This window comes from Schistocerca piceifrons, chromosome 2 (genome assembly GCF_021461385.2).
Source record: "Schistocerca piceifrons isolate TAMUIC-IGC-003096 chromosome 2, iqSchPice1.1, whole genome shotgun sequence".
Taxonomy (NCBI): domain Eukaryota; kingdom Metazoa; phylum Arthropoda; class Insecta; order Orthoptera; family Acrididae; genus Schistocerca; species Schistocerca piceifrons.
In genome coordinates, this window is record NC_060139.1 from 1074429723 (window position 1) to 1074573901 (window position 144179).

General features: G+C 43.2%; 1 protein-coding gene across 1 annotated transcript; it reads right to left on the reverse strand.

The window, feature by feature from the left end:
• Positions 1 to 12062: 12062 nt before the first annotated feature.
• Positions 12063 to 84060, reverse strand: LOC124776131 (putative protein TPRXL). The gene is made up of 3 exons (XM_047250967.1): positions 83923 to 84060; positions 12711 to 12815; positions 12063 to 12275 (listed from the first exon to the last, which is right to left on the reverse strand). The coding sequence occupies exons 1-3, from the start codon at positions 84058 to 84060 to the stop codon at positions 12063 to 12065; spliced, it is 456 nt and encodes a 151-aa protein (XP_047106923.1).
• Between the last annotated feature and the right edge of the window lie 60119 nt (positions 84061 to 144179).

Here is a 144179-nt window from a genome sequence, read left to right on the forward strand (position 1 = left end):
CCGTTGAAGCATCACATCGGGTGAGGGATATAGGGCTTTATATCACCTGTAGACCAACACCTTGATCTTGTTGGGCAATGTACCATCCTCGAAGGCCAAGATGAAGACATTGGTGGCAACCCGATTATCGCTCGGACTCTGGTGGACATGCCAGACGGAATTTGCACCTCACCGCTCTAAATTGGCGGTCAGCATGTCGTCAGACTGCAAAAGATGGTTCCTGTGAAGTATGGTACCCTGGACCACATTTAAGCTCTTATGGGGCGTGATGGTTACAGAAACGTCCCCCAGCTTGACAAGCGAGTAATGTCCGTGACTGGGTAGAGGACTGACCCAGATGCTTTGGACAACCCCTTCACCTCCCCAAACGTGTTCTCTAAATGCTCAACCAATAACAGACATCATGAAAGATTCCCATCAGATCTCTAACATAGAAGGTTCCAGGGGGAATAATATCCACTGCCATCCTTAGCCTGACGCTCCTCCCATGACGTGGCCAGGGAGAGCAACGATTTGGGCTCGTATTTCTGGGCATAGAATTGAACTTGTGAAGGCTTAGAGACAGCTGGTGTTGCTTCACCAGCAAGAGATGGACAACACTTCATCACATGTCAACTGCCCTATTGCCACCCACTCTGACCTGGCAGGATGGCTATTGCTGGGAGTCTATGCCCCAGGGGAATGGGCATCTACCCCTTGTCATACGTGGGGAGTTAACGACGCTGGCATCAGCAGAGCGATCCCTGTGTGGTCAGGCGCTACAATCAAGAGGGTGCATGCCGTCCCCACCACAATGGCCTGGCTACTATGCTGTTTATCAGGTGCGTCGACGCGAAAGAGACAATGCGTAGTGCATTGTGGAAAACGCACCCACTAAGGGGTCCTAGCCAAAGAGATGGTGAATGGGTGGGACTGCAATGCGACGACCTGAATGTGGGCTGAAGATATCTATGCACGATGGACACAATGCACCATATAAGGCGCCCTTCCCCAATTGGCCCCCTCTTCAGGAAAATTTCGAAGAATGGAGGTCTAACCCTACAGGGGGCATCACATGAAAGCCGAAACGTGTGAAACTTTTTAGCCACCCCTTACGACATGCGGGAATACCTCGGACCTATTCTTTCTCCTGGACCTGCAGGGTGATGACTGCCAGAGAATATTTTCAGCTTTACTGACTAAATGAAAATCAACCAACTTTGATTTCATAAGGAATAAATGTTCACAGCAACTGTAGATTAATTAAGGAAGGAAGTATAAGAAGACTGCAGTCAGAAGGAATGACTCAGTACTACATCAGAAGCTCTTTCCCAGATCCAAAGATCTAGGAAAGTGGGATCAAGTATTAAAATATGTCAACTGAACATTCAGGGCATTACCAGAACCAAATGCCATCGTCAACGTTGTTATTCTAAATACTGGGATACGATATTTATTTATTTACACTTCAAGTTTGTTAGGACCAATTTGAGGAGCGAATCTCCAAGGTCGTGGTACATGTCAGTACATGAAATTATAATATGAAAGTAGTAGTAGATAAAAATAAATGTTTATGAACCCCAAAAAGTCAGTCCACAAGTTTAAGTTAACTTAATCAGCAATATAACAAGAATCCACTTCATTTTTCAAGGAACTCCCACAATAGAAGGAGTGCCCCATGAGGAAATTTCTGTTTCGATTTGAAAGAGTGGGTTTCTGCTAAGATTTTTGAATTCGAGTGGTAGCTTATTGAAAATGGAGGCAGCATTATACTGCACACCTTTCTGTACAAGACTTAAGGAAGTCTGATCCAAATGCAGGTTCGATATCAGCCGAGTATTAACTGGGTGAAAGCTGTTTATTCTTTGAAGTAAGCTAATATTGGTAACAAGAAATGACAGACCAAAAATATCCTTTTAGAATGTGAAGAGTCACCCCAAAATATAATACCACACAACACAAACGAATGAAAATAAAGTAGACTAATTTTCGTGTCGAACGATCATTCACTTCAGATACTGTTCGAATAATAAAAATGGCAGCATTAAGTGTCTCAAAAATACCTTGAACATGGGCTTTCCTAACTACTTACTATCTGAACACCCATAAATTTTAACTGTTCACTATCACCATCATGTGCCCATTCTGTGAAGGGAAACATCAGGTTTTGTTGAACTGTGTGTCAAACTGTATAAACAGAGTCTTACCATGATTTAGCGTTAATTTATTTTCTACAAGCCATGAACTTAGGTCATGAACTGCTCTATTTGAAATAGAGGAAATATTGCAAAGAACACCCTTTACTACCAAGTTAGTGTAATCAGCAAACAAATATTTTAGAGTTACCCCTAACACTGGAGGGCATATTACATAAGAAATGGGAGTGGCCCTAACACTGATTTCTGGGTGCACCCCTCACGTGACCATACCCCACTCACACCCCTCATCAGAGCCCCTCTCATAAATGTTAATGATCCTTTGCTGTCTGTTGCTGAAGTAAGAGGAACCAATTGTGAGCTACTCCCGTATTCCGTAGTTCTTCTGGAGCAATATTTTGTAAACACAATCAAATGCCTTAGTTAGATCAAATAATATGCGTAACATTCGAAACCTTTTGCTCAACTCATTCAGTACTTCATAGAGAAAAGATAATATAGATTTATCAGTTGTTAAACGACTTCTGAAGCCACACTGTACATTTGATAGCAAATAAACTGACAAAATGGTCAGTATTCCTGACAGATACACAGCCTTTTCACTGACTTTAGCTAACACTGATGGCATAAAAATAGGTCTAAAATTATCTTCATTAACCTTTTCTCTCTTTTTATAAAGCGTTTTATAATCGTTCAGGAAATAGACCTTTCCTAAATGAAAAATTAAAAGAGTGGCTAAGTACAGGGCTAACATGTGCAGCACAGTAATTTAATATTCTGCTAGACACTTCTTTATAACCATGGGAGTCCTTAGTCTTCAGTGATTTAATTATTGACTCAATCTCCCCTTTTCTGTATCACAGACGAGTATATCAGATAATCTCGGAAAGGCATTTGTCAAGGAAGCTATATGATTCCCTGTAGAAACTAAATTATTTAATTCACCAGCAGTGCTCAGAGCGTGACTTAAATACTGTATATATATCTGATTTGTCAGTAACAAACATTTTTACTGCGAACTGGCTTTATATTGACGACCTTGTGCTACTGACCAGACACTTCCATCACAACTGACCATATGGTTTTAATTTTATCCTGTGAATTAACTACTTTATTTGCATATCACATACTATTTGCCTTCCTAATAACATTTTTAAGCACCTTACAATGCTGTTTGTAATATGCTACTGTATTTTTATTGTGACTACTAACATTTTGATATAATTCCCAGTTTGTTCCACATGGGATCCTTATTCCCCTAGTGAGCCACCTGGGTTGCCTATTACTGCTTGTACCCCATTTAGAACATTCTAATGTATAGAAACTCTCAAAGTTAATAAGGAATGTATCGAGGAAAGCAGTACATTTATCATCTATGTTATCAGCACTACAAACAACCTGCCACTTTTTCCTTGACAAGGTTTAGAAAACTTTTCTGCTGATTGACTAACTTTTCTATGTAGTTTGTAATTAAATATGACGCTTGTTTAAGCCTTTTACTCTTAAAATTTGTGCATCATGGTCTGGAAGGACTTTCACCCTTTTCCTAACAGAATGCCCATCTAGTAATGGAGAATGAGTAAAAAATTGTCTATGGCTGTACCACTGTTCCCCTGCACCCTAGTTGGAAAAACAGTCTGCACCAAGTCATGACTAAGAGATCTACTAACATCCTTTTTCTTGCACAATCATTTACAAAATTTATATTGAAGTCACCACAAACCACTAATTTTTCGTACTTCCTACAAAGTGGATCAAGAAACCTTTCTAGTTTGAGCAGAAATGCTCTGAAATCAGAGTAAGGGGACCTTTAAACAACAGCAATTAGAAATTTAGTTTTACTAAATTTAACTGCCCTGCACAGCAATCAAATATCTGTTCACTGCAGTGCTGTGATACATCTATGGACTCAAATGGAATACTGTTTTTTACATACACAGCCACTCTCCTACCCAGCAATGAACTTCTTGAAAAACAGCCAGCTAATCTGTATTCTGGCAAAGGAAGCCTCTGAATCATGAAATTATTTAAGTGGTGCTATGATATACGAATAACTTCAGAGTCAATAGCCATAAGCCGTTCACTAATTTTATCTCTAATCCCTCTTATTCTTTGATGAAATAAGCTAATTCCTTCGCTACTTGGAAAACTTACATCCTCTAAAAGTGAGCCCTTAGTTAGAGGAACTTCTATTAAGCAGATATACCTATCAGCTTACTTTAATCTAAGAATTGTGCTAGCTTTAACACCAACTACAGGAACCACCACCACCACCACCACCACCACCACCACCACCACCACCAATAAGCTTTGCCAGCCTCCCCTTCCCATACCTAATGAGGTGTGACCCATGCTTAGTGATTCCCTATCTACTGACAGTGCCAACTGGCACCACTGAGATTTGACCCATGCCCTCTACCATCAGCACACTCACTAGCCCCACGTTAATGCGCCTAACAGCTGCATTAAGATGAGGCCAATCATGATGCTGGAACAGTTGCACGAAATGCACATTAGTGCCACCAGTTTGAGTAGCTATCTTTACATGGTCACCACCTACATCATATTCCTCGTCTCTGTCAAGACGGACAGCGACAGCCACTATCGCTACCAGATCCTCGTCTGTAAAATTCCTACGTTACTCCCCTATGCTTTCAGTCATTTGAGCTAACCCTGCACTAAGCTTCACAATGCTGGTGACCTGGTACTCACTGCCAACACTTGGCTGCAACTGCAGGCCCACGCCTCTACCGTGTGTACCACATAGCAGCAGAACCTTCTTTCTGTGGCTTTGCAGCTGACCTAGGCCTAACTGCTGAGGACTGCTGCATGTTCCCTACGTCTGGAGTTTCTTGTAGCTACTCTCCACTTAACTGACAGTTGTTCAGATCTATTTCATATGCGCAAAGTGTAAGTGTATGAATACCTCATGTTCCTAGATTCCTTCTTGCCCACTGCCAGTTCCCATTCCGCACCACCCTTCATCCTCCTCAACCTATCTAGTTCTTCCTTTGCGCGTTGTAACCACCTGAAGGGCACAGAGCTTACGCTCCCGATCCTCCAACTTATTTCTACTACAGATTCTGCACTCCTGATCTCACTAACCACTGGCTTCCCCACTGCATTCCTTTCTTTCCTCTCCCCCCCCCCCCCAATGAAAATACTTTGAACAAATCCCAAACCGTAACTCACTACTCACAAACCTACGACTGAGCCCACACTTTTTACTCATGGTAAAGTTTTGCAGTTGCTGTGAAAAACTACACGTCTACGTTACTAAAGTTCTGTTACAACAGTAGAACTATTTATAGAACTAGCAATAATAGTCTCGAAATTCTATGCCTACTGAGAAAGCAACTACTTTTACTAATACCACACCACAGCTAGTATCAATACCAACAAAACTTCACAAAATTATTAGCTAAAACCAAAAAATTCAAGCGGCCACTGGAACACTCAGGAAGTTAGAATACTGTAAGAAAATTTTACTGGAATATTGCACTAGAAACAATAAGAGACGTGAGCTGAAAACTAAAGCACGAAATTTACTGAACGACTTCAACGCATAGAAAACTAAAAACAGCGAGCGAACGTTTCCAAAAGTTTATTAAATCGTTATTCCGCCACAAACAGGAACCTATCACCATGCCTATGGAACAGTCACAAGGGTCCGGAGTAAAACCATGAATTCTCACTTGCTATCCAATTCCACAAACATTACTCGTCAACTCTGAATCGGAATTGGTGAAGTGACCATACGTAATATCTACAAACAGCCATGTTCTCCGTGGCCAACCCATGTTCTTGAAACATACTGATGTCCTGCACCAGATGCAATGGCCATATACGTTGACGTAGAGGAAACCCAACACCCAAAAATTATTAGAGTAATGAAATTTTAGGAATACATTTGTCCAGGTGACGTATTTAAGTGACTAACATTGCGGAATCACAATTTAACGTAAGCGCGAAATAAGCCATTGAAAATGTGAAATGCTGTTACATTAAAAACCCGTTTAACAGCCAGAATGTTGAATCCAAGCATGCAAACATGCATGCATTGTGTTGTACGGGCGTCTGATGCCAGTGTGTAGGACAGAGTTAGATGCCTGTTGCACTTGGTCGGTTATTACAGGCAAGGTTAACGCTGCTTGTGGATGACTAGCTATGATGTCCAGTATTTAATCAGTAGGAGACTGATCTGGTGACCGTCCAGGGCAAGGCAACTTATCTATATCCCGTAGAGCACGTTGGGTTGCAACAACGGCATTTGGGCGAGCGTAGTCTCGGAAAACACCCCCTATAATGCTGTTCGCGAACGGCAGCTCAACAGATAGAATCATTAGACTGATGTACAAATCTGAAGTCAGGGTGTCACTCTGCTTGGGCCCATCGTGGGAGTGCTCCTGCTGTCGTACGAAGCTCAACCCTAGACGAAAACTGCAGGTGTAGGTCCAGTGTGTCTGGCACACCCACAGGCTGGTCGCAGACCCTCAACTGGCCTCCTTCCAACCATCACACGGCCAGCGCTGGTACCAGGGTAGGAACATTTCATCAGGGATCGTAGTAGACCTCCACCCTGCCCTCCCATGAGCTCTCCCTTGACAACACTGAAGTCGCAGATGGCAATGGTTTGGTGTCAGTGGAACACACGAGACAGGGCTTCTGGCTCTGAGCTGTCCTTTAAGTAATCATATAGGACCAGCTCGTTGTGTCACTGCTGCTGCAAGATGCAGTACGAAGTGCCAGAGCCATACGTCGAACATGATGGCCTTTCCTCTCGGTAGCGCTACATGGTAGTACAGAGTATGGTGGTCTCGTGACGATACAGCCCCATGACCACCGCTGCCAGCAGTTGTGGACAGTGGCCACATTCCTGTCAAGTTTTTCTGCAATATCGGAAAAGGAACCTCCAACTTTCCGTAACCCTACTACACGGAGATGTGGTAAAAAAATTAATGTTTTTAAGAGCGCGCCGCAGCGCATTGTGTGAAGCAGTCGCCTTCCGTTTTAGCGGTGGCGCCGCTGTGATAATCGCAGCTTTGGTGTCTCCCTCTGGTGGGAAAGGGAAAACGTTGCCTGTTCACGTGCATTTAAGGGGCGCTATCAGCTCGGCAGGGGTCAGTCGGAGTGAGGCTAGGTTAGTTTCGCGTCACCAGTTGCTGGTCTGTCTGCATTTGTGCGGCGGTTAGTGTGTCTGTCGGAGTGCTAGTATGTCTGTCTGTCTGTGGATCAAACTTTAAAGCCACAAAATGAGAAACTTGCCAGTCCGCTAGTAACAGAACTCAGCTAGTGGTCGCCCGCTCGGGGCTGAGTTCCTGCATCTGAGTCTGCGCGTTAGGCCGCCAGTCTGCTCGAGTTGCTCGGGCAACGGTCATTGGCGGTTGGATCGGTCGGTTGCGCACTGAGACACGAGATGACTTGTCCACCTTGAGCGTTGGCGCATGTGAGGTCCCCACGTGAGTCCAGTAGGGAGCGCCGTATAGAAAGGGGTAGTGGCTTCGCGGTTCAAACGAGAGCAACAGGAGCGAAACCACGACATCGGGCTGGCCGGGGCGAGCTGCGACGCCGTGAGACGGGAGATCGGCGCGCCTTCCTGCGTCCGTTGAAGCGGCTGGCAGCGGACGGTTCGGATGAGCGTTGGGGGTGCTGCGCCACATCTTCGCCAGAAAGCGCAGTTTATTAGAAGTTAAGTGATTGGTGATATGTTGTTTCATTTACTTGTTAAATTCTACTTGTTTTCTTGGTGAGTTCACCAGCCGCTTTGTTTTGGGGTCGTCCAACCATTATTCTCCGTTTGCCCACCCGCAGGATTTTTTTTTGTGGGGTTTAAGGGCGCTCAACTACTGAGGTCATTAGCGCCCAGTCACCGTTGTTAGAGCACATGGAATCTAGTAAAACTCAAGGGGAGGGGGGGACACCAGAAAGACCTGACAAAGATGCAGATAAAAGAAGTAAAAAGGTTAGATGTCTTTGGACAAGACAGTTAAAGTTATAAAACGCAGAACACGAGCAGCTGCTCGAGCATCACCAGCTAAAATATCCGGTAAAGTAGATGGCAGGGACAGGACAACACGAGATTGACTAAAGCGGGGACACGACAATAAAACATGGCGCATTGTTAATGCCTGACCACAAGGGCACTGCGGGGCTGGGCCACCGGAGAGCAGGTAGCGGTGGCTAAACCGGCAATGCCCAATCCGCAACCTGGTCAGAAGGACCTCCTCTCGCCGAGATGGTCGGGAGGAGGTTGTCCAAGCAGTTGGGAGTGGTTTTACTGCCCAGAGCTTGTTGCCTTTGAGGGATGACCAAGCATCCCACCACAACGACACAAGCATCTTACATACATCCCCACGAACGTCAGATGACGGGACACAATGGGAGGCTGGCCGAGGCTGGAGGACTGCAGCCTTGGCTGCAGCATCCGCAGCCTCATTCCCAGGCACTCCTACATGTCCGGGAACCCACAGAAAGCTGACAGGAGAACCATTGTCAGCGAAAGAATAGAGGGACTGCTGTATCTGTTGAATCAAGGGATGGACCGGATAGGGAGCTCCAAGGCTCTGAAGAGCACTGAGTGAGCCAGAGCAGAGTACATACGATGAATGGCGGTGGCGGCGGGCATACTGAACGACCTGATGGAGAGCAAAAAGCTCGGCCGTAAAGCTGGAACATTGGTCGAGGAGCTGGTATTTAAAGGTGGCGGCCCCGACAACAAAGGCACAGCCGACATCGTCAGTTTTGGAGCCATCGGTGTAAATAAAGGTGTGACCATCAAGTCGAGCACGAAGTTCGACAAACCGTGAGCAATACACTGCAGCCGGAGTACCCACCTTCGGGAGTGAGCTGAGGTAGAGATAAATATGAACCGGAGCCTGAAGCCAAGGTGGTGTCGGGCTCTCACCCTCTCTGAAGGTGGTAGGGAGGGCAAAATCCAATTGCCGAAGCAGGTGACGGAAGCGGACTCCGGGGGTGCAGCAGGGCAGACATACAACCCGTACTGACGGTCGAGAGAATCGGCGAAGAAGGACTGGTAAGAGGGGTGATCGGGCATAGACAACAGCCGGCAGGCATACCGACACAGCAGTACGTCGCGCCGGTAGGTCAATGGTAATTCGGCAGCTTCAGCATGAAGACTCAATGGGACTAGTGTAAAAGGCTCCGGTCGCAAGACGTAACCCCCGATGGTAGATGGAGTTGAGACGGCGTAAGAGGGATGGCCGAGCAGACGAAGCTCCCATAATCCAGCTTCGATCGGACTATGGACCAATACAAGCGAAGCAGGACAGTGCGATCCGCTCCCCAAGATGAACCACTAAGAACTCTGAGGACATTAAGGGAACGTGTACAATGGGCCGCCAAATAAGAGACATGCAGAGACCAACAAAGTTTCCTGTCCAACGTGAGCCCTAGAAACTTAGTTGTTTCCACGAATGGGAGAACGGGACCGAGATGTAAGGATGGCGGAAGGAACGCTTTATATCACCAAAAGTTGATACAAACCGTCTTCTCTTCAGAGAACCGGAAGCCATTTGCCACGCTCCGTGAGTATAGGCTGTCTAGACAACGCTGAATGCAGCGCTCCAGGAGGCATGTTCTCTGGGCACTGCAGTAGATCGCGAAGTCATCGACAAAGAGAGAGCCTGAGACATTGGGTGGAATGCTATCCATAATTGGATTGATCGCGATGGCAAAAAGGGCTACGCTCAAGACTGAGCCCTGAGGCACTCCGTTCTCCTGGAGGAAGACGTCGGACAATACGGAACCCACACGTACCCTAAACTTTCGATCCGTTAAAAAGGAATCAATAAAAAGGGGCAGGCGACCGCGTAGGCCCCACCTGTGCATAGTGCGGAGGATACCTCCTCTCCAACAGGTATCATAAGCCTTCTCCAAATCGAAGAACACGGCTACCATTTGGCGCCTTCGCAAAAAGTTGTTCATGATGAATGTCGACAAGGTCACAAGGTGGTCAACAGCAGAGCGGCGGCGACGAAAGCCGCATTGGACATTGGTAAGCAGCCATCGAGATTCAAGAATCCAAACTAACCGAGCATGAACCATGCGCTAAACCTTACAGACACAGCTTGTAAGAGAAATGGGGCAGTAAGTAGAAGGAAGGTGTATCCTTCCCGGGTTTGGGTATAGGAACAACGACGGCGTCACGCCAACGCATGGGGACCTGACCGTCGGTCCAGACGCGATTGTAGGTACGAAGAAGGAAGCTTGTGCCCGCCAGAGAAAGGTGTGCCCGCCAGAGAAAGGTGTGCCAGCATCTGAACGTGAATGGCATCTGGCCCCGGAGCAGGGGACCGGGACAGTGCAAGCTCATGTTCGAGTTCCCGCATAGTAAAGGGGGCATTATAAGTTTCCAGATTCACCGAGTGGAAGGAAGGTCGCTGAGCCTCTTCTGCCTCTTTCCTGGGAAGGAAGGCAGGGTGGTAATGGGCGGAGCTTGAAACCTCCGCGAAAAACCGGCCGAAGGCGTTGGAGACAGCCACAGGATCAACGAGGACCTCATTACCTGAGGTCAGGCCAGGTACCGAGGAGTGGGCCTTAATGCCCGACAGCCGGCGCAGGCCACCCCATACGACAGAAGAGGGAATAAAACTGTTAAAGGAGCTGGTGAAAGAGGCCCAACAAGGTTTTTGCTGTCTTTGATGACTCTACGGCATTGCGCTCGGAGTTGTTTGTATCCAATACAATTCGCCAACGTAGGATGGCGGCGAAAGGTGCGTAAAGCACGTCGTCGAGCACGGATAGCATCTCTACAAGCCTCGTTCCACCAGGGGACGAAAACGCGACGTGAAGAAGAGGTAGTACGAGGAATGGAATGTTCGGCAGCATTGATGTTAACAGCCGTGAGGTATTCGACCTGACTGTCACAACTGAGAAAATCGTGGTCTGGAAAGGTCGCCAGGGAGGAGTAAAGTCCCCAGTCAGCTTTCGGTATGTTCCAGCTCGAAGGACGTGGGGATGGGGTGTGGTGCAGGAGACGAACGACACAGGGGAAGTGGTCGCTCGAATAGGTGTCAGAAAGGACATACCACTCGAACCGACAGGCAAGAGTGGTAGAACAGATCGAGAGGTCCAAGTGGGAGTAGGTATGAGTAGAGTCCGAGAGGACAGTCGGGGCACCGGTATTGAGGCAGACAAGATTGAGATGGTTGAAGACATCTGCCAAGAGTGAGCCTCTTTGACAGGATGCAGGAGAGCCCCAGAGGGGATGATGGGCATTGAAGTCGCCAAACAAAAACGGCGGGGGAAGCTGAACGATCAGGTGCATCATGTCAGCCTGACTAACAGCAAATGACGGAGAGTAGATGGTACAAACTGAAAAAGTAATAGCAGAAAGAGTAATACGGACAGCTATTGCTTGGAGTGGGGTGGTCAATGGGATGTGATGGTAATAGACCGTCTCGAACGAGCAACATAACCCCACCATACTGTCCACAGGGGTGAGGTCATACCGCTCCGAGGTATAGTGGGTAGAGGCAATACGGTCAGTCGGGCGCAACTTGGTTTCCTGGAGACCAAGGACGAGCGGACAGTGCAGGCGGAGGAGCAGTTGTAATTCCTCCCGATTAGATTGAATACCCCTTATGTTCCAATGTAACAAGACCATCGCTAGTCAAAAAAGATGGGGAACGAGACGGGGGAAGAGCTGGTCACCTCGACGGCCGCGGAGGGCCAGATTTCGAGGGAACAACGCTACAACCGGCGGGAAGCGGATCCTGTTCCATCGAGTCGTCGCCAGCTGCGGCCCCCTGTCCCTGGTTGTGTAGGAGGGGCAGCATCATTTGCCGACAAGAGGCCAGCTGAGTGCCTAGCAGCAGAGCGTCCCGGCGAAACTGAGGATGGCCGGGAGCAGCGACTCACGGATGGAGCGTCAGACGAAACGCGCCAGGGTGGAGAGGGGGATAGAGACTACTTCTTGGAAGTCCGAGGAGGCACAGGGATGGTGGGCTGGACCTGAAGGCCCTCACGCGCGGGGTCCATTTTGGACCGCCGGACCTCGGAAGCTGGGGTCCGGAACGTATCCCCGATGGATGCCTGAGAAGAGGATCGCTTCTCAGGTGGCGGTGGGGAGGAAGAGGAAGAGGAAGAGGATCGCTTCTCAGGTGGCGGTGGGGAGGAAGAGGAAGAGGAAGAGGATCGCTTCTCAGGTGGCGGTGGGGAGGAAGAGGAAGAGGAAGAGGATCGCTTCTCAGGTGGCGGTGGGGAGGAAGAGGAAGAGGAAGAGGAAGAGGATCGCTTCTCAGGTGGCGGTGGGGAGGAAGAGGAAGAGGAAGAGGAAGAGGATCGCTTCTCAGGTGGCGGTGGGGAGGAAGAGGAAGAGGAAGAGGAAGAGGATCGCTTCTCAGGTGGCGGTGGGGAGGAAGAGGAAGAGGAAGAGGAAGAGGATCGCTTCTCAGGTGGCGGTGGGGAGGAAGAGGAAGAGGAAGAGGAAGAGGAAGAGGATCGCTTCTCAGGTGGCGGTGGGGAGGAAGAGGAAGAGGAAGAGGAAGAGGAAGAGGAAGAGGATCGCTTCTCAGGTGGCGGTGGGGAGGAAGAGGAAGAGGAAGAGGAAGAGGATCGCTTCTCAGGTGGCGGTGGGGAGGAAGAGGAAGAGGAAGAGGAAGAGGATCGCTTCTCAGGTGGCGGTGGGGAGGAAGAGGAAGAGGAAGAGGAAGAGGATCGCTTCTCAGGTGGCGGTGGGGAGGAAGAGGAAGAGGAAGAGGAAGAGGATCGCTTCTCAGGTGGCGGTGGGGAGGAAGAGGAAGAGGAAGAGGAAGAGGAAGAGGATCGCTTCTCAGGTGGCGGTGGGGAGGAAGAGGAAGAGGAGGAGGAAGAGGAAGAGGAAGAGGAAGAGGAAGAGGAGGAGGAAGAGGAAGAGGAGGAGGAAGAGGAGGAGGAAGAGGAGGAGGAAGAGGAGGAGGAAGAGGAGGAGGAAGAGGAGGAGGAAGAGGAGGAGGAAGAGGAGGAGGAAGAGGAGGAGGAAGAGGAGGAGGAAGAGGAGGAGGAAGAGGAGGAGGAAGAGGAGGAGGAAGAGGAGGAGGAAGAGGAGGAGGAAGAGGAGGAGGAAGAGGAGGAGGAAGAGGAGGAGGAAGAGGAGGAGGAAGAGGAGGAGGAAGAGGAGGAGGAAGAGGAGGAGGAAGAGGAGGAGGAAGAGGAGGAGGAAGAGGAGGAGGAAGAGGAGGAGGAAGAGGAGGAGGAAGAGGAGGAGGAAGAGGAGGAGGAAGAGGAGGAGGAAGAGGAGGAGGAAGAGGAGGAATAGGAGGAATAGGAGGAATAGGAGGAATAGGAGGAATAGGAGGAATAGGAGGAATAGGAGGAATAGGAGGAATAGGAGGAATAGGAGGAATAGGAGGAATAGGAGGAATAGGAGGAATAGGAGGAATAGGAGGAATAGGAGGAATAGGAGGAATAGGAGGAATAGGAGGAATAGGAGGAGGAGGAGGGCCCCTGGGGCAGAGGGAGTGGGGGCCACGGGGGAAGATTTGGAAGGGAGGGATTTGGGAGGCAGAGACCCCGGATGGGGGGGAGGAGGTGGAGGGTGGACAGGATAGGGGTGAGGATACCGCGGAAGGAATGGACAACTTAGGCAAATGAAGTGGTCAACAGCACGGGATGGAGGTGGACATACTTCTTCCTGGCCTCAGAATAAGAGAGCCGATCCCAAGTTTTGAGTTCTTGTATCTTCTTCTCCTTCTGATAAGTGGGGCAGTCTGAGGATCTAGGCAAATGGATGCCAGGACAATTAACGCGCTGAGGTGGTGGGGTGCATGTATGTTCCTCACGAAGAGGACGTCCACAATCGCCACAAAGGGGCTCTGCCTCACACCATGACGACGTGTGCCCAAAGCGCAAACTTCGAAAACAGCGCATAGGAGGTGGGACGTAAGGTCGCACGTCGCACCGGTAGCACATCACCTTTACCTTCTCTGGGAGAACGTCCCCCTCGAAGGCGAGGATAAAGGCCCCGGTGTCGATGCGACGGTCTTTGGGGCCGCGCTGGATTCGCCGGACGAAATGCACGCCATGGCGCTCCAGGTTGGCCCTGAGCTCCTCATCAGATTGTAGCAGGAGGTCACGATGAAAAATAACCCCCTGCGTCCTATTTAGTGCTAGATGTGGGACAATGGCCACTGGGATGTCCGCTAGGCGGTCGCACGCCTGGAGCGCTGCCGACTGTGTGGCGGAGGTGGTCTTGATAAGAACGGACCCCGAACGCATCTTGCTGAGAGCCTCGATTTCCCCGAAGATGTCCTCAATGTGCTGATCAAAGAACATGGGCTTGGAGTTGGCGAACGTCCCCCCATCGGTTCGAGAACAGACCAAATAGCGGGGGTAGTACTTCGCCCCAAGCCAGTGGGCCTGTCCCTCCTCCCAGGGAGTGGCCAAGTGGGAAAGGGCAGGAGAACCAGAACTAGAACTAGAAACAGTACCTTTCCTTTTGAAAGACGCTGCCGCTGAGCGACCTGATACATGTTGACGTTTCATCTGCGAAACGTGCGCCCCGATACCACCCACTCTGACCAGGGGCTCTCCCCACGGGCGCCACCCAGCCTCAGTATGGGCCACCTTGCAGGATGACCGTTGCCGGGAATCCTGATGCCCCAAGGAGACTGAAATCTACTCCTTGGCCGACGTGGGGAGGGTGCAGCTCAGGTATCGGCAGTACGATCCCTGTGTTGTCAGGGGGCTACAACCTAGAGGGTAGATGACGACCCCACCACAATGGGCTGGCTACCGTGCTGGATTTCTGGTGCCATGGAAAGTCCATCATGATCGCAGGTGCAGATGGGGATGCACTATGGGCGTAGCTCGTACAACCCATCAAGTGTTTAGGCCCAATTTGAGGAATAGTGGGTATGGTTACAACGCCAGTACAATGCTGAGTGCCAAGGTGTTAGTGCACTGAGGACCAGTGGTACACCACGTAAGGCGTCCTTCCCCAAAAGGCTCGTACTTCTGTAGAATTTTGAAAAATGGAGGTCAAACCCCAAGGGGGACCATCACATGGAAGGCTGAAACGGTTGAAACTCCTTTTAGTCGCCTCTTACGACAGGCAGGAATACCTCGGGCCTATTCTTATCCCGGACCCGCAGGGGGGACCCGCGGGAAGGTGGTTATTTGTGAATTGGGTGGTCCGTTTTTCCTTTGTGCAATTGGGGAGGTTTAGAGCAATCTGCGGTTCGGGTTATTTAGTAAACCCTCTCTCCTCTCCCCTCCCCCTTCAATTTGCCGTAAGTTAATAGTTGCTTCCTTTGTCATGTTTGTCGGATTCGGTGTTAACGAATTTATTGCTTTAAGGCCGAATTCTTGAAATATGTTTTTATCTTGCCTATCATCTTGCGATGTAGTATATGTGTAATGTAGAGCATGTTTTACATTTTATGCAAGTCTGCATGTTATGGGTTTTATTTAGTCATTTTAAAAGTTTGCCACTCTTCCACCGTAAGAGTCCTTTAAAAAACTATTTGCACTTTCGGTGGCAAATAATTTGAGTGTTGTACCATTTCCATCCCTGTTATGGGGTGCATAGTTTGTGTTTGTATGAGTTGTTAACAAATGTTTGTTTAAAGTAATCTGGTGTGTTGCAGATTTGCACCAGTGTACTCTTTCAGAGGTGGTTGTGAGCGGTCATGGATACGGCCGTGTTGAAAGGGAGCAGGCAAGCTTCTCAGCCCGAAGGATCATACTGTTAATATTATTCTTTCTGCCTCTAGATAAAATTTTCTGCTTATAATTTTAAATTTGTCTTTGAAATGACTTTTAGGAATAAAATTCACATTTGTTAGAAGTAATTTCATTTTCCATCAGTTACTTCCTGGCAACTACTTCCACGCTCACCAAGTGTGATTAAATATGTTAATGTTCTTGATGATTTTGGAAGTTAATTTACGGTTCACACGTCCTCCTCCGAACCCAGTGAGGTGTTTATAATGGCGTCTTTATCGCCTGAGAGGCATTCTTTAGTAACCTATCACGTCCAATCTGAAGTAACTGAAGCTCACGACCGTTACAGCGCCTACTTAAGCGAACCTGATTTGCATCATCAAAGTGAAGCTACTAGTGACACGCGAGTGGAGCGGAATCTGAACGCACATCTTTCAGATGTAGAAAGACTACCACCATCTTTTGTGGATCAACAATTCTTCTTTGTTGCTGCGATTTTTCCCCCTCAGTGTAGAATAACTGATTAATGTGAGGTAGTCTTTGTCAACTAGACAGTTGGAAATTACATCGATTTTCCTTTCAGTGCTGAAGATACTGATTCCTTCAATTCAGCAGCTTGAAAAAAATGAGTACCATCCAGACTTTTGTCTAATCACTGCTGATGGAAACCATAGCTTGGTCGCTACAGCTGAAAATATTGTCAGGTTTCCCTCTTAGGTAATACTGTCTCACTTCGGAACAAATCAGGGGAAGTATTTTTTATTACGTTGTTGCGTAAGTTCGTAGCATTTTCTGAACTTTAATAAAGATAAAACGTGTACGTAACAATTTAGACATTAGTAATATATTATCCTTCGCTGTTTACATCACTCTGCCAACGCTGGGGTAAGTTTTCGATTCCGTAGCTGTACGAATAACGTTTTGAGACGAACAAGTCACCAAGCCGCGTTCGGAGCGCATTTTCATCAGGAAAGGAAATTTATCGGAGGTGGTTTGATAGAACGTAAGAGGTGAAAATCAGATTGCGAGATCAAGTGAATGAAGTGAGTGTTTAACGACTTCGCAACCCAACTCCTGTGTAGTTTTTTTTTCTGTCAGTCTAACAATGTGGGCGGTTATCATCGTGGAATATTCATCACCGCGGTCTCCGTGATCGTCGTGTTTCATTGCGTCTGCAAAACGTTTCAGTTGTTGACAAATGTCATCAGCGATGGTGAGACCTCAGGGAAGCAATTTGCAGTACACCATGTCGTCCCTGTTCTACCAGATGCATAAATTATCTTTTATGGAAATGCGCATGTGTTTTGGGAGTTGCTTGTTTGGGGTCAACCATTCTTTTCTATCATATTTTAGCATGAAGACACTATTTTCCGTGACCATTAACGATAGAGGATAGGAATGTTCGATGTTATTCACGAGCAAATTTATGACTAGCAAATAGATGCACATATGGCTATTCCCTTATTTTGGTTTTAAGTATGCAGTACCTATACATACAATTTTTTGATCTTTCTCATTGCATGCTTATGTCGCACGATGGTGGAAAGATCGTAGTTCGTCACATTTGTCAGTCCTCCAGTACACTGACAATCATTTGTGGATTAACGCATTTGAATGATCTTCAATCCCCAAAGGTCTTCTTGTACCTGGTGAGTGTCAATTATGTCAAAACGACCCTCTTTAAAACTAGGAAACAGTTTGCTTGCCGTGCTGTGTCCAGTGGCATTATCGCCATACACTGTGTTATGTCCTAGCCAGTAATGCCACCCGAGCCCGCTGCCAAAAGGTTGGCAGCATCAAAGTCCGGACGCCGTCCGCATAAGCAGCGCCAGCGAGACAGCAAATCGCCGCAAGTCTGCGCGCGCCACCGCTGGCTTTTGGCTTCTTAAGCGCTGGAGTCGCGAGCGCTAGGACAGTTCTGTATTCGCCGCTCAGTTGTATACTCGCCACCGAATTGTGTACTTGCTAGTCAGTTGTGTGTTCATCGCAGCAGAGTAGTTGTTTGTCGTCAGCCGACGCTGACCTAGCCGCTCCGACTCGAACCAGACAGATTTCTGTAGACACCGACTTCACTACTGTTTTTCTGTATCTTCATGAATAAAGATAAGTACCGACTTTTATTTAATCTGAGTGTTTGGGCTTTCATCTTTCTGTTCACTGTTCCAGCGGACCGGTCGGCCCGCTATTAAAAGTGTGGCGGTGACTTCGTAAGCCATTTCTACAGCCAAGTGTTTGTCGCTACGAACACCGCCACAAAACACGGCACTCATGTTTCTGGCTGCCTCCGATGCTGCCATTCCACTACTGACCTCAAACGGAAGAGTATGTACGAAGTTTCCATTTGTCCATATGGCGCTCCATTTTGTAGCTCCACTACTTCCAATGAAAAAAGTAACAGAATGAAAACTCAAACAGTGAACTACAAACGAAGACGGATCTGTGAACCCTTAGCAACTGGGATACCAACATTCAAGACAAAAACGCTGTTTGCTTGTGCACCAACCTAATATAAGCGTAATTCCTCAGTCCAGATTGAACCAAAAAAGGTCCTTGATAAATAACTGGACTGGATTCCTCCGTCTGCTGGTATCTGCAACACTTGTGTACGAGCAGTTATCACAAGGACGAACGAGCGCATGTCCTGAGAATATCGAGATATATATATATATTCCAAGCTAGGACAAGAACGTGAAGAACACCACAATGGTTTCTGAAGCGGCGGTTACAATTAGCTCATGAAATGACGCACAGCGTAGATACAGCACGGAGGCAGAAATTTATCGTCTGATTAGTTTCCATCAATTTATAAGTATCCAGAAGAAAATCTTGTTCCTGTTCCAAAAATTATGAGCAGCGGGAGCCAGCAGTATCACTTAGAGAACATTTTCTCGTAACACTTAAAATTGTTTTGCACATTGTCAAGGCATCTGAAGAACCATGTCACCGAGACAATAAAACTTAAACAGGAGCTCGAAAATATAAAAGCAGCGGTCATCAGACAATATTATGACATCACCCTTTAACAGATTTGAGCGTCAGTAATGGACACAAAACCTAGTTGAGCTGATTCTGTTCATACACGCCCAGAGGTTCTCATCAAGTCTGCTAAATGTATTTAGAAATATTTAGCAAAATTAGTCTCCTCGTCATTGGAGACGAGAGACGTGCCCTAAGAACTTAAACGAGCCAAGGTAACTGTTCTCCCAAACCCAAGTAGAGCTCGAGATCTTGCGCAAAGCTTTCGTTTCATTGCACTGCTTCGCGTGATGCATGAACTTCTGGAACGGATACTGCTTAGCAGGACTGGTCGAACAATATCGTAGTAGAACAAGCCGGCATTCGCACCAAACGAAACGGTATGATTCAAGTCCTGGCCTTCGCAATACAGATTTAAGTGGGCTTTCAGAAGATGGAAACGTCTTTTGCTTTCATCGATTTATTTCCAGCCTACGATGTCGTCTGGAGACGAAGCTTCTCTATAGATTGATGAATTTAATCTAAGCCAAGAAGCTACATAGCTTCGAAACGTGACTAAATATAGGACACAATGTCCTCATGATAGTCTCAGCAGCCAGAAATTTCTCCAGAATTACGCACCTCTAAGATCGATATTGGTCTCTCTGCTCTTTGTACTTTACACTGAAAGGCCCAGAAACAGCTTTTAAGAAATTTGGTTAACCTTGAGCCACGCAAACAAGGCACACTTCCTGAAACTATGTAGTAGGTCCTGATATCTGATTTCTCTTGTTTTGTTGTGTTTTAGAACGCAAAAAACAACTAAGGTCATACGCACCCATGTCATAATTGTGGAGCACTAAGACGAGAAAGATTTGAAAGTGTCTACAAGTTCAGGTGTGTTGGTGAGTATTTTACTGCATAAATCATTTTCAATCATATGTTCAAGGAAATTGTAGGTATTTATCTTGTGAAAACAGCCATGTACCTCGATCTCCAGGAAGGGTAGGCGAGTAGAGAACAACGTAGCAAAGGTACAAAGCATCCATGTAGAAAGATTGCGTGTTGATTTTTTTGTGTTTTTAGGGCGCACAACTTCAATGGTCATTAGCGCCCTGACTACGGTAAGAATGCACCGCGAGGCACAAGTTTAAAACAACAACTAAAAGGGAAAACACGATAAAAGACAGACTGACAGGCATAGGATTAAAAAACAGCATCATCAAATGTACTTTGAGAGGTTTGTCAAATTGATAAAACGAACGCGAGCAGCCGCTCGTGGGTCATCCGCTAAAATGGCATCTAGAGTACATGGCAGGTTAAGATCTAGACGCAGTGTGTTAAAATCCGGACAGGACATTAAAATGTGGCGGACCGTCAGCAATTGCCCACATGGGCAGAACGGCGCCGGCGCAGCCGTCAGCAGATGGCGATGGCTGAACCGGCAGTGTCCAATGCGTAACCGGGCCAAAACGACCTCCTCCCGCCGAGAAGGGCGGGAGGAGGACGTCCAAGCCGCGGGAAGAGGTTTCAAGGCCCGAAGCTTGTTGTCGGTAAGTGCAGCCCAATCGGCATGCCACAGCGATAAAGTGCGCCGACAAATTACCCTGCTACAATCCGACGAAGGGACACAAAAAGCTGTCCGAGGCTTGATGACCGCAGCCTTGGCCGCGGCATCTGCAGCTTCGTTCCCAGGGATACCGACATGGCCAGGGACCCACATGAAGCTAACCGGAGAACCGACGTCCACCAGCTGCTGAAGAGAGCGTTGGAACCGGTGCACGAAAGGGTGAACCGGATACTGATCACTGAGGCTCTGGATGGCGCTCAGGGAATCGGAGCAGATGACATAAGCAGAAAGTCGGTGGCGGCAGATATAAAGAACAGCCTGGTAGAGGGCAAAGAGCTCAGCTGTGAAGACCGAACAATGGCCATGGAGTCGGTATTTGAAACTTCGTGCCCAGACAATTAAAGAACACCCGACCCCGTCATTGGTCTTTGAGCCATCTTTATAAATGAAGGTCATATTGATGAACTTCGAACCAAGTTCAACTAAACGGGAGTGGTAGACCGAACCGGGGTAACCTCTTTTGGGAGCGAGCTGATGTCAAGGTGAACGCGGACCTGAGCCTGGAGCCAAGGTGGCGTGTGGCTCTCGCCCACTCTAAAGATTGCAGGGAGTGAAAAATTAAGGTGTTGAAGGAGGCGACGAAAGCGAACTCCAGGGGGTAGCAGGGCAGAGACATACAACCCGTATTGACGGTCGAGAGAGTCGTCAAAAAAGGAACGATAAGACGGGTGGTCGGGCATTGACAGTAGCCGGCAGGCATACCGACAAAGCAGTATATCGCGCCGGTAGGTGAGTGGCAATTCGCCAGCGTCAGCATGAAGACTCTACGGGACTAGTATAAAACGCTCCGATCGCAAGTCGTAAACCCCGATGTTGTATGGAGTTGAGGCGGCGTAAGATGGATGGCCGTGCAAAGGAGTATACGAAGCTCCCATAATCCAGCTTGGAGCGGACGATCGACCGATATAGACGAAGCAGGACGGTTCGATCCGCTCCCCACGACATACCACTGAGAACACGGAGGACATTTAAAGAACGGGTACAACGGGCAGCCAAATATGACATGTGGAGACCAGCTAAGTTTCCTGTCAAATGTAAGGCCTAAAAATTTGGTTGTCTCCACGATTGGGAGAGCAACGGGACCGAGTCGTAAGGACGGTTGGAGAAACTCTTTGTAGCGCCAGAAGTTAATACAGACCGTCTTCTCGGCAGAAAAACGGAAGCCATTGGCGACACTCCAGGAGTAAAGACGGTCAAGAGAACGCTGAAGACAGCGCTCCAGGACACGTGTACACTGCGCGCTGCAATAGATGGTAAAATCGTCCACGAAAAGGGAGCCTGATACATCAGCTGGGAGGCAATCCATTATTGGATTGATCGCGATGGCGAGGAGAGCGACGCTCAAAACTGAGCCCTGTGGCACCCCATTCTCCTGGCGAAAGGTGTCTGACAGGACAGAACCCACACGTACCCTGAACCGTCGATCCATTAAAAAAGAACGAATAAAAAGAGGGAGGCGGCCGCGAAGGCCCCATGTATGCATGGTGCGGAGAATGCCCGCCCTCCAACAGGTGTCGTAAGCCTTCTCCAAATCAAAGAACACAGTCGCGGTCGGGCGCTTCTGCAGGAAGTTATTCATAATGAAGGTCGACAAGGTAACCAGATGGTCAACAGCAGAGCGGCGCCTACGAAATCCACATTGTACATTGGTAAGTAGGCGTCGAGACTCGAGCAGCCAAACCAATCGAGAGTTAACCATTCGCTCCATCACTTTACAGACACAGCTGGTAAGCGAGATAGGTCGATAACTGGAAGGCAAGTGCTTGTCCTTCCCCGGCTTAGGAATCGGGACAACAATAGACTCGCGCCAGCATGCGGGAACGTGTCCCTCAATCCAGATGCGATTGTATGTACGAAGAAGAAAACCTTTACCCGTAGGAGAAAGGTTCTTCAGCATCTGAATATGAATAGAATCTGGCCCTGGAGCGGAGGACCGTGATCGGCCAAGTGCGTTTTCGAGTTCCCGCATGGTGAATGGGGCATTATAACTTTCACAATTCGAGGAGCGGAAGTTAGGTGGCCTAGCCTCCTCTGCCTGTTTGCGGGGGAGGAAGGCAGGGTGGTAATGAGCGGAGCTCGAAACCTCGGCGAAAAAGCGGCCGAAGGCATTGGAGACAGCCTCAGGGGCCACAAGGACGTCATTCGCGACCTTCAAGCCAGAAACTGGTGAGTGGACCTTAGTGCCAGATAGCCGGCGCAGGCTACCCCAGACAACAGAAGGAGTAAAACTGTTGAAGGTGCTTGTGAAAGCAGCCCAGCTGGCTTTCTTGCTTTCTTTGATAATACGACGACACTGAGCACGTAATCGTTTATAATTGGTACAATTCGCCACTGTAGGGTGGCGTTTAAATGTGCGTAAAGCACGTCGACGAGCACATAAAGCGTCTCTACATGCTGCGGTCCACCAGGGGACCGGTACGCGACGTGGAGAAGGAGGGTGAGGGATGGAATATTCAGCAGCAGCGAGAATGACTTCCGTGAGGTGTTGCACCTGACGATCGCAGCTTGTAAAGGTTTGATCCTGAAAGGTCGCGCTGGAAGAGAAGAGCCCCCAGTCTGCCTTGGAGATGGTCCAATTAGAGAAGCACGGAGAGGGGGTATGCTGCAGGAGATGGATAACACACGGGAAGTGGTCGCTCGAATATGTATCAGAAAGTGCATACCACTCAAACCGGCGTGCAAGTTGGGGAGTACATATAGAGAGGTCTAAATGGGAATAGGTGTGAGATGTGTCCGAAAGAAAAGTAGGGGCGCCGGTATTGAGGCAGACAAGATCGAGCTGGTTGAAAAGGTCTGCTAACAGGGAGCCCCTCGGGCAGGATGCTGGAGAGCCCCAAAGGGGATGGTGGGCATTGAAGTCTCCAGTTAACAAAAATGGTGCAGGTAGCTGAGCAATAAGTTGCATCACGTCTGCCCTGGTAACGGCAGATGACGATGGAGTGTAAACGGTACAAAAGGAAAACGTAAAAGTGGGAAGAGTAATGCGGATGGCAACTGCCTGCAGGCCGGTGTGCAACGTGATGGGATCGTAGAAAATATCATCCCGAACCAGCAACATAACCCCTCCATGAGCTGGGATACCTACCACAGGGAGTAGGTCAAAACGCACAGAGGTTTAGTGTGGCAAGGCAATTTGATCGCATGGGCGTAGCTTCGTTTCCTGGAGGGCTACGACGAGCGGACGGTGCAAGCGGAGCAGCAACTTCAAGTCCTCTCGGTTGGAGCGAATGCTGCGAATATTCCAGTGAATAAGTGCCATCGTAAGAAGAAAAGGAAGATGAAAGGAGGGGTCACCTCGAAGGCCGCTGAGGGCCTGGCTTCGAGCGAGCACTACCGCCACTATCAGTAGGCGGACAGTCATCGTCCATTGGGTCCATAGGTTCATCGGCCATCTTGGGAAGATGGCCAGGAGGGGGAGCTTCCTCCGCCGGTGAACGGCCAGATGTTCGGCTACCAGCGGTGCGGCCAGGCGAAACGGATGACGGCCTGGGGTGGCAACCGCTGGGTGGCGCAGGAGAAGAAATGCGCCGTGGCGGAGAAGGAGAACTGTGCTTCCTATGAGCCTTCTTGGAAGGTCGTTTGGTGGAAGTACCGGTCGAAGGCTGGGAGATCGAGGTACGTAGGAAGTCTGCACGAGACGATTCCTTCTTAAAGGCCCGTGCATCTGACTTCTGGGCCTTCGTCTTAGCAGAAGCTGATGAAGGGGCTGGTGTCTGTGGGGTGATGGGAGCAAGAGGAGACGTCGACCGCGCGATCTTAACACTGGCCGAACGGACGACCGTGGTGCTGAAGGTCAGATCGCATGTCTGGGTTGCCACCTCCCAGGTAGTCTGAGGAGAGGCGAGGACAGTACTGTATTTCCCCGCTGGGAGCAGCGTGGGCTTCCTACTAGTCAATAGCTTGCGAGCAGCCGAGGGACACTTTCTCTTTGACCCGAACTTCTTGGATACAGCGTTCTTCCTTATAGACAGGACAGTCGCGGGAGGATGCGGCATGGTCACCCTGACAGTTCACACAACAAGGAGACGGAGGTCGACAGTCACCCTCATGGGCATCCCTGCCACAAGTGACACATTTAGCCGCATTGGAACAAGACTGTCGAGTGTGATTGAAACGCTGACAATGGTAGCAGCGCATAGGTGTCGGGACATAGGGGTGAACAGAAATAACCTCGTAGCCCGCCTTGATGCGCAATGGCAGCTTAACACTATCAAAGGTCAAGAAAAGTGTCCGGGTCGGTACAAGGTCATTGTTGACCTTTTTCATGACCCTATGGACAGCCGTCACGCCCTGCTCAGCGAGGAAAGATTGAATCTCCTCGTCAGTCAAGCCGTCGAGGGATCTAGTATAGACCACACCACGAGACGAATTCAAAGTTTGGTGAGCCTCCACCCGGACAGGGAACGTGTACAGGAGTGTGGCCCGAAGCAGTTTTTGTGCCTGAAAGGCGCTCTCAGTTTCAAGTAATAAGGTACCGTTACGCAACTTGGTACAAGATTTGACAGATCCGGCTATGGCATCTACGCCGTTCTGGATAACGCAAGGGTTGACAGAGGAAATATCCTTTCCGTCCTCAGATCGAGAAACGACGAGGAACTGTGGGGCAGGTGGTCGTACTTTTGTCACTGGTAGCTGGTCAAGTTTCCGTTTTTGGGCAGAAGTCGAGAGAGATGGAGTGAAATCCATTGCGGAGGAATACCCCATGATTGCCAGCGTCTCCGATGGCGCAATCCTTCCTTGTGGGGACCCTCTCAGAGGGCACTCCCGCCTTAGGTGAATGTTTACACCTCAGGTCACAACTCCCGAGAAACAGACGGAGGGACCAATCGGCATGGTCAGAAGGTATCAGCTCAGGCAATCACCTCTCCCCGGGCCTGGCCTTTAGCAGGGGGTACGCGCGTGCCTTACATGTCTACCCAGGGCGGGGAATTACGCGTTACCCCGTCACCGGCTACGCGTGCGAACGCGTGGGTCGGCCTTCAGGCGCGCACAGGGAGGAAGGAAGAAGAGGAAAAAGAAGAGAGAGAGGGAGAAAGAGGACAGACTGTCTCAAACGCCGAGGCGGAGACCAGAGAAGGCAAGGAGAAGAAGGCAATGAGAAGGCAAGGAGAAAAAGGCAAGGAGAAAAAGGCAATGAGAAGGCAAGGAGAAAAAGGCAATGAGAAGGCAAGGAGAAAAGGGCAATGAGAATGCAAGGAGAAGTCAAGGGAAAGAGTAAGGAAGACAGTGAGGTGGAGAAGAGCAAAGAAAGGAACCAACAAAAGGAAGGAAGAAACGAGAAGTGAAAAACCAAAAAGACCGCAAATAGAGGTCGTGAAACCGTCCATCTCCGGACGCAGGCGCTAACTACCCCCTTGAGGGGGAGGGACTCCTTTTAGTCGCCTCTTACGACAGGCAGGAATACCTCGGGCCTATTCTAATCCCCGGACCCGCAGGGGGGCGCGTGTTGGTGAGGTAACCTATGGTGTTAACTAATAGTGCATTGCTCTAGCTAAGCTTTTCTAAACTGAAGTGCGAACACATGTATAGATTAATGTACATTCATTTGCAAAATGAACTTTTCACTGTAAGGCAGTGAGCATGCCATTCCTGATCTTGGTGGCAGCAATGGCGCCGCTCGAACACCCTTGAATATTAAGCTCGTGAAGGTAAGTAATTCTATAATTGTCAAGTTAATATTATACCGTAACGAAGTTAGAATTTTACATTAACCATTTAAGGTTTCACTCGTTTCGAAGTATTTCTCGAAAAACCAAGAACTTAACCTAAGGGCAGATTTCCGCCTACTTTAGACGTAGGTTTACATACAAATTTAAGACATTTCTTTAGGTACTAAGTGAAGAACTTAGGTTGCTTTCGTTATACATATTTATTAGCACCGTATCTACTCGGGGAATTAAAGGTTTTAGGTTCTGTCTTTCATTTCCCTTCAAAACGCGCTGAGTACGTATCGGGCATACACGATCTTAGGCCTAATTTTTCGGGTGTACAGGTTTTGATTTTTACCGTTAGTTTAACTTCATTACGTTACAATATTGATAGTATACACGTATATTAGTGTTCCACATCAGTTTAGTGACTCGTGTAATCTGCAGTTAATAGAATATTACTATTATTGCCTAGATAAATTTTGTAAAAATATTGTGAACATGCATGAGCGAGAAGTGTTTGAGGTGGAGTAAGAAAGTCAGTTCTGGGATTCTGTGCAGCTGTTGTGGCAGATGTTTACACTGGGGTGAATGTAGTCTCATGGTAATCGTGGAAGTAAATTATGGGTCTCTTCCATGGTATTGCTACGTATGTTGAAGGGATAGGAAAATAGCGGAACAGGAAGGGAAGATTTAGAGCCCTTCAGGCTGAAATGGATAGTGTTACGGAGGAACTGATGTGGTTAAGGGGGGGGCAGAAGGATGAAGACAGGTGGGAAGTCGTAGCACAGGGAACACAGAAATAACAGTATCTGAGAGTTTCATCATTGGCACAAACGATAGATTTGCCTTGCTGCCTCAGTTAACTAAGGAAGAGGCTCAAGTAGATGTAAGTGTAGTCAGCACTCAGACTCACTAGAAAACCAACTTTTGCAAAAAAGTAGATAGTAGTAGTAGTAGTAGTAGTAGTAGTAGTAGTAGTAGTAGTAGTAGTTTGGCCAGATCTTGCAGGAAAAATTAGGCAACAGGTACCAGGTCACAAGCATTTTCAAGCCCAGTGCATGTCTTATCCAAGTGAGAGGATGTAGGATCATTGTGCAAGTGTTTCACAAATCAAGATCATGTTGTGGTAGTGGATGGAGCGGGAAACAGTATTGAGAGGGATCAGGACTACAATATTGAGTGTGACCTGGTAAAAATAGCATCTGCAACGAACTATACAGATGTATGTTTGGTTCCTGCTTTCATGTGGTATGATCGACTCCAACTGAACAGCTGTCAGGGGGTCAATATAGAGCTAGATCAGCTGCCTTGGGCAGCTACTTTGTCAGGCTTAGGTTTTGTTCCTGTTGATGGTCTTGGTAGGTGGGTCATCACAAGACATGGCCTGCATCTCAATAGGAAAGGGAAGGGTAAACTGGCTGGGACGATAGCAAAATCTTTAAGGGGGCACTGAAACCCATGGGAGTACTTTTTTAGGTTGAAATCAGAGTCCAATCTTACTATATTGATTGAAATTAAGCTTGGCGAGAAGTTCAGACAGGCAAGTAGGTAGGTACTAGATATATGAAAACATCACAGTATTCTCTTAACAGTAGAGTGAAAAATAATATGTCACGTGGTTCACATAAAAGCAGTCAAAAATAATGGTAGTTTATTGCATCAGACTATCATGGCGTTAAAAAACAAAGTAGTTTAACTACTTGTTTGTTTAGAAGAGTTGGAAACCGAGGGTGGAAAATATGTACTACGCCTGTCTGATCATCATGTAGTCATAGGTAATGTAAATGTAGGTGGATATAAGCTTTCAGCACATGTAAGTAAAGACACTATGGAGAGGGCAGTTGTTGTATGTTGTAAAATCTGTCAGTGTGAAAAGTTTGGGAACTAAGAAATTTTGCATAGAGCAACATATAGATGTGCATGTGAGCTTAAACTAAATAATGACACTTATTTTAACTGTGCACAGGTCCCCATCCGGAATTTTTCCATTATTTTTTTAAATTCGGATTCTTAGTTGTGCTATCTGTCAGACAGGGGAAAGAAAATTGTAGGGATTTCAGTGTACATTTTCTGAAAGAGTCGGATAGAAAGCTTGAGCTTGAAGTATTACTTGGTTCTTTCAATTTGACATCCGTTATTGATGTTCCTACTCGTGTGGTACAGGAAAGCAGCACACTGATAGATAATGTATTCATATACCAAGATAAATTTAATGAATTAACTTTTCCTGTTAAGAATGGTCTGGTGATCATGATGCACAGCTGGTTAGAGTATATGATATAGCTCCATACAGTAATAAAAAACTATCTGCCAAAATAGTGCGTTCAGTGAATGATTTAACAATTCAAAATTGTAGGGAAAGCTTGAGACAAACTGGGGTGAGGTGTGCAGGGAACATGACGCTAATTTAAAATTTAACCTATTTCAAGATACCTTCGTGAGTTTATTTGAAGACAGTTTCCCCAAGAAAACAGTGAAATATAATTGTAAGAAACCATGCAAAAAGCCATGGCTTAGTAAAGGGATAAAAATATCTTGCAAACAAGAAAGGGAAATGTATCTTATACCAAGGGGGAGTAATGATCCCAAAACAGTGAAACTTTATACAAACAACTGCACTGTATTAAGAAATGTTAGTACAAACTCCACAAGTAGGTGCATTATGTCTGATAGTACCATAGCTGATAAAATTAAAACGATTTTGAATGTTGTTGAAAGGGAAACAGGGAAACCAAGAGCACAGGAAGACTGTATTTCTATCAAACACAATGATTAGTTTGTTAACAGGTCAGAAGTAGAGACCATTATTAATAATCATTTTTAAGTGTCTTAGAGAAATTAGGATCCAGCTATTCATTAGAAAATGCAAGGCAGTATATGGAAGAGGCAGTACCTATGCAGTTTGATAGAATTTAAATTCAACCCAGCTCTCCTATTGAAATTGAGAAAATAATAAATTCACTGAACAGTAGCTCACATGGAATTGATGGCTTTTCCAACAGAGTACTGAAAGTTTGTTAACAAACAAGTAGGCTTCTGAGCCACATATATAGTAATGAAACAGGGATTTTTCGAGAGAGTGAAATACGCTATCGTTAAACCATTGAATGAAAAAGGGGATAGATCTGATGCTAACAACTACTGCCCAATCTCACTTCTGAAAACTTCTACCAAAATCCTTTAAAAAGTAATTTATTCAAGAGTAGCATTACATATTTGTAAAAATTAAGCACTAACCAAAATGCCCATTTAGTTTTCAGAAAGGCTTTTCAATAGAAAATGGTATATATGCTTTCACTGATCAAATATTAAATGCATTGAGTAACCCAACATCACCTATTGGGATATGTCATCTCTCAAAAGCTTTTGATTGTGTGAATAATGAAATTCTTCTAGGTAAGATTAAGTACAGTGATATGAGTGGGACACTGCACAAGTGATTTAATTCATACTTAACTAGAACGCAGAAGGTTTAAATGAACAGTACAGATAGTCTGCAAAAACCAGCAGAGTCCTCTAACTGGGGATTTATCAATAACAGTGTCGGACATGATTCAGTCTTGGGTCCTTTATTGTTCTTAATATATATTAGTGACTTGCCACTATACATTCACCAAAATGCAAAGCTAGTTCCTTTTGCTGATACCAGTACAGTAATCACACCCAGGAGCAAGAATCAGCTTAGGAAATTGCAAATGTCTTTCAGAAAATTATTAAGTGGTTCTCTGCAAATGGACTCACTAAATTATGAGGAAACACAGTTTATACAATTATGTACAGTAAATGGCATAACACCACTGATATAGACTATGAACAGAAGTCTGTTGCTAAGGCAGAATACTCTAAGTTTCTGAGTGTGTGCATTGATAAACTATTGGAAGAAACACACTGATGATTTGCTGAAACAGTTTGGTTCAACTACTTATGTAATTAGTGTTATTGCACATTTTGGTGATAGGCATAGTAGGCTAATTTATTGATACGCTTATTTTGATTCACTGCTTTCATATGGCATCGCATTTTGGGCAATTCGTCACTAAGAGAGGAAGTATTCATTGCCCAGAAGTGTGTAATCTGAGTAACAGCTGGAGCCCAAACAAGATCTCTAACTTTTGAATTGAGATTTGTCATTAATACCCCGTCCCAGTTAAGGAAAGATAAGTGCATTGCTACAACACTAGAAGAAAGTGTGATGTTCACCATTTTTATTAAATCTCACTTTGGCACAGAAAGGGGTGAATTACGCTGCCACAAAAATCTTTGTGTCATTTGCCAAATAGTATTAAAAGTCTTACAGATAGCCAACTAACACTTAAAAGCCAATTAAAAGAATTTCTGAATGACAACTACTCGTGCTCAATAGATAAACTCATAGATATGAAGTAGTAACTTAAAAAAACTTATTTTGTGTGAAGAAAACTTGTTTTAAAGTTACACGTTCCACATCACTACGTTATGTCGTGTTCATGATCCATTGATCAAAGCTTTATGTATTTATTAAAACTGTTTGCTGTAATGGAACTCTGAACTAGACCTGCGCCTTTTTTTAAGAACAGATCGTACCAACTGTTCTTCAGTCACGACTCACAGACTGCCCTCACACCTTTACTTTTGCCAGTACTTTGATCTACCTTCAGACTTCACAGCCTACAACCGTTCCCATGCATACATAAAAGGGAAATCATTTCCAAAATTAATCTCCAGTGCAGAGTGGCAGTTAAATAAATTAAGTTTTCATCTGGTTGAAAGCACAAATTAGTGCTAAAACACGCGCATGTGGACAACGTTAACACCAACCCTGAGCTATCCTTATCCCTCCTCCTAAGAGGTATATTCGTTGTATTAACTATTACCATCAATCACATGTGAAGAAATTTCTAATTACTTCAGTACGATTGGTTTCATTCTGAGTCACACCACACTGTTGAGCTGGGTTTCTGCATTGTTTGATGTGTTCTTTTCTTTTACTTGAAAATTAAAGTCCACATTGAAAAGACTATTTGCGATCCTTTCTTGTACATCCTATGTAGGAGTAGGAAGGCTTAAACATCCACTACAGAACGGGGTTGGTTGTCCCCAAAAAAGCTTAAAATGACGTCCTTTCACTGGCACTAATAAACTCGAGAACGCGATCGGCCGAGCGCGTGTCATCTGCTAAAATCGACGATATAGCAGGCGATAGCTGTACACGGGAGCGCAACGGATTAAAATAGGGCCACCCAATTAAAAGGTGTCTTACCGTCCACAGCTGAGAGCAGTGGGGACAGAGTGGGGGAGGATCGCCGCTTAAAAAATGTCGATGGCTAAAAAGACAGTGCCCTATCTGGAGTCTAGTTAAAATTACCTCCTCCCGAGACGCGTTCGGGAGGAAGAGGTCCAAGCACAAGGAAGAGCTTTTATGTCCTGCAATTTATTATGGGTAAGTGTCGACCAATGCGTGTGCCATAAATGAACAACACGTCGACATAGAACGCTCCGTAGATCGGCGAAGGGAATCGATTGAATAGCTGACGTGTCCTGGGAGCCAGAGGAACGCCACCGAGACGCCCCCCAGGTGGAGCAAGCGCAGACAGTCCTGAATCCGGTGGACCAGAGGGTGCACAGGATAAAGAGCTTGGAGACTGAGGAGAGAGCTGAGAGAATGAGCAGATTCCGCTGATTGCGGCGGATGCAGTGGACAGCCTGGAGAACAGCGTAAAGCTCCGCAGTATAAACCGAACACTGATCGGGAAGCCGAAAGTGATTTGGGGTGTCGCCAACAATATAGGCACTCCCTACACCTAACGATGTTTTCGAGCCGTCGGTGTAAATAAATGTGGCTTCTGTCATTTGTGTACATAGAGCAGCAAATACCCGACGGTAGACAAATGTAGGGGTACCATCCTTGGGAAATTTACATAGGTCTCTGAGCAAGTCGATCCGGAGACGGAGCCAAGGCGGTGCTGTACCCCAAGTTGTCAAGAAGGTTTTAGGAAAGCGGAAGGAGAGAGAATGGAGCAGTTGACGGAAGCGGACTCCCGGGGGGTAGTAAGGAGGAGGAGCGGCCTGCATACCCGACATCAAAGGAGGCGTCGAAAAAAAGGTCATGGGCTGGATTAGCAGGCATGGAAGACAGATGGCTAGCATAACGACTCAGAAGGACTGCTCGCCGATTGGACAGCGGAGGTTCAGCAGTCTCAGCATAAAGGCTTTCCAGAGGGCTGGTGTAAAAAGCTCCAGACACTAAACGTAATCCACGGTGGTGGATAGAATCGAGACGCCGAAGAATAGACGGCCGAGCAGAGGACTATGCTTCCATAGTCCAATTTCGAGCGCACTAAGGCGCGATAGAGGCGCAGAAGGACCACTCGGTCCGCTCCCCGGGAGGTACCATTCAGAACACGTAGGGTGTTAAGGGATCGCAAACAGCGAGCCGAAAGATAGGAAAACGTGTGAGGGCCAGCACAGTTTTCTGTCAAACATAAGACCCAAGAATTTAGCGTCGTCTGAAAACGGAAGGTTGACAGGACCTAGATGTAGGGAGGGCGGAAGGAACTCCTTACGTCGCCAAACATTAACACAAACTGTCTTACTGGGAGAAAAACGGAAGCCGGTTTCGATGCTCCAAGAGTGGAGGCGATCGAGGCATCCTTGAAGACGACGTTCAAGAAGGCTAGTCCGTTGAGAGCTGTAGTAGATCGCAAAATCGTCCACAAAGAGGGAGCCCGAGACATCAGGAAGGAGACAATCCATACTTGGATTTATGGCGATGGCAAACAGTACAACACTCAGCACGGAGCCCTGGGGTACCCCGTTTTCTTGGGAGAAAGTACGGGAGAGTAGTGTTCACCCGCACCCTAAATGTGCGCTCTGACAAATTCGCGAAGAAAAAGGGGCAGCCAACCACGAAAGCCCCAAGAGAGTGTGCGGAGGATGCCTGTCCTCCAACAGGTATCGTACGCTCTCTCCAGATCAAAAATATTGCTACTGTTTGGCGTTTCCGGAGAAAATTGTTAGTGATATAAGTAGAGAGAGCAACAAGATGGTCAACTGCAGAACGATGCTTTCGGAATCCGCATTGGGCAGGTGTTGAAAGACTGCGGGACTCCAGCCACCAAGCTAAACGGCAATTCACCATACGCTCCAAAACCTTACATACACTACTCGTGAGAGAAATGGGGCGATAGCTAGGGGGGAGATGTTTGTCCTTTCCAGGTTTCGGAACAGGAACAACGATAGCTTCCCGCCATCGTCTGGGAAAAGTACTGTCGGTCCAAATTCGATTATAAAGGCGAAGGAGTTAATGCAGACTGTGGGTTGATAAATGCAGCAACATTTTGGACGTTGATACCATCCGGTCCTGGGGCGGAGGAGCGAGAAACAGTATATTGGAGTTCCCGCATAGAGAAAACAGTATTGTAGCTTTCGCGATTTTGAGAGGAGAAACGCTGGCGGGTAATTTGAAGAGCTCAAAATCTCAGCGAAGTGTTGACCCAATGAGTTAGAAATTGCGACGGGGTCCACTAATGTATCATGCGCGACAGTGAGCCTAGAGACCGGGGAGAAACTTGGCGCGCCTGAGAACCGTCGAAGCCGACTCCAAACTTCCGAGGAGGGAGTGAAGGTGTTAAATGAGCTAGTAAAGAATTTCCAGCTTTCCTTCTTGCTATCGCGGATGACGCGACGGCATCGCGCACGGAACTGCTTATAGCGGATACAGTTGGTCAAAGTAGGATGGTGGCGGAAAACGCGAAGAGCACGTCGCCGCTCACATATTGCGTCACGGCACACCTCGTTCCACCAAGGAACCGGGGGGCGCCGGGGCAATTCGGAGGTGCGTGGAACTGAACGTTCCGCAGCTGTAAGAGTAACGTCGGTAGGGAGATCAAATCGGACGGACTGAAAATGGGGGAGAACAAAGCGGTCATGGGGACGCAGCTTTGTTCCCTGAAGATAGAAGATGACCGGCGAGTAGGATCGTAAGAGGATCGACAATTCGTCCCGATTGGCTCGAATGCCGCGGATATTCCAGTGGATAATGGACATAGGGTGAACAAAATGGAGGAATGTGACCAAGGTTGCCGTCAACTCAACGACTGCTCAGAGCTTGCGACCGACAGCATGGAATGGCATTCAGCTGAAGGCAGAAGATCCTTATCGATAGGTTGTTCAGGAGCAGCTCCTGCCACCAGCGATCGGCCAGTTGACCGGCCACCAGCAGTGCGCCTCAGCAACACAGAAGACGGCTGAGGGCGATTTCCGCCAGGTGGTGCTGTAGATGGGACACGCCTTTTCGGAGAAGGAGATGAACTGGGTTTCTTTGTAGCCTTCTTGGAAATATGATGTTTAGATGAAGGAGGAAGCGATGGTTGTGAAGTTGGAGTACGTAAAAAATCTTCACGAGTGTTCTTTTTCGAAGTCTTGGTGTCTGACTTTTGGGCTCGAGACTTAGCAGAACTCAATGAAGGGTGGGCCATAGAGTGGGCAGGCGAGAGTGGTGAGGTTGAACGGGCGATCTTTGCGCTGGCCGATCTGACGACCGTGGCACTAAAGGTGAGGTCACAAGTCTGTGTGGCCACCTCCTTTGTTGGCCGAAGAGAAGGACACTGCTGTATTTTCCTGTCTGAGGCACGGTGGGCTGTCGACTGGCGAATAATTTTCGAGCTGCAAAGGTAGACACCTTTTCCTTCACTAATTTCCTGGATGAGCTTTTCGTCCTTAAAAACGGGGCAATCTCGAGAGGAAGCAGCGTGGTCACCCATACAGTTGATGCAGCGAGGGAATGGAAGTGGACAAGCACCCTCGTGGGCATTATTTGCCACACGTAACACATTTGGCCGGATTGGAACAGGACTGGCTGGTGTGATTGAACCTCTGATACCGATAGCAACGTGTAGGGTTTGGGACGTAAGGGCGAACGGAAATTCTCATAGCATGCTTTCATTTTCGATGGGAGTTGAACTTTGTCAAATGTCAAGAAGACAGTGCGGGTTGGAATGATGTTCATGTCAACCCTTTTCGTAACTATGAACAGCCGTTACGCCCTGGTCCGACAGGTAGTGCTGAATTTCTTCGTTAGACAATCCATCGAGGGAGCGTGTATAAACGACTCCATGCGAGGAATTTAAAGTGCGGTGCGCTTCACCCCGGACAGGGAAGGTGTGGAGCAGTGAAGTTCGCAACAATTTTTGTGCCTGGAGGGTACTGACTGTTTCTAACAACAGGGTGCCATTCCGTAATCTGAAACAAGACTTTACAGGACGTGCAACTGCGTCGACACCTTTCTGAATAATGAAAGGGTTGACCGTGGAAAAGTCGTGACCGTCGGACTGAGAAACTACAAGCAACTGTGGCAACGATGGAAGAACTGTCTGTGGCTGAGACTCAGTGAACTTACACTTGTGAGCAGACATAGTGGAAGGTGAGGAAACCATTGCAGAAGAATCCCCCATGATTACCGGCGTCTCCGATGGCGCTCTCCTCCCATGTGGGGGCCCTCTCTGAGGGCAATCCCGCCTTAGGTGATTGTTCACACCTCAGGTCACACCTCCCGACAGATGGACAGAGGGACCAATCGGCATTCCGGAAGGTATTAGCTCAGGTAATCACTCCTCCCTGGGGCTGGCCGTTACCATGGGGTACATACGTGTCCTACCTGTCTACCCGGGGCGGGGAATTACGCGTTACCCCGTCACCGGCTATGCACAAAAATGCGTGGGTCGGCCTTATTACATGCAGAGGGAGGAAGAAAGGGAAAGGGAAAGGGAAAAATAAAGAAAGGGAAAGGAAAGAAGAGGTCTCAAACGCCGCAGTGGAGGAAAGGGTAAAGAGAAGAGGTAAGGAAAAGAGGACAAACGAAGGGTGAAGACATACAAGCAGAGAAGGCGAAGAATGCGTTACATTTACGAGCGTCCGTCTCCGGACGTAGGTACAAACCATACTCCCAGAAGGGGAGAAAGGGAAGGAAAGAGCCAGAGGTGAGTGGAGGAGGGGCCAAGATGGGGGATAGGGAAGGATGAAGAAATTTAAGGTATGCAGCCCGGAAAGGAATGAAGGCCACATTAGCTGGGGGTCCCGTGCTCGCTATGCACGTATCCACAAAAGAGTTGTGGACCCCCTGGAGGGCGAATACTGCTGTGCGGTGTGGGATCCTTACCAGATAGGACTGACTGAATACATCGATAAAGTTCGTAAAAGTGCAGTAGATTTTGTATTATAGCGGAATAGACGAGGGAGAGTTACTGAAATTATACAGGATTTGGGATGGACATCACTAAAACGATTTTCTCGTTGCAGAGGTATCTTCTCACGAAATTCTGATCAATTTTTTCCTCTGAATGCGAAAATATTTTGTTGACACCGACCTACATAGACAAACGATCAGCATGATGAAGTAAGGGAAATAAGAGCTCGTTTTAAAAGATATACGTGCTCGTTCTTTCCGCGCGCTATACGAGATTGGAATCTTAGGGAATTGTGAATGTCGTCCAATGAACCCTTTGCCAGGCACTTAAATGTTATTCGTAGAGTATCCATGTAGATAGATGTTCCTTCTCACATTAGGTATTTCACTTCCTAATTTTAAGTACTTACTTCCAGAAAAACTGAACTATCAACAAATTTGCATTGAATTTACTGCTGTAGTGTCTATACCGTAGGCGGACTCAAAATGTCCCATACTTTTCATTTGAGCAAACATTCAGGAATGGACACTGGTAACATATAGACATTAACACCAACAGGTATCTCATGTAGTAGTGTAGGCCTGTGATCCCTTATATACACACAAATAATTTGCAGTCACCGTTACCAGTTCGTCCTTTTTGTAAAGGACTTTCACATTGTTTTTACAGAACTGTAACTTAATAGTCTTTCACTATTAACTGTACTTATAACCTAACCAACACGTGGAAGACTGAACATAGGCGTACTTTCAAATACAAAACATCTGCTCCAGAGAATCACTTCTTGAAGGAAAAATGAGTTATTTCATCACTTCCATACTAGTCCAAAGTGCTGACTATTCATGGAACCTCAATAGGGGCCTAGTAACATGAGTCCGGAGCTCGTGGTCTTGGCGTAGCGTTCTCGCTTCCTGCGCACGGAGTATCGGGTTCGATTTTCGGCGGGATCAGGCATTTTCCCTGCCTCGAGATGACTGGACCTCCGCTACGACTAGGCATAGTCGGGCGCTGCGAATCTCCGGCATCATCGTCCCTTACGCACCTCTGATATGGGTCGTCGTCGAAATGGGACAATGCAAGGTATATTACGCACTGTTTCACGTTAACAGTGGTATTGTTGGAACTTCAAATACAGTTTCGTGCATAAAGTACGAAAAAAGACTTCCTGACAGGCTGAATGTCTTCTGTGGCGATGACGTAATGCCTTATGGTGCAATCGTGAATTATTAAAGGTCCTCTACACAGTATTCTGTACGTTGTAATTATAAATTTTAGAACTAATGAACATGTTTCTGACAGCCGTTTACATCCTAGGCATTTTAATCCACTTTCCCAGAACCTTTTGCCTCGTGACAACTCTGGATCAAAGAATACTATTCTACCCGTCTGCTTTGACTAGTGACTTAACTGTGTGGGGTGGGGCCCATGCGAAATGCGGGCCCCGTAATGAGCTTCTGACGTCCCTAATTTCCTAGCGAGGCCTACGATAGAGACAGGCCGCTCGCTCAACTCAACAGGCCAACTAACCTGTTAACTAGGTGTGTAAGTACAAATGATAATTGTATCGCCTACTGGAATCCGCTATTATGGAGCCTTACTGTTAGTCCAATGATCGGAAGGCCATAGGCCTACTTATGATTTGTTACGGCTGTACTGGGATACAACGAAATTATGATGCCGAAATGATTATCAGTTGCGTACGGCACTACTTGTTTGAAACGAGGACTTGAGCAGAAGAGACGAAACGCTATAAACAAGTGTTATACCATTTATATCCAGTGATGTTCTTAAATTTTGTTGTATTTTTAATCAGTAAGACTTCATAATAGATTCTAGCAGAAGATTTAATTCCCGTTACGTTAGTACGTACACGCCCAGCTGCGACTTAACAGGTTTAGAAACGCATGTTGCGTACTGAGCTAGTTCAGACGTCTTCGTGGCGTACACTCCGCGGCCTGTGTTTCTTAGGCTAGGCGCAAATTGAGAAGGGTATAGCACTTCTGACGTCACACGACGCTACAGCGCGACACGCACGTGCCGCAATGGGTCACGCGGGTCCAGCGCATATTGCGACGCGTACACCATACTTCGCACGCGCCGACTGGCGACGCTCTGCGCTGACTGAACCGAAGCGCGAGCAACCTCTTATCTTTCTCAAACGATTTTACGGAAACTATTCTCTGAAAATAAATGATTTTTGCCTTGTTTGTAGCGTTATATGTCAGCTTCGTGCCCATCACCTCGCTAATGACCATTCTTATTGTGATGTACACGTTTTGGTATGACACTACGCGAAACTCAAGAAGTTTGCAACGTAAATTAGGTGTCGCTATGATTTTGCGTTTGGTGCGTATTACACCGTATGTTGCTGCGTATGAAATTTAGCTAACATGCTGAATTTTTGTCTAGACTTGCGAGGAGATCTCTATCTGCCTCCGATCTCGAGAAAATGCATCCCATGTAGCGCGCTCACTTCCGATCTCACGCCCGCGAGAATGATATACGCGCAACATCTCTCGTCTCTCCTAAACCGCTCGAGACATCGAAACGAAAGTTTGGCGAATGATAGCACGCAAGGAGGAGTGTTTTGCCAATTATTAAACACACGGAACTTTCTTATCTATGGCGAAATATCACTACTTATACTTTTATTTATTTCACTCCAGTGACTAATTTTTTAAGAGTTATCGACAGCTAGCGAAACAAGAGCTTCCTAGTATGAAAATAATCGTGAAATTTCTTCTTTTCTGTTACTGCAAACCGATACTACGAGGTTTTTCGTAAGCTATTGAGCTCTGTAATTGCCAATTACTTGTTTAATGATGCCCTACGTTTCGGAATTCTGTCTCAATAGCTGCTGTGAGATGAGTTTGGTAAATTACATTGTGACAAAGGAAGTACATTTAAACCAGTCACCAAGATAAATGTGGCCTTTACTCATAAATGGTGATGGTTCTTCGAATGAGAAAAGGTTAACAACTCACACAAAAACAGATTGGCAATTCTGTTGGAATTTTGGTGGAATCCCCGTAACCCATCGTATTTTTAACACTGAGCGACGGGAATGGAAACTTACCAAAGGATTTTATTCCATCTCTTGATCTGAGCAGTATTAAAATAATGACGAGCGTTCCTTCAGGCGGAATGATAGGCACATGCCGGATACTGTTTACTCACCTAGGGCTTGCCAAACTGACAATGCGTGATCGCGTATAAAATAGTTATTCAGAAAAATAAACAATTGATCTGTCGCAAAACACAATGGTCAGTGTATTGTCAGCAGCGAAGGATAATGCGCGCGACAGGAATGCACAAGTTAGCCATGTGTGCCTTGTGAATTGAAGTTGGAAAAACATTGTCATGAAAGTAGATCTGCCTTTGTCAGCACATTTCAACAAATTAAATATATCTAATCGTAACACTCTCTTAGGATATTCCTACTTTCGTAATAATAACGACCATTTTCTTCATTTGTGTAGCCTGTTGTATAATTAGTTTATTAATGTTGATAATGTCCATGCAACAATTGAATTGCTTTTTCTCATCACGGCGAACCAGTTGTTATCAGTGACTGCTTTTCGACTGTTTCTAGCTTGCAGTGGAAATATGTTGTTCACATGCATGTAGTACAGTGTGTCGTATTACATTATTACATACATATCAGAGTAATCACAGTGAAGCTTCTATATGTCAGATCTTGGACGCTTTTCACCACAAGAACAAAGGGATCACACCTGTGGAGATTATCCCTTTCTAAATTTTTGTAACAGATCGTACAGATACGCTAGCTTACTAGGCAGCGAGAATATAACCTTGCTTTGCTTTCCTGCCTTGATTCTTAATCACATTTTATAATATTCCTTGCTTCCTTATTCACTACCCTCTGTCCCTTCTTGCGATCTGAAAACATCACGGAGTCATATGGTGCAATTCCAGCGGCCAATGGCAAGTATACATTTTTCTTGACAGAAGAAAAACAAAACTATGCAGATATACATAACAAAAGTATAACGTGCTAACTAAGAAAGCTGGAGCGTTTAAATGGCGAAAAACCAAACACTACCCATAGGCAATAAAATTCAGTGCACAGTAAGGCAAAATTTATCGTATTGGCAATACTACCACTGCTGATACGCGCCGTGCCGATGTGAGCATATGGCTGGGCTACTTTTCCGCTCCCCTCCTCAAATTTCCCACGATGCTAGCGAGGCAAGCGCGACGCGCGGCGCGAGAAACTGTGCCTCAACCACAACGCCGCGCGACCTGGCGCAGGCGCGTGTCGCATCCCAGTCGCGTCGCGTCGCAATTTGCGCGGTCGCATTTGAACCTGTGATGTTACAAAAACGCGCGCTGCGCTGCGTCGCGCCACACGCGCTGTACGCGTCTCAATTTGCGCCTAGCCTTAGGCCTCGCCGCGTAGCCCGCGTAAGATGCCAACGCTCGGCTCCGCGCAGAGCACACGAGAAATCAATTCCAGTGGAAAGGTACCTGCTGAAGGTCTTAACTTTGCGTGTTATAAAGAGCTGTGTATTTAAACTCCGCAGTTAATAGATACTGAAGTTATCCGAAACAGGAACCCGCTCCCCGTAAAAGACAGCTGTCAGCGCTAACACTTCTCACGTGCCTTGAAGTACACCACAGGGCCCGTTTATCACGTTGGCACCGGTGTGGCTTCATACTGTCTCAATTGTTTGCATCGCGTCACGGTTGTGGGTGGCATGCTGTATTTGGTGGCGCACTTTGTGTTTGGAAATTATTCGTTAGCTGTCGGTGAATCATTTGACTTCATTAGCTGAGTACGCTAGGTTCGCTGGGACTTACTTTCATTTTGTATACTGATGATGAATTTGTGCGTGTGTCTGGTATTATTCAAGGCGTGTGTTTCTTGTGGTTTGAAAGTGTGTGTTTTCCATTTGGTCGGTAATGGACGTTAAGTTCGTGAGCAAATGATTGGCTGTTGCAATGGGCGGTGATATGGTGTCACGATCACGATCTTTGCTTCATGGACAGGTCAGACATGTTTCGACTTTTCAAAATGCACTTGAGAATCGCTAAAAAACACAAAATCATAATTGTGTGCAATAAACGAACAATTTACATTCAAACGGCGCAAATTTACTTTGACAAAAAACTAAAATTGCGATGATGTCTGTGCAGTAGTTTTGGTTGACTGCAGGGAATGCGGTTGCTTTTCAGAGTGTGAGTGCGTCAACTCTGATATATTTGTCAGTGACTGGTTGGAGTTTTCTTTCTTAGCTTAATTTGTTAATCCATTACATATGGTTTTCTTTACAATTTTACTTCTACGTGTGTTTCTAATTGTTGAAGTGAAAATGAGGTTTTGGCTTTTCGAGTGGTGCGTGTTCATTGTTATCGAGGGCCATAGGTCACGTGAAAATTTCGATTCCTATGGCTGTCGCTTTTGTAGCGTTGTTGAATGTCTAGCATTTTTTGTCTGACTTTCTGTGTATTAGTTTTGGTGTTGTGCTGTTATTGCTATTGAGTTTCAGCTTGTCCCCATTCTGAAGCCAGCACTTCCTACACTTTCCCCATCCGCTTTCATTTTAAAGCTGTAGTGAAGTATTTTGTATCTTTATTCATGGGTCTGTTTCGTGGCGTTACGATACCCGTATTGCAGATGCTGGAAATAGAGGTGTCCATGTTCATGTGAAGGGTCCAACCACAGAGGGCGAACCTTAATTTTCGGTATTGCTCTTGGTTCAAAGTAGTACGTTCTAGATTGCTTCCTATCTTAAGGACATTGCAGGTAATACTTCAAACTGAGTAACGGTTTCTAACACAAAATGTAATACGAAGTTGAATATCACTGCCGTAATGAAGAGCAATGTAGAAAAATGAAATCGTCGTCTTCGCTTTCGTGCGTTGCACACGTCTCACATTTTGTACGTTCTTCAAAATTATTTGCGCAATATGAAATACAAGAACGAGATGTAAAGTGAAGTCACGTTTTCAATAACAGTCTACCTAGGCAGTTTAGAAAGGGCTAATCGAGAAATTACACTCATTATGGGCGAGAATTCGTCAGTTTGAGAGGGACTGGATGATACCATCAGCCATGATCCAGGCAGCTGCTGCAACGATTACCCAAGGAGACATTGTCACGTTGATTGTAAGGGCAACCACTGGCAATCTCTAAGTAGGTAATTTGTTTCAGTGTTTAACACAGATATAAAAAATACTCATTTTGTAGTGTTTTTCAGTTATCACGCAAGAGGAAAGGGACTCCCAAGTCTTAAAATTGAAAACTACATTTCGAGACACTCTTGCTTTCTCAGCAGATGTTAAAATACGTGAAGGAACAGGCACAATGGCCTTGAATTAAGAGCGCAAGGAGACTTTCTTTCAGTTATTTTCTTAAGTGAATGGCGAATAATGAAGGTTTCGTTGAGTGAGGTGGCGATCGGATCCCCTGAGAAGAACAGATTTGCCTGTCTGGCCTCCACTGCCTTAACAGCCTACCCGCTCCAGCTGCAAATGCATCACTGCTGCCTCAGCGGTTTAAACGACTAAACGGGTGAACAAAACATGGAATACCGGAAGCCAGCTTCGAACGGAATGGTCACCTGTTCGTACAGCTGTGAGCTTTTGAACTTAATGCTCCCATACCAACTCTTTCCACATGCACGTTGAAGATTTCCTGCTATGCGAATCCACCAAGGTTCAAAATGGCTCCACGCACTATGGAACTTGACATCTGAGGTAATCAGTCCCCTAGACTTTAGAACTACTTAAACCTAATTAACCTAAGGACAACACACACGTCCATGCCCGAGGCAGGATTCGACCCTGCGGCCGTAGCAGCAGCGCGGTTCTGGACAAGCGCCTAGAACCGCTCGGCCACGGCGGCCGGCAATCCAACAAGGAATATACTGCCAACGGAAGATGAGCGCATGTCTTACCTTTTACTTAAAGTTTTCGTACTTTTCATAAAGGATTTCATTTAGTTCACAAGTTATTTCAATAAAGGTTAAACAACGGCATCCGCGCGATATGTGTACCAGACATCTGAACAACAGTTATCCCTTCTGTAACTTTCGTGCTGCACAGTTGCTGAGGGGTACCAGTTCATAAACACTGCCCGCCAACGACTCTGATCGTTGTATTCCACAATTGATTAACCAAATTATGATTCAGGTAGAAGTCATCTGTAATAATTACGTATTATTCCTTTCCAGTTTCTGTATTTTTGTGTTTCTTTAATCACATAAATGTGTAACAATTTTACGTATTAGCATCATATTACACTTTTACTGAAAATGTGGTTATAACGAGTAGTGGAATAACACAGCAGTGGCAAGGATGAATTAGGAATTTCCTGTGGTGACCTGAGGCAACCACAGAAGCTCAACTAGCGCACACGTTTTAGCACTGGAGTAAGTTTCTATAAAATTGTGAGAAAACTTAATGATTTCGAAAACTTGGCCATCATGTAACACGTGCTTTAGGTAACATTGAACCACTGAACCAAAGTGACTGGCGGTTGGTCCTGTGTTGCGCATGTGAACAGTGTTTTGAAATAAAATTTTTAATTTCATGAAAAGCAAAATTTGCCAAAGAAAATTTAATCCCATTAAGTGCCAAAGGAAACTGTGTGCTCAATGGAATCTATAACACAGTATCGAAACAATATGAACGATGCAATGTTAGACTGTCCACAGAAAATGAATTACTGCTCTATTCTGGAAAAAACATACAAAATTGCAAACGCTGTTCACTGAAAATTAATTTACTTGCTTACACGACACCTCACAATCCTGACTACACACTGTTTCCACAGGAATGCGAGGTCGACCTTTAAATAAAATTGACTTGCCTGTTGCTCAGCATGCCGATTTTTTGTCTGGAGTACTGAAATTATCGGAAGCAAATACAAATCAGGAGATGCAGCAGCTGAAATGATCTCTGAATTCTTTTTGTCAGAATATCTGTTCCTTCGTGTGGCGTAAGGTGCAATTCACACACTATAAAATTCAGAACTTTACCATGAATCATGGACATGGGTTTTTACCTTAAGGACAATTGTTACTGAGAAATCAGATAGAAAAAGACAGCACACTGACATTTCAGTCTGACCCACCTAGATTTGTACAGAACCAAAACGTAGCACAAAATTGTTTCATTAGAAACACCTTTGAAATTCCTCAAAAATCATGAACATAACAGGAAAGTATTACGCACCAGTTTTTTATCTTCATAATTAAGTATTCTAGGCAGCTTATCCCAAATACACAGAAAATAGATCTCATTCATTAAGAAAAGCACTGCACACTATCGTGCCTCAATGTCTCCGCGCTGTACGACTAATTATCAAGTCAGTCGCAGATTAAACACAGAGTAAAGGTCTTTTTCACTACACATGCAGTGCGTTCGTTTCTCTGTCTCAGTTTAATGAAGGTGAATTATTTACAGTAGTAGGAAACATGAGAACCTTATACCGGTCTTGCTTGTAGTTCGAGGCATCAAGCTAGTAATTAGTTTCAGCTGTGATCTTCTAAGGGTTGCCCACGTTAGTGGTTTAAGTATCTATTCACATGATACTTTTTGTACTGTGCTACGTTTTGGGTATGTGCATACCTAGGTGGGTCCGACTGAAACCTGTCAGTGTGGATATACGACCTAGACCAATGTTTCACAGACTGCATGAAACCTAATCTGATCTAACGAGCTATAGCAGCTGGTAGGCGTAGTCCGCGAAGTATCTCATTACTCAAGCAAACTATCGCTGCAAACACTTCCCCTTTCTGCCTCAACTCCAGACGCAACCACGGTTTACTTGTTATGTATTCACTGTCAGCCAGTAAACGTCAGCGCAATTCCAGCCGCAGTGACATGTGTACAGCTCACTTCCTATGCTGCCACTAGGCAGAGAGGACTAACCTGATCGTTCCATAGCAACGAGCTCAATTTTCGTACGACTTTCTAGTGAATCGGAGAGTCGTGTTTTTCCGAAGAATTCCATTGACTAATCACTCAAAGCTTCGTACGGCGTCTGCAAAATGATTAGTGCTAAGTTTCAATCGATTGTGTCGTGAGTAGCTATAAAACAGACTAACGTATTTCCATCGCAAAATTACATGTCCACTCACTCGAAAGGAAACAGTTAAAGTATTAACAGTTTGGCTGAACAAAATTTGTTACAAATCTCCAAGTATTGTACCAGTACACACACAGCAGAACTAAAGTCATAACTTCTTGATTAAAAAGAAACGGCAACTGTATAGCAGCACTTTCGTATTTTTGTAAGAGTTGGTTTCATAAAGGCAGTTAAATTTTAATCGCCTAGGCCTCCACGGCCAGCCTGTTACGAAAATTTTATGGGTTTAGTACCGCATCATATTGGAAATAACTTTCGCTCATAGAATCAACGTTTCGGCCGCCGATCTAGTGGCCTGCTTCTGGGTGCACTTCATATTGCTGCCCATAACTGGCGGAAGACCACGAAGATTGCGACAATGCAATGAAACCTAAGACGTCGAAATGCAAGATTAGAGAAGCCACCAAAATTCTCGGCATTCTATTCGCCGATGACTACCAATCATTGAACACACCGTGAGAGCAGCGGACTACAGCAGACCCCCACTTCCTCCAATACAGGAAACCCACTACAGTAAGCATTCTCTCTTCCACTAGCAACCAGAACCTTTTCTGTAATTTCAGTTTGACATCAGGCTCTTACCATTATACTTACTTAATCACGAAACTTGCAAGTAAATAAACAATTAAATAAGTAAATAGGGAAGTAAATAAGCAAGTAACGTAAGAGTAATAAGAAATAATAACATGTCTGAATCCAGAAAAGTCAAGCCGTAGGTTTAAGTAAAGGCAATCAACACAGCAAGAATCAGCTTAATTTTTTCAAGAACTCCTCGACAGAATACGAGTGACCCCATGAGTAAACTCTTCAGTTCCGATTTGAAAGCGCGTGGATTACTGCTAAGATTTTTGAATTAAAGTGGTAGCTTATTGAAAATTGATGCAGGAGTATACTGCACACCTTTCTCCACAAAAGTTAAGGATGTCCGATGCAAATGCAGGTAGATTTCTGCCGGGTATTAACTGAGTGAAAGCTTGGGAATAAGCTAATATTGTTGACAATAAATGACAGTAATTATTTATTGAGAGAACAATGTCAAAATACCCAAACTAGTGAACACGGGTCGACAAGACGTTTGTAAACTTACACCACTTATTGCCATTCATAGGAAACACCAGTAGACCCAAAAGAAAGCCATTGCAACCGTAGCCTAAGACATGGTTTCATCAATGATATTTACTATCTGACTCGCTACCATACTCACGAAAGACCTGTGACAAGTTCAAGGCACTTCACATATTGTCAGTTGTCCGACATAAAAACTGTCTTAGTTTGTATACGTTTTCACGCCGTTCGCCGTTGGTTTCAGTGTATTGCACGTTTTAAGGGCACTACACTCTCACCAACCGAGATATCGACGGACGGACCGATAAACTGCAGGTGTGTACGCGTTTTGACCGACCGACCAACATTCCTTGTTGGGATGTCGGGCGAGTATGCCGTACGTCTCCACCCAACCAACTGTGCCGTATGTAGTGCTGTCGTGCTGACTTTGCGACGAAAGTTTATTTTGCCGCTGACCACGGCATTAAATGCTATTCTTGTATACATGACAGGGTGCGACGCGGTCGAAACCTGAAGGACACTGTTTCTGGAGAAATAAAAACTGCCCATCTTTGTGGGACACGTCGTGCGAGGAGTATAGCGATACAGACGCACGGAATGAAGCGCTATTTTTTTTTTAACTAATCCATAATGGTGTCGTGTGGCACAGAATAAAACTTTGTCGACCTTCTGTATTTCTGTTTTAGGTCTCGTTTCCAATACTTATCGGAAATGAAATCTAAAAACTGGAATATCGACGGTAAATGGTAGTTAATTCGTAAAATATACACAGGTATTCAAAACCGAACAGATTTCAAAAATTTATTGCTTCCAAACTACAAAAAAAAAAGCAATTCCAACGCTCCTGGAAACAGAACAGTTCAAATTGTTATGCATTCCATGTGAGCACCATGTAGTACATGGCAAATACCAGAAAGGGGGGGCTCATTTTGTACCATACATGAAGCAGCTGGTCTCTCGTTATCGATCTCTCAGCTTCAGTAGTGCGATGTCGCACACTTCAAAGAGAGTCAGACATGTGGGGAGGGAAGGAGATAAAAAGTCCTTTTACATGACCTCACAGGAAAGTCAAGGTGTGAGGTGTCAGGACCTGGGAGGCCACCGGCAACGACCGCGTTTCTACCCCCCCCCCCCCCCCCCCCCCGTCACTGACCATTTGAAGTGTGCAACATTGCATTGTTGAAGTTCGTGTGTAGCAGGAAATGAGCCACTGTTCTGGTATTTTTCGTGTAGCAAGGCGCTCACATTAAAGCGTAAAAATTTGAACTTTTCTCTTTCCAGGAACTGTGGAATTGGGTTGAAATCTGCTCCTTTTTGGATAACCCTATACCTGCTTCATTGTTACAAATGCTGAAGTCCACCATATATCAAAACCTCTGCTATGAAGAGCAAGGGATAGAATTTTTTTTACAGGTCTTACAATTGCCATGTACTTCATTTCTGATGTATTTGTTGTATTACATGATGTACACCATCACCACGTGTAGTCTTTCTTGTTCGGATTTATAAAACGTTTCTTAAACTTGCAGGTCGTTTTATGCCGCGTATGTAAATAACGTTTTGCTTTAAAGCGACTTCTGACCTCAGTCAACTATCAAACAGGTTGCACGTTTCACGAATTATTTTAGTTGGTAACTGTGGTGATAGAACAGCACTGAATTTGAGGTCATCCTGACTTCTGCCAGTCGCTATAAAACGTAAAGTAGTTAACAGCCTCTCTAATGACTATTCTTTATCGTTTAGGGTGGTTTGATGTTCAACTCCGATTCGTCCGTTAACAGGCAACTACGAAAAATTATCGGGACCCGGCTGCTTAAGTAACAACTTGGGTTAATTTCCTTCCACGCATTAGTCTTCTTTATCCATAGCGCTCTGCTATTTTTGGCCTCATTACCTTTAGAACAGTAAAGGCAAACTACTATTTTTGTTTCCGTGTGAAAGAAAGCGGAATCTCTTAGGACAAACACAATGAACTTAAGATATATCACACCACAACGGCGCTGTGAACTCTGGGCGCAGTGTCTGCTGCAACTAAGTTGGTCGACCCACAGATTGGTGTATATGTAGTGGTCTGTAGTGTTTTGCTTTAGGGCGCAAAAAACCGAGGTCATACGCGTCCAAGTTAAACTATAGAACACGATCAAAGGAGTTAAACGACCATACGTCAGTCACAATGGACAGAATAGGGGACAGCTAAAAACAGGCATTTGGAAAAAGGGCTAAAAACACGATAGAAGTGGAGGTTGTAATGGTACTTGAATTACGTAACCATTACGGTACCTCACTTCAACCTCTATACCAGCAATATTCTACTGTGTTTCTGCAGAATAGTTAACATTTCTGTGACAACATTCAGATTTCGTTTCATTGATGCAGAGGTACTTTGATACATCGATATATTTATATTTCAATGATATTCTTATGTATATTCTTTCTTTTGTCACTATTATCTTTAACGTACTTTTAACTCTGATTTTTGGGCGCGTAAGCGGTTATTAGAGACTCAAGTCTTGGTCGTCATGTTGAAAAGACGCCAATTGTAGTCATTTTATGAAATGTGAACTTTAACAGCGAGGAACATTATTTTCAAGTATGTTTTATATTGTGAAGTGATGTTGCAACAAAAGTAATAAAGTGTAACTTAAATTCGGAGTGCTGATTACTTTCTTACATCACCATTGCACTAACTTGCAAAAGTTTAATCTTCAAGAATGATTTATGAAACACATCTATAAAACTTTTGAATATCGCAGAATAACACCTAGGCCTCTTTGCATCCGAGCTTGGAATCACCACCACCTTGATTTTCGACGATTGAGCCATGAGTTCACAACGAGACCAGCGTGGGAAACACGAAAAGATGAGTGCCTAGTTTATCCATTATTTCAAGAAATGACTTTAATAACTGTACTCTAATGACACCTACCACGTAATATAACTTTGTTGTTGCCCGAAAATGCAATATTTAGCAGCGTGAGCAACACTACAATCAATTTTTGACCTTTGTTGTGGTAGGGTTGTTAGAAGGTCCTAAACTAAAAATGAAATGGCCTTCGCCATATTGTTTCGGTAGATAAAAAGTAAAACGCGGTCGACAGCCCGCGCGTCATTCGCTAAAACAGCTGAAATCAGACGGCAATTCCAGCAGGAAGTGGCGGACAGTTAAGACTTGGGCGCAATGTGTACAAAGTGGCGGGGTAGCGTCACTTGGCAAATGACGATGGCTAAAAAGGCAGTGCCCAATACGCAGCCGAGTTAAAATAATCTTGTCCCGGCGTGAGGGCCGAGAGGATTTCGTCCAGGGCGCTGAGAGAGGCTTAATAAGCCGAAGGTTATTCCCGTGACTTTAGGACCATTGGCGATGCCAAAGCGACACCACCTCCTGACAGGCGGCAACGCAGAGATCAGAGCAGGGAATATAGGTACTCAAGGGCTAAGGTACGAGGACTGCAGCCTTGGCAGCAGTGTCAGCAGCCTCGTTTCCCGGTAGACCGACATGACCAGGGACTCACAGAAACATGGCACTGGCTCCACCATAGTGAGCAAGTGACAGTTTCCCTGGATCCGCTGCACTAAGGGATGGGCGTTGTACAGCACAAAAACTTTGAAGGGCACTGAGTGAGTCTGAGCAGAGGACATAATTGGAAAGGCTGTGTCGCCGGATGTACTCCGTGGCTTGATACAAGGCAAAGAGCTCGGCTGCAAATACCGAGAAGTGTAGTGGAACTCACAGATCGTATTGTGATAAAGACTATGATCAAAATCGTGCATCTGTGTCATTGACTTTGTTATACTGATGTACAGGGTGGTCAAAAACAGTCTGAAAAGCTTAATTAGCATTAGCTTATCAGGCAGTTCCGCGCGGAAATTCACGCGTTCGGAAGAGTCGCCAAACGTGTCCTTCGGTTTATTCCTAAAACCAAAAGAAAGATTAAAAAATTGGGAGTGTGACAGTAAGGACCGAACCCGAGCCATAGACTGAGTAATCATGTGCGCTATCATCTATGCTATGACAACGACAATTGTGCGTGGAGCGCACTCATATCTGTGCGTGCAACAGCCTGACTGCTAACTTCTTTGTCAACTAACTCAAATACGGCAACGGATCTAAATTTTTGTTGGCTATTTTTCAACACAACCTACCGTGGCATTATGATTGTTTCTCTCAACGTGTATAAATGAAGTGCATGCCTATCCTACAGGCCTATGAAGACATTCTAAGTACACCGCACCTAAAACTTGGTAATGTTTCACAACAAACGAGGTTATGTTAAAGAGCGAAAGGAGTTGTTTGCTGCACTTCTCACCCCTACACGTGGCCAATTGTCCGTTCACGCTGTATGACGCGTTAGTAAACATGGCGATAAGTAATGTCAAAGTCTTGTATTAACGTGTTTTTTCCTTTAGCAACACACTACATTTTCCCATTACTGGAAGATATCACGCACCAAGCGCACCTAATTGATTTCCGAGTAAATCTATTCTCTAGCATGAGTGAAGTTTTCTGTCTGTTGTGTGAAACATTGCGGTTGATTAGAACAATTCTTCATAAGATATCAGTTTAATAACTTCAGGGGCTAACCTATAATCAAATTAAGATTTTATTTTCTACGTGCTACAGATTTGATAGGCCGTTCCGTTAATATACACAATGCGAGACTAAATGAAAATCATTTCACCTGCGCTTCAGTAACTTTTTCTAAGTCGCGGTAATTACTAACTATACTGTAATGGTAAAATACGTTGGTGTAAAGCTGAATCTCGCCATTGGAACAGAAAACCCGATACCAATAGCTTTGCGCTTAGAGGAAATTCTGATGGTAACATTCTGGAAACGGCGAACTATTGCGGGAACGATAGTTAGGTTAAGCAACAGAACGATCTTAGAACGTAAAATGACTGCACCTAGCTCCGAACGATATTTAAGTTAGTTATTTCAATGTGAGGTAAACATTCGCACCGGAACTAAATACCACAGTATTTAAGACTGATTCAGTAACATCTTACGTTCGGTTATTTGCAAAGACGTTTTATTTTTTAAAAGCTAATGCCCAAGCAGTATATGGAAGACTTAACATACTGTCTATACTAATTTCCTGTAGAAACTCAACAAACGTTTAAATTTCTTACAAATCAAAGTAATCTATTGTAATTGCACGTGACGACGACAATTTTCTACAAATTCGTTAGTTTCAAGACAAATCCGAGCACTGTCAGTAGCTTGTCACAAACTTCATAAAAAGTCAGCGCTAAAATCATATTCGGCTCTTCAGTTACCTTCCATGTCAATACCTTCCCAGATTTCACGTGATTGAAAAGCGAAATGTGGGATTTTTTACTGTCCTAAGACTAGCTAAATGGTTCATTTCTTATTTACCTGGTACATTTATTACGTAATGTGCGCAGCCACCATGTTTAGACACTTTCAATTTGAAATGATTTTTTAAGTTACATGTCATTTTATGCTACATACATAAATTTATTTTGCATTACCATGATTTATTTCATTAGACAGCTATAAATCAGGTTTCAGGAATCATTGTAATTAATAATAATTGTGAGGATACAACAGCAATGAATTTGGGATCCTCTAACTTCTGCTAGTAGGTAGAAATCAATGTAGCTAACAGCCTCTCTCATGACTATCCTTTTTCGTTAAGAATGTGTTGATTTCTGCAGCTTCGAAAAGATCGATTCATCCATTCTTACATAATAACCAAAATCATCGGCTCCCAGTTGCTTAAATAGCGGAAAGCGGGGAAATTTCTTTCCTTGCATTAGTCGCTTATTTGTCCACAGCTTTCTGCTTTTTTTTCCTTGTTACCTCTGGAACAGCCAACACAATCCCTCTTTGTTAGTGCAAAACAAAGCAGCAACTCTTAGGATAAACTCAATGAAGTTAAGGTTAACAAATCATAACACACCGGCGCTGTAATCGCTGCGTGCAGTCGGTCGGCACGTGTGTAGGCTGCCAACAAATCCGGCGGTCGGTCGGCCGATGAGCTGTAGCGTGTGTAGGCGCCTCTGAATAGATACTAGTTCCAGTGGCCACCAAACAGTTACTCCTACTGTTTGTATGTCTAAACCAGCTGTTCCCAGCATGGGGTAACATGAAATTTTCTGAGGGATAAAAACTGAACGATTCGATTCTGATTGTCACGAAACTGAATTTTTCAAAGGATCATTACTATGCTGAGTTTTTTTAAGACTCACTGATTATGTAACATATTTTCTCTAATAGTAGCATTAATGCGATGGAGGTTACAGGTTCCTCGCACAGTACACCAATTACGTATACTGTTCGTCCCATTCATTGCTGATGAAAGTGAGATCTAACGAATACTAAATACGCCAAGAAAATCTCTTCCCCAAGTTGTAGATAGTATCTGCAGTTTTCCAGAAATTGCCTCATTACTTGCTTCGAAACTGATTGGCAGCACGACAGCATTAACTACGGAAGAGCTACTATAGTGCTGTACACAGCGTTACTATTATCTGTAACGGTTAGACACTAAGCATTAACAGCCTATAGTTATCCAACTTCTGTCGGTTCAGAAGGAAGGAGCGCAGCAATCAAGGGATTTACGAACAGGGGGTATAGTGCACACATTTTAACTTAGTTGACGTCAAATGGGGTTGCAGTGTGCAGGCCAAGCTAGTGCGGCAATGGAGGGGAAGAATGCGTAACAAGCGTCTACTCTCGCTGTGGATAGTTAGCTTTCTTATCTGAGGAATAGTTGTGAGTAGAACTTGGGATACACCAACTCAGACACACACACACACACACACACACACACACACACACACACAAAATATTCAACTTTCATCATTTTATACAAGTGTTCCAAGAAAAGCCATTTTACAGTGTTGTTAGGCACTGGGGTTGGTGATAACGGGTTGGGGAGGCGGGGCGGGGGGGGGGGGGGGGGGGGCTGCCTGCGCTAGCTAATGTCTGACTGCACTTCGGGATAATAGTCTTAGAAAGGTAGGAAACCATTGGTATAAGGCTATGTATTGCGCACCATTAGTTATCTGCAATCGCGGTACACCAGATGCGCCTGGCTTACAACACCGTTTCCAACTATGGTTTATTTTTTGAGTTTTCCACTCATAGAAAATTTTACATTTGGTTATAGAGCGCAGCAACGATGCTAAAGTTCCCTCAGCAGGTACGGTCTGAAATCCAGATTTAACGTTTGAACCGAGAATTTTTTTTTTTTCCGCAACTAAGAATTTATTGACGGAACTAACGTTTCAGCTTTTCTCCGAATAAGCAAGTAAAAATTCTTTCAGGAACTAGGTGAAGTGATCCAAAAAGCCGTATACAAGGCATATATAGGCATCACAGCTAATACGTAGCCAATGCATAAACAGTATTTTCGAACAACTACAGTGTGCACATCAGCACATGTTCCGTACTCACCAAGGACTGCAGCGATGAACAGCAAACTGCGATGAGATGAAGCCTACGGCACACTGCTCGCGTAATACAGGCAACTGCTTCACCACCGTAAGCCGCACGAGCGACGCCACAAACTACGGCACTCAGCACTAGCGCAGTCAAGTGGGTATAACAGTGTGCACACATACTGAGATACCGCGTTGTCGACAGTAACGCCCTCCATACGAGGAAGCGACACGGATTACTTCTCGATATCAGACAAGCTCGTAACCCACATACAGGGAGCGAATTCTCGCGACAGACTTCCCATAAACGATTGTCGATATCGGATCTGCATTTTGATACGAAGAGTCTTGGTTTCTGGTACTTAACAGCGTATTAATTTTGGACTGAGGTATTCTGCATTTATTAAATAGTGGGGCAGCGGAAAATACTTTCAGTTGACCTACGAAGGCAATTGAATTAACGCGATATTCCAGTTACGTAAGGTAGCGGGCAGAGAAGCGTCCATTTAGGATCTAAGAAAGGAACAGCGTAGCTCTTCCTGCCTTTATTACGTATTCTTCTTTCATGACATTCTGCTTCCTAGAGTATCTCCTCGCTATGGATGTATGTAATAAAAAGTATATCACATGTACTAAACTTTGCACTAGGCTTAAGAATTTATTTAATTGTATAGCTCTGCGCATGACATGGGAAAAAACAAAAACGACACATTTAACCAACAACCAGTTGTTACATTCTTCTCACCCAGTCGACTGAGTTTTCAAGTATCAAAATATGTCACATATATAGCCGCATGTTTTGAATGCATTGACTTCGAAGCTTAAATTATTAGTACAAGACACGACTTCCAACTTGAAACCTCTGCCCGTTCCTGAGAAAAAGAGTCTTAACAGTCTTGACAGACAGACAGACGGACACAAAGCGATCTCGTAAGGGTTTCGTTTCCACCGACTGAGGTGCGGAGCCACAAGAAAAACAAGTGCAACTATTCTATAAACTATAAAACTCCTCAAATACCTTACGGCTGTCAGCGATCGCTTACACAAAAATTATATTTATTTTTGTTTTCATTTTTGACATTAACGTTCAGTGTATACTGTCTTCTGTGGCACTGTGCAGTTACATAACTGTAATTCTATCTAACCGCACCAGGTGTGGAAATAATTGCTCCTGGGTGTGATGTGAGTCACAAAAATTAGAATTTTCGAAGGTGCTCTTATTACAGGATTTTTTTATGGTATAAGTGAAAGAACTTTTCGTGGTCCAGCTTCGGGCACTAGTGGAACGTAACGTTTAGCCGTAAAACAGTTGCTGGGGATTATGTTGTGCAGAGTCTGCTGCAAACCTTTGACTAATTACGCTGATAACGCGCCACTGTAAAGAACGGAGTCTAAATTTCATATTTCTCCTACCTTTGCGTCTCGAGTTGGAACTTATCTGCAGTCTACCATTTAGAATCCAGTTAACTGCCGCAGGCTTAAAAAGTAATTTGCAAGTTTATAAGTTCGCTTCAGTTAATTAACAGTTTATTAAGTTCGCAAGAAACTTTCAGAACATAAAATTATTCATCCGTGGTACGACAGTAGGATCCGTTAATGTATATTCAGAATTTTAGTTAAAAATACGCATCGATAAATAACAGACACACGTTTGGCTGTTTATACAAGATATATAAATCGAAGACACTAATACCAATTGGTCTCGAAGTTACAAAGCAAGCACGTATTTCGAGAATCTATAATTCTAAGTCGATCATCTTGTACACATGCGGCAGTGCGAACCCTTGTAAGTAGACCGATTACATTTTAGGATCCAAGGGTATAAACATACATCGTTAGCGAAAGACGTGTCAGAAGAGTTTAAAACGTGAAGACAACAATGAAACAGGTGAAAGAGAAACTTATATGACGAATTCCGCCTGACTGATGCAGTCATTTAAATATCCCTACATTTTGTTGTCCCTAAAACAGTTTAGTATCAGTTCAATATCCCTAAAAGTTTACAGTTTACTATCTCTAAAAATTACTCGAATCTGCAGCCTTTGCATGTCTGTCAATCACGGAGTGTTGAAAACAAGTGTGAATTCACGCTGAAATTATTCTTGTGGCGTCTACAGCGAGAAATTCAAGTGATTAGCTGTGACTGCTATCGAAAGGCATCTGGACCTGACGACTTCATGGAATACATGTACTACTGTAAATAGATTATGTAACATATTTTGCCCCCTTTTTAGCGGCAGTTGATCGTAAGTCACTGAAGCAACGAACCCCTCCCAGGGATTAGAAACAGCCGCAGTTCGATCCAGTTTTCCACAAAGGTCCTCGAAGAGAGGCATGTAATTACACGACCCACGAGTATATCGCTGACGTCAGTCTGTTACACGAGTTGAATTACTGAATACGTTTTTCCCTCACAATTTTCGTCGGATTTGAAGACCAACGACCGGATTACGCATAATTATTGAGAATCTTTGCTCGCTGAGTTCGCCCATGACATGCAGGGGGACATACGTCACGCCGTCCAGATTGATGCTGTGCTTCTCCACAAACTGAATGCCTTCGATGTAGCGCTGCACGGTTAATCAATAAACATGAAACCTAAAAAATTGAAAAAGACACAAAAAAACTCTAAAAAGCAAAAAGATGTATATTTTCTATAAAAACAGTCTTGATCACGATTTATTTCTTAAGGTGACCGGTTTCGACCACTACTGTGGTCATCTTCAGACCATTGAGTAGGAACCTACTATTTACTGTAAAAACAGTCTTGATCAAGATTTATTTATTAAGGTGACCGGTTTCGACCACTACCGTGGTCATCTTCAGACCACTGAGTAGGAACCTACTCAATGGTCTGAAGATGACCACAGTAGTGGACGAAACCGATCACCTTAATAAATAAATCGTGATAAAGATTATTTTTACAGTAAATATTTGTAACACATTGATCACTGTCACTCCCATAACGTATTCAAAAGTAATCAAAAAGATGTATATTACTCCTTTAATAAAGTCGGTAATATTTTGATCCACCGCCGTCGCGCCATGGCACCGCTAAGCAAACCAAAAAAAAAAGTTAACAGCAGCTATCCTTTTTAGAACACCATACTCTTTACTGCTCGGTATACGCCTCTTCGGTTTGACGTTATGTCTTCAGTCCTGTACTCACCGCTTCCACATCTCAAGTGAATTTATAATTGCTTATTATATAAAATATGAAAACCAGCCCGTCTTTAATAAGCCTAACATTGATAAAGAATGGAATTACTTATTTTCACTCAGGTTCAGAGAAAAACAGAACACATTGAACGGCTAGAGACAGGATGCTCATACTCAGAGGACATGTAAATTAGCATATTCTGCAGAAATGATTAGCATTTCAGTCACCTCGGTTCAGCATCTGTCCTGTTGCTTAGCAGGCACAGGGTCCGCCAATGGGCCTGTTAACTGTTCCATGCGTGAAGGCATCGACGTGTGTACGGCGTGAATGGTGTCCTGTGGGATAACCATCCATGCTGCATTCACCTGGTTCCAAAGGTCACCTGTCGTATTTGGCATTGGGTCACAGAGCTGTACCAGTCGTTTCAGAAAGGGTATTGCAGTGGGTCGCAGCAAGTCATTGACGTAGGCCACACTGGTCAAGTGCCCTGGAGACGCAACAACTGTGATATTTGGTTGTACCCAATAGAAGCCTACAGCTTGACGCCTTGATCTGGCACTGTATGCCTTGTGCGAATGCAGTCATGTGATGCCTCTCCCCCTGTCTTCGGCGAACTAAAATGCGGCCATCATTTTCAAACAAACAAAACTAAGATTTGTCCGTAAATACTGAGGACATTCCGTCCCGTCTTTCAGTACACCATTGCCATCTAGTATGTTTCTGCACGTGCGTCAAAAGTGGGCAGAGAAGTGGACAACGCGCACGTAATCCTTGCCGTAACAAAGGGTGACGGCTTGTCACCCCTGATATTGTACGATGTGTTACACTGCTCCGCTGTTGCACCAGAGCCGAGGAGGATGCAGATCTGTCCTCCAGTGCCTTGCCTTTCGGATGAGGTGTCGATCTTATCGGAAGGGGGGTCGGTGGAGGGGGGTGTTGTGGGTGTTGCGACCTGACCCATCTCGTCGTGTCCTACAGCCTTCCGCGAACCATTCTACACACACACACTGCACTTCGTTCCACACATGCAGCAATTTCCCGGATGGATGCATCCCATTCTCTCACACCAATAATGCGCTCTCTTTCAAACTCACCGATTTGACAGTCGGTTTGTGCATACATCTGAGAGGCATTCTACACGTTTAGTCGAGTCACAGTGATCCATTACCTTCAGTTTAGAGCGACAACGAGAGCCGTAGACACATTTTACTAGTAGGTGGTGTTGCGCCGCGATATCGATGTTGTCCTCGAACCCGCGGGCCGACGTGGGTCAAATGCCAATCAGTTCTGCACAACATACTAATGTACATGTCCGGTGAATATGAACATCCTGTCCCTAGTTGTTGAAGCTGTTCCGTTTTTTCTGAACATGAGAGTCTTTCATATAATATTTGTACATAATTACGTACGAGCTTAGTTTTATGCATTAATCTATCTTACGAGGCCTATTTCCTGCAGTGATTTGATGATAGCGTAGTAACCCACGCTTCATTAACCCTTTCATTACCAAGGTGAGGGTCGTACTTCGTGCCCAACTTTTGTAAATATTGTAATTTAAATTGGTATTTCATATTTTAAAATTCTGATAAAATATTTATTGTCTTTTATTATTTTCTCTGCCAGATTTCATAAATATATAACATTTTTTAGCTAAACTTAATCCGTTAATTTAAGTGTAATGGCGACAGTCATAAGGTCTACCTCCTTAGTGGTAGCTGTGACTTGACAACATATGTCTTTTCCCATAAATTGTAACATTTCGGGAGTGTAGACCTTCAGAGCATTGGATTTCTCTGTGTGGGTAACAACAATGATCTCAACAATGAATCTCTTCTCTTTGGTTTCTGACCGTTTCTTGTTCCTTCTCATTCAGTACCGATTTGTGCAGTGTTAGAGACAACTGTGACTGAAAATATACCGTCGCTGTCTTGTTACTGAGAAATAAATATTACACGTTTTAGAAGAATGTAGAGATTCTGAAATTGAATTTGGTGTTAGTGATGAAGAATGGGGAAAGTAGAAGAAGAATGGGTAGCTTCGAGAAGTGAAAAAGTGAAGGCAGCAAAGGATCAACTAGGTAAAAAGAAGAGGGATAGTAGAAATCCTTGGGTGACAGAGGAGATATTGAATTTAATTGATCAAAGGAGAAAATATAAAAATGCATTAAATAAAACAGGCAAAAAGGAATACAAATGTCTCAAAAATGAGTTCCACAGGAAGTGCAAAATGGCTAAGCAGGTTTGGCTAGAGGACAAAGGTTAGGATGTACGGGCATATATCACTAGGCATAAGATGGGTACGGCCTACAGAAAATTAAAGACACCTTTGCAGAAAAGAGAACCACTTCCATGAATATCAAGAGAAAACCAGTTCTAAGCAAAGAAGAGAAGGCAGAAAAGCGGAAGGACAATATGGAGGGTCTATACAAGGGCGATGTACTAGAGGGCAGTATTATGGAAATGGAAGAGGACGTAGATCAAGATGAAATGGGAGATATGATACTAAGTGAGGTGTTTGACAGAGAACAGAAAGACCTAAGTCGAAACAAAGACCCGGCAGTAGACAACATTCCATTACAATTGCTGATACCCATGGGAAAGCCAGCCCTGACAAAACTTAAGCATCTAGTGAGTAAGATGTATGAGACAGGCGAGATACCCTCAGGCTTAAAGAAGAATACACTGTTGGCCATTAAAATTGCTACACCAAGAAGAAATGCAGATGATAAAAGGGTATTCATTGGACAATTATATTACACCAGAACCGACATGTGATTACATTGTCACGCAATTTGGGCGCATTGATCCTGAGAAATCAGTACCCAGAACAACCACCTCTGACCGTAATAACGGCCTTGATACGCCTGGGCATTGAGTCAAACAGAGCTTAGATGGCGTGTAAAAGTACAGCTGCCCATGCAGCTTCAACACGATACCACAGTTCATCAAGAGTAGTGACTGGCGTATTGTGACGAGCCAGTTGCTCGGCCACCATTGACCAGACGTTTTCAATTGGTGAGAGATGTGGAGAATGTGCTGGCCAGGGCAGCAGTCGAACATTTTCTGTATCCAGAAAGGCCCGTACAGGACCTGCAACAAGAGGTCGTGCATTATCCTGCTGAAATGTAGGGTTCCGCAGGGATCTAATGAAGGGTAGAGCCACGGGTTGTTACACATCTGAAATGTAACGTCCACTGTTCAAAGTGCCGTCAATGCGAACAAGAGGTGACACCCTTCCAATGTGCGTTCACCGCGATGTCGCCAAACACGGATGCGACCATCATGATGCTGTAAACAGATCCTGGATTCATCCGAAAAACTGACGTTTTGCCATTCGTGCACTCAGGTTCGTCGCAGGAGCCCCTGTCTGTGATGCAGTGTCAAGGGTAACCGCAGCCATGGTCTCCGAGCTGATAGTCCATGCTACTGCAAAAGTCGTCGAACTATTCGTGCAGATGGTTGTTGTCTGGCAAACGTCCCCATCTGTTGAAGCAGGGATCGAGACGTGGCTGCACGATCCGTTACAGCCATGCGGATAAGATGCCTGTCATCTCGACTGCTAGTGATACGAGGCCGTTGGGATCCAGCACGGCGTTCCGTATTACACTCCTGACCCCACCGATTCAATATTCTGATAACAGTTATTGGATCTCGACCAAAGCGAGCAGCAATGTTGCGATACGATAAACCGCAGTCGCGATAGGCTACAATTCGACCTTTATCAAAGTTGGAAACGCGATGGTACGCATTTCTGCTCCTTACACGAGGCGTCACAACAACGTTTCACCGGGCAACACCGGTCAACTTCTGTTTCTGTATGAGAAATCTGTTGGAAACTTTCCTCGTGTGAGTACGTTGTAGGTATCGCCACCGGCGCCAACCTTGTGTGAATGCTCTGAAAAGCTAATCATTTGCATATCACAGCATCTTATTCCTGTTGGTTAAATTTCCCGTCTGTAGCACGTCATCTTCGTGGTGTAGCAATTTTAATGGCCAGTAGTGTATAATAATTCCAATACCAAAGAAAACAGGTGCTCAAAGGTGTGAAAATTACTGAACTATCAGTTTAATAAGTGACAGCTGCAGCTCCGTGCTGCGGCGCAGCTGGACCCCAGTAGCGCTTATCGCACCACAACTTCCGGTCGCCACGCGCTAGCACAGCGCCAGCGCGCCTTATCAGTCCCGACTGCCGCGACCGGAAGTGAATTATTCTGCAACACGGGCCTAGTAATACTAGGGCCCGTGTTGACCGGCAGCCACAGCAATGCCTCTGCGACGTGCATGGGTAGATAAGGTAACTAATGAGGAGGTACTGAATAGAATTGGGAGAAGAGGAATTTGTGGCACAGCCTGACTAGAAGAAGGGATAGGCTGGTAGGACACGTTCTGAGGCATCAAGGGATCTTCAGTTTAGTATTGGAGGGAGCACGGAGGCTAAAAATCGTAGAGGGAGGCCAAGGCTTGAATAAACTAAACGGATTCAGATGGCTGGAGGTTGCAGTTACTCGGAGATAAAGACGTTTGTGCAGGATAGAGTGACACGGTGAGCTGCATCAAACCAGTCTCTGGACTGAAGACCTCAACATCAGCAAGTGGTCCCAGAAATTATGTAATGAAAACTGCTGTATTTACGTTTATTTAGTCTTATTTTATTCAGCAGTATTTCTTTGCCTTGGTAGTTCACCAAATTGTGGGATCCGTTAGTTTTTTTTTTTTTTTTTTTTAACCTTCGACCCAAACAGGAATTAACGTCTATACCTGTGTTTCTGTCTGCGCTATCCTAGCTCCCAAACTGAAGGAGCAATTTGAATACAGTTTTTTACTTCACTATGTTGGGTGAAAGTCTCTTCAGCCGTTTAAACTTCATCAGCTAAATTAAGTAAAAATGTTTTCCGCCAGAGCGCTTTCTTCATATACCATACGTAATACACACGAGGTACATCGAGTTACATAGTATCATTCTGTAGAGCTCAAAAAGATCTAAATGAAAGTTCGGGAGAATATGTCTTTATCTTTTACGGTTCACTAAAAAAGATGATTTTTGTCCTCTGAAGTCGCCCGTTTGAGCACCCGCAAAACATAAAAACAAGGAACCGAGAGAGGTGGCTCAGTGGTCAGCACACTGGACTCGCATTCGGGAGGACGACGGTTCAATCCCACGTCCACCCATCCTGATTTAGGTTTTCCGTGATTTCCTTAAATCGCTTCAAGTTAATGCCGGGATGGTTCCTTTGAAAGGGCACTACCAGCTTCCTTTCCCTTCCTTCCCTAATCCGATGACACCGATGACCTCGCTGTCTGGTCTCCTCCCCCAAACAACTCAACCCAGAAAAAGAATGATCGTGACTCAGAAGTAAGAGATAGAGATGTGCTCTTGCAGACATTTCTATGGTTCTTTCTGAGGTCTGTAATTCAGTAGTAATCAAATTATTTTGCCCTAAAAGTGTAGGCAGTCTATTGCAAGAGAGCGCAATGGCAACACACTTTTTTCCGACTTGATTTAGAATTATCGCCATTGCTTATTGCTTATGTAACCTAAATTAGCTAAGTATATACCGAAACATATTCAATGGATATATGAGTTAATTACAAAAGAAGAACATAAATCGCACAAGTGAAAAAGATCTCATGTCGCAGTTTCGTGTTTCGCCCCGTAAAAAATTTGTGTCGGTGTGATGGCAGAGTGTCAAATCATACCGTGTCTACTAGAAAAATGCAAATTTTAAAAAGCATGACCTACAACTTAAATTTAAAATTTAAAAAGACACAAAAAGCCTCTAAAAAGTGATAAATAATATTTATTGCCCTTTTTAGTTTAATATAAGGAGTACTATTTTGGTCGAACGGTCATCGCGCTGGGGGACTGCTAAGTAAATACATTAAAATCAAAATACATCTAAAAATGACAAAATATGAAATTTAAATAGAAATATGTTACTTAGACAACGTAGGTAAATATCAAAACAACATTATCAAGTCGTTGAGATAAGTCTTAATTAAATCGCAATATTTTCCAAGGACGCCCGCCCTCACGGAACTGCCCGTTTGGGTCGCCGCATCTTTGCTCACCTCACGCCGCGCGCGCCGCGAAGCGCCCACCGCGCGACTCGCGGTCGCGGCTGAACCCTTATAATACCGACGTAATTTTCATAACGGGCAGTACCAAGAGGTGGGAGGGTTTATAACTAAAATTCCTTTAATTTTTATTGATCTTTATTTTCAAGATATTGTGTAAAAACCTATGCGTGTCTAATGAGGGTCCAGAAACTATAAACTTCCTCTAGCACTCTTCACGGAAAATACATTACATTTTACGAAATCCACAAACATTGACTAACATTGTACGGACTTGTGGTATTCACCACCTTTAAATCTCCGCACCGAGCAACACCGCGCTTCGTTACGCGCGGCCTAGAAACTCATCGTTGGCCGAATTTATCCGTGCGCTTCCCGCTGTTAGCATCGCTTTCAAACCACAGCCATTCGCCACCCGAACGCCGCCGCCGACGTCTACAAGCCAGTTCTCACCGTGTTACGCTGCAGTGGAGAGCTTCATCTCTTGGAGTGGTGGACCTGCTGCTCGATGTTGACTTGCATGCGCTCTGAACTTAGTATCTGGCTGCCGTACCGAAACTTGGGCTTCGACGTTCTTCACTAGGCCTAGTATGTCAACGGACTTGTGATTTTCGCTGGAATTCCGTGCTCTGCTTGTACTTCTTGGACATTAGTATAACACAATCAGTTTCTATTATTTTCGTGAAGAGTTTGCCTACCACTTAGCGCTTGGTGGCAGAGTTGTTAGTATCGGTGTTAATAAACTATAGAACTGTGATATATTTATTGTAATATTCCTAGTTATAACAGCAGTGTGGCAGACTTTTTTAATAAGTTGACGTGTCTGCAAATGCGTTATTATGTGCATAGTGCCTCCTACATTTAACTACGTTCCATATCCATGCAGTTGTACCGCATTCTCGACACTGAACTCAACCCCATTTCTAATTTTGTCTGAAATTGCCTCCCTTCCTCAAAATTACTTTTCAGTAAGCCACACTTAACCTTGGAGCTGCAGGGTAATTTTCCCCCTCGTAATACTCACAAGCAGACACGTTTAGATTATTCCACTTTGCGTTTGACTTCTTGCTTTACGACTACTGTGACATCCATTACATCTTCAATCTACACTTACGTTCAGAAAGAAAAGAAAACACGTCCAACGACGAAACGTAGGACGTTCATATTCACAGAACATGTACACTAAGATGTTCGGCAGAAATGATTAGCACTTCAGTCATCTCGGTTCAGCATATGTTTTGTTGCCTAGTAGGCAGAGGGTCCGCCACGGGCCCTGATAACTTGTTCCATCAGTGATGACATAGACGCTTATAAGGCGCTAACGGCGTCCTGTGGTATAGTCATCCATGCTGCATTCACCTGGTTCCAAGGTTACCTGTGGTTGTTAACATTAAGTCGCAGTGCTGCACCTGACGTCCCACGGCATCCCACACATATTCGATTGGCGACAAGCCTCGAAATCTGGCAAGCAGGGGCAAAAAGCTGACATACTTTTACACCAACAACGCACGTGTTCGAACAGCAACATGTGGTCGTGCACCGTCTTGGTAAAGAGTGGCGTCTGGAGTGTTCTGCAGAAAGGGTGTGACTGTGTGTCGCAGGATGTCAGTGACGTAGGCCACACTTCTCAAGTGACCTGAATACGTACCAACTGCGATTTGTGGCTGTACCCAATAGGAGCCCACAACATAAGGTCTTGAGCTGGTGCTGTATGTCTTGTGCTAATGTAGTCACTTTGATACAGCTGCCCTTGGTTGCGACGAACCAAAATGCGGCCACCATTCTCAAACAAATAGAATTTGGATTCGTCGCAACCTGTCCCCAGACATGTCGTTCCGTACACTATTGCCGTCTAGCATGTTTACGCACTTGCGTAAAAGGTAGAGATTTGGGTGCAGGTCGTCGGTCACTTAAGTTCTTTTGCTTATTGCGACGCTCTGTCCAGAGGAGCTTCTTAATTTTTCGTTCCTCGTTAAATTTGCACCTACCTTCCCTCCCCTCCCGGAATCAAGCCTCAGTATCGCGGATATAGGTTTCAACTATAAGACATTTACTCATTTTACCAATTTAAACTCTATTGCAAGTTTAGTTCACCCCAGACATAATATTACAGCGCGGTTTCAAGGTAAGCCCTTTGAGATTGTCGGGGTTAGTTTCCATAAGATGAAAGGCTTCAATGTTTGGAAAACTGGCAACAACTCCAAATATACACTCCTGGAAATGGAAAAAAGAACACATTGACACCGGTGTGTCAGACCCACCATACTTGCTCCGGACACTGCGAGAGGGCTGTACAAGCAATGATCACACGCACGGCACAGCGGACACACCAGGAACCGCGGTGTTGGCCGTCGAATGGCGCTAGCTGCGCAGCATTTGTGCACCGCCGCCGTCAGTGTCAGCCAGTTTGCCGTGGCATACGGAGCTCCATCGCAGTCTTTAACACTGGTAGCATGCCGCGACAGCGTGGACGTGAACCGTATGTGCAGTTGATGGACTTTGAGCGAGGGCGTATAGTGGGCATGCGGGAGGCCGGGTGGACGTACCGCCGAATTGCTCAACACGTGGGGCGTGAGGTCTCCACAGTACATCGATGTTGTCGCCAGTGGTCGGCGGAAGGTGCACGTGCCCGTCGACCTGGGACCGGACCGCAGCGACGCACGGATGCACGCCAAGACCGTAGGATCCTACGCAGTGCCGTAGGGGACCGCACCGCCACTTCCCAGCAAATTAGGGACACTGCTGCTCCTGGGGTATCGGCGAGGACCATTCGCAACCGTCTCCATGAAGCTGGGCTACGGTCCCGCACACCGTTAGGCCGTCTGCCGCTCCCGCCCCAACATCGTGCAGCCCGCCTCCAGTGGTGTCGCGACAGGCGTGAATGGAGGGACGACTGGAGACGTGTCGTCTTCAGCGATGAGAGTCGCTTCTGCCTTGGTGCCAATGATGGTCGTATGCGTGTTTGGCGCCGTGCAGGTGAGCACCACAATCAGGACTGCATACGACCGAGGCACACAGGGCCAACACCCGGCATCATGGTGTGGGGAGCGATCTCCTACACTGGCCGTACACCACTGGTGATCGTCGAGGGGACACTGAATAGTGCACGGTACATCCAAACCGTCATCGAACCCATCGTTCTACCATTCCTAGACCGGCAAGGGAACTTGCTGTTCCAACAGGACAATGCACGTCCGCATGTATCCCGTGCCACCCAACGTGCTCTAGAAGGTGTACGTCAACTACCCTGGCCAGCAAGATCTCCGGATCTGTCCCCCATTGAGCATGTTTGGGACTGGATGAAGCGTCGTCTCACGCGGTTTGCACGTCCAGCACGAACGCTGGTCCAACTGAGGCGCCAGGTGGAAATGGCATGGCAAGCCGTTCCACAGGACTACATCCAGCATCTCTACGATCGTCTCCATGGGAGAATAGCAGCCTGCATTGCTGCGAAAGGTGGATATACACTTTACTAGTGCCGACATTGTGCATGCTCTGTTGCCTGTGTCTATGTGCCTGTGGTTCTGTCAGTGTGATCATGTGATGTATCTGACCCCAGGAATGTGTCAATAAAGTTTCCCCTTCCTGGGACAATGAATTCACGGTGTTCTTATTTCAATTTCCAGGAGTGTATAATATTATGAAAGGAACGCTTCCATTGCTCTAAAAGGCCATGATGCGAACCACGATAGGACGTAGGTGGGGGGACAGTTTGCTACGAAAGACACAATACCGAAAACTTCGAGTACTCTCCTCTGAACCAGTGTCAAGTGTAGAACAGGCAGCATCAGGCTCTGCACGACGCCAAAAGAGGAATTTTGTGTGAACACTGCGTTCACTTTGTCTGACATTCCGCTAGAAATTAGCCGAGGAGTCATTGAGCTCCTACAGCGGAGAAACGAAACAGCCACGTGTTTAATTGTCCTTACGAGAACTGAGAGGGCGTTGAAGTATACACGCTGCTCCATCTATACACGTGTATATCGCCATATTTTCCAGACTGGGGATGAGTGCATGTTTTCTCGCGTAACGAGAAAGATAGGGCAGATTTTAATTAGCTCTTTATACGATTTTCACAGGGCGAGAAAAGCCATGCAGCCGACAACACGTCGCTGCTAAAGGTAAATGCCGTTGGCAGAGGCGTAAAGTTATTTGAACGCCATCTCGCATCCACTGTGAACACGAGCAACCTCGAGTAATCTTTTGCGTATCTTGTCACAAAAACTAACCATCCTCTGTAGACTTGGTTATCATCCTAAATGTACCGAATTTAGAACCAGAATCGGATGATTTGACGTAAGACTGGCCAACTCAGACAGTGCTTCACTGTCTAGATGTAAGAAAAAGCTTGTAGAGAACGTTCTATTTAAATTTGATATTGTTGTGTTCAGTGCTATTTCTGCTAATCAGGACGTATTATGTTATCTTGACAATTGTCCTGAAACTATCATTTCACAGTCTATGTAAACCAGTGTTCTTCATTGACAACAATACAGATATTGAACCAGTTTTTTATAGCTAAACAGATATGTGCTCTGTCATAGAATAAGAGTCCACTCCTATCCCCAGTAATTTATTCTAGTGATGATAATGCACTCACAGGGTGGTTTTGCTGATGTCTGATGAAGATGAAAAGGAGTGGAGTGTCAGAAAATGGTGAACCTGCCAGGATGCCAATTAGTCAAACTGGAGGGAGTAATTAAAATTGGTATTAAGAACTCAAAAAAAATATTTTTTGGAAAATAATGTATGTGTCTGCATAGTGGTCAGATTACCGTAAATGTATGATCCACAGAGGAGAAAAGGTTGTATTAACGAATAAAGAAAAAATTTTTGTGTTTTTGATTAACAAGTAGCTTATGCATGAGCTTTCTGGCACGCGCGAAGTTATTTACGGCCTTGTTGAGTTGGTTTGATTTCCCACAAACTGTGAACATCGTTGATAATTATGTGTTAATGTCACAAGAGACATTTTATGATATTTTGGAGACGTGTCAGGTCGTATAACTTCATGCTGCACACGCAAATCGTGAACGACAGATGTCAGTTACTCGGTCTGAGATGGCAGACGGACGTAGATCATCGCGTTAGGGCAAACTCAATATCCTGAAAGGATAGAAAATGGCATACAACAAAATGTATCGAACGCGGGTCTCGAAACCGAACTAAGTAACAATGCAGAGGGAATGGTGGCAGTTTCGCAATCGGCATCTCAGGCTGAGACCGTACAAAACCGGGCAGATAACAGATCTAGTGGTTCAGATGCAGAATCAGAGGTCGTACAACTTCGATACGTTCAACCAAATGTTGTAATTCTGAATCAAACAGGACAGTTTTCTACGGAAATAATGAGTGTATGTGCGTCAGCACTATGCATAGAAGTCTGTGAAACGACGCGTGAGGGACGCGAACGGCAAAATGTACACCAAATGGTGTCAGGTGACGATGGCGAAGCGTCTGATAGTTTGTTCGCAATGGAGAACCAACTCACTACTGTTGTCCAACAAACAAGTGAGGCGATGACCGCAGGCTTAGTAGACTTAAAAACAGGAACAAATGCGGGGTTAGCGGCCACAAATGCTGCTTTAAATGGTCTCAAAACTAAAACCAGTGCTGGGTTCGATAAAGTTCGCGAAGAAAACAAGCAAAAGATGCCAACGGAAGTTAATGAACAGTTTATTGGAATCCGGAAAGAGGCGAGAGACTCGCGTGAAATAATTGAATCGCTTATGGCCGATCAGTAAAAGATCCGTACTGACATTGACCATGTGCAGGATGCAGTGTCTAACGTCAACCAAAGAGCTGATAATTTAGCACGTAAGGCATTGGTAAGAAGCAACAAATCGTGGAAGAATTTAATGTCAGGAAACGTGACACGTTATCCGCCTTAAGAAGATGCGATACACGCACTGTAAATATCACCTCGGAAAATAAGCAGCAGCATGAAGAGTTTCGTACAGAGCTGAAGCAGTGAATTGAGTACCTCACAGAAAGAAGTAGTGGAGCGACGGAATCGGAAGTATCATCTGACGTAGTGGTGGAAAAAAGTCCATAAGTAACCAAACCCGCTGTGCAACATCCGTGTCAGTTGCGGAAACGCAAGGAAGTCATGAGATTCCACTTATATGTCCACAAGATGTCAGTATTTTCCGATCCGAAAAAGAAACAAATGGCAAAAGTACCCATGAGACAGGAGAGCGAAGCAGATAATGTGCGTTCGCAGCAGACAATGGCGCGAGAAGCGGTAACTGCGCGCATTCTAACAGAGCGGCAGCCGACCCTCCGAACGTACTCGAATGACGCGGTAACATAGCAATTTACGACGACACATGCACCAAATTCTCAATTTGTGAGTTACAGTACAACAGGCCAGATACCGCAGGTCAGAATGAAACAAGTACAAAGACAAAACACTGATCCAGTAACGGGAAATTTTAACGTATCTTTCAGTCCGATACACGAGGAACGGTACGGTGTAGATAACTTCAGACCATTGCGTAAATGCGGTGCTAGATGGGGCTCAAATACGAGGGAAAGTCAATTATTATCCGCAGTTTAGTTACATTTTCGTTTGTTTTGATAGTATTGTCGTTTTACGTTGATGACGCATGCTTTGTTTATTTGTTGTTATACCTTTGCAATTTTCAGGCTGCTAGATTAGTTTCATTATCGCTGGCGTGCTTTTAATCATGGCTGCTCCGCTGTCTATTTGCACCAAAGAAGAGCAACGTTCAGTGATCCGTTTTTGTGGTCGGAAGGCTTACCAGGGGCCGAAATTCATCGAAGACTTTCGGTACAGTACGGGAAAAGTGTTGTGCCACAACGGAGTGTCTACGAATGGATTGAAAAACTCCGGAATGGTCACACATGAAGGAGCCGAACGACCTTTCACCGCCACAAATGAAGAAACCATTGAGCGTCCACGTGAAATGATTCTCTTAGACACACGATTAACTATTGATGAAGTGGCACATCGTCTGCAAATTAGTCACAGATCTGCCTACGAAATCATCCTCAACAGACTTGGGTTTCATAAAGTTTGTGCTAGATGGGTCCCAAAACAACTCACACAGTTGCATAAACAAATGCCTTTCGACAACTGCGAAAAACATTTGGATCGCTGTGGTAACGAAGGGGACAACTTCTTAGACAGGATCATTACCGGTGACGAAACATGGATCCATCATTAGGAGCCGGAGAGTAAACGGAATGGAAACATCCAAATTCGCCATGCAACGGAAAGTTCAAGACCCAGGAAAACTGATGCTTACGGTTTTTTGGGACGCACAAGGTCCAGTAGTGGGACATTGTGAGGAAAAGGTCACAACAATAAACAGCGTACGTTACAGTGAGATGCTTACTGCCAGGCTAAAGCCTGCAATTCGAAGCAAACGCCGAGGATTGCTGTCACAAGGTGCATACTGCTGCCCACATTGCTGAAACGCTCCAGAAACTCTAATTTGAAGTACTGGATCATCCTCCATACAGTCCCGATCTTCTATGACTTGTTTGGTCCTCTCAAAGAGGCATTAAGGGGCCGTCGATTTGCCTCGGACGAACCAGCGAAGGAAGCGGTGCATTCCTGGCTCGCAGCTCAACCGAGAACCTTCTTTTATGAGGGCATCAGGAAGCTTGTACAACGATGGACCAAGTGCGTTGAAACGCAAGGAGACTATGTCGAAAAATATTGTTCTTGTAAGTTTCCTATTTGATCACAATAAAATTTTATAATTACGTTGAGGATAATAATTGACTTACTCTCGTATGTCGTCTCAGGATCCAAATGTGGTAGTACGAATAAAGGAAAGTGTGACGCAAATTAAGGGAACAGAAAATGTTGCGAAAACACAAATGTCATATGGTGCAACAGCGAAATCTGACAATTATCTTTTTTTTACAGTCAGAAAATTGCAACATTACAAAGAAAACGGAAATGGACTACGCCCCCGTACATTTATCCATCAATTCTATATCGGTTTACCGGAACATTGGCCACTTAGAATAAACTTGATTTCGTTTGTGGTCATATGGAAGACGCAGTAGCGGAAACGATGCAATGAGTCGCTGCAAACTGTCAGTCGTATGAACAATTATATGTGCATTCTTGGAGCAATACTGGTTCACGGAAACCCAAAATAGGATAAAATATGTTACAAAAGCGGTCATTTGAAATTTGGAAGTAAAGAAGCCAGTTAGATTTTCTGAAGAAATGGCGAAAAACAGTGTTTACACAATCCATACAGTGATGGAGAACTATACGTATGAGCACAATGAAGTTACCCTTGCGTTATCAGTAGTCGTCGGTTGGAAGAACATTTAACGGGATGTTAAGAGAACTTGCATTTATCTTCAGGGAATATGACGCGAATAAACGACGTGCAGTGAGAGAAACTAATGGTATGGGGAGTAATAGCAACCGAGTGGCCTTTAATAATGCTTACAATGGCAAGTAGTGTTGGGAAAGGTAATCATTTGGGGAACAATAGTAATCGCCCATGGAATTGGCAACTAACAGAGGTCAAAAAATAGTTATGGTTTTGGTGAGCCGCGGAATTACAATAATGGGTTTGGTTCTAGAAATTAGGGTGGTAACTATAAAACCCGATATGATCACGGTGCAAACGAAGCAGGGAGGTTTAGAAGTTCTCCAACACAAAACTCAAATTATTCGGGTGGAACTAAAATACCTAGAATACAGAAAGGTTGGGAGAATCAGACTTCAGCAGGACAACGCACACCATATGAAAACGTACAGGAAGTCGAGTTGAGGCCACCAAACCCTGGTCAGAAACAGAACTGACGAGATGAACGGTATGAAGACCAGTCACAAGAGATTCAATCGCCAAATGAAGTTGACTTTTTAATTAAATATGTTAGTAGACTTGATCAATTAGATTATGAACTAGGTTTATAAGTTGATCAGATACAAATGCCACCATGGTGAGAAACAAATGGCTGGGGATCGTCCGATTCTGAGGAACAAGAGTTGTCAACAGTTAATGTATGCAGGTGTACAAAAACTAATGATGACCGAATTGTTGAGGATTTAGTTCATTTATACGAAACGAGAGAGAAAGGAGATGCTCAGGAGATAATGCACCATTGGCAACACCAGTATTGATACACAAGTCTGATGATGTATATAGGACAGGGGATCATAGATGTTTATAATAAAAAATATGGGCATATAACCCCATCCCAGAACATTCAGATCATCAACGTCTAGTAAAATTGGCACTGAGCAATTTGAAGGCTGTGGCGTTAAATAGAAAGAACCGGGCGGACAAATGGCAAACTCAGGAGGGTTTTCAATAGGACAAAAAGTACTTGTGAAAACCCACCATCTCTCTAGCAAGAAAAAACATCAAAGCCATAAATTCTTTTCAGTATATAAAACCCCTATGGAATTAGGTAAGGTGGTTTATAATAGTGGAGTCGAATTGGTTAACTCAAAAACAGGAAAATCATTGGGTTTGCACCATGTTAGTCACTTGAAAGTTTACAAAGGGTAAAAAAGTAAATACGAAGTCCCCAAGAAAAATTAGATGTATCAGATATCCAGATTTCAATGAGAGTAAAATTTAGAAGTTAAAGACTATGGAAGTTAAGAAAATGCATACAAATAAAAAAAATTTTAATTTGTACTTATCTCATTACTAGTGTATCAAAAAGATATTTGTGAAGGAAGAACAATACAGTAAGATCTAAAGTAAGCGTGTTATGGGGAATGATGAGAAAGAAAGGAAAAAGGCAGAGATTAGCATGTGGATAATTTGACGAAATAGTAGTATATTCTCTCTTATAATGTAGTGTAAAGTAGGAAGAAGTTGATGATTCTTTTTTGGGGGGGGGGGAGAAGGGAAGCCAAGACATTATGTGTATAATGAATTGTGTATGATGGAATTATTTATTTGTGGGTTGTTCCATCATGGACGATGAACATTTTCTTGAGGAGACATTTTTGGGAATATGAGAAGCACTTATGATTTTTGGAAGTTACCACAAGTTGAAATTAAAAGGAGGTGATAGGGAAATGGATGTAAAAAGTTTTTAAGAGATAAGAATTAGGAGAGAGAATTGAATTATTACAGAAAGCAAGAATCACGTTATTTCTTTGAAATATATAGATAGAGGGACATGAGTTCACACAGGGATGACTTCAATAAGGAAGAGTAAGATAGAGGGAGAAATAATATAAAAGTTTATCGTTCATAAGAAGGATATAGGGATAACTATAACTAATAAAAGTACCAACACTAGAACATTGGATTTGAACAGTGGAGAAAGTTTTTAAAAGGGAGACAAGAAGTAGAGATATAATGAAATTTGAAGTTCTGTTACAACTTATGTCGAAAATAAGAGATTGCAGAGATAAAGACTCCGGAGTTGGAGTCAAACTGTGGAGTTTTTATATGATGAACATGTAGTTAGAAAATAAAAGGGACATACTACTACACTAACCTCCATCACCATCAGTTTTCCTCTTACTATTCTTCGTGATGATGATGAGGTAACTATTATCTTTATACTAATAGTGAAAATAAAAAAGGAAGTGTACATATAGAATGAGGATAAAAGATTTTGATCTGTTAAAATGCAAGCAAAGTTATGAAGAGTTTCACGAAAGAGATTCTTATGTATAGTTTTTAATACAGAATTTTTGTTAAGTCTCTTAGTAATTAAGTATTTGTAAAGTTTGTAATCTATCTTATGGGAGATGGGTTTCTGATAATCATTTTTGCTTTGATAAAGATTGGCAAAGCATTCCAAAAACTGCAATAGGTGGTAGTAACATGTAAATCAGAGAAACTTGGGGATGTAAGATGGACAAAGGTGCGCACAGTGTTGTATTATACACGAAGTCATCAAGAACAATCCATCATCATCACGGTCAGATCGACATCACAATTGAGTATAGTGGTTAGGTATGAGAGGAAAGAACACTGACTGTGGGTGCCTGTTATGTCAGCTTTCGAGATGACGAAAGGAAATGCCTTTGTGGTCCAAGACGATAACACCTCTGTGGAAAAGTATAAGGATCTATGATGAAACCTGGGTAGAGTCGACATGTGACATGATACACTCTTTATTCATGTGGTAGTCACATGCGATCTTCATAACAACAGTTTTGCTAAGGTGATAGATACTTAGCGCTTCTGTTGCAAGCCATTTAGAGCAGCATAAAGAGATATGATGGATGTCCACCAAACCAGAATGGAGGTGGACGTGTTACATCAATTACGAACAAATATTTGAAGTCATTGGAAGAAGAAGAGGCGCGTTTCTGTAACCCATCAGTTGAAATTTACGTCATACCCTATGGAATCCAGCAACTGTGGAACATTACCTGAACACTCATGGGAGTAAGGAAGAGAACGATGGAAGGATGTCCCATCTATCCTGAAGAACAACCTGGTATAGTAAAGGAAATACAACGGTTTGAAAGAAAATACTATAAGAATGGATTGTATAGTAACAAGGTTAAGCAGATCTTAAGTCCCAATTTCCAGTCCAGAGAAGAGTGAAGACACAAGTGAGAAGGTAGCAGGATGCAACCATAAAAGAAGATTTAATGCAGAAGATTAGGAAGAAGAAAACCTGGATCAGAATAAATCAAGGGACCTTTCTAAATCCCCTCCTATACAAGACCATTACTGTATCTCCCTACCAACATAAAATACATTTTAACTAGCTGGCCGGTGTGGCCCAAAGGTTCTAGACGCTTCAGTCTGGAACCACGTGGCTGCTACGGTCGCAGGATCGAATCCTGTCTCAGGCATGGATGTGTGTGATGTCCTTAGGTTAGTTAGATTTAAGTAGTTCTATGTTCTATGGGACTGATGACCTCAGATGTTACGTCCCATAGTGCTCAGAGCCATTTCCATTTCCATTTTAACTGTTCTAGCAATACAAATGTCCAATATATTCCTTATGGCAAACTGCAACACTTTCAAATGTCACAACGAGAGATGAGAGACGGCTATTCGTACAGAAAACGCGAATGATCTAACCAACGATGGACAGGCATAAAGATTCGAGGATTCACAAAGAATATAAGATTTTATTATGCTAATAATAGATCGCCAATATAATTTCGTCATGGGTACATGCGGAATGGAATGAAGGCAACCATGCATTCATAATACACTGAAACTTTCTGTAATCTATCTCTCTGCCAACCATCATTGTATGCTCAGAGGAGACATGTCGAGGCACATGAAGATGAGGACGATTACTTCAATGAACCACATTGAAGATATATGAGAAAAGACTGTCTGTGACATAATAACATGTATATGGCTAAACTGAAAAAATATTACGGACACACAGTCTGTTATTGTTTAAAAATCTTTAATTCTTGAAGAATTTTGTGTAAGAAATAGATTTTTGTCAACAATACTTTTGACTTTTTTAAAACTTGACAGATAAATGATATTTTCTTGTATTTCGTATTTTGGCAACATAACTAGTTTATGAAAACAATGTGTTGGTGTTTTCTTGGGAGTCTAAGATTCTAGCATGTATCATGTTTGTTGATATATAGGTTATGTGCTAAAAAGGGTTTTCCAATCTGATGATGTTAATTTGATGTTTACAGGGTAAATAGTAGAATTAGGAATTAAATATTTTTGTAAAATTCAATTAATAATTTATTTCTTCTGTAAAATAATAATGCATAAGTTTAAGATTTTTGGGGGACATAAATATGTTTTTGAATGAAAACAGTTACTGAAATGTTTGTACAGTTATAGGAATAGTACTTATAAATATAATTCGAAAAATTATTGTAAGGGATGAAACATTCATGGATTATAATTGCCATAAAAACTAATAATAAACATAGAAATTGAGGTTGAGAGTAAAATATAAGAATTGAAATAGGGGAGGGTAACCTTAAATGAAGGTTTCCTTAACTTCAATACATCTCCATAATCATTTAACGTAAACATTCATGTCAAATAAAAATCAGTCTGAAATTTAAAAACTATGAGTGCTACAAGTTTATATTAACATCAGATATAAAAATGTAGTATATAAATTGAAAGAGAATCTATTTTTTGTTTAAAAATAAAGTATAGACAACCATAGAATAGAAAGAAAAGGCTTCATATTACTTAAATAATTTTATTAACACAGAATACTAGAAAAACATGTTAAATTCTAGAAAAACATTAGTTTTGTGCTCAAATCTGTTGTATATAGTAAATCAAGTGCAATGTAAAAACAAAGGGAGACTGAAAGAACACCTTTTTTGACTATGCCAAATGAAAATATAGAGTTGGTCAGTATAAATGTATAACGATTGCTACATCCAGCTGTTGAGAAGAATTTTGCACTAACATGAATCAATTTCTCAACTGTTGATTGACCCATCACAAAACTGACCACAGAAGGAGGCGGATATGTAAGGTGACAGCCTGTATGAATGTTAATTTCACACCTTACATGAGATTTTGTACGTTGTAATGAGTAGATGGCTATGTCGCATCACATACTTCAGTGATAGTGAGCAGATTTGCCCATCAAAATGTATGGTATGTAAAGCAAAAGGCATGACACTCGATTCGACAGTATTAACACACCAAACCCAAATCCTGCTAATGCACTCAAAGGGTGTTTTTGCTGATGTCTGACTAATGTGAATATCAGTGGAGCGCCGCCAATGCATAACTTTGAAAATGATTCCTTCAGTAACCACACAAAGTGGAACAGCAAAATACAGTACTACTTAAGCTATGTCCTAATCAATGGAAGTAAATAAGGAATAACTATATTCTATTCACAATTCAGTGAACTACATCACAACATCACATTCATAATAGTGCTTGAGGAGAACAACGAAACAAATTTTTGAAGACCTATGAACAGGGAAGAAAACTAAGCACATACCTTCATAATTTTTCAGAAAACTTACAACTAGGGATACAATGATCAACAACAACTCTTGCCATAGTAGGTGCTACTCAGAAGCCTATTTCGTTCTGGAATTAGCAGAATCTACAAATATCCGCTAAGTTATTATTAACTTAGAAATTGCTACACTTATAGTGCAGAACAATGAATATAACCCTATGACAAAATTCTTTCCAAAATGAACAAAACAGATCAAGATTGATCAAAAGAATTAATTGCATTTAAACGAATTCAAAACATAGAGAGCCAAATCAATAGTTTCATCACAATGGGGAGAAATAGCAGGGAAAATGCAGTATGATCTCCAGAAAACAAATCTGAAAAACTGATTCAGATCAGAGACCGAAGTAAGAATATGAACATACCAGTCTCTAGGAAAACAAACAATATTTCCCAGATCTGGAGTTTATAAAAATTGAGATGTAAAGACTGTATATGTCAAACCAGGAGAAATTTTAAAACGAGTTTTCAAGAATAGCAGTGAAAATAACTAATCACCATTCAGTACACACTTGAGAGAGCAAAGCCTAAAAGTGACAGACATAATAAAATGTGTGTCAGTTATACAAACTGTTGATAAAGGTGCCGTATGGAGAAGCTGCATGGTTTGGGGCGCCATGACACGGATTGTCCGGCCCCTCCCACCGGAGGCTCGAGTCCCCCCTCAGGCATGGGCGTGTGTGCTGTTCTTAGCATAAGTTAGTTTAAGTAGTGTGTAAGTATAGGGACCGACGACCTTAGCAGTTTGGTCCCTTAGAACTTCACACACGTTTGAACACTTTTTGCTGATAAAGTTAATTGTTGAAACACTCTGGAAGAACTAGAAATTTTTTCTCTTATGAGAATAGATGGGAGAAGTATTCTTAACACAGTAATAGACCTAAAAGGCAAACATTTTGTCGAAAATTATACAAATAACACAACAGATTTTAAGCTGTTAATATTTACACATCTTCCTTCTACATTAATTATGTGTTTGCATACATTTTTAATAACGTACAAAAGAAATATACAGATAGCTCACATTACCAAAGCTAAAAAAAATTACACAAGAAGCAATATCTTTGATTCTTTGGCATCTATCACAGCAAAATATGTCACTGACATTGGAAACCATGATTTGCCCCATTTATAATCATATGAAAATGTGTTAGAAAGTATATAAAATTAATACAATAATTGAAAAATTTCTATGAAACCATAAACGTAAAATATAAGTAAGTGCTGAACAATACAACACATAGTACAGGTATTATAAACAAATTTAAAATTTTATAGCGCATAACCTATAGTATTTCTTATGTACCATATTACTGTTATTGTTCTGTATCTCCCAGAGGACTGCTGGTGATATTCGCATGTTCGCTACTGCTCAAGTAGATTAAGAAACATAAAACCAAGCATCATTGCGATTTTACATAGAAATAGAAAGTTGTGTCGTCAGTACTTAGAGCAGTCTATTTGTTCCCGTTTTAGTGCATCGATTTCATTGATGGACTTTTGTGGTATTCTTTAGTTGTGTTTAGTTATGGCATATTGTTTTATGTATAAAGTATAACACCTACTTTTTATGTGTTTGAAACGACACGACGCTTCTGCCTCCAATAATAAATAACATTAAATCTGTGTACCTTCGTGGTAGTTCCGTGGAAGCGTTTCACGCTTTGGAATTCGATTGAAGAAATTGGGGTCGGTGACCACTCGTTAGCATTTTTGTCATTGTATTGTTTGTTGATGTATTACAAGCCTCACACGAATTATGCGGAGGTATACCGACTATGATAACACACTGTGTGACAGACGGGTGTATGAGAGTCATCTACTCTCACAATGTATCAGCATATGCAAAGCACATGAGATAATGTCCTGGCACTCGTCCAGTGTGACGGTTTCATAGAATGTGAAGTGGCAGCCTGTTTCATCCATGCTGTGCTCAGAAGTAGATGACGTGGTGGTGCGAGACAGGGCTAACTGGCCAAGTTCGAGAATCAGGCTGAGGAAAGGTGTCAACGATTCGGCAAGACATCGTGTTAATTGAGAGTTGTATGGAACATCCATTTTTAAACGCCGTCCAGCTGAAGAATGGGACCAGTTTCCCTGGATGATCACAAAACGTTCACAGCTGCTTACGGGATGCTTGCCTTAGAATGCACAGCGCTGCTAATAAAGAGGGCCTCTTTGACAACACAAATTATATAGGCTTGCCGTTGCTGCACTGAATGTAGAACGTGATTGGCGCTACCTGAGCTTTCCGGAATTAGCTCAGTGAATGAGAGTCTGGTGGTGATCTACAGGCCTTGGAGAGCATGCTACAGTTAATGGCACAACATTTGCATATTGGCCAAATTACAGACTCGTGTTGGTGGTGGTGGCTCCATCGATGGGGCACGGATACTTTATCGAATATGTGGTCATCTGGTCGCACATTAGTGTATCAGCAATGGTTTTCACAACATGCTGACGACAGCCTGATCGACTGGCGTCTTTAAAAATTTGTAATCCGAAATGAAGGCTGTCGTGAACTACCACCGGATCATAAAGGCCCCATGCGCACCGACGAAGTGTGGCACCTGATGTTGAATACATGGGAGTCTGCTGGATGATGACACTAATTTACAGAGGCTGATCCACCTCCATGTCTCGCCGGATAAGACTGTTGATTGATGCTAATGGTCGGTGGACCTTTGACTAGCCTCATCCCTCATGTGAATCATTCGTCTTCTGAAATTACTCCAGTTTATGCTACAGATTTTGATACAAATGTGTGTTTGTTGGTTGGAAATCCAAATTAAATAATTTCCTTTCAATTTTATTAATAGAATTCGTGCTGCTCAGCACAAACTAAATGTAAATTTGAAGAGAATACAAATAAGTCAATGTGAATCGAATAGCTGGCAACCGAATGTGAGACAGAGAAAACACTTAATCTCAAATAATATAAGAACAAATAACCACTTAAACAGAAATATCCTTTTCTTATTGCCTCTACAACATTTCCTGCGTTTATTGCGCAAAATAATTGCAGCCAGGGCACACAAAAGCCATTTTTGAAGCTTAAGTTATTTTGGAACCCAAGGACTGCATTGCATTCACTATGCCCTTTCCTCTATGTTAATCTTCACAGAAATGATCACTGTAGCACAGGTATTATGTGTTATCTCTGCAGACTGTACATCTGAACCACTGTCCTTAATTAAATTTGTATCAGACTCCAAATTACTGTGTTTTTCCCGATTTCTTTTCCAAGAATAAAACTTCCGATTCTGTCTCCTTTGTTCCACTAAAGCTCATTCCATTTGAATTGTTTCAAACTTTCTCACTTTCGAGCTAATGTTAGTTAATTAACAGATTCAGAACGAGTTGATTTTACGGGAAATCATGGGTCTTGATATGAACACTGATTTTGAGATCTTTTTGTTTTCGTATTGTATGTTAAACGTTTTGTGTATTGCAAACTCATTCCCTCCAAGTATATGCCTGTTACATGAGAAAAGTCCCGTTTTCCAGAGGCCTTTTAATACCTTTTCCACTGGTACTCGTTCCAAGCAGGTTTATACTTGACGTCGGTTATCTGCCCACCAGGTTTCTATCCCATGGAGATAATACGTTTTTAGCAGTTCCACGAAGTCTACAGAAGAGACTGCATTTTACGAGCAGACAAAGTTTTCTCTTGCTTCGTTAATCACAGAAATGTCATAAGGTGCCCATCAAGTATTAGCATAACAGGATGTTCATCAGATGACTTCAAAACCTTCAAAAAATTGTCAATCCACTTACTAAATTTATGTGTCTGAAGCCAGCTGCCAGGGTGGCAAGCGTAAGTTATTCTAATAGGGGATAGCGTGATCGAGTGTGAGATTCTTTCGTTTGTTAAGATATGCATGGTATCGCTTATTAGGAATAAGAAACATTGCGCTGTCAACCAAGCGTCATAGTTATAGCGAATGAATGAATGAATTTGTGAGGAACATAATCATACACTACTGGCCATTAAAATTGCTACATCACGAAGATGACGTGTTACAGTCGCGAAATTTAGCCGACAGGAAGAAGATGCTGTGATATGCAAATGATTAGCTTTTCAGAGCATTCACACAAGGTTGGCGCCGCTGGCGACACCTACAACGTGCTGACATGAGGAAAGTTTCCAACCGATTTCTCATACGCAAACAGCAGTTGACCGGCGTTGTCTGGTGACACGTTGTTGTGACGCCTAGTGTAAGGAGCAGAAATGCGTACCATCATATTTCCGACTTTGATAAAGGTCGGAATGTAGCCTATCGTGATTGCGGTTTATCGTATCGCGACATTGCTGCTCGCTTTGGTCGAGATCCAATGACTGCTAGCAGAATATGGAATCGGTGGGTTCAGGAGGGTAATACGGAACGCCGTGCTGGATCCCAACGGCCTCGTATCTCTAGCAGTCGAGATGACAGGCATCTTATCCGCATGGCTGTAACGGGTCGTGCAGCTAAGTCTCGATCCCTGCTTCAACAGATGGGGACGTTTCCCAGACAACAACCATCTGCACGAACAGGTCGACGACGGTTGCAGCAGCATGGACTATCAGCTCGGAGACCATGGCTGCGGTTACCCTTGACACTGCATCACAGACAGGAGCGCCTGCGATGGTGTACTCAACGACGAACCTGAGTGCACGAATGGCAAAACGTCATTTTTCGGTTGAATCGAGGTTCTGTTTACACCATCATGATGGTCGCATCCGTGTTTGCCGACATCGCAATGAACGCACATTGTAAGCGTGTATTCGTCATCGCCATACTGGCGTATCACCCGGTGTGATGTTATGGGGTGCCATTGGTTACACGTCTCGGTCACCACATTGGCGGCACTTTGAACAGTGGAAGTTACACTTCAGATGTGTTACGACCCATGGCTCTACCCTTCATTCGATCCTTGCGAAACACTACATTTCAGCAGGATAATGCACGACCGCATGTTGCAGGCCCTGTACGAACCTTTCTGGATACAGGAAATGTTCGACTGCTGCCCTGGCCAGCACATTCTCCAGATCTCTCACCATTTGAAAAGATCTGGTCAATGGTGGCCGAGCAACTGGCTCATCACAATAGGCCAGTCTCTACTCTTGATGAACGGTGGTATCGTGTTGAAGCTGCATGGGCAGCCTACCTGTACACGCCATCCAAGCTCTGTTTGACTCAATGCGCAGGCGTATCGAGGCCGTTATTACGGCCAGAGGTGGTGGTTCTGGGTACTGATTTCTCAGGATCTATGCACTCAAATTGCATGAAAATGTAATCACTCGTCAGTTCTAGTTTAATATATTTGTCCAATGAATTCCCGTTTATCATCTGCATTTCTTCTTGGTGTAGCAATTTTAATGGCCAGTAGTGTATGAACTCTGTTGCGGCTGCTGCATAACTTCAGATAAAAAGATGTACTACTTGAAATAAAACGTTTTAACCACAAAGACCTAGTATTTTTCTCACTACTTTTCTCTCTTCTTTCTCTAGTTGTTCTGCCCCATTTCTTCCTAGTGTCATCGTCTCAGCAGCATATAATACTGCATTCCTCACCGTTGCCTTGTAGTGACTTATGTTTGCCTCTGTGGATATGTTCTTTTTATTGTATATCTCTCTCGTCACACAGAAGGCTGACCTCATCTTCTTTATCCTATCTGTAGTTCCCTACTTGCTCCTGTTCCTTCCTGTTAAAAATTCTCCCAGGTACTTAAATATGTCCACCATTTGCACAGTGCCTTCCGGTGTTTCCCAGTCTGCAGTGATATTTAATGTCTTTGTCTTGTTATAGGCGATCCTCAGTCCCACCTTTTTGGCTGCCTTACTTAAGTTGTCGAGTTGTGTCTTTGCGTCTTCTTCCGTCTCACTTACTATTGCTATGTCGCCAGCAAAGGCTAGGCAGTCCACTTGAGCCCTTTTTTGCTTTCTGTTCCCCACATGGGTCTTTGGTATTCCCATTTCCTCGTTTATCGCTCTCCGCTGCCTGATCACTTCGTCCAGTGCCACATTAAACAACGATGGTGACAACCCATCTCCCTGTTTAACACCAGAGTTGATCTCAAATTACGACTGGCAGTACTCCTCTGAATCTCATCTTTGCTTTTATGTCTGTCAGAATTTCTTTTATGAGCTCTGGTGTAGTTCCATCTAGTCCTCTGTTCTTCAGGATCCTGACAAGAGTGTCTGTCGATGGAGTCATATGCCTTTGTGAAGTCCACGAAGCTTATTACTGTCTTAATGTTTTTTTAAAGCCCTATATTCTATCATTTGCTTTAGGATAAATACCTGTTCTATACATCCTCTTCCCTTCCTGAATCCCGCTTGGTAGCCGCCAACTGTACTTTCTACCTATTCTTCTGCTGTCTTGAGCAAGAGTTTCGGTAGCATCTTGTATCCCACCTCTAGTAGGATATTCCTCTGTAGTTGTTTGCATCTCTGTTGTTCCCCTTCTTATATATTGGTACTACAATTGCATTCTTATATTCTTCTCCCAACTTCTTTGTTTTCCAAATCTGGTGGATTATGTAGGTCATATTGTCTATTGCTTTGTTGCATCTCTACTTTTATCATCTCCGCTGCTATACCATCTTCCCTGCCACGCGGGGTAGCCGCGCGTTCTAGGGCGTCTTGTCATGGTCCATGCGGCTGCTCCCGTCGGAGGTTCGAGTCCTCCCTCGGGCATGGGTGTGTGTGTTGTCCATAGCGTAAGTTAGTTTAAGTAAGATTAAGTATTGTGTAGTGTTAGGGACCGATGAACTCAGCAGTCTGGTCCCATAAGACCTTACCACAATTTTTTTCTATCTTCTCCAGTTGCCTTATTATTCTTTAGATCGCTTATGGCATGTGCGACTTCATCCCTGGTTCGAGGGCGTGGCTCTCTGTCTGCCTTCTGCGTCAGTCCCAAATTCCAGCTCGTCTTCAGGTGGTTCACAGTTCAGCAGATCATAAAACTACTCTGCAAAAATCCTACAGTTCTCCTTCATACTAACAGCCAGCTCCCCATTCTTATCTCTTATAAACAGTTCTCTACGCTTGTATCCAATCACACTCTTTTTGAATTTCCCGAAAAAGTATCTGCTGTTGTTTTTCCTGATGTTGGTCTCAATCTCGTCCAGTTCCTGCTTCATCTTGTCTTCTGGTCCATCTTATTGTTCGGGCCGCTTCCTTTCTTGCTCCTAAGAAAATTTCCCATTTTTTGGGTCCTTCTTGCTGCTCCAGTCTCTCCAGGCTTTCCTGCTACTCTATACCATTTCCTCACAATCCTTGTTCCACAACCGGTACTTCCGTTTCTTTTCTTCCTTTCCCCATAGTTCAGCCTATTTCGCTTCTTGTCGTCCCATTCACTGAATGATTCAATTCCTTCCTCATATCTGGATCGATTGTATCTTAATTTGTCTCTGTCTATCCTCATGTTTCTGGTTCTTCTATTCATCACTCCCAAAACCCAACTAAATTTTTTGCGCATGGTTTTATCAACCACAAATGCTGCAATGCGTTGACGTATACCAATATCCTTTCTTCTCCGTATCGCCTTAGACTTATCAGCTGAAATCTAATCTGCAATGTGAGAGATCTTTATTTGCAGCGTATGCAATGTCATATTCCATACACACTTCGTCGAGCAGGTTAATCTCCTTATCACCTCGTGCCAAGCGTTTCTGAAGCTTTCTTCTAGGTCCACAGTTGTTATATCCCGGAATGTGTAATTCCACTGTCAGTTTGTCTAGAATACCACCACCTCCTCCAACATGTCTCCTAGCACGCATGTTATGCTACTGCGGTGGTTGTGGACTGTGCGGCCCCATTATATAGCAAATCGTTAGCATCAATCCAACTCTTTTGTCCTGCAAGAAAACGAAGCCATTTGAATAGTGCTCTGTTTCCCCTTCGTCTTACGACTCCCTCCACGAGAAACGCATCCTATTCTGAGCTTATCTGCAACTCCTGCGTGTAGAAGCAGCCTGCAATTTCTTCGCCTTTACTATCCTTCAATCTATAAGTTCTAGGATTACTTCTTTGCGCCTTTGAAACTGTAAATATCTCCGTTGGGTAGTTCGGAAGGTATGATTTCTCCATTTCTGTCTTGTGTTTTGAGATACGTACCAAATCACCTACATTAAATCCCTGTCTGCGTGGATCCAGCATTTTAATGCGATAATACACCGTATCCATGAGTCCATTATCACGAACGTCGATTTACCTCATTTTTATTGTGCTATGTTTGGTTCTGTTATACTGAGCAATTATTTTCGGAGGGTATCTGTCCATTTGCATGCGCCGCGAAGGTTAAAACGCACAAACATTCGACCTTTTATTGTTCTGTTCAGACCCTACACGATACTTGCCTCCAGGTGAGTGAATGTTGAGCAGTGATGTATTCAATACTGCTGCATCACGGTCTTGAAATACCTATTGTAAAAACTCTCCAACGTGATCGGTTTGGAGGTTGTCTGGGCATTGATTCGTCCCTGTTTGTAGCAAACGCTCAAACACATCCGCGACATTTCCAAACTTTTTGTTTAAACGTGTTATGCCCAAGCATATTTGGAGTATGTATCAATAAGCATTCAAATATATTTTAATCATTCATTCTCGTGTGAATATTCCCTCATATCTGCAAGACCAGCTTGCCATAAGTCATCCAAACCTTTAATCATAACACGCCTACGAGTGTATATTTTTCGTGCTGGTTTGTGCAATTCTCAAACTGCCGTCTCCATAAATTCAACATTTCGCGGCCCTGTCAGCAATTGTATAAATATTAATTTTAATTTTAATTACCAATAGCCTCAGTTGCAAAGTTTACCAAGATTTACCTAGGTTTCATTCGGGATAACCCAACCCTCTTCAGAATAAAAGTAACTACCGTTTGTCCATAGTGACATCGTCAAGCTAAAACTACAACTCCATAAATTATCGTCAGACTGTAAAAACTTATCTGAAGCTGCCTCGGCTCCACTCAGTCCCAGTACAGCACTCTTGGCTGCCGCATCGAGGTCGCGAAGAGGGGCTGAGGCAGCTTCACATAAGTTTTTACACTCTGACTAGCTTTACCTTCCCCCCATGAACCATGGACCTTGCCGTTGGTGGGGAGGCTTGCGTTCCTTAGCGATACAGGTGGCCGTACCGTAGGTGCAACCACAACGGAGGGGTATCTGTTGAGAGGCCAGACAAACGTGTGGTTACTGAATAGGGGCAGCAGCTTTTTCAGTAGTTGCAGCCGCAAAAGTCTGGATGATTGACTGATCTGGCCTTGTAACATTAACAAAAACGGCCTTGCTGTGCTGGTACTGCGAACGGCTAAAAGCCAGGGGAAACTACAGCCATAATTTTTCCCGAGGACCTGCAGCTTTACTGTATGGTTAGATGATGATGGCGTCCTCTTGGGTAAAATATTCCGGAGGTAAAATAGTCCCCCATTCGGATCTCCGGGCGGGGAGTACTCAAGAGGACATCATTATCAGGAAAAAGAAAACTGGCGTTCTACGGATCAGAGCGTGTAATGTCAGAGCCCTTAATCGGGCAGGTAGGTTAGGAAATTTAAAAAGGGAAATTGATAGGTTAAAGTTAGATATAGTGGGAATTAGTGAAGTTCGGTGGTACGAGGAACAAGACTTTTGGTCAGGTGAATACAGGGTTATAAATACAAAATCAAATAGGGCTAATGCAGGAGTAGGTTTAATAATGAATAAAAAAATAGGAGTGCGGGTAAGCTACTACAAACAGCATAGTGAACGCATTATTGTGGCCAAGATAGACACGAAACCCAAGCCTACTACAGTAGTACACGTTTATATGCCAACTACCTCTGCAGATGATGACGAAATTGATGAAATGTATGATGAGATAAAAGAAATTATTTAGGTTGTGAAGGGAGACGAAACTTTAATAGTCATGGGTGACTGGAATTCGACAGTAGGAAAAGGGAGAGAAGGAAACATAATAAGTAGCCCCCTAAGAAATGAAAGAGGTAGTCCCCTGGTAGTGTTTTGCACAGAGCATAACTTAATCATAGCTAACACTTGGTTCAAGAATCATGAAAGAAGGTTGTATACATGGAACAACCCTGGCGATACTACAAGGTATCAGATAGATTATATAACGGTAAGACAGAGATTTAGGAACCAGGTTTTAAATTGTAGGACATTTCCAGGGGCAGATGTGGACTCTGACCACAATCTATTGGTTATGAACTGTAGATTAAATCTGAAGAAACTGCAAAAAGGTGGAATTTAAGGAGATGGGACCTGGATCAACTGACTAAATCAGAGGTTGTACGGAGTTTCGGGGAGACCATAAGGGAACAACTGACAGGAATGGGCGAAAGAAGTACAGTACAAGAAGAATGGGTAGCTCTGAGGGATGAAGCAGTGAAGGCAGCAGAAGATCAAGTAGGTAAAAAGACGAGATCTAGTAGAAATCCTTGGGTAACAGAAGAAATATTGAATTGAATTGATGAAAGGAGAAAATATAAAAACACAGTAAATGAAGCGGGCAAAAAGGAATACAAACGTCTCAAAAATGAGGCCGACAGGAAGTGCAAAATGGCTAAGCAGGGATGGCTAGAGGACAAATATAAGGATGTAGAGGCTTATCTCATAGCGCTAAGATAGATACTGCCTACAGGAAAATTAAAGAGACCTTTGGAGAAAAGAGAGCCACTTGTATGAATATCAAGAGCTCAGATGGAAACCCAGTTCTAAGCAAAGAAGGGAAAGCAGAAAGGTGGAAGGAGTATATAGAGGGTCAATACAAGGGCGATGTACTTGAGGACAATATTATGGAAATAGAAGGGGATGTAGATGAAGATGAAATGGGAGATACGATACTGCGTGAAGAGTTTGACAGAGCGCTGTAGGCCTGAGTCGAAACAAGGCCCCGGGAGTAGACAACATTCCATTAGAACAATTGACAGTCTTGGGAGAGCCAGTCCTGACGAAACTCTACCATCTGGTGAGCAAGATGTATGAGACAGGCGAAATACCCTCAGACTTCAAGAAGAATATAATAATTCCAATCCCAAAGAAAGCAGGTTTTGACAGATGTGAAAATTACCAAACTATCAGTTTAATAAGTCACAGCTGGAAAATACTAACACGAATTCTTTACAGACGAATGGAAAAACTAGTAGAAGCCAACCTCGGGGAAGATCAGTTTGGATTCCGTAGAAACACTGGAACACGTGAGGCAGTACTGACCTTACGACTTATCTTAGAAGAAAGATTAAGGAAAGGCAAACCTACGTTTCTAGCATTTGTAGACTTAGAGAAAGCTTTTGACAATGTTGACTGGAATACTCTCTTTCAAATTCTAAAGGTGGCAGGGGTAAAATACAGGGAGCGAAAGGCTATTTACAATTTGTACAGAAACCAGATGGCAGTTGTAAGAGTCAAGGGGCATGAAAGGGAAGCAGTGGTTGGGAAGGGAGTGATACAGGGTTGTAACCTCTCCCCGATGTTATTCAATCTGTATATTGAGCAAGCAGTAAAGAAAACAAAGAAAAGTTCAGAGTAGGTATTAAAATCCATGGAGAAGAAATAAAAACTTTGCGGTTCGCCGATGTCATTGTAATTCTGTCAGAGACAGCAAAGGACTTGGAAGAGCAGTTGAACGGAATGGACAGTGTCTCGAAAGGAGGATATAAGATGAACATCAAGAAAAGCAAAACGAGGATAATGGAATGTAGTCATATTAAATCGGGTGATGTAGAGCGGGCCTTGTTTCGACTCAGGTCTTTCAGTGCTCTGTCAAACTCTTCACGCAGCATCATATTTCCATCTTCATCTACATCCTCTTCCATTTCCATAATATTGCCCTCAAGTACATCACCCTTGTATAGACCCTCTATATACCCCTTCCACCTTTCTGCTTTCCCTTCTTTGCTTAGAACTGGGTTTCCATCTGAGCTCTTGATATTCATACAAGTGGCTCTCTTTTCTCCAAAGGTCTCTTTAATTTTCCTGTAGGCAGTATCTATCTTACCCCTAGTGAGATAAGCCTCTACATCCTTACATTTGTTCTCTAGCCATCCGTGGTTAGCCGTTTTGCACTTCCTGTCGATCTCATTTTTGAGACGTTTGTATTCCTTTTTGCCTGCTTCATTTACTGCATTTTTATATTTTCTCCTTTCATCAATTCAATTCAATATTTCTTCCGTTATCCAAGGATTTCTACTAGCCCTAGTCTACTTACTTGGTCCTCTGCTGCCTTCACTACCTTATCCCTCAGAGCTACCCATCCGTATTTCCTTCCACCATTCCTGTTAATTGTCCCCTATGCTCTCCCCGAAACTCTGTACAACTTCTGGTTCTTTCAGTTTCTCCAGGTCCTATCTCCATAAATTCCCATCTTTTTGCAGTTTCTTCAGTTTTAATCTACAGTTCATAACCAACAGATTGTGGTCAGAGTCCACATCTGCCCTGGAAATATCTTACAATTTAAAACCTGGTTCCTAAATCTCTGTCTTACTATTACATAATCTATCTGATACCTTCTAGTACCTCCAGGATTCTTCCATGTATACAACCTTCTTTCATGATTCTTGAACCAAGTGTGAGCTATGATTAAGTTATGCTCTGTGCAAAATTCTTTTGGTGTTTCTTAGGAAAATAAAATTCATTATGCCAATGATTATCTCAAATCACCTACCACTAATCCGTATTGTGTCATCAATAACATTTATAGGTTTCATACCCAACATGTACGGTCTCCCCCTACTAACGCCGAATGTTCTAACAATCTGACCAGGGGAATGGCGGATATTGAATTCATCAATGGCAACACCATCGTTTTCGTATGGTTTTGCTTTTGCTGAGAGCTGCCTGAGAGATTCAGTAACCGGCTTAAAAGTCTGTCTTAGTGTATGCTGTCAATTAATATGCCCTAACCTTAGAAGCCGTAATTTCTCTCTAACCGCTTTTCATGCTTGAATGGCATTCTGCTTCGTTGACATCTCGGTGTGTACTAATCAGACGTCTCCGCAGCGTGAGGCTTTGTACATCAGCTCCTCTTCTTCCTCTTGCTATGTGCCTGCTTCCCCTTCTCAACAACAAGGAACTGTACAGCTGTTTTCCCCTCAATAGCCTCGGCCATTTCAGTTCAGTCGCTTACTTCCTTACTGATTTCGTTAACTAACTCATTTAACGCATTGACCATTCTCGGAAGAGTCTGGTAATACGTCTCTAGTTCCCCGCGCACACCTCCAGCTTTATGCACAATAGCCTGAATATTCGCATCCATACACATGCGGATGATCTGTCTGTGTGCACCCATTCTCTCGGGTTGAGAGCTAGGCACGTGCGCGAATTTGTCCATGGTGCAGCGTATACTAATGTACTAACCTCTCTTACCAGACTATATGTACAGAAACTCTTGAAAGTTTCGCCTGTACCTATCATCATTAAATTTTCTTTTTTTATCAATAACGAGAAACCTATGTGTGAATGATTCCAACTATCAGCACATATCCTTACAAAATCATTCAACGACATGTCAGTCTCTACATGTTCCTGATAAATGTGTTTCAAATTCCAATTGTATTGTTTAAAGGCTACAATGAGGTTTGCATTATCCCTAATCAACTGATTCGGGATGCTGGAATATGTTTGGCTTAGATAAAATCCATCAGCACCCATATGACACGCGGAACAGAAATATTTTCGAATTTGGTCTTGATTTTCCACAGCAACATGGTCAAATATGAACACGGTGTTTGGATTTGCTTTCTCATGTGGAGGGATATCACTGCTATCACTGAATGTCGTGTATGTAACACCGCTTACACCGCGCAATAGCTTCTGTAATAGCTAATACTTTGGTTAAAACAGTGTTTTTGAGAATACACGAACATCTTCAATTCGGACTCCATCTACATGCGTTAGCAGCGTCATGAGGAACTTAGTCTTGCCACAAGTGGATGGACCTACAATGATTGCTCGTATATTATCAGGAAGGAGAATTCCTTTCTTCTTCTTCCTCAAGTCTTCTTTTGCATCTTCACAGGACCAGTCACCGACAACAAAGTCCTTGTGATGTGGATGTTTCACCCACCCTGCCATGATACTAACTACGCCATGTACTGACAAGTGGTTGACATATGTAGAAAGATACACTTGAAGGGACAGTAATAGTATGTGTAGCCATTGTAGCTCCATCACTTAACCGACTGAGCTATATTGGCTACACAGAGAAATGAGCTATATATATATGTATATGTATATATATACCCATGAAGAGTAACTTGATCATTCATTTTTCTGAATAACTGGTGTAGCATTGAAAAATAATGATATTAATAGGTGTAATACTTTGACTATAACTGGTGTAGCATTGAAAAATAATGATATTAATAAGCACAATACTTCGTCTATAATAAGAGAGTATGAAATAAAACACAAACACGGTTTGAGAATATGTATACCTACATTATTTATTTATTTTAATATCATACATAGGGTGCAGTATTTCAAGAAAATCATTAGACTCTTTCTTTATCTTCTTCTTCGCACGTGTACAGTATTTCCTGAACAAAGCGTTTTGACATTCAGTAAATTCAGATCATATAATTTCATAACTGAGGCGTGCCATAGATAAACACACTTGTCACCCGATTTTTTACATAGTGCACAGTTGTAATAGATGGTGTCATACCAGTAAGGCGAATGTCCGAGGGGGGGGGGGAGGGGGAGGGGTTTACGAGTTGGATAATACTCTGCAGTCATCTGCTGATTGATGTAGCACTCTGCACAACATATTTCGTCCCAGTCGAACCCAGAAATTGGCATTTTGACACCATTCGAGCATTTTAAATTTCTATTCTCTCATGCAAGCCCTAGTCATGATATGCTTCTATACTAACGTTTACACATTTCATTCCACTGGCAACTAAATTGCATGTAGAACTGAAAATCATGGGTACATTTCGCACCTCCTTATCCACTGCATCTGCACACTGTGCCTGCACTAGCACAGGGATGTTCTGCTGGGATGGGTCGTATGTTGGTGATCAGTACTGTCCTCCACCTTGCTGTTGTTTAGGAGTACCAGCGGCTTTCGATGTGTTGGGAGCAGACTGCGTGTTGTTCAAGTGGCTCTGAGCACTATGGGACTTAACATCTGAGGTCATCAGCCCCCTAGAACTATTTAAACCTAACTAACCTAAGGACATCACACACATCCATGCCAGAGGCAGGATTCGAACCTGCGACCGTAGCGGTCACGCGGTTCCAGACTGAAGCGCCTAGAACTGCTCGACCACACCGGCCGGCTCGATGAGAGGGATGGACAATAACAGCTCTTTGTCCTGCTGCAGCAAGTGGGCTGTGTGTGGTTCTACATATTCAGACATACTTGAGGTTGTTGCTGCTGCAGGTCCAGAGATCAGTGGGGGTCTCGACAAGATGGCAGCTGAGGTTGCTACAGGTCTGGAGGTGGCAGAAGTCGACATGTTGCGCTCGCCCCTGAGGGTTTGGACGTGTCGAGGGCTACTGCTGAACAAAGACAAGGAAGCATCACATATGGACCAAGACGCGAAAACAACCAGTAATAATAAAAATGATGATGATGAAGCTAACCACTGACAAAGATGTGATAGGGGCTGTGTTGGATTTCGACTGCTGTTGACGCTTCATGGTTCTTCTTGTTCTTCTTCTTCTCCTTCTTCTTCTCCTCCTCCTCCTGCTGCTGGCTGACTGAGCGAGACTGAGGTTCCAGACCTTCTGAGTCTGCCCTGTACCCCCTCCAATGACATTAGCAGGTACCGCCATCCTTCTGGCTGAAGTCCAAAATGTGACTGGATTAAGGGTTCCTATTGCTTCCCACTAGTTTTCCCCTGACCGCCATCTTGGACTACATCACAGGAGAGACGACAGTGCCCTCTGGTGGCGGTACTGTGTACTATGTCAGCTGGACTCCAGACCTCATGGTGAACACACTGGATGAAGCCACAGCCTATGACAACTCAAATTTCTTACATAATCACTGCATGCAAAATAAAGACTAACGTCCATCCTATCCAGCAGCCCAGCACAGGCTGAGTCATTTGCCTGTCAATTCCAACGAAGAGGTGGTGGTTGGATAACTTAGGTTAGTGGAGGTAGCCCAATTGACCTTTCTTCGCCATTTTCTTAGGTTAGTGGAGGTGGCCCAAGTGATCTTTCTCCTGCCAAAATTTCAACTTCCCACCATTTTCTTGGAAAGGAGAGGGTGTTGGGTTTGGGGAGGTAGCCCAATTGACCTATTTTCCACCAAAATTTGAACTTCCCACCAAGACGTTATTGCTACATTACCATATCTATCGTCACCATCTTGGATCCGCCATCTTGAATAAATCTGGCAACAATGCAGAGCAGGGCCGTATGGAGGTTGTGCCTCTACTAGTATTTGTCACATGTTGGAACCGAACTGTGATTCAAAGGGTGATGGCCAGGCACTTGGTCAGTGACCTGCTTGCACAGTGACGCTAATTTTTCCTTTGGACCACATCTGGTACTGCCAATCAAATAACTACGTATTTCACAATTGAAGTCCACATTCAATACTTCCGTATAATGTTTGTTTCACATTAAAATCCAGCGCTGGTATGGTATGTCTCACTGGTATGACAATAAAATAATATTCCCACTATAACTGAACATGCTGTCAGGGCGGCAAAGGTATACCTGCCGACGGCGCAAACAGAAAATGAGATAGAGAACTTATATGAGGATACTGAACAGATAATTCAGTATGTAAGGAGAGATGAAAAGGTAATAGTCATGGGGAATCGGCATGCAGTTGTAGGGGAAGGAGTAGAAGAAAGGAGTAGAGATGAACATGGGTGTGGTACTAGGAATGAGAGAGGAGAAATAATAATGTTCTGCAGTAAATTTCAACTAGTAATAGCGGATAATTTGTTCAAAAATACTTGGAAAAGCGGGGAGATACGAGAGGATTACATCACGGTCAGGCAGAGATTTCGAAATCAGATACTGGATTGAAAGGCAGTTACAGACTTAGATGACAATTTAATAGTGATGAAGAATCGGCAGTAATTTAATCAGGAAAAATAAGTGCTCAAAGAGAGGGACATGGAGGTAATAAGGATACGCTTGAAGGTCTCTGAGGCTTTAGATAGTGACTTACCGAATTGCTCAGTAGGCAGGTCAGTTGAAGAGTAATGAACATCTCTAAGAAAGCACTATCAGGGCATGTGGAATGAAAAAGCATAGGCACATAGAAGGCAACTGCAGAGAATCCATGGCATTTATAACCCTGTATTCATCTGACCAGAAGTCCTGCTCTCCTGTCACCGAACTTCACTAATTCCCATTACATCTAACTTAAATCTATTCATTTCCCTTTTCTAAAATTTTCTATCCCTACGAGCCCGATTAAGTGATCTGATGGTTCACACTCCGATGCGTAGAACGCCAGTTTTATACCTACTGACAACGACGTCATCCAGAGTAGCCACCACCTGGTGATCCAAATGGGGGACTATTTTACCTCTGGAATATTTTATCCAAGAGGATGTCATCATCATTTAATCATACAGCAGAGCTGTATGTCGTCGGGAAAAATTACGGGTCTAGTTATCCCTTGTTTTCAGCCATTCGTAGTACCACCACAGCAAGATCATTTTGTTTGACGTTATAAGGCCAGATCAGTCAATCGTCCAGACCGTTGCCCCTGCGACTACTGGAGAGGCTGCTGCCTTTCTTGATTATTTAGTGATTTTTGAAGTTTTGCATGAAGAATTCTTATTTCAGTCTAAACTCTTATTGTAACATAACGTTCAGACCACAACCGATTTTTCTGCACAATTCAATTAATTTGAGACTTAAAATTGTAATTGTAAATTATGGAAGTTACGTATTGAATAATGAGAAACTTCAGTGGGCATTTTTACAAAGCTGTGCAAGTGCTGCGCTTGAAGCCATTTTAAGTCAGTTTGTTCCGAGGTTTCGAGAGTGGAACTCATGTAAGTCAAAACTGCCATAATGTAATTGTGGTGTGCGCACTGTAAGACCTTCGGTACACACACCATCAGATTATTTGACTTGTCGCTCTAACGAAGTATGCGAGTGTCAGCAATATGTCTAGTGGTCTTATCGTGGCGTGTTTATATTCTGCCGTTAGGTCAGACGATAGAAATGCCACTTGCACGCTTAGAGTAGCAGATTGACGGTGACCAACTTTAAACAGAATTTGATTAATTTTCACACACATTTATTAAAATAATAAAAATCATAGATATTACGTAATTTGATTCTGGATGCTGTTTACAATTGACAATCTGAAGTTCCTTTAGTCTTGGTACGTTAATCTTATTCTTACATATCTCTGATACTTGACAAAGTGTCTATACATTTCTCTTCATGGCTATGTACAGGAAACATAATCTTATTAGGCGCAGACTGAAACTAGACTACAGACTAATGCAGACTGATGCAGACTGGTGCAGACAAATGCTGACTAATGAAGACGGACTAATCGGAGGTCTGTACACTCGTTATAATACCTCGAGCGTTCAGGTATCACTGCGCGAGTGTGATCCGCGAGGAGAAAAGGTTCTACGTTAGCAGCAATCTCATTGGCTGTGTTACATATTAATACGCCGATCGGCGGAAGCAGAATATGGTCAGTCTCTAAGACAGCGCCATCTCATAGTGCGGAGATGGACTAGCGCTGCGCCTGTGCTTTTGTGCTTAGCGGGGCGTCCTCTATTGGGAAAGTTGTGTATGTGCTGAATACGAGGAGCTATGTACACAACAGTAATATAAAAATAATTTGTTTAACTTAATATGAAACCAGTCAGTGAATTAAAACTATTAATAACTATATGTGGATTTACTTAAGTATGAAGGACAGTCAGTACCTAGATTCCGAGAGGGAAACCCATGTCAATCGGAACTGTAACAATGTAATGGTGCAATTATTTGTTGTTGTTAGTAAGAAGTCTTGCAGTGGAGTAGGACAATTAATGCAATGATTGCTGATTAACTTTAATATGAAAGTGCCACACATATTGTTCATCTGAGTGAGACTTTTGTTGGTTTGTTCGTGATACTGCACAGTGACTATTGTCGTGTAATAGAAGTTGCAGTACGTGCATACCTGGTAACTGGTACTAAATTACACGGAATTAACCAATTCAGTCAGGGATCTGACGTTTATGGAAGTAAAACCTGTTAAACCAAATATGTGTTTGTTGAGCACATTATTGGTGTAGACAGTGTTGTGCCTCCCCCATATTTATAGCCAATTTTTCGCCGTAAGCTCTGCCATCGAAGAACTACAAGATGATATACGACCAGAAATGTCACATGCTGTGCAGCACATCAATAGTGGTGGTGAGGAATCGCCTTCGGATATTGTCTTTTAGCATCCCCAATGAATCGGACGATTGCGGTGGACTTGCTACTTCAGGTAACACCGCAACCAATAATCACAGGCATAGAGGTCTGGGGACCTCAGAGGCCTAGCATGACGGACGTGGCTACTCAGCACGCTGTCATCACCAAACGCCGTGTGCAAGAGATATTCCGATCTTCCGAGAATGTAGAATTATGGGGCATAGCGCTATCCTACATAAAAATCGCACCTTCCAGGAGGTGTTTCTGCAACTCCGTAATTATTTTCTTCATAGCGACACTTGTCACAAGACCTTTACCCATTCGTAAACTCTTCTTATGACGACACGATCCTAAAGCTGCAACAGCGGATTCTCTGTTCTGATAGTGAAGCGTCACCAATAGTGCCTTTTCTGGTAAAGTGAACATGGCGGCGAGTGCTGGCGCGTCTGACTCCCTCCCTCGGTAGAGCTCACTTTGATTACGACTGCGGCGTCGCTGTTGTGTTGCTGCCCAGCGCCATTTGTTGGTCGGTTTTTGCTCCCGCTTTTGGTTAAATTTCAGGCACGTGTGTCAAATTTTAGCTTTCTACTTACGTTAGTCCACATTCTGCTTCACGTCTGCTGTGCAGCGAGCTACCTTAATTTAAATATTAACTGTATTTTTCTTATTTGTCACTTCTTCTTCCGTGTGTTTTTGCTTTTAGGAAGCTTTAATTGTCGAGTGCTAGTAATAGTGTTCCATAGATTTCGTGTTTGTTTTGAATACAGTCAGAGAGTCCCTTTAGTCAGCCATAGTGCCAGTAGAGTCAGTGTCGTCGTAACTGCCGTCTGCTTCACGTCTGCTGTGCAGCGAGCTACCTTAATTTAAGTATTAACTGTATTTTTCTCAATTGTCACTTCTTCTTCCGTGTGTATTTGCTTTTAGGAAGCTTTAATTGCCTGGTGCTATTAATAGTGTTCCATAGATTTCGTGTTTGTTTTGAATACAGTCAGAGAGTCCCTTTAGTCAGCCATAGTGCCAGTAGTGCTAGTGTTTGTTTTCAATACAGTCCAGAGACAGGTAGTGCAATTTTCATTGTTTGATACAAGAATCGAACCCGAGACCCCGTGCGTGGGAAGCGAGAACGCTACCGCATGGCCACGAGCCGCGGACTGGGCAACCTTTTTTTGTCCAAGGGAGTGTCCAACGACCTTATGTAAACATTGTGAGCCACTACTGCTGCAGAAGGAACAAGAGTGCTGCAGGCGGCCAAATGTTTGGACGAATAGGATCGTTTACTGTGTTCTGAAATGGTTCAAATGGCTCTGAGCACTATGGTCATCAGTCCCCTAGAACTTAGAACTACATAAATCTAACTAACCTAAAGACATCACACACATCCATGCCCGAGGCAGGATTCGAACCTTCCACCGTAGAGGTCGCGCGGTTCCAGACTGTATTGCCTAGAACTGCTCGGCCACCCCGGCCGGCTGGGTTCTGAATTATTAAGTTCCCTTTCTCTCATGCTTGCAGCTGACGAATGCTTACTAGACTGTTGCCACGCCTTGCGCGCCATTATGAGGCGATGTTGAAGGCTTTGAAACTGCCAGCTAGGGACACTGCTTATGTTACCTACAGTGACCGTTGAGGGGTGTGGGAAGATGTGTGAGGTCGTGTAGGGTGCGAGAATAGCGTCGGTCCTAGAGGATGCTCTCTCTTAGCCTGCAGCCTCCAATCCCACGACACGTACGCTTCTCTCGGGTCCGCCCTCTGTTTTCTGGCAGTGATGTCTCCTCCAAGTCAGGCTTTTGTCGGTTATAGCTTAGCCGAGTCTCTCTTCCTAGACACAGATGGCCTGCTCACCCTTCCTAGGTCCGTCTCCTGCATACTGTACATCAAATAGAGAAGGCTGTACACCTATCTAATTCAACCGTTCTCGTTTCAACCTACCCCCGCTAGATGTCCACTCCGTCCACCCCTCCTGATGACTCGTACATTATGTGTGGAAAAGCAGTTCACTGATTTGGAACTGCTGATCTCTGGCTAATGCTGCAGGTTGACGCAGAATGTTCCTGGTAGCCACTATCTGTCCTCATATGGCAGGTGCATATGTGAAGAAGACGGCCATCGTCGCTTTCATGGTCAGACGTGGCCGACCGGAACCTTGACGACAAGGATGCGTGCTCTCACGTTCCCATGCAGTCCAAAATGGGGCACCGTCATATCCGAATGTCCCATAAATTCTGATACCTTACAATTCGAGCTGCCAGCCAAACGGAGATTCAAAACGAGGGGCCTTTATAACTCAGTGAGGTGCCGATAACGCTGCCACGCACTAGTACACGGCATCTCCGTGTTCTACAAAGTGATCACTCAACATCTTTCGTTACTGACACCTCCTATATACCTTACCGTGCTTGGCAATCGCTAACCACGAACAACGCTAATGCTCTCTACTGGCCGCCTTACGTGTCACAGAGATATGCAGCTGTGTGCATGTGTACGAATTTACAACCCGCAAAGTCTGCTTGGTACTTCACTTTCTTTGAATCCACTTAAACGTTATTTCTTGCCTGTATTTTTAGTAAACGTTGAGCACAAAATTCCAAACTAGGACTAGAGACGCACACCTGAGTCGCGATTTCTTTTTTCTTTTTTTTTTTTTTTTTTTTTTAGGAGAAGTGAAAACGAATAACAGGAAACAACTTTTCTTCATCCACTTACGATCAATGTAATATGTTTTAATTCGCATAACTTCGGACGCGCTACACTCGCACAGTAAGCCCGCGCAACCTGCAAAAATTCTGACGAATCTACTAATGAGACTGGTATCGCAAGTACACGTCCACCCTGGTATGTTAAATGTAGTAAAAGCAGCATTGCTTGACAATGAGATAGTCCCGTTTACTTGGAGGAGAAGAAGGTCCATGAAGTTTAATTGGCCAGGCGAGTACCGCAAAATGAAGGCAAAAATTCATATAAGAGATATTTGCTACCGTTCTTCACTGCGTCATTGCTGCTACAGTGATTAAACTGACGAAAAATATTAGCCAGTCGATAAAGAGTGCTGTAAGTTTTAAAAGCAGAATATTACACCACCATATGCACGAGTGTAATTGCAGCAGCTACAACACAAGTCACCTCATCCAAGTAGATAACGAAACCAACATCCGCGAATCTGCTCTACGCAAAGGACATACAAAGAGAAATCTGTTACTCTGTACAATCATCAGTAGTCTCACCCTAGTCAGTAATAGTTTAGTTGGAAACAGAAGGAACTAAACAAGTAACTAAGACCAAAGCCATACGACCAGTCAACACTAGTTTTAGCTGAGGTATCTGACGACTTTATTACAACTGCTATGAACTCTGAAATCGAAGTCGAAAGAAAAATTCACCCCTAAAATTAATGCGATAGAGTAGTGGAACATGAACGTCTTCGGGCAGAGATAATATAAGAAAAGCTCTTGGGACAGGAATACACCTAGGCTCGTGTTTGCGAAAAATATTTTTAACTGGATGCAAAGGATCTCATAATCCATTCACTTTTGTGCATATAGTGTGTTATAGGTCTCATCTCCTATCTGCCCCTTTTGTCGAATATGAACTGACAATGACATGACTTCTGCAGAGTAACGAAAGACTGCCGTTACTGGAATAATCTGCAGCACGAACGCACGATGCAGATTGTCAGATTGGCTCTTTTGACACTAACACCTGTTTTGCGCAGTAAGGAATAGTGATTTCATATTAAAATTACCCTAGAGCAAAACTAATCAGTGGGAAATGCAGAAGAGTTTGTGTTACAGATTTTATCAAATGAGTAATTTAAAAAGTAAATGACTGGGGAAAAAATAACGGGAAAACAACGTGCAATATTGTGTTCATCAATTACCCTTCTATCATCTTGTACGATTTCACATTCTAATCGCATACAAAAAAGCAGCTTGGCAAATAAGGAATACTACTGTATTTATTACGATTTCCGGCAGTTACCGGAGGACTATACCATCCCTATGTACTGAACACTGACACACTGTCATCTTTGATCCACTGCTTTCCTTTTTTTGGGCCACCCTTTATGCTTACAATTATTCATTTGTTTATTTGGAATCATCTTGAATCCACAACCTCAAACTAACTCAAAACGACTAAGTAAACAAGCAGTAATAAAAACTCACTTGTATTTGTTTCTGTCTAGCCTTGCACGAATGGAAACCTGGACAATTATAAGCAGTTGAGACAAGAACAACACCGAAGATCAGAGGCGTAAATCGAATAACAAACAAGACGTACTGAATACAACATGGGAAAAAAGGAAGCTGTAGCACAACATGACTAAACGAAGGTTCGTAGGACATATTCAGAGGCATCAAGAAATTGTCAGTTCGTTAATGAAAGGAAGTGTGAGGGGTAAATATTGTAGTGAGAGACAAAAACTTGAAAATAGTAAGCAGATTCAGAAGGGTGTTTGTAGCTATGGCTATGCAGAGAGAAAGAAGTTTGCGCAATATAGCGTAAAGCCAGTCTTCGGACTGGAAAACCACTTTGAAGTGCAAAGTGCTTTTACCGCCCTATTTGTGTAATACGTGTTATATTTACTGATCATCACAACACCTCACCATGATGCTGAGAAAAAAAAGGGCTTGCCACACAAGAACATGTGAAGCTACCTGTAATGAAAAATACACAAGTGGTCCTGAAAAACCAAGCAAACCGAGTGTAAAGATTAAATGAAACAGATACCCACTGATAATAGCACAGGGGTGCTGAAACGTGTTTGAGAACTTGAAAAAAACGGCGTTTTGCGTAACTGGCGGATATCACATCCAAAAATTTTAACTGGAAACACGGTAAACACAAGGAGTTACAAATCCAAATGATGATTATTAAATGAAATTTAACAAGCTGAAATTCTTGTTTGGTCCAAGTGTAGCATTGTTATGTAATGTAATATTGATACTGATGAAAATTCAAGACAAGAAACGTAGAAAACTTTCTTTTAAACACGAAGAATACTTCCAACATCGGTGTATTCTTGTCTTTATTGCATGGTTCAAAATACAATAAGATAATATTGGATACATTTATTTTCAACAATTGTTGTTGTTGTGGTCTTCAGTCCTGAGACTGGTTTGATGCAGCTCTCCATGCTATTCTATCCTGTGCAAGCTTCTTCATCTCCCAGTACCTACTGCAACCTACATCCTTCTGAATCTGCTTAGTGTATTCATCTCTTGGTCTCCCCCTACGATTTTACCCTCCACGCTGCCCTCCAATACTAAATTGGTGATCCCTTGATGCTTCAGAACATGTCCTACCAACCGATCCCTTCTTCTGGTCAAGTTGTGCCACAAACTCCTCTTCTTCCCAATCCTATTCAGTACCTCCTCATTAGTTATGTGATCTACCCATCCAATCTTCAGCATTCTTCTGTAGCACCACATTTCGAAAGCTTCTATTCTCTTCTTGTCCAAACTATTTACCGTCCATGTTTCACTTCCATACATGGCTACACTCCATACAAATACTTTCAGAAATGACTTCCTCACACTTAAATCTATACTCGATGTTAACAAATTTCACTTCTTCAGAAACGCTTTCCTTGCCATTGCCAGCCTACATTTTATATCCTCTCTACTTCGACCATCATCAGTTATTTTGCTCCCCAAATAGCAAAACTCCTTTACTACTTTAAGTGTCTCATTTCCTAATTTAATACCCTCAACATCACCCGACTTAATTCGACTACATTCCATTATCCTCGTTTTGCCTTTGTTGATGTTCATCTTATATCCTCCCTTCAAGACACCATCCATTCCGTTCAACTGCTCTTCCAAGTCCTTTGCTGTCTCTGACAGAATTACAATGTCATCGGCGAACCTCAAAGTTTTTATTTCTTCTCCATGGATTTTAATACCTACTCCGAATTTTTCTTTTGTTTCCTTTACTGCTTGCTCAATATACAGATTGAATAACATCGGGGAGAGGCTACAACCCTGTCTTACTCCTTTCCCATCCACTGCTTCCCTTTCATGTCCCTCGACTCTTATAACTGCCATCTGGTTTCTGTACAAATTGTAAATAGCCTTTCGCTCCCTGTATTTTACCCCTGCCACCTTTAGAATTTGAAAGAGAGTATTCCAGTCAACATTGTCAAAAGCTTTCTCTAAGTCTACAAATGCTAGAAACGTAGGTTTGCCTTTCCTTAATCTTTCATCTAAGATAAGTCTTAAGGTCAGTATTGCCTCACGTGTTCCAGTATTTCTACGGAATCCAAACTGATCTTCCCCGAGGTCGGCTTCTACTAGTTTTTCCATTCATCTGTAAAGAATTCGTGTTAGTATTTTGCAGCTGTGGCTTATTAAACTGATTGTTCGGTAATTCTCACATCTGTCAACACCTGCTTTCTTTGGGATTGGAATTATTATATTCTTCTTGAAGTCTGAGGGTATTTCGCCTGTTTCATACATCTTGCTCACCAGATGGTAGAGTTTTGTCAGGACTGGCTCTCCCAAGGCCGTCAGTAGTTCCAATGGAATGTTGTCTACTCCGGGGGCCTTGTTTCGACTCAGGTCTTTCAGTGCTCTGTCAAACTCTTCACGCAGTATCGTATCTCCCATTTCATCTTCATCTACGTCCTCTTCCATTTCCATAATATTGTCCTCAAGTACGTCGCCCTTGTATAGACCCTCTATATACTCCTTCCACCTTTCTGCTTTCCCTTCTTTGCTTAGAATTGGGTTTCCATCAGAGCTCTTGATGTTCATACAAGTAGTTCTCTTATCTCCAAAGGTCTCTTTAATTTTCCTGTAGGCAGTATTTATCTTACCCCTAGTGAGATAAGCCTCTACATCCTTACATTGGTCCTCTAGCCATCCCTGCTTAGCCATTTTGCACTTCCTGTTGATCTCATTTTTGAGACGTTTGTATTCCTTTTTGCCTGCTTCATTTACTGCATTTTTATATTTTCTCCTTTCATCAATTAAATTCAATATTTCTTCTGTTACCCAAGGATTTCTACTAGCCCTCGTCTTTTTACCTACTTGATCCTCTGCTGCCTTCACTACTTCATCCCTCAAAGCTACCCATTCTTCTTCTACTGTATTTCTTTCTTTTGTGGCGGCGTTCGTAGCGACAAACAATTCGCTGTAGAAACGGCTTACGAAGTCACCGCCACACTTTTAATAGCGGGCCGACCGGTCCGCTGGAACAGTGAACAGAAAGATGAAAACCCAAACACTCTGATTAAATAAAAGTCGGTACTTATCTTTATTAACGAAGATAGAGAAACACAGTAGTGAACTCCGTGTCTACAGAAATCTGTCTAGTTCGAGTCGGAGCGGCTAGGTCATCGTCGGCTGACGACAAACAACAACTCTGCTGCGATGAACACACAACTGACTAGCAAGTACACAATTCGGTGGCGAGTATACAACTGAGCGGCGAATACAGAACTGTCCTAGCGCTCGCGACTCCAGCGCTTAAGAAACCAGAAGCCAGCGGTGGCGCGCGCAGACTTGCGGCGATTTGCTGTCTCGCTTGCGCTGCTTATGCGGACGGCGTCCGGACTTTGATGCTGCCAACCTTTTGGCAGCGGGCTCGGGTGGCATTACTGGCTAGGATATAACACTTTCCCCCGTTCCTGTCAATTGTTCCCTTATGCTCTCCCTGAAACTCTGTACAACCTCTGGTTCTTTCAGTTTATCCAGGTCCCATCTCCTTAAATTCCCACCTTTTTGCAGATTCTTCAGTTTTAATCTACAGGTCATAACCAATAGATTGTGGTCAGTGTCCGCATCTGCCCCTGGAAATGTCTTACAATTTAAAACCTGGTTCCTAAATCTCTGTCTTACCATTATATAATCTATCTGAAACCTTTTAGTATCTCCAGGGTTCTTCCATGTATACAACCTTCTTTCATGATTCTTAAACCAAGTGTTAGCTATGATTAAGTTGTGCTCTGTGCAAAATTCTACCAGGCGGCTTCCTCTTTCATTTCTTAGCCCCAATCCATATTCACCTACTACATTTCCTTCTCTCCCTTTTCCTACACTCGAATTCCAGTCACCCATGACTATTAAATATTCGTCTCCCTTCACTATCTGAATAATTTCTTTTATTTCATCATTTTCAACAAAGAATATCAAAATATAAATACATAACAGCATATTTATTTCTTTTGATCGTAAAACATTGTCAAAGAGGCAAAAAAGTGACAATGCGGAAGCTTCTTTTCAACGCAAACATTGAACTAAATGCAAGAAAGTGATAGTGCGTAGTTTTGAGTACAAAGCACTGTTCAGTACACACTGTGTGTGTGTGTGTGTGTGTGTGTGTGTGTAAATGTGTTTTTTGAACGTCTAGCACGTAATGTTTTTCTTCAGTGCAAATCGTTCGTCAAAATACACGTAAATAACATTGAAGACACTATTTTTGGACACAGAACACTGATAAGACATTACCTTTTACAGATTGTGCAGTACTATGTAACATGACCTTTTTTCTCAGAATTTTAACACATGATAGTGATGTTATTGTCACAACTAGAAGGACAAAATTTACATAATTTACATCTGGCGCGGTTGTAGTTTTGCTTAGCATAGAAGCTGATGTAGACTGATCCGTTGTTTACGTGTTTCTCAGAATTGCAATGGATGTTGTATATCGTGGCAACCACTTCATGGCTTCAATGTACTGAATAACAAGAAGTCATCCTAGTTCCACAAAGAGTATTCTTCTTTTGTGGAGAATATTTCTTTCCACTCTGGACTGATTTCTTTACAGAGTACAAAGGCATTGTAGGCAGCAGTGTCAAGCATATCGTAAAATACAATTACAGGCCAGTCATTGGTTTTCCTCTTGCGCCTGTATGTAGCAATAAGCTGGTCGGGCTTGACACTGCACGTTTCATGTTACTGTAGCCTAATATCATTTTTAGCTCATTATTTTCTCTCGTGTATATTTCGTTATCATTAAGCATTGTGCTCATCAACACAACATTTTTATTTTTATTTGCAATGTAGGAATACACTGTAGTACCTTCCGTGTAACAGAATCCTGAACCGTGGACGAGTTTGCGTGATAACTGACTGCTTTGATGCGGCCCGCCACGAATTCCTTTCCTGTGCTAACCTCTTCATCTCAGAGTAGCCCTTGCAACCTACGTCCTCAATTATTTGCTTGACGTATTCTAATCTCTGTCTTCCTCTACAGTTTTTGCCCTCTACAGCTCCCCCTGGTACCATGGAAGTCATTCCCTCATGTCTTAGCAGATGTCCTATCATCCTGTCCTTTCTCCTTATCAGTGTTTTCCACATATTCCTTTCCTCTCCGATTCTGCGTAGAACCTCCTCATTCCTTACCTTATCAGTCCACCTAATTTTCAACATTCATCTACAGCACCACATCTCAAATGCTTCGATTCTCTTCTGTTCCGGATTTCCCACAGTCCATGTTTCACTACCATACAATGCTGTACTCCAGACGTACATCCTCAGAAATTTCTTCATCAAATTAAGGCCGGTATTTGATATTAGTAGACTTCTCTTGGCCAGAAATGCCTTTTTTGCCATAGCGAGTCTACTTTTGATGTCCTCCTTGCTCCGTCCGTCATTGGTTATTTTACTGCCTAGTTAGCAGAATTCCTTAACTTCATTGACTTCGTGACCATCAATCCTGATGTAAAGTTTCTCGCTGTTCTCATTTCTACTACTTCTCATTACCTTCGTCTTTCTCCGATTTACTCTCAAACCATACTGTGTACTCATTAGACTGTTCATTCCGTTCAGCAGATCATTTAATTCTTCTTCACTTTCACTCAGGATAGCAATGTCATCAGCGAATCGTATCATAGATAACCTTTCACCTTGTATTTTAACTCAACTCCTGAACCTTTCTTTTATTTCCATCATTGCTTCCTCGATGTACATATTGAGGAGTAGGGGCGAAAGGCTACAGCCTTGTCTTACACCCTTCTTAATACGAGCACTTCGTTCTTGATCGTCCACTCTTATTATTCCCTCTTGGTTGTTGTACATATTGTATATGACCCGTCTCTCCCTATAACTTACCCCTACTTTTTCAGAATCTCGAACAGCTTGCACCATTTTATATTGTCGAACGCTTTTTCCAGGTCGACAAATCCTATGAAAGTGTCTTGATTTTTCTTTAGCCTTGCTTCCATTATTAGCCGTAACGTCAGAATTGCCTCTCTCGTCCCTTTACTTTTCCTAAAGCCAAACTGATCGTCATCTAGTGCATTCTCAGTTTTCTTTTCCATTCTTCTGTGTATTATTCTTGTAAGCAGCTTCGATGCATGAGCTGTTAAGCTGATTGTGCGATAATTTTCGCACTTGTCTGCTCTTGCCGTCTTCGGAATTGTGTGGATGATGTTTTTCCGAAAGTCAGATGGTATATCGCCAGACTCATATATTCTACACACCAACGTGAATAGTCGTTTTGTTGCCACTTCCCCCAATGATTTTAGAAATTCTGATGGAATGTTATCTATCCCTTCTGCCTTATTTGACCGTAAGTCCTCCAAAGGTCTTTTAAATTCCGATTCTAATACTGGATCCCCTATTTCTTCTAAATCGACTCCTGTTTCTTATTATATCACATCAGACAAATCTTCACCCTCATAGAGGCTTTCAGTGTATTCTTTCCACCTATCTGCTCTCTCCTCTGCATTTAACAGTGGAATTCCCGTAGCACTCTTAATGTTACCACCGTTGCTTTTAATGTGTCCAAAGGTTGTTTTGACTTTCCTGTATGCTGAGTCTGTCCTTCCGACAATCATATCTTTTTCGTTGTCATCACATTTTTCCTGCAGCCATTTCGTCTTAGCTTCCCTGCACTTCCTATTTATTTCATTCCTCAGCGACTTGTATTTCTGTATTCCCGATTTTCCCGGAACATGTTTGTACTTCCTCCTTTCATCAAACTGAAGTATTTCTTCTGTTACCCATGGTTTCTTCGCAGCTACCTTCTTTGTACCTATGTTTTCCTTCCCAACTTCTGTGATGGCCCTTTTTAGATATGTCCATTCCCCTTCAACTGTACTGCCTATTGCGCTATTCCCTATTGCTGTATCTATAGCGTTAGAGAACTTCAAACGTATCTCGTCTTTTCTTATACTTCCGTATCCCACTTCTTTGCGTATTAATTCTTCCTGACTAATGTCTTGAACTTCAGCCTACTCTTCATCACTACTATAATGTGATCTGAGTCTATATTTGCTCCTGGGTACGCCTTACAATCCAGTATCTGATTTCGGAATCTCTGTCTGACCATGATGTAATCTAATTGAAATCTTCCCGTATCTCCAGGCCTTTTCCAAGTATACCTCCTCCTCTTGTGATTCTTGAACAGGGTATTCGCTATTACTAGCTGAACCTTGTTACAGAACTCAATTAGTCTTTCTGCTCTTTCATTCCTTGTCCCAAGCCCGTATTCTCCTGTAACCTTTTATTCTACTTCTTCCCCTACAACTGCATTCCAGTCGCCCATGACTATTGGATTTTCGTCCCCCTTTACATACTGCATTACCCTTTCAATATCCTCATACCCTTTCTCTATCTGTTCATCTTCAGCTTGCGACGTCGGCATGTATACCTGAACTATCGTTGTCGGTGTTGGTCTGCTGTCGATTCTGATCAGAACAGCCCGGTCACTGAACTGTTCACAGTAACACACCCTCTGCCCTACCTTCCTATTCATAACGAATCCTACACCTGTTATACCATTTTCTGCTGCTGTTGATATTACCCGATACTCATCTGACCAGAAATCCTTGTCTTCCTTCCACTTCACTTCACTGACCCCTACTATATCTAGATTGAGCCTTTGCATTTCCCTTTTCAGATTTTCTAATTTCCCTAGCACGTTCAAGCTTCTGACATTCCACGCCCCGACTCTTAGAACGTTATCCTTTCGTTGATTATTCAATCTTTTTCTGATGGTAACCTCCCCCTTGGCAGTCCCCTCCCGGAGATGCGAATGGGGGACTATTCCCGAATCTTTTGCCAATGGAGAGATCGTCATGACACTTCTTCAATTACAGGCCACATGTCCTGTGGATACACGTTACGTGTCTTTAATGCAGTGGTTTCCATTGCCTTCTGCATCCTCATGTCGTTGATCATTGCTGATTCTTCCGCCTTTAGGGGCAATTTTCGACCCCTAGGACAAGAGAGTGCCCTGAACCTCTATCCGCTTCTCCGCCCTCTTTGACAAGGCCGTTGGCAGAATGAGGCTGACTTCTTATGCCGGAAGTCTTCGGCCACCAATGCTGATTATTTATCACAATTTAGGCAGTGGCGGGGATCGAACCCGGGACCGAAGACGTTTTGATTATGAATCAAAGACGCTACCCCTAGACCACGGGGTCAACTGGAACGTGAAATTCAATAAAAGAAGCGTAGAAATAAGTATTAAAAGCAATCGGGTCATTGTGGCTCAATGAACATAAATGTAACAGTTTCAGTTATAAAAAACAGAATAGAGTTTTTTCAACAATTCAAGGCTTTATGGTAAGTAGTCATGAACAGAAACAAATAGAATTTCCAGACGTTACCTTTACATTAGTAACAGAAAGATAAAATTATTAGCGGAGTCATAATGAGCCAAACACAAAACCACGGTAAACGTCCAAACGACAAAACCTGGCCTTCAGCCCTTAATATGCTGTCGCCTCGTGCTACACCGTAACTAATTCATTATGGAAAGTAGCTTTGTCCCAGTCTATTGTTCGATAATCGCTGAAGGAAGTGGACACGCAGTTCAAGGTTGGAGACAGCTGCACGCTTTGAATTCCGGTGTCGCAGCGCCCGCGCACGCAGAATACGTTAACGCTGTGACGTCACACACTGCGCTCATACCGCCGCATTCCAGGGTCTGCCCACACTTATTGTCTTGGCACTGTCCTGGTTTCTTTCGAACAGGTGATGCGAAAGTCAGATTGGTTCCTTAAAACAGAAACTCTGCCAATTTCTTTTGGTATATTTGCCAAGGAAGTGTACACGGTGAATTATTTACACTACGAATTTCGTAATATCCTGCTTCTACACTGGTATCCCATAGCCTACCCGAGACCGTTACTGCTGAACATCTACACCTACATGACTACTCTGCAATTCACACGTAAGTGTCTGGCAGAATGCCGGCCGGTGTGGCCGTGCTGTTCTAGGGGCTTCCGTCTGGAACTGCGTGACCGCTACGGTCGCAGGTTCGAATCCTGCCTTGGGCATGGATGTGTGTGATGTTCTTAGGTTAGTTATGTTTAATTAGTTCTGAGTTCTAGGGGACTGATGACCACAGATGTTAAGTCCCATAGTGCTCAGAGCCATTTGAACCATTTGTCTGGCAGAATGTTCATCGAATCACCTTGCTTCAGCCAGTGCAGCTGCGCGTGTTGATGCGACCGCTTTCAGGAGGGGGAAGCATGATGGCCCTGGATCGAATCTAGGTGCAGGATTAACAATGAGGTTGCCGGAAAGCCTCGATATGGCTTTTTGACGGTTTTCCATATTCCGCTAGGTGCACACAGATCTTGTTCCAACGTTCCGCCTTATATACACGGTACTCAAACATTCCGAACGCTTTCTCACACATTCACACAGAACTCACTCTGAACACAGCAGACTGTGTACACTGGTTCTGTCCTGAGAGGTGAATGGGAGACTGATGACTTTTGCTGTTTGGTCTCCTTCAACACCTGCTCAGCATCAGCATCGAAAAGCGCGCGGTTAAAACAAACACATAAAAGAAGGGCTGCACGGATAGCCGTCCGCCGGCTACATGTCGCCCGCTATTCATCTGGTTGTGGTCAGCCCTTCATTCTTGCAAATATTTTTTTAAACTTATTTTTTTTTCCTTCCCGGATTGGAGAGGACAGTTCGTTGTAGAAATCTGTTCTGCTGAGACTACATTGTAGAGCCGACAAGTGCGAGAATTATCGCACAATCAGCTTAACAGCTCATGCATCCAAATTGCTGAGAAGAGTAATACACAGAAGAATGGAAAAGAGAATTAAGGATCTGTTAGACAACCAACAGTTTGGCTTTAGGAAAAGTAAAGGCACTAGGGAGGCAATTCTGACGTTGCGGTTGATAATGGAAGCAAGACTATAGAAAAATCAACACACATTCATTGGATTCGTTGACCTGGAAAAGCGCTGGACAATATAAAATGGTGCAAGATGTTCGAAATTCTGAGAAACATAAGGGTAAGCTAAATGGGAAAATGGGTAATATTCATTATGTACAAGAGCCAAGAGTAACAATACGAGTGGAAGACCAAGAACGAAATGCTCTGATTAAAAAGAGTGTAAAACAGGGATGTAGTCTTTCGCTTCTACTTAGAAGAAGAAATACGAGAAGTAAAGGACGAAAGTGGAATAAAAATTCAAGATGAAAGGATATCGATGACAAGGTTCGCTGATGACATTGCTATCCTGAATGAAAGTGAAGAAGAATTACACGATGTGCTGAATGGAATGAGCAGTGTAATGAGTACAGAATATGGACAGAAAGAGGAAAATACGGAGAAATAGCAGAAATGAGAACAGCGAGCAACTTAACATCAGGACTGGCGATTATCACGTTGATGAAGTTAAGGATTTCTGGTACCTAGGCAGCAAAACAACTCATGGCGCACGGGACAAGGAGGACATAAACTGCAGACTATCATTGGCAAGCACTGGCCAAGAGAAGTCAACTAGTTTCAAACATAAGCTTTAATTTGAGGAAGAAATTTCTGAGAACGTACGTTTGGAGCACAGAATTCTATGGTAGTGAAACATGGACTAAAAATCGGAATAAAGTGGGATCTAGGCATTTGAGTTGTGGTGCTACCGTAGAATGTTCAAAATTAGATGGACTGATATGGTAAGAAATGAAGAGGTTCTGTGCAGAATCGGACATATGTTAAGACATAAGGGAATAACTTCCGTGGTACTAGAGGGAGCTGGAGAGGGTAAAAACTACAGAGGAAGTCAGAGATGGAATGCATCCAGCAAATAACTGTGGATGTAGGTTGCATGTGCTGCTATGAGATTGAGTGGCTGGCACAGGAGAGGCACACATCATGATTAGAAAAAAAATTAAACAACGGGATACTTGTGAAACAAATGATGAGAAATAATTATGTAGTTCTTTTTTCTATCCTTTTTGTGAACCTTACGTAGTCAAAGTGAGGGGTTTGCGGCCATCAATACTGTCAAGTCGGTGCAATCCTGATTTAAATCTTTCCTTGCGAGCTCTGATTAGGGATGGTGGGTATCGCTGAAGAACCAGTTTTCGGATAGACTGATTTTTCTTGTCTCTGGTGTATCCCCACTGTTAACAGCGCTCAAAATAACTGGATTCTGAAATAACCGGCTTTCGGTTTTGTGTTGCTATTATTTTCAACTTCGAATAAGGACTGAAATTTTCTGGTGAAGACAAAGGAGTATGGGTCGTCCGGATCGATAGGGGATTGAGGCTGTGCCAGAAATCGGTGTCAGTGTCTCTGGCAAAGACGGCGTAGGCTGAAGGAGAGGGGCGCGGCGACGGCGACGGCGTGGTGGAATGGGCACAAGTTGATGTCTTCCCGTCACTTTTGGGTGGTGTCCATTTTTCACCCTCAAGTAACCGAAAACTTAAACTATCACTTGATATCACACGTTTATAGCGTGTCAATGGAATTATAAGTGTAGCAATCAAATTTACCTTCTCTTACAAGAAACGGTGTCGATGTTTCCTCTCTATATTACTTTGCAAGTTCGTTGTACCTACTCCCGTTTTTAATATCTTAAAGCGAATGGATTACTGTAATTCACAGATACCGCACATCGTAAAATACTTTCAGATTAGACGGCGCCATTCTTAAAATATTGCTGGAGACGCAATATAGTAACGGCTACAGTATTTCTCTGCAATGCTGTACCAATTCTTGTGTCACATGTTTCTTCCTCGTTTCTAGCTGTCGGCTGTTTAATTAAAATAGCACTCATCGCTTTTTCCACTGGCTGTAATAACCCAATACTTCAAAGCAACGTAAATTTTGCAAAAATACGTCACTCGTTTTTTAAATCGAAATGTTTTATTTATAAACCATAAATTTTGGCCCTGCTGCTGTAGCAAATTGATATGTCGGGTTTTTTACCCGGTTATTGGTGAAACATGTAAAAGAAGACTGTAAGATTAGAGACCGATCAAATACCACAAAACGTTGGTTCCTCAGAACTAAAATAACGGTATCGGTTTTAACCGGCCGCTTTTTCCCATCCCTAGCTCTGATTGCCCTTATTTTGTTATGATGTCATCTCTTCTTATATAGGTGGACACGAACAAAACGTTTTCGCATTAGGAGGAGAGAGTTGGTGATTGAAATTTCGGATAAACATCTCATCATGATGAAAAGCACCTTTGTTTTAATTATTGATACGCCAATTCCATCACTCTGTCGCCCCTATGTCACGATAAAACAATCAATTTAATTGTAATCGCCAGGCATGTTGAATTTATACCACTTCTTCGTCCTCTGTGAATACTATCCGGTAAAGACCCCATACCGCGCAGCAGTACTGCAGTGTAGACAGCCTCTTTAGTAGACCTGTCTTATCTCCTAAGTATTCAGCCAACAAAACGCTGTCCTTCGTACCAGTTTAATTATAATTGCCAGGTAAGTTGAATTTAAAGCCTTTAGATTTGTGCGATTTACCTTTGACGGAAATTCAACGGATTACCTTTAGTTGGACAGTGTCCTACCTCGGTACACGTTTCACCTTCGCTTCTAGCTAATTAGTTAGCTTTGTAGTAGAAGTTAAACATATTTGCTCTGATATACTACCTATCCATGTTATAGGTTTACGGTCAGTACATATCAAGAACTTCCTGCCAAATACGTACGTTCTAAAATATTTCACTACCCAACAAATGGGCAACATCTCCCTTTCAATAGTACTGTACCCTCTCTCCGCCTTAGTGTCAACGAGGTGTTCGCAACAGGTAAATCACTTCCAATATTTCCCTGACTCAACAGTGCTCCAGTGCTTGATTGGCTAGCGCCAGGCGTAATTATGGAGACCTTTTCAAAGTCCGGATACTGCAGTATAGGCGGACTTACCAGCTTCTCCTTCAAATACTGAAAATCATTGCCTTGCTCAACGTCTCGGGTGAGGCACATCTTTCTTTAATAATTCGTGTAGCGGATTAGCCATTTTGCTGAAGCTGCTTATAAAACGTCGGTAGTATCCCACAAGGCCCAGAAACGCCTTTAATTGCTTTGTTGTTCTGAGTGAAGTCACTTCACAGCATCAATTCCACTCAGCGGAATTCAAAATAAGTAAAGACTTCAGGACAAATATTTTTAAGAACAGTTTATAAGAGATGACCTGAGACGAACAAAATGCTAAGAAAAAACTAATCTGATCTGTGATAGATTCATACCATAATTTGGACATCTTTTGAAACGAAAAGGGAGTCGTATCTGTTAGCAAAAAGCAACGTTCTTGCAGTAACTGTACCCTACAAAAGCCACCCAAATTAACTAAGAAAATTATTAAAAAGTATATTAGCGTATGCATTATGTCAGAAATGTTCTAGTCTATAAGATACTTAGTGAAATGAGAGACAGGAGAGGATAAGGGATCATTATTTATTTATATGGAAGATCAAAGGTAGCAGGTGTTTTTAATAATAATTTCTCAAATGATGTAGAAATTATAGGGAAACCATTTCAAGAGATAAAGCATTACATTGAAAAAACAACTCAGACGAATTCGAATCCTATGGATGTCACCCACTTCTCCTTCTGAAATAAAGATAATTATTTACGGCCTGGGAAACAGAAGCTCCTTGGGATTTCATGATGTTTCCAACAGAGTACTAAAGACTTGTTTCCATATGATAAGTTCTGCCTTGTCTGAAATATTGATTTCATCACTAACTCAGTGTATTTTTCCAGAGATTTTCAGATATAACATTATAAAATTCCTCTGCAAGAAAGGTTGATGAAGTGTTGCCAATAACTATTGCTGACATCATTTTCCAAAATTTTTGTGATGGTCATTTACTCTACACTAATTTGCACAAAAACAACAGGCACATCTTTCATAAATCTTGGTTTGGATATCAGTAGAGTTGCTCAGCTGAGTACAACATTCACATGTTCACTCACAAAATTTTACAGGCATTAACTAACAAAACAGCACCAAATGGTATTTTCTGAGACTTATCTAACACATTTTAATGTAGAAATTACCATATCATCATAGAGAAACTGAGGTCTTACGGAAATGATGCTATAGCGAACCAGTAGGTAATGTCATAAATAACCAAAAGAATGTAGAAAGTTGTATTTAATAATTCAACCAACATAAGAAGAATAGATGTTTCTGAAGAAATCACTTATGGGGTTCCCCAAGTTCCATTATTGTTCCTCAGATATGTAAAACATATTCCATCTAATATACTACAAGCACAGGTACTTATTGTTGCAGATAAGACTAGTATTGTAAAGAACCCAAATGTACACACAGCAAGAGAGAAAATGGCAAATGGTCTCTCTCTCTCACAGATATATCATCTTCAGTTCTGCAAAAATGATAAATGTAACACATGGTCAAGTATAAATAACTATGGTGAAAAAAAAAACGGAATTTTAGGTGACCATTTGGTGAAAATTTAAACAGTAAAGAACATATTTTTGAACCATAAAACAACTTTGTTGAGCTACATCTGCACATCAAATTATTGAATTCCTAAGGAAGAAATCAGTAAGTACACTTATTTTGCATATTTTCATTCAGTACTGTTTTAAATAACGTTCTGTCATCGCTATTCAAGTATATGCTTTAAGAATAGTAACTGAAGCTAACCTAGGATCAAGTTGTAAACATCTGTTTAATTAATTAGTCATTTAGACTGCTGCTTTACGGTGTATATTTTCCTTCGTGAAGTTTAGTGATAATAATAAGTTACAATTTTCGTGATGGACTGAGAATGTTATATGAGGACTGTAAACTTTTGCTAAGATTCCTTTCCGACTAGCGAGTCCAAATATCAGAAAGTATAAGATTATTTATGTTTGAAGGTATCTGGACAAATAACAACTCTGCAGTGTGCATAAATAAGAATAGTAAATTCAACTCTGTTTAAGGAGAGGAACTGTGTTGCCTGTTATTTGCCGCAAACACTTCTGTTGACACAATTTCGTCCTTCTCTGTTTTGCTTGTCATTTATTGTAGTCGTTCTTCCGTACTGTCAGCAGATATCCAGGACGTTGTATGTTCAGGGTAACTGCCATTCTTTGAACATCACATGTCCTAAAGTTGTACACTGGACGTCAGAAGCTCTCATTCTCTCCTTTTTAAGATGTGTAATCTTCCTATTGACAGTGACTCTACACGCACTCGAACTTTTCTTCCATTTACAGTTAGAATAAATTAGGTTGAAGTTAGTATCTGGTCAGCGACAAAGCTATGAAGAAGGGTAAATGAATATGGATCAACGGATATATCAAAGTAGGAACCTGGCATGTCAGAGTAATTTTCTCAAAAAGAAAGAGAACTAGAAAATATACTAAAAGACATGAATATCGATGTTGTAGCAATCATTGAAACAAAAATCAAAGTGAGAAGCAATAAATATGAAGGCGACTACATTAAGTTCTATAGTGCAGACGACCAAAATGAAAGAGGAAGCAAAAGTGTGGTATAACACCTGCATAAGAGATGGGAAAAGAGATCAAAGATTGCACGCACATAAGCGGAAGAATAATCACAGTCAGAAGGAATCTCAGAAAAGGTAACGCCACCATTACAGGCGTAAATGCGTCAGAAGAAGGAAAAAGGATGTGTCTAGAACATTCATTGGAGAATTGCAGAAGACTCTGAATAATTACAGAGCTACTGATCACATTACTATGGTGGATGATTTCCATACCAGAATAATAAATATCCCTGTAACGAATATTATAGGGCCTTTTGGAGAACTAGTATATACTGAAAATTGAAAAATACTAAAAGATTTTGCCACCTACATTAATCTGAATATACCAAACTAACATTCTCAAAAAAAAAAAAAAAAAAAAAAAAAAAGAAAAGGCGTACATGCCGACCTCGTCCGTTGACTAACAGACAACGCCGACAGTTGAACAGGGTCGTAATGTGTAAGAGGCAGACATCTATCCAGACCATCACACAGGAATTCCAAACTGCATCAGGATCCACTGCAAGAACTATGACAATTAGGCGAGAGATGAGAAAACTTGGATTTCAAGGTGGAGCGGCTGCTCATAAGACACACATCACTCCGGAATAAGCCAAACGACGCCTCGCTTGGTGTAAGGAGCGTAAACATTGGACAATTGAATAGTGGAAAAACGTTGTGTGGAGTGACGAATCACGGCACACAATATGGCGATCCGATGGCAGGGTGAGGGTATGGCGAATGTCCAGTGAACGTCATCTGCCAGAATGTTAGTGTCAAATTCGGAGGCGGTGGTGTTATGGTGTGGTGGTGTTTTTCGTGGAGGGGGCTTGCACCCCTTGTTTTGTGTGGCACTATCACAGCTCAGCCCTACAGTGATGTTTTAAGAACCTTCTTGCTTCCCACTGTTGACGAGCAGTTCGACGATGGCGACTGTATCTTTCAGCACGATCGAGCACCTGTTCATAATGCATGTCCTGTGTCGGAGTGGTTACATGACAATAACATCTCTATAATGGACTGACCTGCACAGAGTCCTGACTTGAATCCTATAGAACACCTTTGGGATGTTTTGGAACGCCGACTTCGTGCCAGGCCTCACCACCCGACATCGATACCTCTCCTCAGTGCAGCACCCGTGAAGAACGGGCTGCCATCCCCCAAGAAACCTTTCAGCACCTGATTGAACGTATGCCTGCGAGAGTAGAGGCTGTCGTCAAAGCTAAGGATGGGCCAATACCATACTGAATTCCAACATTAACGATGGAGTTTGCCACAAACTTGGAAGTCATTTTCAGCCAGGTGTCCGGATACTTTTGATCACATAGTGTTTACATAAGTGTACCTGGGCCAGTAGAGGTTTTTGTACTAATAACTGACTACATTTTGGTAGATGATAAGTTCGTTTCTCAAGTAAGGAATACAAGAGTTTATAGAGAACAAGATATAGGATCAGATCGTCTTCTACTAATCTCCAGAATAGATCTATTTGAAAAATAGAAGAAAGTGACAAAATAAATAACCAAGAATATCAAAGCTTTCGTAAAGTACACTCGCTTGACGAAGATAGACTCAAACATCTTTATCAAAGCAGATTAAATAACTTACAAACTAAAGATGATCTAGAAGAAAAATTGTAAAATCTAAAGAATGTGATGTATATAATAACATGACAAGCTCTTGGTAAAACGAAAAAATAAGGAAAAGAAATAGCCTAAACACTTACAATCAGGATATAAGAAAAGCTGTTAAAGAAAAACAGAAGGCATGTATAAAATACTTCAGCAACCCGACAGCTGAAAAGTGCAATCCTATAAGGAGAGAAAAAATACTGCCAAATTTGTAGTAAGAAAGGTAAACTAAAAACGTTGGGATGCATTTATTTCTAATGTCGAGAATGTTGTTCACAGGAGACAACGACCAACCTATAAGGTTTTAAAAACTTTTAACACAACAAGGAAAGGAAGATACAAATAAACAATATTGAAGATCAGTGGGTGATAGAGCACAAGAAAGTGAAATTGAAACAATATATGACCATGGATTGCATGAAATACAGTCTGACGAAATAAAATCTCCCTCAACGTCACTTAAGAATAGAGAAGTGGCAAGAAGAAATGGTATTAATGCTGGATTGTTAAAATGTGGACGAATGATGCTACATCTCTCAGTTGAATGTTGGAAGAGCAAGAGTATCCTCCAAAGACTGGAAGATTGCTAGAGTGATATAAATCTCTTAAAAATGAGACAAAAATCTATGCAGTAACTACAGATGAATAAACGTAGTAGACTCAGCACACATATGCTAAAACCTTAAACACAAGACTTATTTCACAACAGATAATTTAGAAAATGCAGAGACTATGATGAGGAAACACTCATTGTTTTTATCTCTTTTTAAAAAAGGCCTTTGACAGCATAAATGGAGAGAAACTTGGGAACGTAATGACGGATCGTGGATATCGAAACATCTAATAAATATGATAAAAAGTTTATATGAGAACACAACTATCACTTTAGATCTCAATGGAAAGATTTCTAATGAGATACTAACTAATAAAGAAGTATGACAAGGCTGCTGTACTCCTAAATTTTGTTAAGATTTACGTACATGAAATAATGCACATATGGAAAACAGAATTTTCGGAAAGCATTTACCAAGACAGGAAGACTCTTTTAAATAATTTACTGTATGCTGGTGAAGCGATGATACCAGCAGATAAAGAAACTTCAGAAAGGAATTTACTTACTGAAACGAGTAAGTGCGAAATTTGACACGGAGGTCTCAAAAGAAAAAACTAAGACACACATTAGATCATACTAGAACCAAAATAGTTGTAGACCAAAAAGATTTAGAGCAAGTAACCCACTTCTGAGGCATCAAGGGATCACCAATTTAGTATTGGAGGGCAGCGTGGAGGGTAAAAATCATAGAGGGAGACCAAGAGATGAATACACTAAGCAGATTCAGAAGGATGTAGGTTGCAGTAGTTACTGGGAGATGAAGAAGCTTGCACAGGATAGAGTAGCATGGAGAGCTGCATCAAACCAGTCTCAGGACTGAAGACCACAACAACAACAACCCACTTCAGTTACCTAGGATGTGAGGTGACATATGACTACGGCAAAGATATAGAAATTAAGCTTAGTGAATTTAGCCATGTTTATGGAACAGTTAACAGAAACCTTAAAAAGAAAACTAGGAAATGTGACTAAATTAAACTTTACGAGACACTTGCAGCCCCCACACTGCTGTATGGAAGCGAGACCTGGAAGCAAGAAAGCCGTATTCAGGCACAAAAAATAAAATTCGTAAGGCGAGTTAAAGGTTGCACAATAGAAGACCAACTAAGGAATCAACGTCTTAGATAAAAACAAAAAAAAATTAGTCAAAGTAATAAAATTCTTGAATATAGCATAAAATGGAACGGACACCTAGAAAGAATGGAGAGTGACAGACTTCCCTTGAAAGCTGGAAATTATAATTCTCAAGGAAGAAGAGATAGAGGCAACGATGGGTGCCATAACAGGTAATTTTGCCTAATACCTGAAAACAAGAAGAGGACTCAGTATCTGGCAGTGACTGCTGCTGCTTTGGGGTGGCATTATGTGGGGTATCACGGTATAACTATATATGTGGGGCCACTTATCACAAGATAATTATGTATTTTTCTTTTTATAAGTTTTTTTTATTTTGGTTGGGGGTCTTTAAATATTGTGGGATAGCATGAGACTTTTAATTAATTTATACCGCGATAATACTCGTACGGACATCGGCTGCCACGAAGTACGTACGATATAATATTTTTTTTAAACACAACGCGCGAGTCACCGCCTTCTAATAAATAGTTTGCGTGAGCGCTGCTATTTAGAAAAGAAAATATGCGTATTCTTACGCAAACTCTAATTATTGATATGGGCCTCAGGGGCTACTGGTTATTTATGTACCAAATTTCGCAAAGATTAACTGTGATATAGCGGAGCTTATTGAATGGAATGATTTTCAATATTTCTTGTTCATTATTTGCAAGGCAAAACTAGAGAGAATCTCATCTGCCGTTAGGTGGCCGAACTCGAAACATACTGAACTCATTCAGTATTCTAAATATTAATAAACGAAATCTATTTTTACTCTGTTAACTCTGAAACTATTGTGAGATCAAGGTACAGAAACCTCTCACATTTACATTTAATATTATGACATGAAATTTTAATTAAATAATACAGTCAGAGATGAACTCCCTGCACTAAGAATTCTGTAAAAACTTGGTTAACGAGAATTAATGGTTGTGATCATGAGAGGTGACAACTAAGTCAATAATACACACATTCTAAAAACAATTATATCTTACTAAATTACAACCAAAGTTACATTAAATACCGTCCTGCTATACAAAGACGAAACAAAAACATGAGAGAACTTTCAATAAAGCAATAGTCTCTGGTCGTGTACATTTTCATTACACAGGTGAAAAGAATTATCTTTTTATATATCACATCGCTGTTTGTGATTTTTGGTGGTATTATTTAACTTTTTAGTCTTTCTTATATATCGCGCACACGTACACAGTCTTGAAATATTTTATAATTCACACGCGACACAAGCAAAAACCATTTTTCTTTTACTAAAATTTACGTGACGTATCGTCACAGGGGCCGACGTACGCCGCTGGTGGTTATGGAAGGCGCCGTAACTGCTGTACGATACGTGAATGCCATCCTCCGACCGATAGTTCAATCATATCGCAGCATATTGGCGAGCCATTCGTCTTCATCTTCATGGACAACAACTGCCCCCCCCCCCCCTGGTACATCATGTGAATAACTCTCTTCAGGATAACGACATCGCTCGACTAGAGTCACCAGCATGTTCTCCATTTATGGACGACGTGGCCCACAGTCCACTCTGAGGGATCCACGCCGAATCGCCGTTGAAGAATGGAACAATCTGGACCAACAGTGCCTTGAAGTTGTGGGTAGTATGCCACAACGAATACAGGCATGCATACGTGAAAGAGAACGTGCTATTGGGTATTAGAGGTACTGGCGCGTACAGCAATCTGGACCACCACCTCTGAATGTCTCGCTGTATGGCGGTACAACATGCAATGTGTGATTTTAATGAGCAATAAGAAGAGCAGAATTGATGTTTATGTTGATCTGTATTCCAATTTTCTGTACAGGTTCTGGAACTCTCGGAACCAAGGTGATGAAAAACTTTTTTTCGTGTATGTACATTTACTGAGGCGACCACGCAGATCATAGGCTTGAAGCTACTCAAACAAAATGTGTAGATTCTGTAGGAGCAGTTCCTGCGTGGTCCCGGTTTTCTGAATAATAAAGGTAACTGGGGATTCCTTGGATTTGTTGTTCAAAATACCTCCGAAATATTGCGATTCCAAATGAAAGTATGTAATAACGATACATGCCGAATAGCACAATAATTACTAAAATCTGTTTTGTCTGACCAACTGTGAGAAATTCAAAATAGGACTTCAGAGAGGTCTATCTTCGAATAAAAAGGCTTTCAGCCAATTTTGCCGACGATTCTTCTGGTCTAGAAATGGGATAAAGATCTCCATTAGCTTGAGCATTAGTGGAGAACTTAAAATCACTATAAATTCTCATTTGCCATGGACATTGCCCACTAGCTTGCAATACGGCGGATATTATTTCCGTAGTTTGCAATGTTCTGTTTCCCATTTATAGCGCATGGCGAAAGGCACTAGGAGTCCTCTGCAAAGCTTAGGCACTGTTGATCGCTTTAAGGGTAAGTCCACTTGTAACGCGCGCGCGTCGCACACAATACTCATTAAAGCCTGTACTATGGTAAGTGAGTGGCGTTTACCTTACGAGACAGGATTTTTGTATAGATATTGACCACGTGTACCTGAATGGTGGCAAATCAGACTTACACCCACTCTGTAATAACAATGATACGTCAAATAAGTCCGAAATACGACTACACGTCAGGACGGACAAAAAGCAACACAGTGGATGCTACCAATTTGTTAATAATACGGTCGCCAGCCTAATTAGGCATTAACTGAGTTTCTTCTCTGTACAAGTTGATGTACACTCATGCAAAACAACACGTAGTAACACTGCATAATATAGTAAATTTTAGAACTAGGAAATCTATTGAACTGATGGTTTCACTTTCTGTACTGATATGGAAAAACCATGAATACATAACACTACAATAGAATGTATACTACCAAACTTCGTACTGTCTATTGATCTGATTAAAATCGGGCATAGGTTACCATAGAAATAGTAATTTCGAACCACAAACAAAATGTTAATTTTAATAAAGATAAAATACTGATAAATTTTGGCTTTTATATTAAGTTTAACTTTTGCTGGTCAAATCAATTTAGAACACTTCAGAATTCAAATGAATAAAAAAAAAGGGGGCGTGGACCTTGAAACTGTTATGATCACTGTATTAAAAAAATTAATTACTGACACCATTATGCGCTCAAGATATCCAATATATGAGTTACTACTCTCTTTATCTTATTTCCTACTCATTTAAATACCTTTATATCTGTCTCGAAATAATTAAACTTCGTTACTAAATCAATATTAAAGTTATCTTCCAACTTTGTCAGACCTTCGTTATTCATTTACTGGTTCATTAACAAAACAGTTCTTTAAACACCATTCTAACATAGTTAGGTCTGCAGGTAATTATTATTAACACAAACTTTAATTTGTCATCTCGGGACACTCGGATTGCACAACATTTGGAAAGGACCCTGTCTAGGTTAGTTGTGAGGATAATTAAATGATAGGAAAGTTCTGGTAAAATTTAAGTTGTTATTAAGTTGTTATTGAACAGTATGGAACAAAACTAACGCTGGTCCATACGAATACAGTACTGAAAGTTTCAACCTGTTTGTATCGATGCGGCGGTTGGTAGGCGGCGAGATGGCGAGGTACAGAGCACACATACAACCACAGCTATGGCTCTTGACGTATCGGCACTTTATTTCTTCATAGCGTCGCAATACTTTCCCGTTTAGTGCCTATGGAATTTTGCCATGCTGTATATGCGTCGGAACGGCATACCCGAGGCTCAATGAAACTACGTCTTCCAGGAGAGCCTCCTCGATCCAGAACGTGTTGCTCAGACCAATGCCCAACTCCGACTACTACTGCTGAGCCCGTTGTGCCGTGCCGCGCCCGTGTGCATCTTCCCGCGCTCGCCTGCCATCCACCTTTTACCGCTCCCCTACAGACAGGGTGTTCACCCGAGGTTTTGCATTCTACATATCCTAACACATTGCCTACGTATGGACCAGACGCACATTTACAATTTTAAACATCTTACAATAGTTTCAACATTTGTTACATTTCAATTCTATTACAATATTACTTGACATTAATATTCACATTGAAACCTGTTTACAGTCTTCTTAACACAATGACATAAAACAAAAAAGAAATGAAATCAGAACATCAGTTACACTAATTTATCGAAAAATCAGATGGAAAAAAATTTACTTATATGTACAATAGTACATTGTTGTTGTTGTTACACACTTCGAACACTTTTGTACAATATAATGTAGGTTCAGACAGTTGCTTATATTGCGCACATAATGCATAAAATTCATTGAATGGAATCGCAGTTAGGACTAGATTCACTCGGCCTTGAATTTGGAAACCAACGAGCGCTAAAGCATCTAAGTCCAGCACGCTAGTTGTCGCCCAGGTGTTTACTACCAACAAGATTAGTTGCCAAGCTAACTTTTTATATTAAGCTTGGACAATGATGTTGTCCCACACTGGCGTCGACTGTCCATTGTACTTAAGAACTCTGCACTGAGGGTATCACAGCTGTAGGATGCCATGGCGCCTGTACACGTCGAAACTAATCAGAAATATAGCCGCGACTGTGTGCAAGTGAAGTTCTGGCCGTTGGTGCATTAATTTCCAGCTACAGCATGAGGCTCTGACCCTGTCTGCTGCTGCTGTTGTCAACGACAAGATAGCGTGCAGCGTTCTGGCAGATACGTTATTGAAGCGTTGCACTGCAGTCTGGAGACGCTCTGATCGCTCCAACTTCTTTGCGACTCTTTGACAATGATGTGGAGGAACTTTCGTATGAGCTTCCACTTGCTTTGAGGTTCACAGGCTGTGAACGAACCCACTATTTTTGTGTGCGTCTATCCACGATGAGGGCGGTGGCCACTGACTACTCATGTAACCACTGATGCCCCACTTTGCCGGACTACCGGACGATCGAGTGCGTAGTAAATCGGATGATGATGCTACCATCAGTTAACCGTAGAATACAACGATGACTACTAATAATAACGCTGTAACAATTATAAAAATTAGCTTGCGTTGACGCTGTCACTTTGTGATCTTTGTCAGTTTTAGCACTTCGCTCTGACCTGGATCACATGCCTCTGAAGCCTTTGCATCAACTTCACTATCAGAAGCTAGACGTATAATCGATGTGTAACACTGTTTAAGGGGAAAATCAGACTTGTATGCTAACCCTTGCATGGCAGGAGCTAATACTGCTAATTCCTGCTTACGTTGCTTTAAACATAGATCAAATTCTAGTCTACGTGCAAGTCTGTGCATTTGGTTACCGTATATGCAGTCAGTGAAGCTCAAACAACTGGAGCGTGAGTGTGTGCATGGTTTTTGCATCACTGAGCACCGTTCATTACTAGAGGATAGTAAAAGTGCGCTCTGATGTACTGGGTCAGTTATTCGACTTGCTTTACATCGAAGAATAAAACAACGTAGATAAGCCCGTCAAAACTAGTTTTCCCCATCAAAGCAAAAAAATCGGTAATGGGAAGATTCTGATGTTGCACTTCCTACTGTTGTTGGTTTTGCGGTAGTAGTAACTGCAAACCCATCCGTTGCTGTTCTTTTCGTTGCTGTTAAAATTCTCACAGCTTGTTTTTCTGTAGATGCTGCTCTGGCTGCAGCTGCCTTTGTCATAACTGTAGGAATTCACAGTGAATAGCTGCACGGTGGGCAATTACTCGTCTCCACTTTTCTGTCCTACTTGGCCGAGGTGGAACACGGTTTACGATGACTCTCACTGGCTTTGATGCAGAGCAGTGGGAGCAACAGGTCGTTTCTGTCATCGATGAGGGCAGAGGTCAGGACGTAAACAACTAGCCAGAGCGTAGAAAAAGTTGTTGTAAGCATTCACAAATCCGAATCGAAAAACCAAAACACAAGCAAAAGTTAAATACTATATTATCATTGGTATTTGTCGGAGGCTTCAGAGAATAAACGGGAGGTGCCGGACAAGTGCAGAACTACTACATTTACTATAAGCCTCGCGTCAGGGGACAGGGCCCTTCTGCCATGCATACTGCTGCAGCAACGCCCTCTGTAGGAACCAGCTGCAGCCAACGTATGAAGTCTGTGTGTCTCTGGCCTTCCCTCCATACCGATATTCGGGGTTTGCCTACATTATGCAGCATGAAACCTCCGTCTTGCTGCACTCACTGGACAGTGTGTCTAAGGCGTTCAGCCTTACCGGGTTGCCTCCAAACACGTTTCCGACGATTGTCTGGTTGAAGGCATATGCGACGATTGTCTGGTTGAAGGCATATGCGACACTCATCGGTGAAGAGAACGTGATGCTATTCCTGAGCGGTCCATTCGGCATGTTGTTGAGACATCTTTTCCGCACTGCCTGATGTCGTGGTTGCAAAGATGGTCTTTGCCATGGACGTCAGGAGTGAAGTTGCGCACCATGCAGCCTGTTGCCCACAGTTTGAGTCGTAAAGCGACGTCCTGTGGCTGCACGAAAAGCATGTGGGCTTTGCTGTCGTTTCTCCGAGCCAGAACCCGTAGGTAGTGGCAATCCACTGCAGTAGTAGCCCTTGGGCTGCCTGAGCGAATCATGTTATCGACAGTTCCTGTCTCTCTGTATCTCCTCCATGTCAGAACTGTAGTGTTGGCACAAGAGCCAACACCGTGTAGCTAGAGGAGGCCGAAAGGCACGCGTTTAAGCTCACGCAGGCTGGCGTGAGGTCTGGAACAGGTAAAGTAATTATACTATCAACAAAAGTACGTAGCTTCTGGAATACTTAACTTTAATCCAAAATTGGTGAACATCGGTCTGAGGGTACATGCATCACAATATAAATAGCAAAGGATAATGGCGCCTTGCTAGGTCGTAGCAAATGACGTAGCTGAAGGCTATGCTAACTGTCGTCTCGGCAAATGAGAGCGTAATTTGTCAGTGAACCATCGCTAGCAAAGTCGGCTGTACAACTGGGGCGAGTGCTAGGAAGTCTCTAGACCTGCCGTGTGGCGGCGCTCGGTCTGCAATCACTGACAGTAGCGACACGCGGGTCCGACGTATACTAGCGGACCGCGGCCGATTTAAAGGCTACCACCTAGCAAGTGTGGTGTCTGGCGGTGACACCACATTCCTCCCCCGCAAATCGGCGTACAGTTGTGTTATAAGGCTTCCGCCCGCCGTGGGGAGGACCCCATGTTGATAGGCGACGAGGTGGGAAGCCTAACAACAGGCGAGGCTGTGCCACCCGCACCAGGCTATTCGGTCCGAGAGGAGCTAGGAAACGCCTGAAAAACCTACTCCACGGTGCACGCCAACATGCGGTGTATGCGCCCGTAGAGAGACAGGAGGGGCCGAAGGGTCGACCTCCATCGGGTCGGGGCACCCGACGGGCGAAGACGCCATGTGGTCCGGAGCGGGCAAGAGTTCCATGTCGGAGGACAGCTGGTCACGGGAAGCGATCGGCGGCGAGTGACCCAGGGAGGTGCCTTGCGGTTGCAGCGACGCGTCCACTGCGGGCGTCGCCGGCGGAAGAACAGGCGGCGGCGCTTCGCCATGGGGCAAAATGGAAGGCAGCGTCGGTAACACCTGGAGCTGAGGCGAGCCAGTAGATGGGTCCCCAGGGCGCTGACCGGACGGCACCGTCGCTGAAAGCAGACGGGGAGTGGCAGAACCCGTGCGACGACAGAGGCGCAGCTGATTGAGATGTCGACGCACCTCACCAGAGGCCCCCAAAACCAGATACATAGCGCGGCCGAAGGAGCGAAGAATGCGCCCATCGAGCCAACGCCGTGAACGTCGATAGTGACGATAGTAGACAACGTCGCCTGGAGCAAAAGCAGGCGTCTGCCGCTGCACAGGAACCTGATGTGGCGGATGTAGCAAAGACATCGAGGTTCGATGAGGACGACCGTGGAGCAACTCAGCCGGCGAGCGACCATCTCGCGGCTGAGAGCGATACGAGGACAAAAAGAGCAATAAGGCGTCCTCCCGAGAATTAGACTCTTTCAACTTCAACATCTGCGACTTGAAAGTCCTGATCAAACGTTCAGCGTTACCGTTTGACTGTGGCGAAAACGGCGCGGACGTTAGATGTTGAATACCATTGGCCTTGCAGAATGACTGAAATTCTTCGGACATGAATTGTGGGTCATTGTCGGAAACAATAGTCTGTGGAAGACCTTCAATGCAAATGATAGCAGATAACGCTTGGATGGTGGCAGAGGACGTCGTGGAAGACATCCGGACAACAAAAGGAAAATTACTGAATGAATCCACCACAACCAACCATCGAGCATTCCAGAATGGACCAGCAAAATCTATGTGTAAGCGTTGCCAAGGGGAAGTGGCTTTTGGCCATGCAAAGAATTTCCGCAGTGGTGCGGATTGTTGTTCGGCACACGCTATGCAAGAAGAGCACATATTCGTAATCGCAGAATTTATTCCGAACCAAGTACAGTGCTGACGAGCAAGTTGTTTCGTTCTCACTATACCCCAATGTCCTTGGTGGAGAAGCCGTAAGACAGAGGACTGTAACGAACATGGGACCACGACCCTGGACTGATAATTATCAGAACGCAACAGCGAAACACCACGTCGAACAAAAAGTCTCTCCTTGTGAGCAAAAAATCTGCGAACCAACGGATTCTCGATCCGTGACTTTGACAAGGGCCATTGCGTAGCAACAAAACGCAAAACGGTAGCAAGGACAGGGTCAGCAGCTGTGGCTGTAGCTACACGACGAAAATCAATCGGAAACGATTCGACCACGTCATCGGTTTCCGCATCAAGGAACATGCAAGCAAGTTCGGAAGAATCGAATGCTCTATCCTCAGCAACAGGCAAACGGGACAACGCATCGGCGTTTCCGTGCTTAGCAGTGGCCCGATACAAGATATCGTACCGGTACTGCGAGAGGAAAATAGACCAGCGAATGAATTTCTGCGCTGTACGTGGAGGTATAGGCTTGTTCGGATGAAAAAGCGATGTCAAAGGTTTGTGGTCTGTGATGATGGTAAAATAACGACCATACAAGAAATCATGAAACTTAGTAACACCAAACACGAGAGCCAAAGCTTCTTTCTCGAGCTGTGAATAATTTCTTTGCGCAGACGAGAGCAAGTTGGACGCAAAGGCAATAGGGCGATCATGCGATCCATCTTTGTGCGCAAGCACAGCACCGATCCCGAAATCCGATGCATCTACCATCAACTAAAGGGGCTTCTGGGGATCGAATGGCATAAGACAAGTATTGGGAAGCAACGCCGATTTCAACTGGCGAAAGGCGCGTTCGTATTTCGTCGTCCAGACGAACGGAACACCTTTACGGCCTAAGCAATGAAGCGGAGCTGAAATGGAAGAGGCGTGACGCACATAGCGATGATAACAATTAATTTTTCCCAGCACACTCTGTAGCTGCTTCAAATTCTGCGGCGAAGGCAAGTCTTGTATGGCACGGAGGTGCTCGGGATTGGGATGTATGCCCTGGGCATTGATTACATGTCCCAGATAGGGTAAGTTACGAGCAAAAAACACACATTTGTCCTTCTGCAAGCGAAGACCATTTTGTCGCAAGACCTGAAATAATGTTCAGAGATTGGCTAAATGTTCTTCTTCTGTCTTTCCGGAGATCGCAATCTCGTCCAGATAGATTGCTGCAGTAGGGACCGACGCACAAACAGCTTGCAGATATTGCTGAAACAATGCAGGGGCAGATGCACACCCGAATGGCAGTCTTTTGAATCGATACAAACCAAGATGCGTGTTAACCACCAAAACGCGCTGGGAGTCTTCGTCCACCGGTATATGCAAGTATGCATCTGCTAGGTCCAACTTCGAAAAATATTTACCTGGGCACAGTTTGTCAAAAAGATCTTCCGGGCGGGGTAAAGGAAAAGTTGCAATCACTAGTTGTGGATTCACTGTGGCCTTGAAGTCCTCACAAAGTCTCAATTTTCCGGAGGGTTTCGGCAAAATTACTAAGGGTGAGGCTCAGAGAGAAGCCTGCACACGTTCAATTACACCTTGTGATTCCAAATCGTTTAATGTTCTTGCGACCTCATCACGCAATGCGTGGGGAACATTGCGCGCTCTGAAAAATTTCGGTTGCGCGTTTACTTTCAGCTCCAAATGTGCTTTATAGTTCTTAGCGCAACCTAGTCCCAGTGCAAAAATGTCTGCAAACTCTTCACATAGACGAGAAACTCTGTCGGAAGGCACAGTCTGGTTCACTGATAGGACCTGATTGACTATAGACAAGTTAAACATCTGAAATAAATCTAAACCAAACAAGTTCACTGCAGAAGAAGAACGAAGTACGTAAAATGACACAAGTTTTGTTTGTCCTTTGTATGTTGCAAGAAGGCTGCACTGTCCTAACACAGGGATCGCTTGTCCTGAATAGCTATTTAACTTAACATTTGTGGCATGCAACGGAGGTGTGCCCAGCTGTTTGTACGTGTCGTGATTAATCAGTGAAACTGCAGCTCCGGTATCGAGCTGGAATGGTATTACTTTGCCGTTAAGGTCCAAGTCTACAAAAAGTTTATTGTCCTGCTGACGACAAGAGCGACTGTCTCGTGCAACGTGAACTGACACGGGTACAGAATCACTTGCGACTTGACGGGATTTCCGGCGACGACGACGCATAGTATTTGTGGGACGAACACAGTCACTGTTAGAGAGAGTGGCACTGGGTGGAGTGGAATGAACTACATGAATTTCCATGGGCGAAGGTTCATGAGCCTGAGTATTCTTGGTTCGAGTCCGATTCCGGCGCAAAGCAAAGGGCCTGGAATGGTTGTGAGTGTCTGTTCTGAGCTTTTTCTGGCAAACACTTTGAACATGGCCTTTTTTATTACAGAAAAAGCAAATAGCTTGTCGTGATGGGCAATTCTCATGCAAATGTCTAGTAGCACACCGCGGGCATGATTTTAGCACTGCATTTGCCTGCTTGCGCGGCAGCTGCGCAGACGGGCGCGACGGCTGTTTACTGTTCCGTGCAGCGCGCCCGGTGGGCCGGTTAATGTGACGCATGGCTGGTGAAGTTTCAAATGATTCCTGAGTAAAGTCAAGTGTGTCCTCTCGATCCAATACGTCCATCACTTGTTGAAGGGAGGGATTGACTAGTTTCAAAATCTGTTCCCGTATACGAACATCAGAACCGTCTGTGCTATTGCATCATGCACCATAGTATCTGAATAAGGGAGTCTACATTGACACTCAAAAGCACAATCCCTAGTAAGGCCTTGCAAAGTTGCAACCCACTCCCGATTAGTTTGACCGACCGTACGTTTTGTACGAAAGAAGGTATACCTTTTTACAACTACATTGACTGATTCTTTGAAATATGCATCTAATGCAGACAAAATTTCGTCGTAGGACAGAGTTGCTACGTCGCGTCGGGGAAATAATTTCACTATCACACGGTACGTCTGGACGCCGACGGACGAAAGGAGATAAGGCTGCCGCTCATTACCTTGAATTCTGTAGGCGGCGAGATGGAATCCAAATTGGCGTGACCACTCCGTCCAGCTTTCCAGTGCCGCATCAAAAGGACGAAAGGGTGGTGCAACTGCGTGTTGTGGCTGTGGTAGCGGTGGAGCGGCGGCTGCCGCATCGTTTTGCAGTTCACGTTGACACTGGACGAGCTGTCCAAGGGCATCCATCAAGGCCTGCGTCTGCTGATTCTGTAAGCGATAAAATTCGGACAGTACATCTGGAGACTGTGGCGAAGCCATTACACAATGAAATCAGGGCAGGAGAGGTACGAACGCGATTTTCTCGTCGCCAATGTATTGTTGGCAGAAGAGCCAACACCGTGTTGCTAGAGGAGGCCGAAAGGCACGCGTTTAAGCTCACGCAGGCTGGCGTGAGGTCTGGAACAGGTAAACTAATTATACTATCAACAAAAGTACGTAGCTTCTGGAACACTTAACTTTAATCCAAAATTGGTGAACATCAGTTTGAGAGTACATGCATCACAATATAAATAGCAAAGGATAATGGCGCCTTGCTAGGTCGTAGCAAATGATGTAGCTGAAGGCTATGCTAACTGTCGTCTCGGCAAATGAGAGCGTAATTTGTCAGTGAACCATCGCTAGCAAAGTCGGCTGTACAACTGGGGCGAGTGCTAGGAAGTCTCTAGACCTGCCGTGTGGCGGCGCTCGGTCTGCAATCACTGACAGTGGCGACACGCGGGTCCGACGTATACTACCGGACCGCGGCCGATTTAAAGGCTACCACCTAGCAAGTGTGGTGTCTGGCGGTGACACCACACGAACAACATTGCTTTGGTTCACTCCGAGACGCCTAGACACTTCCCTTGTTGAGAGCCATTTCTGTCACAAAGTAACAATGCGGACGCGATCGAATCGCGGTATTGACCGTCTAGGCATGGTTGAACTACTGACAACACGAGCCGTGTACCTCCTTCCTGGCGAAGTTACTGGAACTGATCGACTGTCGGAGCCCCTCCTTCTAATAGGTTCTGCTCATGTATCGTCGTTTACATCTTTGGGTGGGTTTAGTGACACCTCTGAACAGATATAAGAGCTGTGTCTATCATACAATATCCACGGTCAACGTCTCTCTTCAGGAGTTCTGGGAACCGGAGTGATGCAAAACTTTTTTTGACGTGTGTAGTCTCCTGGAGCCAAGTGATAAGCATCTAGGACATATCAGCTCACAGGACAAAAAATTGGTCGTCGCAATGCGCGCACACAGATGAATCGCTAAATCTTGACAGATGGCGCAGCGATCGTGTCACGTGCTCAACTGCACACGCATTACCTCTTTGTGAGAATAAGACAACAGTAATCACTGAGACATTTATGTTCACGCAGACATCATGTGTAAATGTGGGTAAATGTGACGACATGGCACAGAATGGCTAGAAAAGGACATCGTGTTTGGCCATACCCATGGCCATACGATGAACGAAATTGTTGGATCTGTTTCGCGGCGGACTGTTCAACGTGTCTTCAAGAAGGGCCCAAGAAGAACGACGTCATAACTGTGATAGGAAAGAGACCCTGACAGAGACAGTGAGTGGAGATCCATCCCATCCTGCTAAATAGGGAAAACTCAGACGGGAACTACTTGCAATGGACGTTTGGATTCGGACCCCTCTTGCAAGGGGTCTTTGCTCACAGGCACGTAAAGACAACGGCTAAGTTCATAGGCTGGAAGAATACGAGACTGATTTTCTGAACACTTCTTCACCCTATTACATCTCGATTCGCCCGCAAATTCACCTGATTCGAACCCCACAGAAAATCTATGGTACATGTTTGAACAGGGCGTAAAACGCTGACGTCGGCATCTCCGCAATTTGATGGAACTGCGAGATCAGATTCTCAGCGAGTGGGTTTAACCTGGACGCGACGTACCTGCGCGACCACGCGGACTCACTTCCCAACCTAATCCAGGTGACCCTCTGGTCCAGGGACAGAATTACGTGCTGTTAAATGGTACTTGCAATGATTTAAGTGGGTGTGGCTAATTTATGAGCTGGAGGTAAACATATTTAGGTCTGATTGGGGGATGTAGTGAAACTAACCTGAGCAAACTTATGTCACACACATGTTGGCTGAATACGTAGTATGCTAAGCAGGGAATCGCACGAACAAATAGGCAATCGGAATTACTGCCAGCTAGTAGAAGAATGTAACTTATTACATGTTTTAGGCCCACACTTGGTGAAAGACACAGAGGACCTTCAATTTAAATATTTTTACGTTTAACTTGTTCTATGATGCTTCTCAAATGTTACAATGTTGTCTCTACGTGTAAAATACATAAAGGGTGTTGGTACTTCAGTCTGAAGATACGTTTCTGCTGATCTACAGAACGATCTGACATCACCCAGCGTTTCTACAACTTTTTCTCGATCACCATTATGTGGGGGGAAGGGGGGGGGCGGAAGATGATGCATTATATTCAACACTACACAATACAAGCGATGTTGTTAACACCCTAATATTGATCTCTGTTTGCATTTAAACTACGCCTAGTAGAAATACTTTACAAAACGAATTTTCAAGAAACCCTGCAATATTTACCAAGCAGAACTGTGGTGTCAAGGTTCTCTAAAATATTTACAGACTGAGTTTTCTGTAATCAACCACTAAATAAAGCCATAATGTAGTTATCATATATGATGCAAAAAACACAGACACACAACCTGGTCAAAGACAAACGAACTGACCAAACATGATTTTAGGAACGAAGAAAGAAAGTGATTTTTGAAGAGTTTTTTCTTTATTGGCATGTATCACTTAAACTGTGTATTGCCGTTACACAAGGAGAAGTTCTGCTGCGTTTACGTTCAACAGAATACGATCAATGCCAGTGCTGCGTCAAGATGATGGGGCAGTAAGCCGTACATGAAAAGTCGATATCTTGAAGGTAAAAGCTTTGACACCGAAAGGAAGTTATTTATCGTAATAAGTAACGATTTCGTTTCATGTGCTGTGGTTTTTCTGTCGATTCTGAGAGAGAATATCTCTCTAATATGCTGAAGTACTTATGTCAATGCTAGATGTCATTCAAGATTTTATGGCTGTCGAACTGGAATTTTGGTAATCTTCAATATTACGATTTCATCTCCAAATGACAGACTATTGTGCTTGAAGCCTATAAGTTGTCCAAACTCTCGCAGATGCAATAGATGATACAATGCTCTACGTTCATGTAACATATATTTTTTAAAATCACCAAATAGAACACACTACATTTTTGCTCTAGGAAATCTATGGTGTTTTTTGATAAGATCTGAAATTTGACCACAACTTTCACCAATGGCAGTCGGATTTTTGTAATTTTTTTATATCTATCGTACTTGTAGTTCAGAACTCAGATACCAGCTTTCCAAAGCAGTTCCATGCAAATCACAGAAATGAGGAATAAAAGAGAAAATAGATTTTGAAGTTTTCCAACCGTCTATAACACCCTAAAACAGAGTCCATGCTTTTCCACAGGAAGTGTTGCTTTGTGGTAGAATGTTCACTTGCCATGTAAGAGTTCTGGTTTCGTTTCCCCATCAACACAAGTTTTTAAACAGAGGTGCATATTATACTTGCATTTCTGCGAAGCGTAAAACACATGAATATGGTTAAAATAAGTAGCACTGCAATCTGGTAATCGTTACTTCGTGTCTTGTTTCGGTTGTTACTTTCTTCTTTTTTCCGAAAAATTTCTAATCACATATTGCACTCAAAAATTGAGTTTTCAGTGCAAATTTTAATTCTTGATTATCGCTCTTTTATAAAATATTGTGATCAAAGATCGTTTAAATTTTAAAAAAATACGATGCATGGAATAAAAACAGCCACCAATTGCAGAACTTAGTAGTCGAAACCTCTTGACATAGTTTTCAACCCATATGAATGGACGTACTTCGGAAGTCTTATTGCCTAGAAATAACTACATACTGATAAATGTAACGTTCGAAAAATTAGAACGTAAGGAAGATCCATTTTCACTTTCGGATGTTTATAAGATAAAATGTAATGAATGCCCACGTTTTTATACAAGTCAAACGGGGCGGGCTATTAAAACTAGGTGCAAGGACCATTTATCACAGTTCATGGCTCCACATATGCTGCACAGCTCGTTCAAAGTGGACGTTCCCCAAGTAATTTGGATGACAATGTTATTTTGCGTAGAGAGGAGAAGGGATATAGGTTGCATTTATTGGAAGAACATATTTTTAATCACAGTTTCAGCAATAAGGGTTCTGTATTGAAAAACCAGCTGCTTCTGAAAAATAAAAATTTCTCCGATGGTTTTGGCCCGTGCTCGAATTAGCGTAATTCTTACATCTGCACTGTTTCCTGAATGCCAAATTCTTCACAATAAAATGTTGTATTTGCGTGTATAATCACGTCACTACTAACGTAATTTTCATAAGCCTACTTGTCCTATTGCAACAATTTTTGATTCTTTCTGTCACTCACTGTCTCCAGATTTTCTGTGGCAAAAATGTGGTGTACAGTTACTTCATCTCTTAGCTGCGGCTATAGACCACAGAGTCCATCATAACGCCGTCTAGGCGCAGTTTTCTCGATTCTTGTTCACACACGGATGTTGTTCCGTCAGCAGCATGTTTATCCACTGCGGGTTACACACACCACATCTGATATGTCTGTTATTTCCTGTATGACAAAGCCAGACGGTTGTTTTCACGACCGTCGATTGTTATTATGACTAAGCCTAGTAGCGGCACATCACGATCAGCATGTAAAACGTTAAGTTGTGGCTTATTTTAATCATTCGTAACTTTTGGCCTTTTGAAATACGAGTACATCAGTGCCCATGTTAGGCACTTGGCCAGCCGGTCACTCTTCTGTGCTTTGCACGTGGCCATTCAGGCTGCATTTATGATAACAAGTGGACGTATTTTTATTTCATACTGTACGTTCTGTTTTCATTAAATCTTAATATTCTGAACGTTGCATTTGTCTGCATATAATTATTTCTAGGTAATAGGACTTCTGAAGAAAGCCCACATATATTGGTTGAAACCTAGGTCCAGAGCTTTTGACTATTACCTTCCGCAACCGGTGGCTCTTTTTATTCCGTCTATTACATTTGCACTGTTGCTGCACATTAAAAATAACGTTTTTTTCACCCTATTGTATTTTATGCTTCGCGGAAATGCTCACGGAATTCCTCATGGAAATGTTACCACAGCGAGTAAGACAACCCAGGACACGTACCTCGGGAACGAGCTTTCGACCCTAGAGCGATGCTCCTGTCGTGAAAAATCAATGTTACTTAAGAGTATTAAAGGGGATCAGAAAACTACGAGGTCGAATTTCTGGAGAGTTTTTGAGATTTGTATCTTGTATCACGTAGCTGTGGCTGATTGATAGTTTAGTTCTGATCTTCACGTAAACAAATATAAAAAAGAGAAAAATCCCATTGCTGTGTGATCTCCTTGTCAGGTCGTGACCTGTACATTAAACCTTTGTGACCTTGAACTGTGAACTCAAGGAGAGTGACGTCATTGCATCTCAGTCACACACATATTAATTAACCGAATACTGAATAGAATACGTTATAAGATTGAAGTGTAATGAATGATGCTTGAGGTGTGATGTAAAGTTGTGAATGAAATGGGGGAGAGAAGTATTTGATCCTGAATGTTTGTGGTCACTTGAGATTCTATTCGCGTTATGTGACCAATCAACCCGTGCAAACCTTCACTTGCACTCAATCTGCTATGTGTGACAGTGTTACTCTATATTTTTTAATGTACAGCGATTATTAAGAGCATAAATGGCGTTACAGCTTAGTGGACCAGTCGGTTACCTACACACAGGTTATTTGGTCCATACATATAATGTTCGAATACTTAGATTATAGTGGATGCAATGAAAAAACAGTGGGATATTTATTAAGGGTAATTTCCAAGAATAGCTGCAAGTGATATAATGTATATGTCGAGCACACGGCAAGTATTTTGTTGTACCGTTGACAATAACGACAACGACAAATGATAAGAGCAGTTTAACTTCCCTTACTTGTCGTTCGGATTTTCACTATCGACAGCTCCGTATGCTGTGTACGCAGCCGGGAGCAATCCTTTTTTTCTGTAGTTACAGTTACTGAAATATCTATGAAAGAGACTAAAATAAAACTATGCTGTATCGTCAAATGTTCAAATGTGTGTGAAATCTTATGGGACTTAACTGCTAAGGTCATCAGTCCCTAAGCTTACACACTACTTAACCTAAATTATCCTAAGGACAAACACACACATCCATGCCCGAGGGAGGACTCGAACCTCCGCCGGGATCAGCGGCACAGTCGATGACTGCAGCGCCTGAGACCGCTCGGCTAGTCCCGAGCGGCTCTGTATCGTCACTTTACTTCCATCGAACCGCGTGTTTTTTCTGATCGTAGATCTTTTCTGACTTTTCGTACAATAATGTAATCGAAAGGGGAAATCAACGTCGGTCGTCTTTTCTTTTTTTTAACTAAGTTTCATACTTGTCTCCAAATGAGAATTCCCCCAATTACTAAAATCTCGAAGGCCATAAATGACATTCCTAACATAAGTCTAAACCACTTTACACTGTACTCAATCTCGGAATTAACCTCCGCCGGGAAAGAGTAGTTTAATTCAGCACTGCACCGGCTCCAGATCTCTCACTTGCTGTCACTGCTGACAGATTCGCTATTACAAGATGTTCTGTTACGAATGCTATAAACAAAAGCAATAACTAATCCACACCTGCCGCCATGACAGTAGCGTGCTTGATATTTATCGCTTGCAAGTGATCTTGGAAATTACCTCGTTGCGTAGCAATAAATTTTTTCTTGCGATGCTTCACGATGCGTAAATCATAATTTCGCTGGAAGATTTGATCGCCTCCGCTTTCTTCCTGCACGCTTCTAAGTATTCGATATTAGAGTTAACTACGTTTATTTCCCTGGTGTTAACGAAACTCATGAATGAAGACGTGACATGTGTCCGGCACACAGTTATAAGCAGGAACCACACCAGCGGAACCCGCGTGTTACCTTAGTTACCTGGTCTCAAAGTTGAAAGCAGCTGTAGCCAGCTAACAGAGTAGTATTATAGGATTCTACTAGCATCTATATACGGCTGAGCTGAGTTCCGTAACACAGAGTTAACCTGCCAGGCACTTCAACATGCCGTGCACTTCGTTGCACAGGGAAAGATTAGTCTAACGATAACACGTAACTCTTTTCATCAGTTCTTTATCCACTATTTAACTAAACAGTAATTTGGATTAATCATTGATGAAATGAGCATCTGAGGTTATCATAAATTCAAATGTGAGTAGTTTTATACCGTTTGAGTTTGTAGCTCACATTATTGAACGCCACATAACAATTTAGACAGCACATAAGCTGTGCACCAAAATTATTCGTTAACTGAGCATATAAATGTCCCTTATTATGTAGCGGGGACCTTCTACAGTGAGCGAAGGGAAAGATAATAGCATACGCAGAGCAACGTTGACGACCGTGATAAGCAACTAATACGTCTGTCGTTAACACCATTCATTAAATCGCCGTTGAGCGGCGTACGACTTAGGTATATAATAAATCAAATTCCTGTTCTTTTTTAAGCTGTCTTTAGATACATAAGTAATTCACTAATCTTTTGCTGCACGACTCATGAAACACCTCTCCACCCTCCAACGTATTGTAAAAATTATAATTTGTTCTTCCGAAGAAATTAATTTCCGTCTTCTCCACAAAATACGATATATGGCAATCCAGCGCAAATATTTATCTCGTAGTCTTCAGTAAACGTTTATTGATGTAAGCTTTATACAATGAAATGAACACGCTTATTTGACAAAACTGGACCCCAAACCAATTCCATCAGCATGGATATACAAATTATGATAAAAGTCTTGTGACGACGTGAACAGTTGACAAGTAGCCTAACTGTAATATCTTTGTGTCTCCGTCAGTGACGAGTGAACAGCATTTTTGTATGTTCTCCTTGCTTTTGTGAGATCTCTTTCACTGTGAAACTTCCTGGCAGATTAAAACTGTGTGCCGGACCGAGACTCGAACTCGGGACCTTTGCCCTAGTTCGAGTTTCGGTCCGGCACACAGTTTTAATCTGCCAGGAAGTTTCATATCAGCGCACACTCCGATGCAGAGTGAAAATCTCATTCTGGAAACATCCCCGAGGCTGTGGCAAAGCTATGTCTCCGCAATATCCTTTCTTTCAGGAGTGCTAGTTCTGCAAGGTTCGTAGGAGAGCTTCTGTAAAGTTTGGAAGGCACGAGACGAGGTACTGGCAGAAGTAAAGCTGTGAGGACGGTGCGTCAGTCATGCTTGGGTAGCTCAGCTGGTGGAGCACTTGCCCGCGCGAGGCAAAGGTCCCGAGTTCGAGTCTCGGTCCGGCACACAGTTTTAATCTGCCAGGAAGTTTCATATCAGCGCACACTCCGCTGCAGAGTGAAAATCTCATTCTGGCTCTTTCACTGTGTTTAAAAGTGAAGCCGGATTTCGTATACCAATAAACGGTTGGCCATGTAAACACTCCAAAATCGATTCTAGAAATCTATTTCTAGCTGCCGGTTTTCCATTTCCAAAATCGATTTTCGTTCCCATGTAAACGCACAACAGTTTTTAAACGCACTTGGGATATCAGATTATGTCTTGTGTTCAAAATAGGCGACTCATATGGACGGAGTAATTTATTGTGCAACGAAAAAGAAGCAGAAATATCAGACTGAGCATGAAGATGTCTACCTCTAATATCTAAATGAAGAGGTACAGTAACTGTGATGACTAAATCAGAAACTTGAAAAACTGTCTTCCAGACGCCGTATTTAACTGGTCTAGCAAATCCACTTCAGGCCTCAAGAAGTAAACACGACAGCGAAAAATGGTTTCCGAAATTCGGTTTTCGTCTTTCGGAAGATGTGTCGCATGTGAACGTAGTGTTTGTTTTCGCTCCAGAGTATTTTGTTCCCTGATTTTAAGTGTTTATTAAATTAATAAAATTATAACATTCGGGACGCCGGTATTCAGTTGAGAATTACGTCTCCCTCAGTCCACGGAAAAACGTTGCTCTGAAGAAGGATGGCTTTCGGCTCGTTATGGATTGTAACCGGATATTCGGCAGCGCAACCCGTCTTCAAATGCGTCACGCATTTTTCCCATGATCGGCCATTACTTGAATAGAGAACAATCCAGCTTCAAGAGTCACACATGTAACGCATATTTTAACATATCAGACAACCGGTAAGGTGGCTTATACACGCATTGGGTAGGAAATTACAAAGGTAGCGAGCAGCAACAGGAATTTAGTGACACTTCCAGAAGAAAATGGCAGACAATTAAAAGCAGAAGTAAACTAGTGGCTGTTGGGTGCCGTCTTATGATGAGTTTACGTGGCATTCAGAGATGCAGGGCAGTTAAAGCTAGCCAGCTAAGTTTATTACAGAAGACTAAATGCATGTACCAAATGGTTATAATTAAAGTGCAGCCATGGCAGTTAAACTTCTTAAATTTCTAATACATCAGTGAGGACCCATCTACGCTGTAAAAAAATTAGTTCGAGTTTTGGCCACCATGCGCAAGTCTGGCACTGTCTGTGCAAGAAAGACGTATCGAAATGTTTCCATACGCAATGGATTAGGAACGAGACGTGGGTAGAAAAGGTCAAACAAGCGAGAAAGGCGCAATGTTGACATTAATTGCCCCTTATATAATTTCTTCACTATAAGAACCGGAGACATCGACGAGAAGCTGTATAACTTTTTTTAATTTATTTATAGACACAATCACATGTTTATGACACAGTCATAACAGGTTTCGGCCATACAATGACCATCTTCAGATGCTAGAGGCGGCATACACTGAACACAGGTTCATGCGTTGACAACGTATTAACCTGTATTCAGTATATACTGCCTTTAGCATCTGAAGATGGTCATTGTATGGCCGAAACCGGTTATGACACTGTCATAAACGTGTGATTGTGTCTATAAAAAAAAACAAAAAAATTACAAAGGAGTCAATCACGCACTCCATAGACAAAATATCGTTTTTTCCAAAAGCTGTATAACGCCAGATTAGCACCTGGTGGCGAAAATTGGAAGAAATTTTTTTCAAGCGTGAATACCGAGCGAGGTGGCGCAATGGTTAGCACACTGGACGCATTCGGGAGGAAGACGGTTCAGACCCGCGTCCGGCCATCGTGATTTCCATAAATCGCTTCAGGCAAATGCTGGAATGGTTCCTTTGACAGGGCACGGGTGATTTCCTTCCCCATCCTTCCCTAATTCGACGAGGCCAATGACCTTATTGTTTGGACCCCTCTCCCCAGTCAACCAACGAGAGTAAATCGGTTCTGTGTTAATGAACTTGAATATGTGGCAAGTTTCGCTACCATGTGATAATCACATTCCATACAGGACCTCTGACAGTGACACCACTTTAATAATAACCACTTGGTACATACTGCTGACCTGTGTTCCGCCACACAATTTTAATCTGCCTGCAAGTTCAAAACACTGCTGTTTTCGCTACTGAGGAAGAGATTAATTCTGACAATAATGCGTAATTTTTTTCATCATTTTTTTCTCCACTCAGTTACGACATAAAATAGTAAGGAGTTGAAAACTAGAAAATTTTATTAAAACTCATTCACCTTGCTACAAGCAAAGTGCAGTCACGTCAGTGGCACAGACATAACCCGAACCAGGAAATAAGCAGTGTGTCGCAGGTGCGCCAGGACTCAGCATTTTGCAACACCTTGAAGAGAGAGAGAGAGAGAGAGAGAGAGGACGAGCTCAGCAGAAAATACCATGGGACAGAAAACCAACAGAAATACGACACGCAAATTCGTTACTCACATGCATACTAGTCGATCAGGTGGCGTGACCTGGTCGAACGATGGGTTGCTCGACTCTCCCTCCCTGTCGTAGCCCAGTTCCCGTTACACTCTTGCCCCCCCCCCCTCCCCTCTCGTACTTGGCACTGTGAAGGTCTTACGTACAACTTGCAGCTTGCAACAGTGGCATCTACTTTCCTTTAGCAAAATGTTATGTAATAAAGACAGAGATTAGGGGTGAGAGTAAATGAAGTTCATGGACAGCTTCATCTGTAGTGAGATAAAATTTCAATGTGTATAAACTGAGGTAAGTTAGATGAGGAAGTGACGGTTGTTGATGCTGTGTCCAAAAACTCAGTATTCTGCTATCAGCCTTAGTCTACCGGGTACCACAAACAGATACGTCAGAGAAAGAAATTTAGGATATAAAAAGAGTCTCTGCGGTTCAATCGAATGTTCACGTTCCATGATAAAAGCTACGCTCCTCCATGTTCGGTTGTTTCCAAATATCTGGAGGCTACCTCCAGTCTTACGCCCAATCACACCTAGAAATGTCACCCTCAGTCACCAGAGCACTTCTTCATGATTACAACTCGTGAATGCTCTAGGTTTGTCACAGCAATGGACGTAGCAGTGCCTGGGCACATTCATTTTACTCTAATCTGAGGTATATTATTGAACAGATGACGGTTTGTATGCTCTGCAAAACGTAAACGTATTATTGCATGTAAGGAACACAGACCCTTTAATTACGTTTTAGGCACTTCGCAGAAAGTCATAGTTCGAAAAATCTAGTTGAGAGACTGCTTACACTACGCTTCTTCGTTCTCTTCTGGAGCTTTTTTTCGGCGCAATTGGGCTCCTACGAGATAGGATTGACGGGGGACACCGAAAAAGTTCGAGTTACGGCAGCTGATTTTGTATTATCGCGAAATTATGGAGAGAGTATGAGGGAAATCATATGCTTGTTGAAGAGTCAATTAGTAAAACAGACGTTTTTCGTTGCGCGAGACGTTTCAAGAAATTTTAATCACCAACTTTCTCCTCCAAAGGTGAAAATATTTTGTTGAGTCCAACATACAGAAGTAGAAATGACGGTCGTAATAAAATAAGAGAACTCAGACCTCGCAAGTAAGCTGTTTTCTCTGTCAAGTGTTATTCTGGAGTGGAATAGTTGAAAAAGTCTGAAAGTGATTTTATGAAGCATATGCCAAACACTTAAATGTGTTGCTACATTCTCTGTAACTTAAATGTGAAACGCGTACGTTTCATAGGCAGCGATGGCGAGCCACAGAATCTCTGACCAGAGAGCATGTAGTTCAGTAGCGAGTTAGCAATGGGAGAGTTCAGTGCAGTTGCAGTCGAGTTACGAGACAGTTCAGTTGCGGGTTAGCAGTTGTGTGTGAGCAGTCGGCGGGCGTCGACATGGCATTCTGGTCAAGATTCAGGACGAGGTATATTATTTTTAAAATAAGGTAATGAAGCAGCATTGCGCTCAGCTAATGACGTAAATTAACTGCAACTGATTTGTCCAAGAATCGTCCCAATAATAATTTTGTTTTCAAAGCAATTTTTTAACAAAGAATCCTTTAATGAAAGAAATATTTCTCTTGCTATTCCTTAAAGAAAAGTTTCCCTTAAATTCAAAATTTTTGCAATGAATTTCCTCCAAGCTATGGCGAAAAATAAGAGCAGAAGCAGTTTTACTAAGGTAAGCATTACAGTTTAATTAGTGAACAGGGCCTAAGATCGACATTTCGGTCTATTTTCATTTTCATTGTGACTGAGATTTCGTTATCATTGAATTGACTTACATTTTTTGTGAGGAACTTATACTTGGGTCAGATTGCTAATTCTTATTTAATTGTCATTGTAATTAAATTTATTTCCTGGGAGGTTACATTAGGTTCTATTCTAGTTAACATTCAATTATTGTGTTCAAAATTTCTCTGGGGAGATTACACTTAGCTCAATGACTATTAGCATTTAAAAATATTTTCTTTTAAATTTTTGTGGGGAGGTTACACTTGGCGACATCCAGTCCAGGATCGTATTTCGTTGAGAATCTTCTGAAACGCAGCCAGATATCTGCTCTTATTTGCTTAAATATAATTAGCATTTGGCGCAACGCTTTTACTAATTTGTGAATTTCTTTCCTCAGATCATCGGCAATTCTTTGCTCTGTTGTATTTGTGTTTGTTGCCTTTTGCATTGTGCTTATTTGTTTTGTGAATAATTTTGACTATTGTAAAAATGCCGCGAAAGACTGTGAATAGTGTATCGCGAGGTATTTTGAGTGAAATTACCGACTTAAACAACGTGACCGATAGTAACTGTGACACGCAGTGTAATGATGACAATCCTGCGTTCACTGACAATCAGTGCGTTCCAACCTCTAATGATGATTATTATCTTACTGATGAACAAACGAACTCAATTGTCTCCTCTGTTAATTTGACGACAATTGATGACGCGGGGCGTTCTGTTGGAATGAGCTCTGCACAGCTTAACACACCCGGTTTGGAAAATTCATGTGACGAACAGACAAATTTGTCTAATGAAAATGGACAGTGTACGGAAAGTACGTCGGATTTATTTAATTCCGAAATAG

Bases quoted from the DNA above. Each gene is read 5' to 3' on its own strand.
- LOC124776131 (XM_047250967.1), bottom strand. From the start codon at position 84,060: ATGAAGCAGGAACTGGACGAGATTGAGACCAACATCAGGAAAAACAAC. The intron at 12,816-83,922 runs GTTAGTATGAAG...CCACCTGAGAAG, and splicing joins ATAAGAATGGGGAGCTGGCT to CGATCCTCTTCCTCTTCCTC. The intron at 12,276-12,710 runs TCCTCTTCCTCT...TCTTCCTCTTCC, and splicing joins CACCGCCACCTGAGAAGCGA to TCTTCCTCCCCACCGCCACC.